Genomic DNA, 132,472 nt, shown 5'->3' with positions numbered 1-132,472 from the left:
TCTCTCCCTCTACTCCCTCGCTTCTCTCTCCCTCACTCTCTCTCTCTCTCCCATACCTTCCCCCCTCACTCTCTCTCTCTCTTTCTCTCTCCCTCCCCTCACTCTCTCTCACCCTCCCCTCCCTCCTCTCCCCTCTCTCTCCTTCTGCTCCCTCCTCTCCCCTCCCTCTCTCTCTCTCCCTCTCTCTCCCCTCCCTCCTCTCCCCTCTCTCTCCTTCCACTCCCCTCCCCCCCTTCCTCCCTTCCCTCCCCTCCCCCCCCTCCCTCGACCCCTCCATCCCCCCCACCCCCTCCCTCCCCTCCCCCCGTGGAGGGTCCTGACGGTTGCACCAGAACCCCCCTCCCTCCCTCCCTCCCTCCCTCGCCCCTGCCCCCGCCCACCCCCCCTCCCTACCCGGCTCCCCTCCCCCCCTCCGCTTCACCCCTTCCCTACCCGGCTCCCCTCCCCCCTTCCTTGGGGGTCTGGCAGCCGTGGCCACCAAAACCCCCCCACCCCGTCCCTCCCCTCCCCCCCTCCAGGGGGTCCTGGCGGCCGCGGCCGCCAGAACCCCCCCCTCCCTCCCTCGACCCCAACCCCCCCTGCCCCAACCCCTCCTGCCCTCGCCCTCGCCCCTGCCCCTCCCTCCCCTCCCCCTAGAGCCCCCTCCCTCCCCTCCCCCCTCCAGGGGTCCTGGCGGCCGTAGCTGCCAGAACCCCCCCACCTCCCTCCCTCCCTCGACCCCGCCCCCGCCCCAGCCCCTCCCTCCCCCCCCTCCCTACCCGACTCCCCTCCCCCCCCCTTTCCCCCCCCCTCTCCCTCCCTCCACCCTGCCCTCCGCCCCTCCCTCTCCTCCCCCCTCTCCATCCTCTCCTTCTCCTCCCCTCCTGGTGAACCTCTCTCTCTCTAGTTTCTTTCTCTTCAAATTTTTTTAAAAAATCTAGATAAAGAATTAATCAAAAAAATTTGCAAGTACGTGGAAAAAGTTTGTAAGTTTGCTCTTTCTTGCTTTCTTGCTCTTCCTTCCTTGATTTCTTGATCATCCTTGCTTTCTTGCTTCAATGAATGAAATGAGGGGAGAATGAATGAAGAAGGAAGACTATATATAAGAAAAATTAGGTTTTCCTTCTCGTCTCCTATTGGCTTTCCATTCCTCCCCTCTCTCCTATTGGCTTTTCATTTATCCCCTCTCCCATTGGCTCCCATTACTCCCCCTCTCCCATTGGACCCCCATCCCTCATCCCAATCTTCCATTAGCTCTCCCCCCATCCATTTCTTCTTCCTCCCCCATTGCCACCACTCCCATCCCACATTTCCACCATGTCCCATACTCCTCCCATTTCCCAAAATCCCATATTTCCCCATCTCACCCTCCTCTTTTTCATCCCCTATTAACTCCCCTCACTCATTTCACTCCCTTATTATCCTACTCTCCTATTACCTTCCCCTCTCCCATTCCATTCTTCCCTCCCCACTCTCACTTCCACTTCCCATTATTCACTTGCCATTTGAAAACTATTAATATATTATTATACTATTTTTTATACTTATTATCATACACCCCTATTACTTCCCTCTCCCATTCCACTCCTCCCTCCTCACTCCCACTTCCACTTCCCATTACTCACTTGCTATACACATTTGCAAACTATTAATATATTATTATATGATTTTTTATACTATTTGCAAACTTATATGTGGGCAAAATCACAGGTGTCAAAGCGATCCTATTGTGGTCATACAACAACTGTGCTTTTATTCAAGGGCGTATTTATCCTCATCAACAAGCTTATTACTCAAGGTATGAAGTGCATAATTTGTGCACTAGGTGTTTACTTTGTTGTATCAAAATTGTTTGCCACACACATATACACATACTGAGAATTTTCTAATATTATCGCATCTACATTTCTCCGATGGGCACAAAACTTTGTACACGCCTCAACCTAGGTCGTATGGACTTGCATACAAAGTGGTGCACCCATCCCATAAGTACTTGTTCGGATAACACACCTCCAAACGTATTTTATGACGATTGTGCATAACACTAGGAACAAAATGGTGTATAATGTGCGATCGACTATGCAAAGCATATCCAATGGACACAAGACTTTGCACGTTCCTCAACCTAGGTTGTATTGACTTGTGTGCAAAGTGGCATCCCCATCCGATAAGTACTTGTTTGAAAAATACACCTAGGATCGTGTTTGAAAAATACACCAAGGCCAAAAACGGTATTTAATACTCAATCTACCATGTAAAGCATATCCGATGGGCACAATACTTTGCACGTGCCTCAAAAGTGGTGGTATGGTATTCCATGCAAAGTGGAACGCCCATTCAATAAGTACTTGGTATGATAATATACCTATTAAGAGCGTGTTCTTTGACGGACGTGCATAACACTAGGAGAAAAATGGTGTATAATGTGTGATCCCCCATGCAAAGCATAACCGATAGACACAATACTGTGCACGCACATCAACCTAGTTGAAATTGACTTTCTTGCAAAGTGGCTCCCCCATCTGACAAGTACTTTTTAGAATATCACACCTAGGACCATGTTTTTTATTTGTTGTTGTCCATGACACTAAGGCAAAAACGCTGATTTATGCTTAATCGACAATGCAACGCATATCCGATCATCACAATACTTTGCACACATCTCAACCTAGGTATTATTGACTTACATGCAAAGTGGCATGCCCATCCCATAAGTACTTAGTCGAATAACACATCTAGGACCGCGTTTTTTGACGGTTGTGCATGACACTAAGGCCAAAACAGTGTTTAATGCTTGTTCGACAATGCAAAGCATATCCGATGGGCACAATACTTTGCATGAGTCTCAACAATTGTGCTATTGCATTGCATGCAAAGTGGTACACCCATCTGATAAGCAGTTGGTCGGATAACATACCTAAAAGTGTGTTTTTTTATGGTTGTGCATGACATTGAGGCACAAACGGAGTTTAATACGTGATATATCATGAAAAGTACATCCGATGGGCACAATACTTTGCACCCACATCAACCTAGGTGTTATTGAGATGCATAAAAAGTGGCGTGTCGGTTAGATAAGTACTTAATCCGATACCACACCTAGGACCGTGTTTTTTTACAAATGTGCTTGACACTAAGGTAAAAACGGTGTTTTATGCTTGATCAACAATGCAAAGCATATCCGATGGGCACAATACTTTGCACATACCTTTAACTAGGTGGAATTGACCTACATGCAAAGTGGCACGCCCATCCCATAAGTGCTTGATCGGATAATATACCTAGCAGCGTGTTTTTTTACGGATGTGCACGATACTAGAGCAAAAATAGTATTTAATGCTCAATCGACCATGCAAAGGATATCCGATGGGCACAAAACTTTTTCTACACTGCAACCCAGGTGGTATTGAAATGTTCTCAAAGAAGCACACCCATCCGATAAGTACTTGGTTAGATAACACACCTAAGGGCGTGTTTTTTTGCGGATGTGCATATCACTAGGGAAAAAACGGTGTATAATGTGTGATCGACCATGCAAAGCATATCCGATGGTGACAATACTTTGCGCGCACCTCAACATAGTTGAAACAGACTTGCGTGCAAAGTGGAGCCCCCATCCAATAAGTACTTGTTTGATTAACACACCTAGGACCGTGTTTTTTCATGGTTGTGCATGACACTAAGGCAAAAACGTTGTTTTATGCTTGATGGGCAATGCAAAGCATATCCGATGGGCACAATACTTTGCACACACCTTCAACTAGGTGGAATTGACATCCCATAAGTGCTTGATTGGATAACATACCTAGCAGCTTGTTTTTTTACGGATGTGCATGACACTAGAGCAAAAATAGTATTTATTGCTCAATCGATCATGCAAAGGATATCCAATGGGACAACACTTTTCGTACACCTCAACCTAGGTGGTATTCGAATATTCTTAAAGAGGCACACCCATCCAATAAGTACTTGGTCAGATAACACACCTAAGGGCATGTTTTTTTGTGGATGTGCATATCACTAGAGAAAAAATGGTGTATAATGCGTGATCGACCATGCAAAGCATATCCGATGGTAACAATACTTTGCACCCACCTCAACATAGTTGAAACGGACTTGCGTGCAAAGTGAAGCCCCCATCCGGTAAGTACTTGTTTGAATAACACACCTGCGGCCGTGTTTTTATATGGTTGTGCATGACATTAAGGCAAAAACGATGTTTTATGCTTGATCGACAATGCAAAGCATATCCGATGGGCACCATACCTTGCACACACCTTCAACTAGGTGGAATCTACTTACATGCAAAGTGGCATTCCCATCGCATAAGTACTTGATTGGATAACACACCTAGCAGCGTGTTTTTTTACGGATGTGCATGACACTAAGGCAAAAATGGTATTTAATGCTCGATCGACCATGCAAAGCATATCCAATGGGCACAATACTTTTCCTACACCTTAACCTAGGTGGTATTGAAATTTTCTCAAAGAGGCACACCCATCTGATAAGTACCTGGTCAGATAACATACCTAAGGGTGTGTTTTTTTGTGGATGTGCATATCACTACGGGAAAAACGTTGTATAATGCGTAATCAACCATGCAGAGCATATCCGATGGTGACAATACTTTGCACGCATATCAACCTAGTTGAAACGGACTTGCATGCAAACTGGAGCCCCCATCCGTACTTGTTTGATTAACACACTTAGGACCGTGTTTTTTCATGGTTGTGCATGACACTAAGCCAAAAATGGTGTTTTATGCTTGATCGACAATGCAAAGCATATTCGATGGGCACAATACTTTGCACACACCTTCAACTAGGTGCAATTGACTTACATGAAAAGTGGCACACCCATCCCATAAGTGCTTGATCGGATAACATACCTGGCAGCATGTTTTTTTTATGGATGTGCATGACACAAGAGCAAAAATAGTATTTAATGCTCGATCAACCATGCAAAGGATATCCAATGGGCACAATACTTTTCCTACACCGTAACCTAGGTGGTATTGAAATGTTCTCGAAGAGGCACACCCATTCGATAAGTACTTGGTCAGATAACACCCCTAAGGGCGTGTTTTTTTACGGATGCGCATATCACTAGGGAAAAAACGGTGTATAATGCGTGATCGACCATGCAAATCATATCTAATGGTGACAATACTTTGCGTGCACCTCAATGTAATTGAAACGGACTTGCATGCAAAGTGGAGCCCCCATCCGATAAGTACTTGTTTGATTAATACACCTAGGACCGTCTTTTTTCATGGTTGTGCATAACACTAAGGCAAAAACGTTGTTTTATGCTTGATCTACAATGCAAAGCATATCCGATGGGCACAATACTTTGCACACACCTTCAACTAGGTGGAATTGACTTACATGCATAGTGGTACTCCATCCCATAAGTGCTTGATCGGATAACATGCCTAGCAGCGTGTTTTTATACGGATGTGCATGACACTAGAGCAAAAATAGTAATTATTGCTCAATCGATCATGCAAAGGATATCCGATGGGCAAAACACTTTTTGTACACCTCAACCTAGGTGGTATTTGAATATTCTCAAAGAGACACACCCATCCGATAAGTACTTGGTCAGATAACACACCTAAGGGCGTGTTTTTTTGCGGATGTGCATATCACTCGGGAAAAAAATGGTGTATAATGCGTGATAGACCATGCAAAGCATATCCGATGGTGGAAATACTTTGCACGCACCTCAACGTAGTTGAAACGGACTTGGGTGCAAAGTGGAGCCCCCATCCGATAAGTACTTGTTTGAATAACACACCTGCGGCCGTGTTTTTATATGGTTGTGCATGACACTAAGGTAAAAACGGTGTTTTATGCTTGATCGACAATGCAAAGCATATCTGATGGGCACAATACCTTGCACACACCTTCAACTAGGTGTAATTGACTTACATGCAAAGTGGCATTCTTATCACATAAGTACTTGATCGGATAACACACCTAGCAGCGTGTTTTTTTATGGATGTGCATGAAACTAAGACAAAAATGGTATTTAATGCTCGATCGACCACGCAAAGCATATCTGATGGGCACAATACTTTTCCTATGCCTTAAACTAGGCAGTATTGCAATGTTCTCAAAGAGGCACACCCATCCGATAAGTACTTGGTCAGATAACATACCTAAGGGAGTGTTTTTTTGCGGATGTGCATATCACTATGGGAAAGACGTTGTATAATGCGTAATCGACCATGCAGAGCATATCTGATGGTGACAATACTTTGCACACATCTCAAACTAGTTGAAAAGGACTTGCGTACAAAGTGGAGCCCCCATCCGCTAAGTACTTGTTTGATTAACATACTTAGGACCGTGTTTTTTCATGGTTGTGCATGACACTAAGCCAAAAACGGTGTTTTATGCTTGATCGACAATGCAAAGCATATCCGATGGGCACAATACGTTGCACACACCTTCAACTAGGTGGAATTGACTTACATGCAAAGTGGCACATGCATCCCATAAGTGCTTGATCGGATAACATACCTAGCAGCGTGTTTTTTTAATAGATGTGCATGACACTAGAGCAAAAATAGTATTTAATGCTCGATCGACCATGCAAAGGATATCCGATGGGCACAATACTTTTCCTACACCACAACCTAGGTGGTATTGAAATGTTCTCAAAGAGGCACACCCATCCGATAAGTACTTGGTCAGATAACCCACCTAACGGCATGTTTTGTTGCGGATGTGCATATCACTAGGGAAAAAACGGTGTATGATGCATGATCGACCATGCAAATCATATTCGATGGTGACAATACTTTGCGCTCACCTCAACATAGTTGAAACAAACTTGCGTGCAAAGTGGAGCCCCCATCCGATAAGTACTCGTGTGATTAACACACCTAGGACCGTGTTTTTTCATGGTTGTGCATGACACTAAGGCAAAAACTTTGTTTTATGCTTGATCGACAATGCAAAGCATATCCGATGGGCACAATACCTTTCACACACCTTCAAATAGGTGGAATTGACTTACATGCAAAGTGGCACTCCCATCCCATAAGTGCTTGATCGGATAATATACCTAGTAGCGTGTTTTTTTACGAATGTGCATGACACTAGAGCAAAAATACTATTTATTGCTCGATCGATCATGCAAAGGATATCCTATGGGCACAACACTTTTCGTACACCTGAGCCTAGGTGGTATTGGAATATTCTTGAAGAGGCACACCCATCCGATAAGTACTTGGTCAGATAACACACCTAAGGACGTGTTTTTTTGCGGATGTGCATATCACTCGGGAAAAAATGGTGTATAATGTGTGATGGACCATGCAAAGCATATCTGATGGTGGCAATACTTTGCACACACCTCAATGTAGTTGAAATGCACTTTGTGCAAAGTGGAGCCCCCATCTGATAAGTACTTGTTTGAATAACACACTTGCGGCCGTGTTTTTATATGGTTGTGCATGACACTAAGGTAAAAACGTTGTTTTATGCTTGATCGACAATGCAAAGCATATCCGATGGGCACAATACCTTGCACACACCTTCAACTAGGTATATTTGTTTTACATGCAAAGTGGCATTCTTATCGCATAAGTACTTGATCGGATAACACACCTAGCAGCGTGTTTTTTTACGAATGTGCATGACACTAAGACAAAAATGGTATTTAATGCTCGATCGACCATGCAAAGCATATCTGATGGGCACAATACTTTTCCTACACCTTAACCTATGTGGTATTGAAATGTTCTCAAAGAAGCACACCCATCCGATAAGTACTTGGTCAGATAACATACCTAAGGGAGTGTTTTTTTCGGATGTGCATATCACTACGGGAAAAACGTTGTATAATGCGTAAGATTTCGACCATGCAGAGCATATCCGATGGTGACAATACTTTGCACACATCTCAACCTAGTTGAAAAGGACTTGCATGCAAACTGGAGCCCCCATCCGATAAGTACTTGTTTGATTAACACACCTAGGACCGTGTTTTTTCATGGTTGTGCATGACACTAAGGCAAAAACTTTGTTTTATGCTTGATCGACAATGCAAAGCATATCCGATGTGCAAAATACTTTGCACACACGTTCAACTAGGTGGAATCGACTTACATGCAAAGTGGCACTCCCATCCCGCAAGTGCTTGATCGGATAACATACCTAGCAGCGTGTTTTTTACGAATGTGCATGACACTAGAGCAAAAATAGTATTTATTGCTTGATCGACCATGCAAAGGATATCCGATGGGCACAACACTTTTCGTATGCCTCAACCTAGGTGGTATTGGAATATTCTTAAAGAGGCACACCCATCCGATAAGTACTTGGTCAGATAACACACCTAAAGGCGTTTTTTTTGCGGATGTGCATATCACTCAGGAAAAAATAGTGTATAATGTGTGATCGACCATGCAAAGCATATCCGATGGTGACAATACTTTGCACGCACCTCAACGTAGTTGAAAAGGACTTGCGTGCAAAGTGGAGCCCCCATCCGATAAGTACTTGTTTGAATAACACACCTGTGGCCGTGTTTTTATATGGTTGTGCATGACACTAAGGTGAAAACGGTGTTTTTTTCTTGATCGACAATGCAAAGCATAACCGATGGGCACAATACCTTGCATACACCTTCAACTAGGTGGAATTGACTTACATGCAAAGTGGCATTCTTATCGCATAAGTATTTGATCGGATAACACACCTAGCAACGTGTTTTTGTACGAATGTGCATGACACTAAGGCAAAAATGGTATTTAATGCTCGATCGACCATGCAAAGCATATCCGATGGGCACAATACTTTTCCTATGACTTAACCTAGGTGGTATTGAAATGTTCTCAAAGAGGCACACCCATCCAATAAGTACTTGGTCAGATAACATACCTAAGGGAGTGTTTTTTTGCAGATGTGCATATCACTCCAGGAAAAATGTTGTATAATGCATAATCGACCATGCATAGCATATCCGATGGTGACAATACTTTGCACACATCTCAACCTAGCTGAAAAGGACTTGCGTGCAAACTGGAGCCCCCATCCGATAAGTACTTGTTTGATTAACACACTTACGACCGTGTTTTTTCATGGTTGTGCATGACACTCAGCCAAAAACGGTGTTTTATGCTTGATCGACAATGCAAAGCATATCCGATGGGCACAACACTTTGCACACACATTCAACTAGGTGGAATAGACTTACATGCAAAGTGGCACACCCATCCCATAAGTGCTTGATCGCATAACATACCTAGCAGCGTGTTTTTTTTACAGATGTGCATGACACTACAGCAAAAATAGTATTTATTGCTCGATCGACCATGCAAAGGATATCCGCTGGGCACAATACTTTTCCTACTAGTTGAAACGGTATTGGGTGCAAAGTGGAGCCCCCATCCGATAAGTACGTGTGTGATTAACACACTTAGGACTGTGTTTTTTCATGGTTGTGCATGACACTAAGGCAAAAATAGTATTTTATGCTTGATCGACAATGCAAAGCATATCCGATGGGCACAATACTTTGCAAACACCTTGAACTAGGTGGAATTAACTTACATGCAAAGTGGCACACCCATCCCATAAGTGCTTGATCGGATAACATACCTAGCAGGCTCGTGTTTTTTTACAGATGTGCATGACACTAGAGCAAAAATAGTATTTAATGCTCGATCAACCATGCAAAGGATAACTTGGTGTGTCCATCTGATGAGTACCTGATCGGATAACTTCTCCCACCAATAAATTAAGTACTAATTTAAAATTATAATAAATGAGTAGATTATTAAAAAGAGACTAATATTTATGTAGCTACTGCAGCTTGCTTGCGAAGGACTCTCACAAAGGAGATGCCTATAGATTTTGTTCCAGGAATGGATGTGATTTTATGTAGCAAAAGAGAAGTAGTTGCATTTGCTACAATCCATGATAGTGATCCCAATTAGTTTGCCACTTTCGAAGACTTGGCGAAGATAAGGTGGCAGTTACTGTATCAAAGATTCTTAGCGCACATGTTGAGCTAAAGTATAAATGTGGAGATATGGAAACACTTGGAGATGTTATGCCCTACAATACATCCAACAAATCATTTATAGCATGGGAAAAAGATGAGACTTATGCAACAGACATTATCAAGAATATAAAGTGCACCACCTTGGATTTTACTATAGGGGACATTTTACAAATGATATCATTTACACATAAGACTGTAGCAGAAGGTGAAGTATTGGGATTTGAACAAGTGGAGAAATGGTCATTTGCACAGATGAGGATTTTAAAAGTCACTGATGATGGTATGGTTGATAACATAACATCCTTATGTGATCCCTACTATGAGGTAGGCAAGAATATGAGATGGAGCATGCAATTTTTAAACATGAGAAAGAGGCACGTGGTTTTCAATGATAAAGACAAGGTATACTACAATATCAAAGGACCTAAAAAGCGTGCCCATATGCCAGGCTCTATCACTTCAAATGTGGATGATTTCAATATACTCAATTATAGAAGTGACATCTTATTTGGAGTGGATGAGTTCATTGGTTTCGAGAAACAAAATGATTTTAGAAGTGAAGCCTTATCTGGGGTGGATGAATTCATGCATATTAACAAACCTGGTGTCAATCAAGCTTGTGGATTTGTGAAAGCCATGCAAGATGTCCCAATGAGTGATGTTTTCTCAGGAGTGGAAGAGTTTCAAGGTTCTCAATACTCTCGTAGAATATTGAATTCATTGAATGGTCCTAAGAGTATGTTAAAAACGAGGATGAGATCAACACAGGATTATTCAATATTTAACTTTCATTGTGATATGGCCAAGGATGCAACGACCAATCATGGATGCTTGGTTAGAAACAAATGTGAGGAGAAGAAGTGCATAAATACAGATAACAACGTGCAGAGGAACAAAAACAGTCATACATATGCATGAAGAGAAAGCGACGAATCCAGGCAAATCCACAAAAGCAACCAAAGAGGAAGAGAGTAATGAAGGAGGAGAACATGTTAAATGCATTGGTATATCTATGTTGCAAGCGAAGATGTATGCACTTCATTGATCTTGCAGACATCAGGAAATGTAGAGGACACGTGTGGCAAAGAAGAGGAAGCAAAAGAAATGAATACCTTCTCACAAGTCTCTCTTGCTTTCTTCAGAATGGCAATAAAAGGCTAAGTTCAAGACAAAAGGTAAAACCTCAAGGATTTGCAATAAGGCATATCGCAATATTACTGGATTATCCCATGGTACATATTGGGATTTAGTCACCAAGGCAAAGGGCGGCAACAAATTTAGCATTCACGGTAATAGAGGAGGTCCAAATCAAGAATCTCAACTGTCAAGGCAGCAGCAATTTTGCAAGACTTCATACATGAAAATGCTTTATCTCAACCCCATATATCTACCAAACTCCCTAACGGTGACGCGATCACTAAAATGCACCTTCCAATGGGCTTGACAAAGCTTGAAGTATTTGACTCTATTGCAGCAAAGCAAAGGCAAAGAGGGGATGTGGTAGCTTCTTCTCATACTTTGTATACTCTTTGGAAGAAGAACTTTGGATATGTTAAAATCCCAAGGAGGCAAAAAATGTCAAAGTGCAATGTCTGTGATGATTTAAAGCGAGCGATTGAGAGTGCAACATGTCCAAATCAAAGGGAATTATACAAAAAAAACTGAAAATCTCATCATGACCTTATTCGACATTCTAGAGGTCGATTGTTTTGTTGTGGTTCGGCCATCGGATGATGAATATGAGAATGTGAAGTTTTGGATTGCAAAAGTAGTTGATGTGCAAAGAGATGACCAAGGGAGAGCTACAACATTTACAGTGGTATGGTATGAGCCAAAGGGCAGGAAGGAGAATATGGATAACAACACATTGTATACTAATTGTATAATGAAGGAGTGGGTCCCAAATGATGAAGCGGTCTCTCAAGTTTCGACGGAGACAATCATAGTGTCTTGGCATTCAAGGGCAAAGAAATAAAAGAAGCGCATGGGATATGAGGTAGAAGGAAAAATAAAAATACCACAGCAAACTATTTTGCATATACACGAATTTTTAAGGATGCTCGCCATGGAGGAAGTAGAAGGAGACAACGCAAATGAAGAATGTCCATGATTAAAGCTTTGTATTGAAGTCCATTGAAGGATTTTATTTGGGTACTAGGCAAGAAGCCAATCCAAGACAATTATAATCAGAGTCATCACCTCCTATGTCAAATGAGAGTCAAAATATGCACTGGATGTCACCCAAGGGTCAAGGCTTGCCAAGACAATAGGGAGTTAATGCAGATGGCACCTGGCAAGGGACTATCACATTGAGCAATAAGACAATGGGAAGTCAATGCACCCAAGGGGCAAGGCTTGGCAAGACAACTTGTGGGAGTTAATGCAGATGGCACCTATATTTTGCACTGGATGTCACCCAAGGGTCAAGGCTTGGCAAGACAATAGGGGGTTAATGCAGATGGCACCTGGCAAGGGACTATCGCATTGAGCAATAAGACAATGGGGAGTCAATGCACCCAAGGGGCAAGGCTTGGCAAGAAGGGGCAAGTGGGAGTCAAATTATCTCCAAATTATGCAGATGGCACCTGGCAAGGGACTGTTGTGACATTGAGCAATAAGACAATGGGGAGTCAAATTATAAAGATGGCACGAATTGAGGCTCTTTAAGAGCAACAATTTAAATTGTAAACATATGTTCAATCTATATCATTTTGGATATAAAGACTCTAGTTGAGAGCAACGTCTCTCAATGTAATCATATAATAATAGCTATAATTGCTATTATACCTCTTTGGTTCAATACAAAACTTGGGTCTTATGGCATCATGTCTTTTTTCTATTTATTAAAGGTTTTAAAAATTTTGTGCATATTGCAAGCACGACAATGTTATTTTCATGAAATATTTAAGTCTCCTTTCATGGATTTATAAATTTATCACGTCAAGGAAAAATATTAAAAATAATTAAATTAACAAATAACTTAGATATAGCTAGAATTTCTAATATAGGATTATTTTAAATTCTTGCATGTTGGTGCAAAAGTATAGATTGAAAAAATAATATTTTTATGTGAATATGATAGTGCCACAAAGTGAACTTTTGATTTGGGAAGAATATTTTCAAAAAGTAAAATTTTGATTTGGGAAGGATATTTTCACAAAGTAAAGTTTTCGTTTGGGAAGGATTTTTGGACTTCGTCCAAAAACAACAGAAAAAGTCCAAAATTAATGAAATAGGTGTTAACAATACATCCCCATGCAAATGGCTCCCACCATGCAACGAGCTCGTGATATGAATAACATAAATTGCAAACCAATTACTCAATACCTATCAAGGTCCACATTAGGCTAGTGAGTGTCCCTATAAGGCGACAACCCACCAATCAGTACCATGCTATAAGTGCTAAGGACCTTACTTCTTGAAGGAGTATCCCTATTATGATGACCAACCCCTACCCACATCTTCTATTAACTCAAATGCTCCGTTATGTTTGGGTTGTGGGGTGGACCACATATACAAGGATTGTCCCATGAGAAGGACACCTAGGACAACCCCTGATCCTAAGACCAACATTAATTTGCTGAGCATTGAGAGAGGCCAAGTGTCCTCAATGTCATTGAATGTGATCATTAGGCCCCAAACTAGGGCTATGAGTAAGGAACTTCAAAAATAGGACAAGAGAGATAAAGCACCCACAACCCAATCTAAGGACAAAGGCCGCAAAGTAGGGAAGGGATCAGACAACATCATTATCCAGAGCAGGTCTAATGAGGACACGGCTATTGTATCGACTTCCAATTCTTCAGGACACACCTAATTGGTACTAGATCCTACCAACCCTTTCCTGATAAAAAGGATAATGCAACAGGGGAATAGTTGCACAAGTAGGACTCGAGTTTGATGCATCATAATGAATACCCTGACACAATTATTGAGAAGCATGTTCGCAGAGGCGCAACAACTGGTCCGCGACTATCAAGACAAATTTGAGTAAAGGATTAGGACCAGCAAGGGCATAGATACTATTAAACCAAACTACCAAGCCCAGAGCTCTCAATGACTCTTCCACCCTAGAAAAGATGGATGAGGAAGGATCGGGTGACACATCTGGGGGATGCCACACTCCTAAGATACAAAATGTTTGAAGAGAATCCCATGTGGCACCAAGATGAAGAAGAGGGCCCTATGTAAATTTTATGGTTTCGAAGAGCCATAGTCAGAAGGCTTAGAGCCCATCACCCAACCCCGAGATGTGGCAAGGCTAGCTACATTCTTGTCCATGGAAGTAAAAATTCCTATAGAAGCCCTAGTAAGAGGGAACCCCATCCTTTGGAGAGATCTCTCCGATTGGATGAATGGATAGATGGTCATCCTAGAAGAGGTAGCCACCAAGGTAGTGGAAGCCCCCACATAAGAGCCAACTCTGCTAGAGATACCAATCAATAAGCTAGGCTAATACTTCCAAAGCGACGACACTAATGTTGTACTCCTGATCCCCTACCAAAACAAGAATGCTATGGAAATATTTGATGGGGGAGAGTGTGCTAGCAGTGTAACAAAATAGTGTTGGGTTAAGTGGGATTGCCTGAAATAGAAAGTACCAATCTGGTTGTCAAGCTAGTAGATGGAGCAACAACCCAACCTGTAGGAGTCTTGACTCTTGAGGGATATTAAGATCAAAACCTTTGGCCTCACCTACCGCATCTGGTTCATTATCATGGGTTTCTATGGATAGCTGGATGGATATGATGTCCTTCTAGGGAGGCCATTTATGGGCGCAATAAGACTGGGCCTCGAATAGAACCTATTTGTGCAACAATGAATAGATCGTGAGAGTCGGACTTCAGACTTGGAAAGCCCACCCTATGACTGGTAATTTCTTTGCAGCCAAATTTAATACCACCCAATGTACCACCTCCATAATATGTTATATAAGGATACCACCAAAAGTGCACTATGTCCCCCCTTTCCTTAAATCTACGTTCTTTCTCAATTATTTAGATTAGACCATAAGAAACTTTATATGAAATTGATTATAATATCTTCAAATATTCACCAATGGGTAATATTCATTTGTTTCCTTACCATGGCCTAAAACTAGCCATGGGTTGGGGTTAGTTCATGCACACTTGTACATGACCAATTGTCACTAGTCAAATGTGTATGTGTGTGTAATTTTTATGTTTAGGGGGTAAAAACTTGTATTTCCCTACACCCCTCCTCTTCCCCCCCATAGATGTCAAGGCCCCCCTAACTTAAATTTAAGATTGGGAAAAACTAAAAAGGGCCCCCACCCCTAATGTATAAGCTTATGCCTCATCTCAAAAAACCCCCCTATTGTACACTCATGTGATATCATAAGTTTCCCCTAGTGAATCCCCTGGGCTTCCAATGCTTTCTTGTGTAGCATATGTTTAATGCTATCTACTATGTAAAAAATATATATATAGCACATGTGTTCAAGGACCAATATGAATACTGTTATTGTAAGTAGGTATTATAAGATACTTCATAACTTTCAAAGTTTCCATGATGAATCCATTCAAACAATATGTTAATATAGCACATGGATTCAATAGGAGGGAGTGTTTTAGTTGCACCTAGCAAATTTCAAAAATTTAAAGAATTTTACTTACATTTAATGGGTTTTTTAAATTGGAATTTGGGAAAAAAGTCATAATTTTTAAAAAAAGGGTGAAAATTTGATAAGGACATTTATTATTTGAAAAGAAATAAGAAGGAATTTTAAAATTTTATGGTTAATTAATGGTAATACCCATGCTCATTCCAAAGGTTATACTAGTATTATTATCACCCACTAGTTTTTCAAAGGATGTACTCATGCTTATTTTTTACACCAATCATTTTCTCAAAATTAGCAGTCGAGACACAAAACCGAATTTGCAATGGAATGGGGAGTGTACTCTGCCAAGGTGATGTTCTTCTAGCTCACCAATGCTCCCGTGGCATTCCATTGACTAATGATCATAGCACTAAAGAGTGTTTGAGAGACTTTCTAGAGGTATTTTTAGACCACTTGTGTGCACATTCCACAAGGGATGATCACTTTAAATATCTTAAACTTGTTTTTGAAAGGTGTCACCTCTACAGAGTCTCACTCAACCCTGTCAAATGCCAATTTTGGGGTCAAACATGGGGTCATACTAGGCCATGTTGTGTCCAAGAACAGAATCTCCATGGACTACAAAAAAATCAATCTCATTATGGAGCTACCACCCTCCACTAATTCAAAGGGTGTATAGAGATATATGGTCTATTATTGCAAGTTTATCTATAACTATGACAAAATTGTGCGTCCTTTGTATAATCTATTGATCATTTTCCATTGGGGATTGCCAAATCTCCTATGAAATTGCTAAACTTGTTCTAGCTTCTAACCCAAATCTTGTGAGCACCAAATTGGAAATTAATATTCCATGTTCATATAGACTCCTCCAAGTTCTTGATAGGGTGTGTTCATATAGATGCCTCCAAGTTCCTGATAGAATGTATTCCTATGGACACCAACTTAGTGATGTAGAGATGGATTATACAACAATGGAAAGAGAAGGCCTTTCTATGGTATATGATGTAAAGAAGTTTCAACACTACTTGTGATGGTACACGATAACATCATAGCACCAAGTGGGAAGGAAAGAGCCCCCCCACCATCTATATGTACCATATTGATGGCCCTACCCCCTCAAAAGAGAAAGGATCCTGTTGGGTTCCAAAAGGTATACTCCAGGCCAATACTCTTCAATCTCCGGATGATCAAATTCATTGTAGCTATGCTTCCACCTCTACATTGTACACCGATTTGGGTGCAAGCTGCCAAACCAAAGAAATCTCAAAGAAGGAGACATGCGACAATAAGTAAAAAGAAAAGAAGCCACCCCAAGTGGATTCCTAAGAGGTTGCTTCAAGCTCAAGGCTACTACAAAGGCATTGAGTATATTTGGGTGCCTAAGACCCACAACATAGAATGTTTGCCATCTTTGAGGTATCCCATTGATACCAAGCAGTCTTTGGTTCCATCTAATGGCAAGGCAATAATGGCACCACAAAAACTTGCCTCTAAAATGGAGGTAGTGCCACAAGAACCTATTGTTATCCCTTAAAAAAATTCATTAAACGAGGTCATAGGAAACTCCCTTCTACCCGTGAATTCTTAAGTTGCAAGGGAAAACATCATCACTATGCTCCTGAAACAGGGGCAACAAAACTTAGAATCTATTGCAACAAAGGAGAAGCCCAAAGCCCAATCACCTAGTGTGCCCTGATAGGTTCCCAAAAGGAGACCATTGAATGTAGCTTCTAATTCTACCTCGACATCAATAAATGGCATAGTAGGCCCACAAGAATCTACTCCTAAAGATCATTAGGGAAATTTTGGACTAAAAAAGGGCCTCATAAGGAGTGGATTAGCAGAATGGATTAAGAACTAATAAGGTCTATAAAGGGTCCCATCATCCCCATATGAGTCCGAAAAAGTACACCTCCATAGGCTTTGGTGGTCCCAAAAAGTGCACCTCCCTCTCCCACTTGAAGGATCCCCACCATGTGTAAGAAGTCCACCGTCTTTATACCCCAAGGTTGTCCCCGCTCCTAAAAAGTATCACGTAGGTACTACCCCCAAAAATTTGGAAATTTTCAAAAGTGCCAAAAATGACCTGAAACCATTCCAAACCTTCCCCCAAACCATGCATATGCACCCAAATCCCTTTCCAACCCTTGAATCCTTCTTCTACTCACCATAGTCACTTTCCAATGCCTCAATACTTCTTCTTCTCACCTAATCACTTTCTAACCCCTGAATCCTTTCTCTTCTCACCATAATTATTTTTCATCACTTTTCTAACCCTCTCATGGCTCCATTGCAAGATTCTCCTACAATGTGGTGCTTGGTAGTTGATAGTGTAACAACAAAGCTATTTTGTAATCTAATTTTTTAAATTATGTTCACTCAGTAACTCAAATCTATTTTCTCACATCTCTCATTGCTCCATTTCAATGTTACCAACAAGAAGTAGAAGTGTTCCCTGAGTTACAAGCGCATGTGACAAAATGTGTTCTTGGTATGTTGCGGTGGAGCAAGCAATCAATCAAAGGGTGCAATATACGTGGTGCATGAGGGCTATGTCTAGGGATTATGAACTACCTTCTCCCTATAGCTTCTTTAATAAACATTATTCAAATCTTTTCAAATGTGGAAGTAATCTTGATTGGATTTCAAGGAACTTGAGCATGGATGGATAGAACATTGAGGAAATCAAAGGTAGAGGGATGAATCTTCTTCAATGTGATGGAAGTGGTCATTCTTTAGCATTTTCCACTATACCCATCAACATTTATCTATCTTGTATGTGTTCTTTTCCTTTAAAGGACACCTATTATATTATAATGTGTCCTTTTGTAGACACTATATTTTGGCTCCCCAACAGAGGTTGCTTGTACTTCCCATTTCTATGGTAATTGATATTATTTCATTCTAATATAAATAAATGTTATCATTCTCATGAAATAAAGTAACATCATAATCTATGTTGTTTTATTATTATTGTCTTATTATTGCTGCTTGTTGAAGTTTACCCAAAACTCAATTTCAATAAGGCCTCTTGGCCTCAACGTGCATGTGGGTGTGCAATTGGATCAAACAATGTAAGTTTGGACCAAATTTGTGCTTGGCCAAGAGGACTTTGTTGTGTCTTATGGAATTACTTCTTGCCCCTAATCAGCCCCTTCCTTGTGATTAGCATGTTTCTCTATAATGAACACTAGTACAGCCCATTAGCCACACATCTATACAAAAAATCAGTTGAGCCAAGAAGAACAAGTATTGTGTAAACAAAGAAAGGCAACCACTTGAACTAGGCTTCAACAAGATTAAGCCCCAAATAGTGTTTCCCAACAAATAAAAGAGAAAAAATATGATTTGGAAAAATATTAAAGGCAATCTTGACCCCTCTCCCCCCTAAAAAAAAAAACCATTAGGCATCCTTGATTTGTTGGGACCAGTATTTGTGGCATGGAGAGACATTCCCCCAAAAAAATTTTGAAAAAAATGGCTAGATGGCCCCAGGTGTGAGCAGGTGCGACTTTGGGCCGGACGGGGCCCAAAGTCGCGCCTACTCACACCATCTGGCCATTTTTTTTCAATTTCTTTTTGGGGGAATGTCTCTCCACGCCCCAAATATTGGTCCCCAATAGTATTTGGGGCATGGAGAGACATTCCCCCAAAAACATTTTGAAAAAAAATGGCCAGATGGCCCCAGGTGTGAGCAGGTGTGACTTTTGGCTAGACGAAGTCCCCATCTAGGGGAATGTCTCTCCATGCCCCAAATACTTCTGGGGACTAGTATTTGGGGCATCGAGAGACATTCCCCCAAAAACATTTTGAAAAAAAATGGCTAGATGGCCCTAGGTGTGAGCAGGTGTGACTTTTGGCCAAATGGGGACCTTGTCTGGCCCAAAGTCGTGCCTGCTCACACGCCATCTAGCCATTCAAATTGGTTTTGGGGGAATGTCTCTCCATGCCCCAAATACTGGTCCCCAACACATATTTTACTCTATAAGGTTGATCTACAAATTCTATTCAGGGTTTATATATGTCCCATGCACATCCCTTTCACTTTTGCATGCATATGCATATTATGCTCCAAGATTGATCTATTCAATCGTATTTATTTCTTATGTATTATGTCCTTCTCTAGTTATTGTTTTCGTGTTTACATTAAAACCAATAAGAACAAATGTCACTCTTAAAGTTTTAGAAACAATTTGTCATTACAGATAATTGTTACCTTATACAAGAATCATCGATATTATACATATGTATGCCCCTAATAATCTCATTGTACCTCAATTCAATAGCATGGATATGCATGGACATGTTCTATGCTTATGGTACAATTGATCTACAGGTGTTGCTTCTTTTAGATGCTCAAATACTTTATTTTTGGATGCCAAACATTAGGATATGATATGGATATCAATCATCGGGTCTTGATCGATATGTTAACTTTGAAACTTCAAAAGCTTTCACTTCTTTTAATAAGGAAAATTGAACATTTTTTTCCCACCCTTGTCCTATCCTGTCTTCTTACTGAATCTTTACATGCTTGATTTCCACATAATTTAAATTTAAAAATGATGAATTGTGTTTATTACATCCAAATTTTTGGTACATTTGACAAAGATCTTTAAAAAATATTATATAATTGAAAAAACTATAAAAGCAAAGTTTTTAAATACATATTCAATTATAATATCCCCTCTAACTTATATTTTTCATGAGTCAAAGTTATTAATTGAATTAAAAAAATCAATCTAGCTCTAAATATAAGCAATACCTAAGAGTAGAACCTTCCCAAAATGTTACTTGGAGTATTCCATCAAAGCATGTATTACTTGGGGGTTCAAGTTGCCAACTCCCATTCTATGTAAATAATAAATACGAGTGATCACATGCAATTATGTCTGATTGTTTTCAAATGTGATGTAATGTCCAAGAAGTAAATATAACTTCCAAATAGCTACATACATATTTCATATGCACAACATAATACATATTAATTTGTTTCATCCATGCATGAGGTGGTGTATTTTAGCACCATTGGGATTTATAAAGTAAATAAAGACTCATATCTAACTGAACCTACATAATCTTTAAAAGTTGTACATTTTCAAAGACCATATACCCATTGATTTAAAACCCCAAACAAAACATGTACATCTATACCTCATCCACAAGATCCCAAAGACAACCTACTACCTAATAAAGGAATTCATTCTAAATGAATCCATGCCCCATCAGTTGTTTTCAAGACTTACATCTACACCTCATCGACAAGATCCCATAAACAACCTAACTACTCTCATCCATGGACAACCTATTGTTCTTCATCACGGATTCATGTAGTAATGCAAAGTTGTACTGGCTAACTAAATACAACAATTAACCTAAAGTAATACATTCTAAAAGAATTAATATGATAATTTACAGAACAAAATATAGATATCCAATGTGATATAAAAACTTTCTTGGTATATTTAATCAAATCATTTTTAGCCAATGTACATGAATGCTTCCATTCAATGAAAGATAGTATTACATCCATGTGCTTTTCCAATAACTTCTTGATCTTTAAAAGAAAATAATTATCATTGTAAGGCATGCCCCGTTGTGGTTGTGAATTCACTTCTCATAGATATTGTAGTAGCGGTGCTTAGCACATCCCTAAATGATCAATTTTGATGCATCCTGACAATTGCAATAAGTAAATCATTAGTATTTCTTTAAAATCATTAACTTAGTAATAGAAATCAAAATATCTTCAAATCAAACAAAGCCTAGGAATCAAATCAAATATTTATTGTGTCCACTACATCATGATCCATAGGAATCCATTTGTTTCTCTCTCTCTCTCTCTCTCTCACACACACACACACACACACACACACAATGCATGGGAATCCATATCTCTCTCTCTCTCTCTCTCTCTGTGACACACACACACACGCACTCTCTCTCTCTCATCTCTCTCTCTCTCTCTCTCTCTCTCTCTCTCTCTCTCTCTCTCTCTCTCTCTCTCTCCATAACATAGTCCTCTTACCCTTGCTCCCATACAAGCCCCTTTTGAGCAATCCCAAAATGAAGTACTCCTTCAAGATGTGTCTTACATCTAGTCTAGGGGAAGAGGAGCGCTTCATAAATATGGAAAGAATGGGAGAAAGAAAAGAGGTCCAAGAGATTGAGAAGACAAGGTTAAGAGCAAGAAGAGGTTGTGAGGATGTTGAGAGGAGGCTAAGGATATTGAGAGGGGGAGGATGAGTGGAAATTGAGAGGAGGATGAGAGGAGGAAGAGGTTGAGAGGAGGAGGTTGAGTGGAGGTTGTGAGGAGGAGGTGCAGCAGGCTGAGAGGAGGTTGAGAGGAGGAGGAGGAGGCTGAGAGGAGAAAGAGCCTAGGAGGAAGGTTGGGAGTCAATGGGGATATTTTGGGGGGCCTCTTGGGAGGTGTTTGGGGGGTTGGGGACACTTTTGGAAAATTCTAGTTTTTTGGAGGGAAAAAAACTCGTTGTTTTGGGGGCCCATGTAGTGAGCGAGGAGGGTAGGGGGACCATGAAAAAGTCAAGGGGGGGAGTAAATGCCCCAAGAGGTGGTGGGGGAAAGAGGAGGCAAGTGGGAGCCTAGTGGGGACCAAGGGATGTTTCTCCACCAATGAGAGGCCAATATGGAATAAGTATCCCACATGGTTCATTCCCAAAGCTAAGAATTTGTTGTCGGAGATGGGATTACATGGAGGACATGTCAAACTTAAGGAGGACAAGAAAATGTCTGGGGAAACATAGAATCTTCTTGCCAAAGTGGGTGGAGCTAAGGCAAGGAGATTCTTATCCAACCATAATCTTGACAAAGCTAAACATACACTATTTCAAAGTATTTTGGGTTGGGAATATTGGAAGGCATTGTATGAGTGCACAACCAATAAGGCTTCACATCCTCAAGTAGTGAAGAGCTAAAGAATGGACAAAGGTAGATGCATTAATAAAATTGTTTTTCCAAGTCCAAATCGATGAGATGTATAATCAATGGTTCAAGATGGCTATGAAAGAGTTTATGCAATTGAAAGCATGGGGGGAGTCACACATTATGCATTACATTGTAATCTCCTGGGGCACCAATTCAATATGTAATATGTTACTACCCTCATCCAAAATCCAAGGTATGGGGGGCAAGTTTGTTGAGAGTTCACGCTCAACATCATGTGATCATATGTGCATAGCACTAACCCAATAGAGTGCTATAAAGGAAAGGGTTAGATGTCCTAAACCTAAACCTAACTGTAACCCTAAATGGGTTTGTATATATTCTACATTTTCAGCTAAATCTAGTGTATAGTTAGTCATTTGTGGTGTGCTCTCTAGTTGTGCCCTCTCTCCTCATCTCCACTCTTCTCCTCTTGCCTCTTCATATTTTGTCATGGTATCAAAGCTCCCTTGCCTTCCGCTAATGAAAGAGGATTTCCGTTCACTTGTTAGAAAATTTCGTCCATTCATTTTGTGAGAGAGTTCTTTAAGAGATTGAGTGTGAGAGATAGGGAGTGACTCTTCACTAAATTTGTGAGAAAGCCTGATGCTTTCTTTGCCTTGTCAGATTTTATTGTGAGGAAGAGAAATTATGTTCTTTGAGAGAGTTTCAAATGTTCAAAGGCCCATACTTTAGCTCCTAGCTTCTATGGCCTAAATGACTACTCAAGCCTTATCACAACAGGCTCTAGCAAGTAGCTATTGCTTCATTAACTCATACTCTACGAGCTAGCCTACAACGAGCCTTTTGAAGTCTTTACAAGCGGTCTACTTCAACCTTCTCTACAACGGCCTCAGCTATACGAACTCTGCACCTAAGGAGAGACCTAAGGAGATCTCGACTCCTTCAAGTTCACAAGCCTCAGCACTCCAACCCCATAGCATTCCAACTTCTATGATGCTTCAGCCGCCGATGCCGCTATCCCTCGACTACATAGATGCTTGCCCAAGTAGCCAGGGACTACAGCAGCTCTCTAGTGATGGCTTCCTTACAACATCTCCAACAAAGCCTTCTACAAGGCAGAAGTTACATGACATTGGAATCTTAAATGACTAAAATTTTACATTTAATACTTAGTATCCATGAATGAAATTTATTTTCTAAGTGTGAAAGATTAATCAAAAGTCTTAAGTGCATCAGTACTCATATTACACAGTGTGAAGAAATCATCTAAAATTCTAAGGATAACTTTTACCTTTTATAACACACATTTTACTTGATAACAAATATTATTTGATAGTTGGTTGAGAAATAAATAATTCAATTTTTAAAAAATAAAATAAAATATAAAATTATAAAAACATTACGTGAAGAGTTTTCCAAGCAACATTCAAACCTACGGCTTAACCCAATGTCTGAATCTCATCATTTGCTTTGAATATACAAGCATCCTTAATGATTGCATCATCAACTTGTACTGCTACATAACCAACTCCTATTGGTATAGTATGAACTCTAAATGAAGGATCCAAACTAATTATTGTCCCTATTCCAACTATGTCTTTTGAGTCCTTATGTGATATATTTACTCGTTGTCTCCTTTGAAAAGCATCAACCTACGAAGATACATTCAAAAGATCATTAGTAGAATATTTGTTTAAAATATCTTTATGAAAAATATCCAAAAACGTTATCGTCATTGTCATACTAATTAAGAAAAATATATAAATTTAACTTACTTGAAAAACACGTATGTCATTTGTTTGTGCTACTGTCTTTTCTACTCCAATTGTTGATTGATGAACCTTTTTAAAATAAAGTAAATATGATGCTTAATAATGCTTCATGTGAATGCACGGTGCTCTCCCTAGAGAGCACTAACCTTTGGAGGCTCCGGAGAAGCTGAAGGCTCAGGAGAAGCTGTAAGCTCAAGAGGGACTAAGCTCAAAAGCGAGACTAGAGGCTCATGGGAATTAGAGGCTCAAGAGTGGCTAGAGGCTAAAAAGGAGGCTGGGAGGACTCATGAGGAGGCAAAGATTGAAAAGCTGGGGACACATGTGTGCCATGTCTAACTCGAGGGCGTCTACTTGGGCCAAGATGTCCTCTCTACAACAAAAGAGATACTGATCCAGAAGGCCCTCTTGAATCTGTACTCCATCTCCTGTGGAGTATGATATCATAGTGGGCAAGGGCTGTAGCAATGGAAACATTGAACTAAGCCTAGCCTTGGTGGCACCTGTACCTACAAGTGATTGGGCATAGGACAACCTCACACCTGCAGAAGGAAGACTGTGGCTGCCATGCTAGCCATATGCTCCACCACCCTGTGCAGGCATTGATCTCATCTGGTAGTCCAGAGAGAGTAGCCTGAGTAGAGATAAGGAAGCGTTTCTGCCAAGTCCATAGATGAATATCTCTAATCTGATAGTGTAAAGGTGAACTCACGAGTACTCTATGTGCTTCCTCAGTGGTCTGTAACACAACTAAAAAGTAACCTCTGCCCAGTAGCCTCAAGATTGTGACTGACACCCAATGTGGCCATGTTGGTGTATATCCAGTCACAGAGCTTCTGACCTCTGTGTGGTGAAAAACCAATAAGATAAAAATCCTCCTTTGTTGCATCTATCATAAAGGCTGGAAGTACATGACCATTGTGAGAGAGCTCTCAACAGAAGCAAGAACAGAAGAGGGAGAGAGAGAAACAGAGAGCCACACAAGTTTTGGTGGGTGCAGAACCACCCTAATCTTCTTTTTCATTAATTTATATATGTGTTTGAGTATTGTACATAACCGGGGTAAAGGCACAGTGACCTTTAACCCCCACAACCTTCCACTTAAAGGACAATGTGCCTTTAAGGGAGAACAACAAGTGAGCATACTATCCAATGCCCATCAATACATGACAATACTCAAACCGCTGACTAGGTAGACTCTTCGTCAGCATATCTGCAGGGTTATCATCTGTATGAACCTTGACAAGCTCTATGCGCTTGTCCTCAAGTACCTCCCTGATGAAATGGTACCTGACCTCAATGTGTTTTGTCTTTGCATGAAAGACCGGATTCCGTGCTAGCTGAATAGCATTCATGGAATCACTATGCAATGTCGGTACACTTGTATGAATCCCCAAATCTCCCACTATCCGATCAAGCCATATAGCCTCCTTGCAACCCTCTATGGCTACAACATACTCAGCCTCTGTGGTAGATAAAGCAATGCACTTCTATGCGCGAGACATTCACGACACTGCACCACTTGCAAAGCTGAACACATAACCAGGAGTGGATCTCCTACTATCCACAACCTAAGTACACGCATGTCTCCTCTACCAAAGCAAATGCACATCTCCTTGGTACCCTTCATGTACCTCATGATGCACTTAACTTCCTCCCAATGCCTCTTTCCTGGATTAGCCATATACCGGCTAACAACTCCCACTACAAATGCAATGTCTAGTCTAGTAGCTATCATAGCATACATAAGACTCCCAACTGCTGATGCATAAGGAACCTTGGCCATCATGGCCCTTTCCTCATCTGATTTGGGACTATTTGTATGACTCAGTTTCACATATGGAGGCAATGGAGTACTCACTGCCTTCCCCCCTTCCATATTGAAATGCTGTAATACTTTTGTAACATACTCTTTTTGTGAAAGCCAAAGGAGTTTCCTACTCCGATCACGTGTGATGTGCATACCAAGAATATGACCTGCAAGTCCCAAATCCTTCATATCAAAGGCCTGATGCAACTTGGCCTTTAATGCATCTAGCTCATAAGTATTCTTGCTAGCCAATAGCATATCATCCACATATAGTGCCAAGATTATCAGGCTATTATCCTTAGCCCTTTTAGTGTAGAGGCAGTGATCAATTTCACTCCTTCTAAAACCCTAGGACCGAATGAAAGCATAAAACTTCTGATACCATTCTCTAGGTGCTTGCTTAAGACCATAGAGACTCTTCTTCAGCTTGCAAACTAAATGCTCTTTGCCCTTTTCTACAAAGCCTTCTAGTTGCACCATGTAAATTTCCTCATGCAAATCCCCATGCAAGAAAGCTGTCTTGACATCCATCTGCATAAGCTCCATATCCTCTACTGCCACTAGTCCAAGCATGCATCTAAGTGTGGTCATCTTCACAACCGGAGAGAATATCTCATCAAAGTCCACATGCTTCTCTTGCTTGAACCCTTTAGCAACCAAACGGGCCTTGTACCTAGGCACATCATCACCTGTGACCTTCATTTTGTAGACCCATTTACATGGCAAGGCTTTCTTTCCATGTGGCAAAGAAACCAAGTCCCAAGTCTTATTCTTCATAAGTGAACTCATCTCTGATTGCATAGCATACTCCCACTTGCGTTGATCCTCATGCATCATAGCCTCTTTGTAGCAAGAAGGCTCCCCGCAATCAGTAAGCATCACATAGTCTACCCCTGAAACAAACTTATCAGGTGGTCTAGACACTCTAGAAGATCTTCTCAAGGGCATTTCAGCTTGCTGTCCCATTTGCATATCAGCCACATTTGGCTCATCATTTACACCAATAGATGATCCATCATCTACCCTTGATTGTATACCTGTGGGAGTACTTGGTGGCACCATTTCTTGCACATTTGGTGCATGGACAGCTTGCTGTCTATCAACATATGCAGGTGGATTCACATCCTAGAAAGTGATTCTCCTCATTTCCACATCCCTCATGGGTGCCTTATGCATCTTCTTCTCATTGAAGACTACATCATGGCTGCGTATCATCTTCTTTGCTTCTGGATCCCAGAGATGATAGCCCATCTCTCCACTTTCACCATAACCCAGAAAGATGCATTTCCTAGATTTAGGATCTAGCTTCTTTCGAAGCTCTTTTGGCACATGTGCATATGCCTCACACCCAAATATACGCAAATGAGAGTAAGAGGGCTTCTTGCCACTCCATGCCTCTTCAGGAATACCATCATCCAAACTCTTACTAGGTGATCTATTGATCACATGTACTATAGTCTTCATTGCCTCAGCCCAAAAACCACCAGAAAGACTTGCATTGGAAAGCATGCATTGCAACCTTTCTTGAATGGTGTGATTCATCTTTTCTGCAACTAGATTTTGCTCTAGAGTACGAGGGGATGTGAGCTCCCTCTTAATCCCACGTGTATCAAAGAAATGCTGAAAGTCATGAGAGAGATACTCTCCACCATTGTCAGTCCGTAGGCATTTAAGCGTTCTACCTGACTGATTCTCAACCAAGGCCAGCCATTTCTGAAATACTTGGAACACATCACTCTTCCGAGCTATAGCATAAGCCCAGACTTTCCTAGTTGCATCATCAATGAATGTCACATAGTATTCAACCCCACCTAATGACCGTGTAGGCATGGGACCACATACGTCTGAATGCACCAAATCAAGCTTTTCAAAATCTTTCTTTCCCCTTCTTTTATGGGTTGATTTAGTCTACTTCCCATAGAGACGGTGCTCACAAAATTCAAAATCAGAGAAACTCAAATGCGGTACATAACCCAAACGGCATAAGAGTTTCATTCCATTCTAGCTCATGTGCCCCAACCTGCAATGCCACAAAGAAGTGCTTGGCTGCTCGGTTATTGCAACAACATGATCAAATACCCCTGATACATGTAAGGGATACAAAGTCCCACACTTGGCACCCCTGGCCAAAAGCATAGAGCCCTTCTGAATTTTCCAACTCTGAAAGCCAAAAGTGGTGTGAAAACCAGCATCATCTAGCTAACCCACTAAAATAAGACTCTTGGTCAGCTTAGGCACATGTCTCACATGTTTCAAAACAAATGCAGACCCATTTGCAAAAGAAAACTTTATGTCACCTGCTCCCACTATGTCACATGCATAGTCATTTCCAAGATGCACACAACCTGTCTTTCCACTGTCATAAGTGGAGAACCATTCCCTATGGGGAGTAACATGGAATGAAGCACTAGAATCCAAAATCCAATCTTGGGAATCTGTAGATAAACTAGACATGAAGAGAACGTCATTGTCACTATCATGTGTGACTGCATTGATCTCCTTGATCTTCACTTTTCCTTTGTCCTCCCTTGGACTCTCTTTCTTTTGATTTGCACCCCAATTTGCATTCTTTTTCTTATCTTTTTGCTCTCTTTTCAGCTTGTAGCAACACTTTTTCATATGGCCCTTCTTGCCACAATGGTAACACTCAATGTTCCATGCCCTGGATTTGCTATGAGACTTCCCTCTTTCTTAGGACTTCCCCCTGAACTGTGATCTGCCCCTTTGCACATTTAAGGCTGCATCTTGCTTGTTGCCATCCATAGACTTCCGTCTAATCTCCTCTGCCAACAAGCTACCCACAACATCATCAAATTTCAGTACTCCACTAGGTCTTCTGAGCCTGAAGCTGGCTAAAAATAATATTGAATTCATTCAAGTGAGAAGCAATGGAGACCCCTTCCTTCATCTGCAGCTCAAACAACCTCTTCATGAGATAAACTTTATTAGAGGCAGTTTCCTTCTCATAAGTGGCACACAGTTTCTTCCACAAATCTTCCGTAGTCTTCTCATTTACTACTGTGAAATAAACTGACTCTGCAAGATGAAGTCTAATAGTAGACTTTGCTAATGCATCCAACTCATTCCAATCATCCTCATACATATTTGTAGGCTTAGCTTCAATCCTTGCCAAGGGTTTAATCTGCTTCTTTTGAATAAGCACATCCCTTATTTGTTCTTTCCACAAAGAAAAGTTTGTCCCATCAAAATTTTTAATGCTGAAAAACTCCTTTTCAGACATGGAAGAGGATGCCATGATGCAAATGAAACAAAATCCCAAATGCTAGTGCCTGCAAGAGAGAATCACACCAAATACGAGGTGCACCCAAATGTGTATGCCATAATAGAGTGAAATATCACCAAAACTCAAAGCTCAAAGCATCAAAGACGCATCTGACTCATGTGCATATACTATGCATCCATATGAGCAAATCTGGCCCAAAAGAAAATGCCAATAAGTGCCAAATGACTCAAGCATAAACACCGTCCACTAGTATATGCATCAATAATACCTCATCCAAGAGAGCATAGCACTATCAGTGCATCACCTGCAATGTGTCAAAGCTATCCCTCAGCATAAAATAGCATCCATGTGCAAAGCGTCCATAAAAAATAGCATCCCACAAGGCAATTTGGGCCTATCAGTGCATCCAATAAGGACCGTAATGCATCCAAATGGCCTATAAATCATCCACTGCAACCCAATGCATACCACAAATGAGTGCACATTACTCAAACTACAACCAGAGTGATCTGCATAAGGTATGCTCAAGAAATCATAGTCCGACGGTAATGACCGCTACTGAAAATAGAACCTAAGATGCCACAAAACATGGGTGCCATTGCATGATCGAACTCAGCAAGAAAATTTTCAAATATCTCTCTTCTACCGAAACTCCAAAATCCCAACCGATGAGTGAGAAATAGGAGTCGACACTTATCCACTGCCATGTGGCATAAATCTAAGGTTTCAAAACCTTAGAATGAAAAATGCATAACAGAGAGACGAAATCGAATACACAGAGATCTATAACTCTGAAAATCCTCCACCGAATCACGCAAGAACTGATAGGTAGGGGTTTTTGGGTGTGCGGAACGCAATGGGACAGACGGTTTTGGAAACCGTGGTCTCAATCACTGGGTCCAACACACAGACTAAAAAACGTTTTTGGAAACAGAGCTGTTTGTAAACTCCACTGGAGTGCGAATGATGAGTAACATAGAAGTTTTAGGACCTCCTGAGTCCACCGGAACTAACAGATCTGCAAATGGTTGCTCCAAACTTGAGTTCTAACACTCGGGCAAAAAACGCAGAAACTGACACATTGAGTCAGAAATCCACTGAAATGATCCCAGATTCAAGAATGAAGGTGTTTCCAAGCTCCTGAAGTGAAGTGGACACCAAAAGCAAGCAATAGTTGCCTCTACAAGTCAATACGGAGTCTCTGTCATCAAACGGAACAGGGAAAAGCTCAAAAGACGAATTTTTCTTTGAAAACACTTAACAGGCTCTCAAAACCACTTCGCAAAGCCAAAGTGACTTTTCCAAAGGTTCATCCAAGGTCTCTGCACACTCGGATGTAGGTAAAGTCACCCACAAAGCTTCCCACAGAGCTTCTCCTTCCTCCCACAGAGCTGCTGAGCTTCAAGCACTCACGCACGCTCAGCTAGATCACCCGGGCTCTAGCTTCTCCTTCCTCCCACAGAGCTGCTGAGCTTCAAGCACTCACGCACGCTCAGCTAGATCACCCGGGCTCTGATACCAGTTGAGAGAGCTCTCAACGGAAGCAAGAACGGAAGAGGGAGAGAGAGAAACAGAGAGCCACACAAGTTTTGGTGGGTGCAGAACTACCCTAATCTTCTTTTTCATTCATTTATATATGTGTTTGAGTATTGTACATAACCGAGGTAAAGGCACAGTGACCTTTAAGCCCCACACATTGAGGACTTGGACTGTGTACACTATAGAATATGTGTTGACTCACTCCCTCGTGTTATCATCTTCATGCAACTTTCATTTCATGTTCATGAAACGTTATGTCCATGCAACCTATCTATATATTAATGCTAAGCAGTGAGCAAATTATCAACTAGAATGATGAATACTATACAAAGGTATTATTGAAATGTGTGTACAATGTATGCTAAGCTAATAATATATGATATGTGCATTCTCTAATTATGCACATGAGTACTCACTAGATGTAGCTCATTATAACTAGAAATATTAAGTTGTTTAACCTTCTCAATGGGCACTTCCTATCATTTACACTAGGCAATTGTGATACGAGGATCCAAGTAGTTGATTTTGGATGTTCCCAAGGCCACTGTCTTCAAATCATCTTTAATCCGCATGTCCAATTTCATTTTCTCTACCTTCTGTGTTGTTAGAGCAATCTTATTCTCCCACCTGCTCATGTGTCGCCCATGATTAATGATAGAAGATGAAATGAATGACACAAATATGAGGGACTTACACTTCAGGAGTTTGATATTTGGAGGCAAGGAGCTGCTGCATGCACAAGCAAGAATTGTCGTGCAAAACATTTGAATTTGAATTGGGCGTTCCATATGCTATGTGTGTGTGTGTGTGTGTGTGTGTGTGTGAGAGAGAGAGAGAGAGAGAGACAGACAGACAGAAGCACACACAAAGAGACAGAGAGAGAGGTCACCTCCAGCTCTGCCACTTTCCCTTCCAACTTTTCCATCTGAGCTCCATGTGACTTGGAGACAGACCTTTGATGAATACACAAGATTGCAACCTATAACAAAGCTCCAATGAGTGCAAAATATTTAACACCATGCTTCCTAGCTTTAAAGACTCAAGAAATACAAATTTTGTTGCCCCATGGTGTGGGGGTTAAAGGACCCTGTGCTTAACCCCAGTTATGTACCATACACAATACCTATAAATATGAATACCCTAAAGATTAGGGTGGTCTTGCACCCACAATTCTGGTGTCCCTCTTTGGCTCTCTCTCTCTCTTAGACTTCCAATGTGCTCCAACAACTGGTATTAGAGCGATCCCATTGAGAGATTGGAGAGAGACCGTTCCCACCAGTGTGCCCCTTCCTGGTGGTGATGCTTGAAGGTTAGGGTAGAAGACACACTATGAAGATGCGGGTATCAATCGTGGACATCAATGTCAAACGTAGAGAGCTTAGGGAGCTCTATAATCTCTTAGTAGATCTTGCTTTCAAACCTTCAGAGGGGCGGTGAAGCAACAGGTTACTCACTGGATGGAATCGCCCCTATAGGAAGAAAACTTCCTCAGTTGTTCTAGCAGGGTCGAGGCCAAAGGGACATCTCTCCACGCTACTGCTTCGGCACAAGCCAAAAGAAGGGAACTAGAGCACATTGATAACACGTGTGTTGCTTCAAATCCACGTGATTGGATCATTACCTTGGCTCACGTGGGTCCACCATGTCGGTACATGCATGGATGAAGTTCTCTTCGACCATGTCATCGTCCTGGTAGAAATCTTATATAACGAAAAGTGGTTCACCATCTTCTTGACAATAATCTAAGATGCAGCTCAATGCACTTAGGAGACTATTTGGCTTGATATCCCCATCACTTGAGCTAAATCTAGACTCGAAAAATGTGACGTTGTTGCATCTGACTGAAGTTGATCCAATAGAACTGTGAATTCGGTGGCCCAACAGAATTGTGAATGCGGTGGCTATTCTCCCATTGACCCAGTGAGTTTGCGGATGGGCGTTAGAAGCAAGATGAGCAGAAAAATTATCGTGACTGCCATATTGGATACAGGGGTTGAGATCATTCTCTACAGAGGAGATAAGAAACAGTTGTGATGGATGTATTTTCATTACAATTGGCATATGTCAAGGCTATTTTTGGGGCTATTTTGCCGTAAAGGACAGTAAGCATACAAGGAAGCTATTGTTAACACCATATTAGAGAATTTGGGAAAATCCTGATAATTTGGGAACTTTTGAGGGGTTGTAATTATGTAACATTCAATGTTTTTCATTGATTTTTCCCATAGATTTGGTAGTCGATCCAAATCTTGCAAATGTGCATGGTTTGCATCAACATAAATAAAATGTCAAATGTTGAGGTTTCGACCAATGCATGGTATTTTTTGAGGGGTTACAATTACAATGCATTGAGTGCACTCCATTGACTTTCTCCCTGGATTTGGCCGTGTATATGAAACTCACAATTGTTTGAGTTTAACGAAGCATTTTTTGCCTCTTCTCGAAAAAAGGTGGTGTTCAAAAACACCATTTTAGTTTAGTTGGAGAAAAAGTAAGAATGCAACACTAGTCCTTGATATTTTGTCGAGTGTGCAGAACTTGCAACCACAAAGCAATGGTCTGCAAAAAAAAAGATAAAGAAAAAAGAATAATGTCATACCTTCCAAATATTTGTCAGTATTCAATTAAATTATTGTTGTGCAAGGAAAAAAAAGTCATGCTTTTCAAGTACCTTCACTCCATTGTGGAGTCAGCATCAGAGTCGGAATCTGTTCTATGAGAAAAATTGGATAAAGCTCGCTTGCGTGCAATGGTTGGTATCTTCACCTTGATGCCAGGGAGGTTGCTGCTCTTTGAGGAAACCTTCTTTGAGAGGTTACATTTTGGAACCCATGACCATACAATAGCATCAACAGATTCCCAACGTGGAGGATCACCTTTATTGCACATCCAAACCTTGTTCCAACAATCTGCATATACCTCCTCAATTTGTGCATTGTGTCTTTTGCATATAGGTGCCCAATATTGTATGAAAACCTTCTTGAAGTTTTTAGATTTATTATCCTTCTGTACATCAGTTTGAGCAATGCCTAGCCAAATCGGGTAAATTTTTTCTGCTGGTCGGACCAAAAGAAAGTGTCCTTTTTGTACATCAACCATTGGATCAAATGATTGTTTTGGCTTTTTCCTTTGAGGTCCACAGTAATGATCATTCAACTCTTCAATTCCTTGAAACTCATCGTTTTCATTATCAACTACTTGCACACAATCAATATGTTGCGTCTTTGGCCAAAATCTCTCGTACATGCCCTCTACACTATTGTTTGGTTTATCAAGCTCATCAATCATGCTCTTCCAGTACTTCACTACTGGCTTGTAAAACTTTGTGAAAGATGCTTCTGGACCTTGCAAGTGTGCCCATTTTTCCCAAAAGCGTACATACTCCTTGATACCAACTATCACATCTAAGTGATCCTTCACATACTTGAACATGGTTACTTAAGGTGGCTCTCCACTTGGTAGCATTGGATGACCATCCGGATGTCTCTTCCACAACTCAATGCCACCTTCACTTGGTTGCCAATCTAATGATCGTGGATGCACTTTATATTGCATGATAGGAACTTCATTTCGCATAAAGAACCGAAATTGGAGAGGCTTTGAGTGTCCCACTAAAGAATCTTTCCCATCGCACAGGCATCCATCAACATAGCTCTTGAAATCATGGACTTCCGTTACCAAAAATGGCGTTGGAGAAGACTCCTCACATTGTCTAAAAGTATCCATGAGATGTGCAAATGTCAATGTTTGGCTAGTTCTTAACCTCTCTGAAAACCTGCTAAACATTGCATCAATATCCTCATGTGTATGCCCAACCATCAAGAATCCCAATTGAATTGACTTGAAAATCCCTCGAGCAACAAGTAATGATAGGTATGCAAACTCGGGGGGGTCACTATGTATAAACCCTCTATATCACGTGCGTGCAAGGCCTATATTTAAAATCCCTTATCTGTAAATTTTTTCATAAATAAAATGCTCATAAAATGTACCCCTTTTCTATAGAAATCTGTAAAAATTTTCCAAAACTATTTTAAATAGTCCCTTATGTATATTTAATTCTGTAAATTTTAGAAATAGAAAATATCCTTCTGTTGAACTCACGTGATAGGGTTACATATGATGAGTAACCCCCCCGAGTATGCAAACAAGTACCTATTCTTGTTTTCAGAACCACAATTATCCAACTGCAATAATAGGTGTTCGGGTAGTTTCTTATAAGGATTTTCTTGATGGGAACTTCCAAGTCCAAGGTCTTTGAATGTTCCACCCACTGCTCCAAGATGAAGTTGTTGCTTGCCATTAGAAACATAGTGAGAATCCAATGCTTCTCTTGAGGTTAGTGCGTTTAGCAGAGCATTGTCAGACCTTGGCATCCCATCATGTACCAAATCTCCAAGTGCATGGTTATCAAATCTTTCAAGATTTCTCAAACACAAAGCCAATGAACCAATTGTGAAGTTAGGATCCGACGGCCACAAGGATAAAGAAAAGTGACAATAACGTCCTTAACCATGTCCATGTGTTATCATGCCAGTCAAAGCCACTGGGAGCTGAAACGATTTGTCTATGTCCTTTGAACGATTGCGTAATCTAGGGATGGCTGTCTTCTTTTGGTCCATCTTATCATGGATAATGCACAAGTATGTCTGAGGATACATTTCAGAAAATCTGCGCCAAGTGTAGTACACATTTCTACAACTTTTTTGCTGTAACATGTGCTTTCTTCTATCTTCCATCAACTTATTACGTTCATTTTGGCATTTTGTCACTGCAAGCTGAGCCTTGATTGCACTACATAAACCACACTTAGAGAATTCACTTGTTTTTGACAAAGTTACATGCTTGAATTCAGAGTTCCATATGCGGTTGAATGTGGAAGTTGACATCTCCTTACAACCCAAACTATGCTTTAATTGCATGTTAACTTCATAGAGAATATCAACCTGCTTGTATACATCCGGTATCACCAACTGTGTTTCCCTTGATCCATCCTGAAGTGTTCTACTTTTGTGTGGCATACGCTCAGAATTGTTATCCACAAAATCTTGGATTATGGCTCTACCCAGTTCTGTGTGGTCCCAACCTCTCCGCACGATTCCTTTATTACCATGTATGCACCTTCGTATACCAATTTCAAATTGCTCCCTGTATCGATAAAATGTTGTTTTTGGAATACCATGCATTTCATACCATGCTCTACAACAAACTTGAATACCATTTAATGAAAAGACATATTTGAACTGCCCATTGTCATCTTTTCGACAAGCAACCCCAAGAGTGTCATATACATAATTGGTGCGAGCCTCCAAACTTTGGCCCCAATACTCTATGCGTAATTTTTTGACGATCGGCAAATTGACAACAATTTTGTTTACAACAATCAATCATAGATACTTTTATGATTGCATCCCTTGTGAGTCTAGATGATGCTAATGGCATGCCATGTTTTTTAGCTTTTCTCTTTATCATGCAGTAACGCCTCTTTTTTGTGGATTTTTCCATTGGGTCCTCATCTTCCATGTGCTTTTTCCCAGAACCACTTGAAGAATTCATAGTGTCATCAATTCTTAATGAAGTTCCATCTAAAAAGGTTATTTGTGCAATGGGCCATTTTATTAAGTGGATGGTATCAATGCTTGATACATCACTGTGATACTTTTCAATTCCCACACCTAGATTATCTTCACCAAGCATCTCAAAATTTATAGGTTCAAATGGGTAGACATACAAAACAACACCCTCTGCAATGCTCTTGGTTTTCTGCTCATCCCATATTAAGACTTTCTTGTCCTTCCATGATTCTCGAATGGAAAACTCATCATATTCACATAGAGGTTCAACGTCAATGGTATCTAATGTTATATCATTCATTGGTACAATAGCTCCATTGACATTGTCCACACAACTCATTGATCGTGCTTTCCAACGAACAACACTACCCAAAGCCTCATAGACTAAGAATGCATCCATTGTAGGAAATGGAAGAAGTGCACTTTCATCCATACAAATATCGATCGCCACCGATACATTGTTTTCTCCCAAGGGCACACCTTGGCACATGTCATCATGTGATGTAGAGAATATTGTCCCAATGGCAACAATCTTTCCACTGACAAGCAAGTTGTTTAACCCCCACTTTCAATGTGGCACCTGCATAGTACATAGCATTTGTTATAGTTCAATATTGATATCTGATGGTGTGACTTAGGATGAAAATGCTTTACAAGATTTCATTGCAAGACCAAATCTTCCTAAAGCTTGGTGCTTTGAATTTTAGGCAGCAAAATTTGGCTACATGGCCAAATCTTCACAGACCATGGTGCTTTGAAAGGGAGATAGCAAGATTTGTCCACACAACCAAATCTCCCGAGATGCTGGTGCTTTCAAGAAGCCATCAAGATTTATGCACACATCCAAATCTACTTAGACCTTGGTGCTTTGAAAGAAGCCCACAAGATTTGGCCACATGGTCAAATTTCCCTAGACCCTGGTGCTTTGAAAGGAGCCAACAAGATTTGGCCACATGGCCAAATCTCCTAAGACACTAGTGCTTTGAAAGAAGCAATAAGATTTGGCCACACGGCCAAATCTGCTCAAACCTTGGTGCTTTCAAAGAAGCTAGCAAGATTTGAATGCACGGCCAAATCCTTCGAGACCTCGGTGACTTCTTTCAAAGCACTGAGAAGATTTGGTTGTGGCGTTCTTTCAAACTTGGGGAGATTTGGTCGTGTGGCCAAATCTTGTAGGCTTCTTTCAAAGCACTAGGGTATGGAGAGTTTTGGCTGTGCAACCTCCTCTTGCATGCTTCTTTCAAATCACCAGGTTCTAGGAGATTTGGCCGTGTGGCCAAATCTTTCAAAGCATTAGGGTTTGGGAAGATTTTGCCGTGCTGCCAAATGTTGCTAGCTTCTTTCAAATCACTAGGAAGATTTGGCCACATGGACAAATCTTCAAACGTTAAATTTAAAAATTGAAGATCCAGATTTTAAAATTTAAAATTTAAATTTTAAAATTCAAAATTCAAAATTTAAAATAAAAAATTCAAATTTCAAGTTTCAAGTTTCAAATTTTGAAATTCAAATGTAGAGATCCTACTTTCAAAAAAATCATACATGCTTTTCATGATTCACGCTATTACACTTTAAAATCATACTATTACTTTAAAAGCAAACTAGAAAATCTAAAACTATAAAAAAACCAAAACTTTAAAAGGCAAAGCTAAACAAACCTTTTAAACCAAGCATAAAAAGTAAACGTATGAGAAGGAATTGAATTCGTCTTCATGGGGGATCAAGTGCTAGGCTCACCTTGTTCTCTCCCTTCCTAGATCTCCAATGTGTGCCTAGGGTGGTTTGAGAGCTTCAGGACAACATCTTAGATGGGGTAGTTCTTGGAAAACACTCCTCCACCCTTGCTTAGCTAATTGCAAGCAAAAAACTTCAAAACTATATTAAAATAAGAGGTCCCGGGAGGCTCCCCATCCCACTTTTGTCCTAGCAATGTGTACTTAACCATGTAGGTTTTAAAATTCCATTACCAATTCAACTCTCCATAGATTCCACACACAATAGTTGGATTAGAAAGAGGTCTTTTTTTTTTTTTTTTTGCTCTTCATGCTTTTGGAGGGATTGCTCCCTCCCCCAAAAGCATGCTTTTTGGGGGGGGTTGCTTCTTTCCCCCCGACAGCCTATTTCGGGATCGCTTCTTTTCTTCTTCCTCCATCGTCCTTCTTTTCCTTCTTCCTCCATCGTCCTCGTCATCCTCCTTCGCTTCTCACCCTCCTCGCCATCGCTGTGCTCTAAGGCCTCCTCCACCGTCCGTTTCGGCACCCTCCTCACCATCGCTGTGCTCTAAGGCAACCTCCTCGCCATCGCTGTGCTCTAAGGCCTCCTCCGCCGTCCGTTTCGGTGCCCTCCTCGCCATCGATGTGCCCTTCTCGCCATTGCTGTGCTCTAAGGCCAAATCCTCCGCCGTCCGTTTCGGTGCCCTCCTCGCCATCGCTGCTGTTTCGGCGCCCATCTTTTCCTCCGCCGTCCTCGTCCTCCTGCTTCGCTTTCGTCCGTCCTCTCACCCGCGCCCATCTTTTCCTCCCCCGTCCTCATCCTCCTCCTTCGCTTCCGTCCTCATCCTCCTCCTCCTTCCGTCCGTCCGTTTCGGTGCCCTCCTTGCCATCTCTTCCTCCGCTGTGCTCTTTCCCTCTGCCGTCCTCGTCCTCAGTTTCGGTTGCGCTCTTTCCCTCTACCGTCCTCGTCCTCAGTTTTGGCTGCCTGCACTACCACAGTTTCCTCTACCTTCCTCGTCCTCAGTTTCGGCTGCCTGCACTACCACAGTCTGAAGCTTCTCCTTTTTCGAGTTAATCTCACGAAACCTCCTCTTCACGAAATCCCCTTTGGACAAAATCCCCTCAGCTCCTACGATTGCTTGAAATCCAAAGAGCAGAAGCTCACAAACAACAATGGCTACTCAATCATCCAAGTAAGAAAACGAAAGAAATCGAAAGTGTACCTAATTCATGCATGTTCTCCACTTTCTCCATTTCGGAACACCACGATTTGAAAGAAAGAGTCTTGTAAAAGTAGGAATCTCGAAGTGTGATTTGAAAGTAGGGTCTTTAGTATATGATTTGACTTTCATATCTTCAAATTTGAAATTTGAATTCTGTATCTAAGATTTTGAATTTTGAATTTTGAATTTTGAATTTTAAATTTTGAATTTTAAATTTTGAATCTAAGATTTTGAAATTTTTAGATTTGAAATTTGAATCTTAGGATTTGAATTTTAAATTTTAAATGGGGAGATTTGGCCATGCGGCCAAATCTTCTGGCTTCTTTCAAAACATACAACATTTGGCCGTACAGCCAAATCTCCCTAGATCATGGTGATTTCAAAGAAGCTATAAAGATTTGGCATCACAACTAAATCTTCCTAAACCTTGCTGCTTTGAAAAGATTTGGCCACACAACCAAATCTTCCTCGACACTCGTGATTAGAAAGAAGATAGCAAGATTTGGCCGCATGGCCAAATCTCCCTCGACCCTCGTGATTAGAAGAAGCTAGCAAGATTTGGCTGCATGGCCAAATCTCCTTAGACCCAGGTGATTTAAAAGAAGCTAGAAAGATTTGGCATCACAATCAAATCTCCCCAAATCCTGTTGCTTTGAAAAGATTTGGCCGCACGGCCAAATCTCCCTAGACCCTTGTGATTAGAAAGAAGCTAGCAAGATTTGGCCGCACAGTCAAATTTTCCTAAACCCTCGTGATTTATAAAAAGCTAGAAAGATTTCGCATCGTAGCCAAATCTCCCCAAACCTAGTGCTTTGAAAAGATTTGGCTGCACGGCCAAATCTCCATAGACCCTTATGATTACAAAGAAGCTAGCATGATTTGACACAAATCTCCCCAAACCCTGGTGCTTTGAAAAGCTTTGGTAGTATGGCCAAATCTCCATAGACCCTCGTGATTAGAAAGAAGCTAGCAAGATTTGGCCACACAGCCAAATCTCCCTAAACCTGGTGCTTTGAAAAGATTTGGCCGCACGGCCAAATCTCCATAGAGCCTTGTGATTAGAAAGAAGCTACCAAGATTTGACTGCACACAAATCTCCCCAAACCCTCGTGCTTTGAAAAGATTTAGCCGCACGGCCAAATCTCCATAGACCCTCGTGATCAGAAAGAAGCTAGCAAGATTTGGCCGCACGGCCAAATCTCCCTAAACCTGGTGCATTGAAAAGATTTGGCTGCACGGCCAAATCTCCATAGACCCTTGTGATTAGAAAGAAGCTACCAAGATTTGACTGCACACAAATCTCCCCAAACCCTCGTGCTTTGAAAAGATTTAGCCGCACGGCCAAATCTCCATAGACCCTCGTGATTAGAAAGAAGTTAGCAAGATTTGGCCGCACGGCCAAATCTCCCTAAACCCAAGTGATTTAAAAGAAGCTAGAAAGATTTGACTGATTTGAAAGAAGCTAGCAAGATTTGGTTGCACAGCCAAATCTCTCCAGACCCTAGTGCTTTGAAAGAAGCCCACAAGATCTGGCCACAAGGCCAAATCTCCCCAAACTTTGGTGCTTTGAAAGAAGCCCATATGATTTGGCCACACATCCAAACCTCCCCTTCCAGTGCTTTAAAAGAAGCCCATAAGATTTGGCCGCACGGCCAAATCTCCCTAGTGCGGCCAAATCTCCCTAGAATCTAGTACTTTCTCAAATCTACTACTATGTCTAGTGTCAATTCTAGATTCTATTTCAGATATGTTTATCGATAATGTGTTTTGTCTAACATTAAAGATTATAAAGATGATAGTTTGTATATTGCTTGGGTCTTTTACAGGAAAGACACAAATGTGAAGAAGGTTGAGAAAGTTGTAAGTGGATTTGCAGAAAAAAGCATACCTTGGTACTTTGACATATATAGTATTGAGGGAGCACAGTTGACACGAGTTCACTTATTTGTTTTGTTACCTAATAAAAGTGCATACACTTGTGTTGGATCGGTACATCAAATCACTCAAGATGTGGTTGGAAAAGAGGGAGATATTGGATTGTTGATCATTATAAATCAAAATAAGAAGTTTCTCTTGGATCCCAGTGATTATGAAGAATCTCGTATGAAGTCTGATGTAGATGACAACATGCACTCAAGAGGCTGGATAAGTGTTGAATCAATTGATGGAAATGAAATTCACACAGTGACAACAATCATTGAATCATATCGGAAAGTTTCAGCAACATTAAAGAAGCGTAAGAGTGGGGAAGATAGTGGGGAAGGAACAAAGAAAGGTAAATCGACTATGGTTCAAGCACCAGGTGGTAGCAGAGAAGGGGCAAAGAAAGGAAAGCTAACTATAGTTGATGTACCACAAGAAGGAACACCTCCAGAGGGTATGCTAGCAGTTGTGGAAAGAAGCAGTGGTAGTGAATTGGAGCCAAGTGGAAAGGTCATAGGAAAAAAAGGGCAAAAGAAACCATCAGGCTTGGTGGAATATGAAAAATACTACCCATTCGGGTTGCATGCGATATTTTCAATTCCAGTTGCAAGATGTCAAAAAGCTCCTCCAAGCTATGTATATAGAGGGTTGAACAAAGAGCATGTGGAGAAGCTTGCTGCAGACTTCGGTTATAACTCTAGGCCTCCTGTTGCTATAGCGGATTTAATGCCTTTCAATCCTGAAACAAAGCAGCCCCTGGAAAGGGTAGATAAAAAGGATTTAACCAAGTGCCACTACTGGATACTATCTGGACAACATTCAATATATGCTGCTAAAATATTCACATCTAATGATGATAACAGCACGGCCCAAAGAAAGAACTACTACCGCACCCGCCAGGCGAGGATTGTAGTGAATTGTCCCGCACGCTTTTGTGTGGAGATATCAAAGATGGCAAACCTGGAGTCTCAAAATATCTTGAGACAATCTCCATACATTGATATACTTAAGCAGGTGAGGGGACAATGGATTCTCTTTAACAGACCCAAGAAAGCACAACAAGGGCTTGCAAAAGGACATCCAGATCGTGAGAATTGGGATGTAAGTACAGATTTTAATTATGAATCATTTTTTACAAGTCGGTTTTCTTAATTATTGCATTCTAATGGATGCATATATTTTGCAGGCTTTCATTGACACTAACAAGGTAACATTGGGCAATAGCTTTGCCACGAAGGATGTACATATGATAATCACAAGCGATGCCATTTATGATGGTTGGATCTCCATCCTTGAGGATTACATTGCAGGCAAATATTCACAAGATGGAAAATGCCGTAGGCAACCCACAGTCTCAATGTTTAGATGCTTGCGTGGATTGAGTGATGATCAAATTGGTCAAATTCAAAATGACATTAAGGAAGGTAGAGTAGTCATAGCTAAAACAAAGACTAATGCCATGATTCTTGATATTGAAGGACGAGCTATGCAAATCAAGAGAGATGCTGCACTACACGAAGAACTTTATATGTTTATATCGGCAGAACGGCCTTCTTTAATGTTAAAAAATTGGGATGAGTGCAGATTACATTTTAAAATTACTCCAGAATTGTATCATCGGATTCGTGGTTGCTCTGACTCATGGTTAAAAGTGAAGCTTCAACAGGGCAAGGAAACTCCACCATTGCCTGATGCTGCAAAGGGGTATCTAAGGTGGATTATGGGACAAAGTGAAGGTGCAAGTCATGGACCGAATTCCACCCGGCCTTGGAGGTTCTACACAGTCGGTTCAAACATGGAGGGAATGGAATTTATACATAATGTGTACCAAGAGCCAATGGCAATAGGGGTTGCCTTTTTGGATGTAATGTATGGACCTAGAAATTGGAATGAGGATCGCTTTGAGTGTTTGTTGAAAAGCTTGATGACAATTGCTTCTCCCCCAGTGCAATTCCTTCTTGTGGTGTTCTTGGCCATGGATCATGTATCATGTTTGAAGAATGCATTAAATAAGACATGCGGGCAATATAAAATACACTTCGGTTGCCTTAATTTTGAAACTACAGATATATGTGTCACTGGATCTATGGATGGCTTAATTGCCTGTGTACTGGTAAGCAAGGAAAAGCATTTCAACGATATTGAGCGCTATACCAATGCACAATGTAAGCCATCAATATATGTTGCAGATGAAAAATATGAAAAATCAAGTGGTGCAGAAGAATCAGGTGATGAGGATGATGATGACGAGGAGGATGATGATGAATTTGACATTGAATTATCCTTGAAAAGAAAACGTTCAAGTATCATGAAAGACATGATCATGGGTTTCTGTCGAGAAGATGAGTATGTATTGGACTTGTTCTCTGAGGGGCTTGCTGCAATAGAGTCTCTTTCTTGTAAGAGGCGTGTTGTTTCAGTTGTTGAGACTTATGAGGAGTTGGCAAAGGTTGAAAGTATATGTTGCACGTATGCTTACAGTAATCATGAAATTCGACAATGGGCTGGCTTGCAAGAACCAATATTGGCAATAGAGGGGGTACCAAAAGAAGATGATACAATTGAAGGTGGAGGTGATAAAGAAATTGATACCATACCAGGACAAAAAGAGCTTCAACCCTTCAATGAAGAGCAGCGTGAGCATTTACAAAAACATGCTTCAAAGTTTTAGGAAACAGAAGAGGAAGAAACAGGTCCTTGAAATTGTCCTTTTATATGGTGTTCGTGTTTTCCATATGTTATCTTGCTATATTATCCATATGATGTATTAATTTTGTTCCAAAGATCTTTTAATATTACTTGGAAATTCATTCTATCTCATTGCCATAATTCAAACATTCATATGTATTCTTGAATATGTTTAATTTTCTATATTTCATGAAAAGATGTGTTTGCATGTTGTAATACCTTTGGAGTGTGATACACATCCAAATTTATTTATGAGTTCATAAATGTTAAAGAGTGTGTTGAGTCTTGATCATGATGAATGAATTAGTGTAAATTGTTGTTTCTATCCTTATTCACTTCATATGAATGCTCAAATATGTTTTGGCCGCTTGGCCAAATCTTTTCTTAGTGGGAACACTCGGGCAATGCTAGATAATGTTGGACTCCACTCTATCTATTATGCAAAGGTTTTTGGCATTGTAAGGATATGTAGTTTTGGGGATTAAAATAACTTGAAAGGGTATAGATTCAACAACTTTAGGGGGTATACTAAGCATATGAACATGAATGATTTCTTTTTTTTAGTATTCCAATTTTGTTTTGAAAAAGAAAAACATGAATGCTTTCACACAAACAAATTGCATTGAGAGCACACAACCTAAAGTTTGACAATTTGGTTTTCCATCTCAATATTCAGTTTGTTTCTACTTATGAATTTCATTTCCTTGTTTATGAACAGATATTGGCCCTCTCAATTTCACATCGCTAGAAGCATTGCCTGTACATGTGACACCTGATCCAATGATTCATTATGTGCCTAATTTGAACATTAGCATGCAAGTTCCAAGCTCAACATGGTTGATTGAAAATGTTGAGGATGCAATGTCTACAGTTAATGTTCCATTGACAAATGTGAATGCAAGCTTAGAAGGTAAAGGAGAAGATGCAATGTCATTGTATGAAGCCAAGGTGCAGGAAGAAATCTTAAAAGGTAAAGGAGAAGACATAATGTCACCCTCAGAAATAATGTCAAAAGAGGTGATAACAAAAATAAGACTAGCGGTGATAATAGATTTGAAAGGGTTATTGCTCGAGCGTTGTTTTTCAAAGTCAAATAAACATATGAGCTTGCACAATGGGAAGCATTGGCTTGTTCTCCGTCCTGGGTGTTTAGAGTTTCTACAATGGTTGCTCGATCACTATCATGTTGGCATTTGGTCCACTGCAGGAGAAAAGGGCATGGTGCAACACATGCTAGACACTTTGGAGCATCATGTTAACAGAAAGTTACATTTCTTCATGCTTTGGGGTGCGATGGCATGCCACAAGCATACAAAGAGTAGAATCATTCGACCAGACAGGATGAATGTGGAAGCGGAGTTTAAACCATTAATGAGAGTGTGGTGTTGTTTTAAAGAGGAATGCAAACCAGCAAGAACAGTGTTCATTGATGTTTCGCCTTACACGGGTTGTGTTAATCCAGCAGAAAATTGCATTTTCCCTACAAAATTTGATATAGATTGTGGTGATTCTATTTTGCTTCATGAGTTATTACCGTACCTACAGATGCTAGATGATGCAGTAGATGTGCGCAGTGCCATCTCTTCTAACAGATTTGGTCAAGCTCCGATTATCGAAGGGCATGATATGTTCTATTATTTTCAACCAGTGATCCTTGAATTCAAAGAAAAAAACAAAGAAGTTCTCGAAAGGATGAATGTCGAATCTCATATGTCTACTCGTAGTTCAAAAAAAGACATAGAGAAAGGTATTACTTCACCTATAACCAAAACTAGAGTGAGAGGGACTTGTCCTACTACAAGAAGTATGGTGCATGCTCAACATGTTACATTGAATGAAGAGGAAGAATGCATGCTAGGAAAAATTGCCAAAATGGGGCCGTTGAAAGATAGTGAGGCAAAACGCTTTGCTATGGTTCTTGGATGCAAGGAAAGGGGAATCACTGCTGATGCTGCAAGGGCATTCTTAGCCAACTTGATTCAATTTTATTGCATAGACAACCCTTAGGGAATGTGAGTGATCTTGTTAATTAGAGTTGTAGACACAAATGCTCAACTAAAACATTTGTACCTACATTCTAATTTATATTTGGACACTATTTGGTTAGATTTGATTAGCAAAACATTATGTTTCAATTTGTTTTATGAAAGAATTAATAGACATTGAGTCAGTACCTTGTCCAAAAAATGCTATGTGCTTTGTGATGTGAGTTTGTATTCCTCCACTAAAAGAATGATTCTTTGATTTTAAACATATGATAGGTGTTGCAGATTGTCTTGAAAAGTTGAAGAGCTATCTTATTACAAATTTTGATCCTGCATCCAATGGCTTATGGAAACATAAATTGCCCATACCCATTGAGCGCGTGTTCGAAATGGATGGCATCCATTATGAAGTAAAGAAATCAACAATACCTGGGGCAGGATATGGTCTTTTTGTACATACGAGCATCAAGAAAAAATAAGATTTGATGCTATATAATGGTCCAAAGTATGATTATGATACTTGGAGATCTCTCCTCAAGTTTTTCCCAAGGATGAAGACTTATGGAATGTTTGAAGATCCATTCATTGAGCCATTGACAGATGTGAAATGTATTGTGGGAGATGTATTGTATGGAAACATTGCTGGATATATAAATAGCTCAATGTATTATAAAGAAAGAACAAATGTTATATTTGTATACATCCATAAACTACCACCTTGGGCTCAAAAGTCACAAGGAAATTTGAGTGCCCATGGCTACATTACTGTGCAAACCATAAAGGATATCTCCTTTGGAGATGAGCTACTTTGTGAGTATGAATACTAGTATGGAATTGTTAATGATTATGTTAAACGATGTGGTGCAAAATTGGCTAATGTGTCAATGGTTTTGATTATAGCTCTATTGTGATGGAGAGTTTCATGAGCTCTATTGTGATGGAACGGTGTTTTTGAACACCACATTTATATGATGGATGTCAAAGCTCTACCATAATCCTATTGCATATGTCAATACTGCAATTTATCAACATAGAAACATATGCATTTGACATTAATTTGATACATCTTATATACCAAATAAAAATTAACAGTTGTTGCAAGTTTAATTTTGTTTTTGAAGACCACAGTTATATGATGGATGTTAAAGATCTATAACAATCCTATTGCATATATCAATACTGCAATTTAATTTACTCCAATGAATCTTCCTAACGCAACATCTATAAATTGGCTTTTGTTTGTGGTTTTGATGCATACAAACAACAAAAATCTTTCTTTCACTAGCAAATCAACAAATTTTTTGGCCATGGAGCCATGTTCACATCTATTAAGGCCTTTTGCCATAGCAACATATGGAAGATTTTTGCTTGGGTTTAATTGGGAAAGTATTGTGCATGGTCCTCAATGGAGCTAATGTTTCAATAAAAAACATCAAATTTTACTTTTGAAGTGACTATATTTTATTTCGTGGGAATTGGGATTTTCCCAAATTCTCTAATATAGTGTTTGTTGCTATTTTTATGACAAAACAGTCATTTTTAGGACTGAATATCTCTTTCTTGATGCGAAATTGCACTTTGTGCTGAACTGGATCCATCTTATGGTGAGATTGGACCTCTGGATGCAGGTTCATGTGATGTTAGTAGGCTTGGACAGCAAGCTGAAATTCAGACACAGCATGTACATCCATCCGGTGATGATGAGGCTATGCTGCAGGATGTTAGGCTTCAGCGGGAGTATGCCATGGATACTGTTCAGACAGGGATAGCTTCTGCAATGGGAGTAGTAAACCGACATATGGCTGACCATGATAGGAAGCTGTGACCATGATAGGAACCTGTGAGAGAGAATGCAAGTCACAAAGGCTGCTGATTCTGTAAATAGTCATACAATCCAACTCCAAGATAGCATATGACACAACCGTATAGGTCTTAATCTCATAGCTCTCAATCTTATATTTCCAAATCAAACAGTGTAGCACTTATTATCTTGTCTAAAACAGAGTCTTCTTGAGAATGTTTCTTCCAACGATAGAATTCTTCACTTAAGGAAAAAATTGGTTGCCCAACGGAACCCCTCCTTCCAAGTAGGGGCTCATGAAAAAACTAGGTGGCGAAGTGTCTGGTTGCCCACACTTGCCAAAGAGCTTGTATGGCCTTCTGTGCGCAAGTGTTCTAATACAAATGCACAAATAATACTCTTGGGAACAATGGAATTGACAGCCAACTAAAGCTATAGCAGTGTTGAACAACATACCGTGCAACTGTGTAGTAGTCTTGTCCTCTCCAGCCTACATTTCTACATTCCTATATTTCATTGTATGAACATCAATGCTTGGTCAAGAACATACTAACCATCTAGAGCAGTGAGTCAAGGTGTAACATATTTAGTTAAAGAGAACCATTACATTTGATTTATAAAATAGCCATACATATAGAGTTTTCAACAAACTATTTATAAAGTTTATAGGCCGAAGCATTATGCAAAAGTAAAACGAGAATGAAATATAACAAGAACACAAAGCAACCAACCTCGCAGAGTAGCAAATATGTTAATGATGGATGCCATCACAGTACTCCTTGTGCATGATGCCCTGAGATACAAGCATCACAACCTGAATGATGCCAGTGGCACACAAGTGACTGAATGAAAGAAAAATCAATTCATGCGTTTGCAACCTCATAGTGGTTTTTAGCAGTACTTTAGCTAGAGTAAAAGGTTGAGATGTGTAAACCTTTCTAATTTGTAGTTGTTGCAGTTCATCATCGGTTTGATCGGGGTCTGGTTCGAGGGCATCATTGGAGATTGAGCAGTTGCACAGGAGATCTTCACTTGGTCTCAATTTGTCTCCCACCTATGTTGAAGAACTTCATCACAATCACCTTTGTAGATCGAGAAATTGTCCTGCAAGATTTCCACACGCTCATCCTCTATCTACCCACTCCAATTTCCTCTCAAAGCCTTCCCCTGGTTTGGCCAGCCAATGCCATAGAAATCATTCATCTCGGCTCTCCTCCCTCCTCTCGTTCGTCGACCGTCACCAAGGTTGCCTCAACTTGTACCATTAGCAGAGATAGTAGCGAGAAATATTTCCCAATGAGGGGCTATTAAAGGCCACACATGCAGGCAAGTAGAAAGAGAAAGTGTATACTCAACTTTTTACTAATCAAGCTATCATATGAGACCCAGCCACATTGTGCAAAAGATGTTGCATGAGCTCATGTCAACACTGTAGTCAAACAAAGTAACCAATATAGCAATCTACTATTTGTGCATTCATAAGAACAAACTCACATTTCCAAGGAGTTGCAAACGTTGCCGCTATTTGATCCAGCTCCTGTAAGCTTTTCCTGAGCCAACACTACGGTAGTAAAGGATCAAGAAAGATCCATGTGAAGAAGCAAGGCATGCGTGGGCATTCATTATAGGGAGGGCAGCATGAGTGGCACAGGGCACCAATCTCGATAGCAACTCTAAGGGAATAGGGCAAGAGATGATGTAGGTGATAGGAAGAATAGTCAGTAGGGCAAAAATTGATTTTTCCCTCCCAAAGGCCATAAACCCACAATAGGAATAATTAAAATATGTCAAGAGATCAATTTAATCAATCACAAGAGATTTCAAAATCTAATGCCTAGAGCTAAGGAATAGTGCATGAGTGACACGCATAAGGAAGCCTATGGCGCCTCGAGGTGTCGATGCTTGAAGAGATGTCGCATTGAGCGGGAAGATACCATGAGTGCTGAAGGTGAGCATGCTACACCTAGCTAAATCGAGGAGGAGGAGGACTGACACACCAAGACCTCGCCAATGATGAGTCGAGATGTCCCTCCTATGTGGAACCCTAGCCTCAAAGATTAAGAGTGGTTTCTCTCTGAGGATAGACAAATTAAAGATTTATAAATATTTATTCTCTGGGTCCATCATAGCTACAATTTATTTTTCTAATCAAGGATCAAGCTTTTTGTCTATACCTACAATTTATGCTAGGTCAACATCAAGTGAAGTAGCATTCAAAGCAAGCAACATTTTCATCAATTGAAGATCATCCTAGTGAATCTTTCTATCAATATTTTTCATCAAGTACCACTCTAGCAATGTTATCAGCACTCAATGTTCCAAAGCACAAGTTAAATACCTTCTTTTAACCAAGCATATTAAGTATAGGTCAAGAGTTATTGGATCAACAGGGGGATATGTCACACACACAAACACATATGGGGATGTGTGTGTGTGTGTGTGTGAGAGAGAGAGAGAGAGAGATCCAACTCCAAAAGCCATGCTACGTAAATTAGAATACAAGAGTAACTTTAGCTCTCAACGTGTTTTTATAGAACAAGACATTTATAAAAAAGAAATAGTCTGACATGCAAAAGTTAAAAGTAAGAAATAAACGGTCTCATATAGAAGTAAGAGAGGATCACTCGAGCAAGTAACCCAGATGCAGAGACACTAAGATCTTGCTGCAATCGCAAAGTAACTAGAAATAGAAATGCGACTAAGACCAAGAATAGGCACGAAGAAGAAGATGTAGATTTGTGCAAAGCTGCAATAGCTTGTTGGACCTTCCTTGGTCTTCCTCGACCAAGGTTCATTAGTTTTCTTGGTTTCCCACACTGATTTTTTATTACAGACACACATTCATTCGAAATTGAATCAATGGGATGCTGCATACAGTCATTTTCCAATGCACTTATGGGCAATGCATTTACCTAGCCTGAACTAGTATTTCTAGAGTGGAACTTTCCTCCAAATAAGCTCCAACAGTCGTCATACATTGGACAACGCAAGGTGTATTTCATTTTACCTATTTTTGTGAAATTTTCCTAGCATTGCAGCCATCGTAAGATCCTCATCTTGTGCTATTGATTGGAGTAGCTCGTGGAGACCTTCCACTGCAATGACTTCAGCTGGAACAAGAGCAAGACTCGCGTTTGCTGCTGCGCCATGCTTTCCATCAAACTATTGTCCACAAATTGTTCTAAATCTTCTTAGCGGGGCCTTGTATAGCTTTGCATCTCCATCAAATAGAACTGAAAATGTCAATCTATTGGGATGAAATGCTTTGATAATCCCTTTGTACTGAAAATTAGTGCTCTAGCTTCCGTGCTGCTATGCTACCCATTCTTGCCCATTCTATCTATGTAGTGTCCTTCCATGTCCTTGTTGAAGACAGAAGCATGAAGACATATATCCCTACTATATGACTTGATGAGGGGCAGACATAGTGCTAGTGATGGGCCTACCATAGGCCTAACTTAGCCAAATATATGTTGGATATAAGGCCATGCATTGGTCCAGTTAAGGTATTGATTCAGTACTGAATTCAATTTGTATGAGATTTGTACTATGTTGGATATATTGGCTAGTACATTGCATTTACATTTTATGCAGTATAAAACGGCTTCGTGTTCAAATAGATAAAACCTCCACATTATTATCATTCTAGCAAACATTAAATGTTAACACTAGATTGTACTTGATTGTACAAGTCTTCTTTTGGGGCTTAACTCTATATATCTAGCCAAAATTTTAAATTTTATATTTAATATGCTGGTGAAATTTTCCAAATATATTTATTTATTATATAAAACTTTGGCGAATTTTCATGGACTTTATTTATAATTTTATAATCGTAAAGGGTAAAACCTAGCTCTTTTTTTAATTTTAGTTTCAAATTGTGGCGAATATACTGAGCTTTTATTTTTATAAAAGCATATAAACTTTCATAAGCCATATAAAACTTTTTCTTATTCAAGAAACTAACGCAAAAAAATCATCCTTGATGTCCTTGCAAAGTGTAAGGTGCATTGGATGTCGAATGTGACACCGGGGAATTAGAATTCCCATATTTGCATGTGGATGCTATGTATGTGAAGGAAAAATGCACAATGGACATCCGCATTCGTATGTCCCACCATCGGATCAGCTCCAAACTTTGCAAGGGTCTTTTTTTTTAATTTTTCATGGCTAGAAGCACACCAATGCATGTATTTCAATGCTCATGCATGATGCATGGTGAACAACTAGGAAATATCCATTCCAAGCCATGCAATTGACATTAGATGGGCATGATACTTTGCATAGGCATTGAAATTGCCTTGTTTAAGGCTTGTGCAAAGTTTCACTCCCTAAAAATACCGTTTTTATGGTTAGAAGCACACCAATGCATATTTTTCAATGCTCATGCATGATGCATAGTGAAAAACTAGGCAATATCCATTCCAAGCCATGAAAATGACATGAGATGGTCATGATACTTTGCACAAGCCATGAAATCACCTATTTTATGGCTTTTACAAAGTTTCATGTCCATAAAATGCCATTTTATCAATGCATGTTTTTCAACACTCATGCATGATGCATGGTGAAAAACTAGAAAATATCCATTCCAAGCCGGGCTACAAGCACACTGATGTATGTTTTTGAATAATGATGCATGATGCATGGTGAAAAACTAGGAAATATCCATTCTATGCCATGAAAATGACACCAAATGGCCATGATACTTTGCACAAGCCTTGAACTCACCCATTTTACTGCTTGCACAAAGTATGATGCTTATCAAATGTCATTTTCATGGCTAGAAGTTGACAGATGTATGTTTTTCAATGACCATGCATGATGCATGGTGCGAAACTAGGAAATATCCAAAGAAAATGACATCGAATGGCCATGATTCTTTGCATAGAACTTGAAATCACCTGGTTTGAGGCTTTTGAAAAATATCATGCACATCTAATACCATATGCATGGCTAAAAGTACAATGATGTATGTTTTAAAGGGTGCAAAGTGTGGTAAAAAAGGAGATATGATAAAAAAAGTCAACATGCACCCTAAAACAGGGCCTCCCAAGCTACAAGATTTTATAATCCAATACAAGTCATAATTTATTAAACCTAGTAAGAAACTAGAAGTGAGAGAAGTACTATTAGTTTTAGGAAATGCAAAAACAAAGGAAAACTTTATATTTGTCAGTATAGGTGCTGGTATATACCGATGCCTATACCGACTCAAATAAACTTTCAAAAAGCAAACCCAAATGCCTCTTTCTTTTGCCACACCTCTCTTATTTGAGATCTTGCTAACTTTTTGCCTCTTCCTCATGACCTTTCCACCATCTCCCTACCCTCCCCTGCCATTCCTACACCACCCACACCATTGTTGGCCCACTCCCCTCCACTCCAAGCTTGAAGAAGAAGATTTCTCTTTTGGGAACTCTCTGGGAACTAAAGAAGTGGATGATATTTTGAGTGGTTTGTCTTCAAATTTCTTCTTCTAGGTAAGCTTACCAACCCTTTCATCTACATAAGAATAATCTTTGGAATCTGCATTGTGTGTTTATATGTTTCTTATGTCTTTGTGGTTGCTAAAAGGCAAATATGAGATTTTTCTACGGCCCAGGGGAGATGCTGCCAAAATTTTCCAATTACTTGCTTGCTTAATATGATTGCATCTTGTTGCTTGCTTGCTTGACTTCGTTTCTTTCTTGGTATCTTGCTATCTTGTTTTTGTTCTTTCATTTCTGTTGTTTGTTTTGATTACTTTGTTGCTTGACATTGTTGCTTTTTACTCATTGCTTGATTTTGTAGCATAATTTTTAGCACTCATGCACAATGCATGGTAAGAAATTTGAAAACACACATGCCCAACCATGAAATTGATGCCTCATCTCCATCAAACTTTGAAAGCACAGGGTTTTTATCTTGTTGAAGCTATGTAAAGTATCATGGTTGTCAGACACCCATAGATATGCTAGAAGCACTCATGCATGATGCATATTTAAGAATTGTGAAAATACGCCTGCCCAACCATGCAAATGATATCCTATCAACTAGAAAATTTGCAAGGATAAGTGTATTATTGGTATTAATACTTGTATAAAGTATCATATCCATCAAACCCACACACATATGCTAGAAGCACACTGATGCATATTTTTAACACTCATCCACGTTGCATGGTAAGAATTGTGGAAATACACATTCCCGGCCATGAAAAAGATACCTGATCCACATAAAACTTTTGCAAGAACAATTCTATTACTTTCATTAAGGCCTATACAAAGTATCATACCCATCGGAAGTGTTGATGATGCAATCATTAAGGATGCTTGTATATTTAAAGAAAATTATGAGATTCAAATATTGGGTCAAACCATAGGCTTGAATGTTTCTTGGAAAACTCTTCATGTAATGTCTTTATAATTTTATATTCTATTTTGCTATGTAAAAATTGTATTATTTATTTCTCAATCAACTATTGAATAATATTTGTTTTCAAGTAATATGCGTGTGTTATAAAAGGTAAAAGTTATTCCTTAGAATTTTAGATGACTTCTTCACACTGTGTACTATCAGTATTGATGCACTTAAGACTTTTGATTAATCTTTCACATTTAGACAATACAGAAATAGTGACAATAATATCAATGTTGTGAATGGTAGTACAGAATCTTTAGCAACAATAAGATACTTTGCAGCAACTGAATGATCAATCATTGTGTAATTTTACTCCACATATGCGTTTTGTGCTGCCATTTCTTGGTAAGAATGGCAGTTAAAAAATGGTTGCCATTTCTTCGTAAGAAATGGCAGTCAAGATATAGTTGCCATTTTGTGCTGCCATTTCTTCTTAGATGGCAGTCAAGAAGTGCTTGCCATTTCTTTGAACAAAGTGGCAGTCAAGAAATGGCTGCCATTTTCTACCAAGAAATGGCAATCAAGAATTTGCTGCCATTTCTTATGAAGAAATGGCAGTCCCAAATTTGTTGCCATTTCCTCATAAGAAATGGCAATCAAAAATTTGCTTCCATTTCCTCATAAGAAAGGGTAGCCAAGAATTGGCTGCCATTTGGTGCTACCAATTATTGCTAAGAAATGGCAGACAATAAAAGGTTGCCATTTTTTGTTGCCAGTTCTTCCAAACAAATGGCAGTTCAAGAACTAGATGCCATTTCTAACTACCATTTTTGCAAAAAATATGGCAATTTGAGAAGTTGTTGCCATTTTGTACATAAGAAATAGAAAAATTGGAAATTGTGTGCCATTTGCTATGCCATTTCTACCTAGTTTTGTAGTAGTGTTTCACACAACATGCCATCATAGTAAAGCCTATTCGGCTATTTCACCACATTGTGCACATCATTTCAACCTTGTAAAGCCTCTTGGCTATTCCCAGCATCATTTGCCACAAGCCTTGTAATTCAGATCGGATTATATATATTGTAGTTCTATCTTCACCACTGACAATTCAGATTTCACTTGCTATAGTCAGTGTTTTGCAGTTGCTTCAGACAGTGATTTTCACGACACTTTGAGTACATATCTTGCACCATGTCTATGACCAGCAATCTCAATCTCGAGGCATCTACTAAGCTAGACAACTCCAATTATGACACATGGAAATACCGAATGGAGACCATCCTTGTACTTCAGGACAAATGGGAGTATGTCGATGGATCTACATCTAGACCATTGGACGATCTAGCCAGTAGTAGCTCTACTCCACCTGTTGTCACAACACCAGCAACGGGATCCACAGTGGGATCTCCTACACAAACAATTTTTGCACCTATAGTAGATCCTACCATTGCCCAAACACAAGCAGAATGGGATAATAAAGATAAGTATGCATAGATCATCTGATCAAGGAGAATGTGCAAGGTGTCATGCTAGGACAACTCAACACCATCAAGACATCGAAAGAAGCATGGGATATGTTCACACTCGAGGGGGTCACTTGTCATATGTAACCCTATCACATGAGTTCAACAGATGGGTTTTTATTCATTCAATTACTTACAGATTTATATATACATAAGGAAGTAATTTAATACCCAAAGGTTAATATACAGAAGGGCATTTTATATTAAAAATTATCTAGAAGCTTGCAACATGTGACATGGATATTTGCACAGAGTGGCTTATGTCATGGGACATTTTGAAATGCTAGTACTGGCATTTTCCTTTTGAAATGAGTAAGCACTCCTCTTGCATTTTCTTGAATTCTAGAGAATTCTAAAAATCTTTTCTCTCTTTATTTCTCTTTTTGGCCTTTGCATTAGGATGAGATTAGGATACTATGCTTTCTTGAATTCTAGAGAATTCTAAAAACCTTTTCTCTCTTTATTGCTCTTTTTGGCCTTTGCATTAGGATGAGATTATGATGCTATAATTTTCTCTCTTTATTGATCTTTCGTTAGGATGAGATTAGAATGCTTGAATTTATTTTTTGGAGTTTTTAAATCTTGTCACTCTCTTTTTTTTTCTTTCTATCCACAGAGGGATTGCATTGAATCAATGGTGGAGGATTATTTTTGAAGTTGATGCCTCTTATACTTGATTTTCTTAAGTTCTACTCAGTCTATTTAGCACTGCCTTCGTAAAGATCCTTCTGGCGCTCCAACAATTGATCTATTATTTAAAAAAGGATAGATAGTGGAGAGCCACTCCTATAATTAAATCCATTGGATAAAACCTGTGAGAGTAAAGACGTAAGGTATTGATTTTTAGATAGCCCTATTCGGAAAATATAGTATCCATATAGCAACAAGGGATCAAAAGCAAAATGAGAATTTGTCATTGAGTGAGAATCCCATTATGCTTGAGGGTTTTTCATGCACTTGTGCCTAGAGTTGTAGATTAGCAAGTACCATGAGCATCACTACCAGTGACAGTTTGAACTAGAATATGGTAAACATGATGAATTCAAAGTAAATGAAAGAATAAAACTATTTCTAGGTTAGGAGAACGTAAGCCCTTGTGTCTGCTAGATTGAGAGCTAAAGAAGGCTCTTATGTATGGTATCTTCAAAGATTAAAGAAAACCCTTTTTAGCTTCTTTAGACCATATCTTTTCTCAAGGTATTATATATGCTATACAATGCCTAGAAATGTCATCTTGTTGTTTGCAGCATATGCTACACAATGCCTAAAAATGCCTAGAAATGGCATCTTGTTGTTTGCGGCATTTAGTGGTGGATTAGTTATTAGAAGGACAATGCTAAAATCTCCCCAAGTTGTCATGGATGTGGTTGTACATAGGTGTTAGCATGGCATTGGAGCATAGGTCCTAAATGCAGTTATATTATAGTCATACATCCGATTAACACAATGTACAGTAATAATGAAACCTAGCATAATTTAACAAGAAGTAGCTAACCTAATGTACACAGGGTTGAGGGGGGCACAAGGAAACCCATTGAGCCACCTCCCTTTCACCATAGCTAGGAGTCTTGGTGGATAGCGGGGCAACCACATGGCTAGGCGAGTTGAAGCAATGGATGAGCAGAGGTCAGTGTAGGGCAAAGAGAAAATGTTCGCTAAGAGGGCTACTATTTCCATGAGGCAAGGGGAGGCACAAGGTGTTGCTAGGAGGACTAGGAGAGAGTGGGGCAAAGGAGGCCAAGTGGCATCCACCATGGTTATATGCCTATGAAAGGGAAAAATAATTAGACTCACAAATATTTAGTGTGCGTGAAAACTATGGATTCCACCCATTACAAGCTATGGATCTTATGGGGTGGAATCTATATTTGCTAAATGCCTACATCTCCATCCTCTTCCCTCTATTGTCTCTACACCAATGACAATGCGACTCTTGTGTTCAGAATCTATTTGGCATCATCGGTCATGAAGTTTCATTTCTTTGGCTAGGCCCTAGCATCCATTGCTCTACAAGAGACCTTTGTCTCACCTTGCCCTTACTCCTCCCTTTCCTCCTCTTTTATAGTGTGCCTCGTCCCCGCTGGCATAGAGCAATGAGAGGGAACTTGATCTGCTCTTGGCTAGAGAGGTAGCCACTATTGTAAGGCTCATTGTTGCCTCAGTTGGAGCCTTGGTGCCTCCCTGATGGGCATCACAACTCTGTCTACTAACTCAAATCATTAGTCATGCCTTCTAATAGAACACCATTGTAACACATAAAATTAAGCATACTAACCAAAACGTTCTAATTGACATGCCAAAATCCCTTATAAAATTCAACCATGAGGCCATCTTGTTTTAGAACGTTCTCACAAGTCCTCTCCCATTCACTATCAACCATAGGGGAAGAATTGTCGAGGATGCAATTGCAAAATCAATCCAACCATGATGTCTAGGTTGTGCAATATTGTGAGAATATTCTTGAAATATGGAATCAAATGATATATGAATAACACGGTTACAAGCTCTCTACAAGCTATGAAGGTGATAGCTCATGCAATCTTATCTAAATCTTGCTAAATCTTGCTGCCAAAATTTAATGGCCCTTCAATGGGCCGCCGCTTTTGAAATCCCCTCCTAATCCTCTTCCATCTTCCTCACCATCCCCTTTTTCCCCATCCTCCATGATCCCCTCTTGCTAAATCAACACCCTCTCCACTTCTTCCTCTTCGAACGCTGATGTCTCCTGCAGTGCTCTTCATGCCCTGTACTTGCCCAACCCTCCACGCTCCTCCCTCCAGAGAGTATGCTTCATCGTCTCGTGTAGGCTCGCTCCTCAAAAAAGCTGTACACCTCCATCTGCAACTATCTCCATCGCCTCGTTCTCCAAGATTTTGTTCTGCACCTTAATTTAATGGATGAAAGCTAGGTATTTCCAATACCGAGGTCGCTCAATATCCATCTTGTCTGTTCATTTGAAGTTTGACTGCTCCCCAATCTAATTATCAGCATTGTTTGGCTTTGCATTATTCTCAATCCTCCATTTCAGCAGTTGCAGGCCTACACGTTCATTAACACAGAGACTACTTCACAGCAACAGGAAGTCAACATGCCCTGTTAGCTACAGTGCTGCTCGACCTATGGGTTCTCTTATTGGTTTCAACCGCTAGCTGCAACGCTGTTCGATCACCTGTGGGTTCTCCAATCGACCTGTGCAAGATATCAGGTTCCAACCTAGCTAGCCAGCTAGCCCTTGCGCTTAGTGCATAAACTGTTCACTTCAGCATTCTCTTTTACTTCGGTACTATTGTGGTTCCTCATGGCTAATTGCAGGCCTTTGAATTGAATTTATTCCGTCATTTGCACCCTTTTTATTCCAGCCGCCCTTAATTGCTATTCTGCCCTTGAATTCCGTCATCTGTGCCGTTGAATTCCATCATTTGAGCCCTCTTTGCAATATATATTATATTCCCAGAGGGATAGTAATGTCATTTGCAAATGGCCGAGGTAAGCTTGCAACAAAGAACAATGCTGCTGCATTGGGCTCTTGGACGGCAACTGTACCAAGGCATTGGAACCCACCATAGAAGTCCCATTGAAATTGACTCCCGAGCCCACCCATCCTGTCGTTGATAGTGCGGTTTCAGTGTAGGCAATGGACACAATACTCTTTGTTAGTGACATATGTCCAAGGTAGAGTAGAGGGTTGCAAGTCCACACAGCTTGCAAACCCCGCTGAGATGTTGTTACTGATGCACAACATGGAGCTCCTCTGTCTCTTAAGTATGGACCTGATCTTCTTAAGTATGAGCCTGATCTTCTCATCAAATGTGCTCCCTCTCTGCCTCCTTAATACTCTCTCCCTCTTTGATAGTACTGATCCATCTCTATGATACTCTATCTTGAGAGCTTTTCTTTTTTTAGAAAACTTTTGCGAGAGCCAAACCTTTGAATCAAACCTTTGAATTAATTAATATCTATTAATGTTTAATGCTTTTACATTTATTAAGGTATCATATTTTAAGGTTTCACAACCTTTATTCAATCTTATGGTGACTATCGTGAGATTGAAACTACACTATGTTGTGTTTCACAACCTTTGTTCAATCTTATGGAGTTTATGGTTTTCAATCTTATGAGTGACTATCGTGAGATTGAAACTGCACTATGTTGTGTTTTTAGGGGATGAGTTTGGGAATCTTCCTAGATTACATTACCCTTGAAGTTTGGGAACGACTCAACTGGAGTTTTCAACTGGAGTTTATAGCTTGCCTTCTACTAAGAGGATTTCTATTAATTGTCCACTCTCTGTTCCCTTTGTGCCTAGTTAGCAATTCAAAATCAAAACTATAATTGAAATAAAGGTATGATAGCTTTTCTTTCTCTGCTCAATAATCCATCTGTTGGCAAATTTTTGATAAGTTGATAAGCTTTTTTTGGGGGGGGGTTTCTTCTTCACGTATGTTCGATGTAGTGTCGTCTTTTCATATAGTATGTCAATGTCATAACTTTTTTATTCTTGATATTACATGACTATTAGATATCGACATAGTGTCATATTTAGCCTTTCAACATAATACGTCGATCATCTGATTTGTAATGTAATATTTGAGTCAATTACTTGGGCCATGCATTTGCATGGTGCTTATCTTTCCGCATTGGATCGTATTACTCGATTATATGTGCGGTTAAGTAAGTCTGTCTGCATTTCGACATTTGGTTGTAATATTCAACCTTTGATGTCATTACAAGGACTCCTTCTCATTGTTTTGAAACTAGCTCAACACTTGGTCGTATCATTCGACTGTATGTGTCATCTCTCAACCTTAGAAGAGTAATAGAATTCAACACTTTGTCGTTTATTCAACTTTTGGTGTTGTTTCTTAGATATATAATTTATAAAATAAGTAGGCTTTGACACTAGGTCGTTTATTCAGCTTTCAGTGTTGTCGTACCTTATTTCATAAAACAAATGTTTAAACTTCGACACATGGTCATTTATTTGGCTTTCAGTGTCCTTGTAGGTTATTAGTGTTGTATGATAGTTTTGACTTCAACACTTGGTCGTTTATTCGACTTTTGATGTTGTTGTACTTAACATTATTAAATGTAATTGTCCAAGCTTTGACACTTAGTCATTTGATTGGATGTTCGTGTCATTGTAGCTTGCATATGAAATGGTTGTTTGTGTTATTTAGTTTAGAATACTTGTGATCTAGTATAATTAATAGGCTAATGGGAAACCCATGCGTTGTTGCAATTGGTAAAATAATAGCTTAGTTAGACTCCTTCAGCTATGACCGCCTTGGTTATAAGTAGCATTGAGATTCGGATTTGCATGTTGGTATTCTTCTACCAAGTTTCCATCCTCAATAAAAACCTGACATTAATTGTGAAGGCCCAAATTGTGAGCAAATTGTAAGGATTCTTATTGCTAGCAAGCAATCATAACTCAAAGGTATACAGTTTCTTCCACATGAAAAAGAACACCTTGCTTTGCACTCTTTAGGGGCATTGTCAACTTCAACTTTATACCCCTATCATGCTGGTGCCACCATGCATTACTTCTTTCTAGAGGAATTCATCTCCCTTGATTCATTACTTGCCTTACTTCCATTTCACTCTTCGCTATTTGTCTTTTACCTGTACTTGCATCATTGTCCTCTTTGGAAATATTTTGTGTAGAATGTAGGGGACTACACTTCTAGTGTAGAATCTAGTGTCTAACACACACTTCTCCACACACTCAAATGGTAGGCCCATGTAAGCATGATGCAAATTTCATAAGAATGGAGTTCGTTGTGTTCTTTATTGTAATTAACTTTGTGTTCATTGATTATTTAAAATATGAATATATTTTAGATTCTCTCTCAATACTTGGTTTTTTCATGCATGTTTTGCCAGAAATCCTTTTGTCAAAAGATGCAAGCAGAGCAAAGGAATAATTGGCTCAAAGTCATTAGGCAGCATCTTTGTATAGGGATAAGTAAGATGAGCAAGGAGCAAATAATAGACATAACTAGCAATGCAATACGGACAGAGTGTTTCTACAATGAGGTCATAGCCAACACAATGGGAGAGATACTACCCAAGAGTGAAATGAATGAAGGTGGAGTACGTCAGATGATCAATAGCATCATAGGAAATATGAAGAAATGTGCATAAGACTTGCGAGATGACTTGCCTCCTAATATTGACATGGAGAAATTAGGTTTTTGGGATTTGAAGTGGAAAGAGGAGAAGGGTAGAAGCAAGAGGGCAAAAGACATAGATTCACATTTCACTATTTTGAAGAGAGTGTGATATGAGCAATCAAAACATTCATGTGATCCATCTTCTGAGGCATGGTTAGCTATTGAGGGTAGTCGCGGGGACGCTTCTCACAAAGCACATTCATTTAGGAATGGTGATTGTTCAATTGTGTTAGGTATCCCCCATGAGGCTATAGAGGAGGGTGAGAATCTTGGTGCTGGCTCATTTGGAGTATGCTTTAAAGTCACTTTTAATGGCATCTCTTTCTTTCCTCGAGGTATTACTTATGCAGCAAAGCGCTACAAAGGAAACATATCTCACACCTTAAATTCATTTGACAAAGAGTATGGAATGCAAATATTACATCCAAGGATTGTCAGATGCATAGGATTTACTAGAAGCTTACCCTAGATCAACATTTTTCCATACTTCAATGGAGGGAGTATTGGAGACATGATGACGCAGCTACCCTTTGAGAAAGGGACTTTCAGAAAGCAAGTGTTATGCTTGAAAGGCAATGGAGTCACTAGGAGGGAACCAGATCCAATACTAAGTGATGTACAGCTTATGAGATTAAAGGCATTTGTGGAAGCTACCCCAGACATCATACACACATTGGTTGATGCATTAGCAGCTGTACACCAAGAAGGCATTATACATTGTGATCTACACCCTTTCAATGTCATGCTAGATTTTACCAAGAATCATAGTCCATGGGTTGGCATCATTGATTGGGGATTGCTACTTCGATACAGTGAATCAAGAGAAGCTGTTAATTTTGTGAAGCGTACTTCAGATATGGATGATGTGACTTATAAGGTCAAGAAGAGTACAGCAATAAGACAAAATCGGCTCCGACCTTGGCAAGCTCCAGAAATAATCGACCCTGAGAACACCAATGCTTACAGTAAAGAATCAGATGTGTTTGCCATGGGATACATGATTAAGGAGGTTATTAAGTTTTATAAGAAGTGTAAGGAATACTACTTCAAAGAGGATTTCACAAAACAGTCAACATGGAGTGGCAAGTTGCGGCAGATTTATTTCAATGCAACTAACTATATGTTTGTGGAAAAACAAAATAGAATGACATTGGCCGAGATGAATAATTGACTAGCAAGATTTAACACTCAACCCCATGCCGGTTTGCGGCTTGCAGTTGAGATGATCATCCCACATTCTCTCATGTTCGTGAACAAATTGAAGGTGATGAGCTTCTATTGGAACCCTTTGAGTTTGTTGAGGATGAATATACAATAACCAAATGGGAAGAGGAACGATGGACAATCAGTGATCAACTCTTAGTGCACATCAAGAGAAGTCTATGCCGCATAGAGGAAACTCCTTATCCATGTAAAAGACATTGCACTCAACTAGCTGATGACATAAATCTTGATGCCCAAGTGTACATGTCTTCAAAGCTTTCTAGTAGATTACTGAGCCCAAGTATTCTTGAACTTTGGCAATGTGAATTTGATAGAGTTAGATCAAAGCTAAAGGAAATGGTAGTGTTAAGGGATGATAAGTTTGAGTTACATTTTGAGGACTTCAATGGGGTGCCCCATGTGCGAATTTGGTGTCATGAGTGTAATGAACTTTATGGTAAAGGATTGATAGAAGGCAAGCATGCAGCATACAATTGCTTCTCTAACTTCATGAGATTTCACATATTAGAAAGTAAAAAGCATGAGCTCAAGTATATGGTTGCTCGAGGACTACGAAAAGAAGATATGCCCAAAGTAGTGCATCAACCGACAAAGGATGATGAAAGAGAGATAGAAGATACGATACAGAAGATGAAATCTTTTATGTCGACAAATGAAGGTATTATTTGTTCCTTTATTCCTCAATTAGTATTTTCCATCTTCTTACATTAAGTCTCTTACTCATCTCCTATCATTTGAATAGGTTGGGATTTTGAGGTTGTTGAAGCTACAATACATGATTTTAAGGACAAAAGCTTGGTGAAGGTGCGATGCAAATATGATGATGCATGGTTGCGTTTATGTCCTCCAAGACCAGATTTGTACACAGTTCTCAATGAACACACAAAGTCAAACTCTCATATCAAGTCGCTCATGAGAAAAGATGAAAATCCAAAGGTAGCACTCACTGGCTTGCAAGGGCATCCTCGAAAGGATAAGGAGCATGATCCAAAGCAAAGAGTCTCTTAGCAACTTTTTGGTTTCAACAAAAACTAGAAGCCCAAGTATGAGTGCTTTCTCTGTTGATTCAAGTTTTAATAGAGAAAATGAATCTCTTTTGTAAATTTTGACTTGCTATGTTGAGGCCTTTGGAGCCATGAGGTCAAAGTAGGTAACAAGTATGTCAAGATAAAGTTTTTCTTAGATGATCAATGTGGTGCGAAGTATTGGTTTATAGAGCGTCATGTTAAGGCGACGTTAAATAATGGATGTATTGATATTCATGTGGATGGATGCTTTCGTCACATAAGTTGCATACACATTTCACAAGATGGGCAACCATTTAAAGGATTTACATGCCACCATTGCAAGGGGATAGTTAAACTTGCTGACTTTAGAATAAGATTGTACAAAGAAGAGAAGGTTGAGAATAAGAGAGGAGATAGGGGTACCGGTTGTGGAAGAAGGCTAGATGATCTTACAAAGAGTGAGCTTAGAAATGCAACTCTTTTTACTAAAAGTCGAGTAAGAGACCTTTCTAAGCAACTATGGTGGACAAAGTCTCAGGTTGCCATTCTTTCAGTAAGAGTCCGCACTTTAAGAGAAGCTAGCGTAGAGTCTCTCAATCGAAAGGATGTAAAACGATTTTGCAACAATATAATCGAAGCCCAGGTAAAGTTGCCTTATGGGGCTTTCTACAAGATGTTGCCACAAACATAATCAAGTCAAGTGCTGGACAAAGATATAGTGAGAACACAAAGGCAATATTTGAGGTTGCAAGGATGTGGGGAGGTCCAAGGTTACATGACTTCTTGAGTTCCAACGTCAATGGACCTTCTTTATCAACGATAAAGCGAGGGCAAAGACTTGCTACTCAGTTTGTACCTGGTATACATGGATATCTTTTTGATACAATCACTAAAATTTATGAAAATGAAAAAGAAAAGCATGGAATCATGTCAAGGATTCCCTTCATCATATTGGAAGATGAAACTGCAATAAAGAAGCGGATAAGGTAACCTCCTTTTTCTCTAAATTATTTTCATAATCTAAATCTTGTTTTTGAATGCAAGAGGATTGCATATTATCTTACAGACTTGTGCTTATTATTGCTTGTAGGTGGAATCTAAAGGATGACATGCTTGTGGGTTTTGATGGATATAAAGTAGATGATCATGAGTGCATGACTACATGCATGATCAAAGTGGGAGAAGGACCTCCATTGCTTTAAGTTTTCTTAATCTCAGTATTTGTTTTCTAGGCAATGGCATCACAATCCTCGCTTCTTCATTCCAAGAAAAATTCCAAAACGTCCCAAAATACATCACCTTCTGAGGTGGGAGGTGATGGAAGACGAAGGTTGGGGTGTTTAGGCTCCTTGATGCCTTCTCGTTTGCAAGAACCACCCATGAGTCCAGCATTTGTAGAGACAAGATCGCTCAACTCACCAAATGCCTCATCAAGGAGAGAGCTTCTTGCACCTGAACAACCTCTACAACAAAGTGAGGTCATGCCAACAAGGGAGAGAGTGTCTAACAAAAAGCCTCTTCTTGCAGAGAAGAACAATTTCCATAGTAAAGCCAATCGACACCTGCATCAAGAGTGAAAGGTCATACGGGTAAGCGCTCTAAGACTTACCTCTTCCTCTTTTTTGTATTTCTCTTCCTTCTCTTTCTCTTTGTCTCCTCAATCCAATCTTTTTGAGAAGTTGCTTTTGTAATCTCCTCCTTCCTCTAACATCTTATTTGAAAAATGGTATGTTTCCTCTCTTTTGTAGGGCCAGTCCACAAAACATCAAGCGGGATGTACTATTCCATGTAAGTGCTTTCTCTTTTTTCCATTTATTATTTTTGTTATTTGCATTGGCGTGCAGCTAGCGCCTTAAGCGCTAGCTGCAGTGATGGGCGTAGGAACCCTCTCTTCCCCTCTCTTCCCTCTTCTTTTCCTCTTCTCTTCTCTCTTTCCTCTTCTTTCCCTCTTCTCTCCTCTCTTTTCCACCCTCTTTCATGCTCATGTTCTTATGCTCATGCATAAGCATAAGCATGAGCATATGTCTCCTTCTCTTATGCTTATGCTTATGCTTATGGATAAGAGGAATCTTATGCTTATGCATGAGCATAAGAGAAGTAGACATATGCTCATGCATAAGTCTCTTTTTCCCTCTCTACTTTCCCTCTTCTTCTCTCTTTCCCCCTTTCCAATCTCTCTTTCCTTTCCCTCTTCTTCGCTCTTCTCCTCTTTTCCACCCTCTTTCATGCTCATGTTCGTATGCTCATGCATAAGCATAAGCATGAGCATATGTCTGCTTCTCTTATGCTTATGCTTATGCTTATGCTTATGCATAAGCATAAGCATAAGCATAAGAGAAGCAGACATATGCTCATGCTTATGCTTATGCATGAGCATCAGAGAAGTAGACATATGCTCATGCATAAGCATGAGCATATGTCTCTTTTTCCCTCTTTACTCTCCCTCTTCTTCTCTCTTTCTTTCCCTCTTTCCCCCTTTCCAATCTCTCTTTCCTTTCCCTCTTCTTCTCTCTTCTCCTCTTTTCCACCCTCTTTTTCCTCTTTCATGCTCATGTTCTTATGCTCATGCATAAACATAAGCATGAGCATAAGCATAAGAGAAGGAGACATATGCTCATGCTCTCGAGGGGGTCACTCATCACATGTAACCCTATCACGTGAGTTCAACAGAAGGATATTTTTTATTCCTAAAATTTACATAAATAAATATACATAAGAGACTATTTAAAATAATTTTGGAAAAAATTTACAGATTTGTATAGAAAAGGGGTACATTTTATCAATGAAAAAATTTACAGATAAGGGATTTTAAATATAGGCCTTGAACGCACGTGATATAGAGGGTTTATACATAGTGACCCCCCTGAGCTCATGCTTATGCTTATGCATGAGCATAAGAGAAGTAGACATATGCTCATGCATAAGCATGAGCATATGTCTCTTTTTCCCTCTTTACTTTCCCTCTTCTTCTCTCTTTCTTTCCCTCTTTCCCCCTTTCCAATCTCTCTTTCCTTTCCCTCTTCTTCTCTCTTCTCCTCTTTTCCACCCTCTTTTCCCTCTTTCATGCTCATGTTCTCATGCTCACAGACATATGCTCATGCTTATGCTTATGCATGAGCATAAGAGAAGTAGACATATGCTCATGCATAAGCATGAGCATATGTCTGTTTTTCCCTCTTTACTTTCCCTCTTCTTCTCTCTTCTTTCCCTCTTTCCCCCTTTCCAATCTCTTTCCTCTCCCTCTTCTTCTCTCTTCTCCTCTTTTCCACCCTCTTTTCCCTCTTTCATGCTCATGTTCTTATGCTCATGCATAAGCATAAGCATATGTCTCCTCTTATGCTCATGCTTATGCTTATTGATAAGACTCCTCTTATGTAAGCATGAGCATAAGAGAAGACATATGCTCATGCTTATGCTTATGCATGAGCATAAGAGAAGGAGACATATGCTCATAGCATGAGCATTTGTCTCTTTTTCCCTCTTTACTTTCCCTCTTATTCTCTCTTTCTTTCCCTCTTTTCCCTTTTTCAATCTCTCTTTCCGTTCCCTCTTCTTCTCTCTTTCCCCCTTCTCTCTTTCCGTTCCCTCTTCTTCTCTCTTTCTTTCCCTCTTTCCCCCTTTCCAATCTCTCTTTTCTTTCCCTCTTCTTCTCTCTTCTCCTCTTTTCCACCCTCTTTCCCCTCTTTCATGCTCATGTTCTTATGCTCATGCATAAGGATAAGCATAAGCATGAGCATATGTCTCCTCTTATGCTCATGCTTATGCGTAAGCATAAGCATGAGCATAAGAGAAGGAGACATATGCTCGTGCTTATGCTTATGCATGAGCATAAGAGAAGGAGACATATGCTCATGCATAAGCATGAGCATTTGTCTCTTTTTCCCTCTTTACTTTCCCTCTTATTCTCTCTTTCTTTCCCTCTTTTCCCTTTTTCAATCTCTCTTTCCATTCGCTCTTCTTCTCTCTTTCCCCCTTCTCTTATGCTCATGCATAAGCATAAGCATACCCTTTTCCAATCTCTCTTTCCTTTCCCTCTTCTTCTCTCTTCTTTCCTTTCCCTCTTCTTCTCTCTTTCCCCTCTTCCAATCTCTTTTCCTTTCCTCTTCTTCCTCTTTTCCTTTGCCTATGCCTATGCTTATGTTTGTTTTTTGTTTTTTGTTTTCGTGTTTGTATCTATGTTAGACATGGGATTACGTCGCAAGTCCGACGAGTACGGACAGCCTCGTAAGAGGAGACATCACGATCTATATGCTCCAAAGGATTTTGATTCCTCTTAGGAGACACCTGAGGGGACTACCCCTGGTTTGACTCCTGTCAGACCTAGCACTGCGACTACCCCTGGTCTGACTCCTCTCGGACGTAGCACTATGACTACCCCTTGGGGAACTCCTTTGCTAGCTGCGCATGGCTTTGTCGGGAGTCGCGACGAGTTTATAGCGTAGATGAGCGATTAGGAGGCAACGAGATTCTTCTCTCTGCTATCTCAGAGGACCTCAGCAATTCCCTCCCCTATACCGATGGCTGGACCTACTGCCTAGCTGTCCCCTCGTGCCCCTTCGACTGAGGGGTCATCACGTGCGCGTGCCTCTCATAAGGGAAGAAAGAGTAGGAGGGGTCGTTTATGTTGTGCTGACTCGGGAGAGGTAGACAAGTCAGCACACTCACATCCCTATAGGTCTCCACTTGGTCTGGAGACACAGTATCAGTCAGGTCCCTTGCCCTCTCCTACTCCCACTACTACTCCTCGCTCTGGAAGTGCTCGCACAGCTTCCACTCCTTCTGACTCTGCTACCATCAGTCCTTCTTACTCATCAGAGAATCTCTCCTATCAAATCACGGTTGCCGGAGAGATAATAGAAGATAGAAAGGGCAAAGCAGTGATGGCCACCATGAGGCGATTGATGAGCCATCACTTCAAGAGCAGCATTGCTACTGATTGGTGGTATCAAGATGACCAAAAGAAGCAAGCAGTCCTCCTTACTCATCAGAGGATCTCTCCTATCGAATCACGGCTGTCGGAGAGATAATAGAAGATAGAAAGGGCAAAGCAGTGATGGCCACCATGAGGCGGTTGATGAGCCATCACTTCAAGAGCGGCATTGCTACTGATTGGCAGTATCAAGATGACCAAAAGAAGTAAGCGGTCATCGATGAATTAAAATAAAAATACCCTAACCCGCCAAATTAGGAGTTTAATGAGAATTATATGCGAGAGCGCATGGGTTTGGTCTTGAAGCATCGTAGATCAACCTTGCGTACTTCCATCACAAAGGGGTTGGCTAAACCCAACTAGGAAGACAAAGCTGATTGGAAGTTCTTCAAGAGGCAGAATAGGGACCATCTTGAAATGTTCGAGGGACAGAGGAGGGCTGCGAAGAGACGGCTAGACATCGTAGGTACTTCGCACTTTAGTGCAGGCGGACGGTTGGCGTTCAAGGCAACTGTGGTAAGTCTACTTCTTCTCATTTAATGTATTGTTCTATTTGTTTTACTACATATTACATGCACTTTATCTAACTCTAACTCTCGTAAATTAGATCCACAGTAAGCTACGATGGGTTGTCTTCCTACAGATGTACAGATGCGATGCGCCTTTCGCATAGGAACAAAGCCGTGGTTTATTGAGCAAGAGGCAATGGGAGCGACGGTCGATTGGGCTGAGGTGGCTGCTCGCATGGTATAAGTCTATTTCTACTTGTAATCTCACTTTTTAAATTGTTTTATTCTTTAAGTTCCAATCTAATTTTCAATTTATATGGTTCACTCTTAGGATCAAAGCTCGAGCGTCCCATCACCAGAGGCGAACGATCACCAGGGTTAGGGATCAGAGGCACGTGACGAGGATCACGAAGAAGGCGCAGCTCAAGAGGACCAAGGATTAGGCCAACAAGACAAGGGCGAGGATGAGGATGACGAGGACGATTCGAATGAGTAGTAGTAGTAGTAGTAGTAGTAGTAGCAGTTTGCATATACTTCATCATGTATGTCATTTTGTATATCTGCTCATTTGAGCAATTTTGTATCACCCTTTTCGAAAGGGTAATTTTATAACAAACAATGTTGTATATGTTCGACATGTATATGCTTTTATTGCTCGATCATTTCATTTGAGCGATTTTGTATCACCTTTTCGCAAGGAAAATTTTATAATAAAAAACTTTTTTGTGTAATTTTTAAAAAAAAAGCATTAGTGGGGCAAAAAAGGGCTTGCTATGGCCCTGTTTAGCCCCACTAATGCTTTTTTTTAAGTTCTGTTAATCGTCGCTATATAGTGACATTTACCAGTGTCGCTATATAGCGATATTTAATAGCATCGCTATATAGCGATGTTTAACAGCGTCGCTATATAGCGACGGTTCTTTTCCGATGCTTTCAATGACTTTAATAACGACGTTTGCGCCTGTGAAAAAAAAAATTTAATGTAAAAAGCATCGGTATTTTCATCGAAAAAGGGCATGTGCCTTGTAGTGATTCTCTGTGCATCGTGCTAGTACCAACCTCTCCTCGGGGAGAGACAATAATGGCTCCTTGAAGCGACAATGGTGCCAGGACAAGATCTATGTGACTCTTGAGGATGTTTTGTTCTTGCTCTCTTCTTTTCCTCTCCATTCAACAACGAGACAAAAACTATTCAGAGCGTTGAGGAATTTCCCTCAACTTAACACGAGGGTCTCGATTCTGCATTTCATAGATATTAAGTAGGACCCAAGATACTTGAAACTTAAAATGGTATCAAAGAGTTCACATTTTAAAATGTAAATCATAACATTTGACAAGAATTGAGATTGTAACTTAGAAGTGCTATGGAACTTAGAAGTACTATGGAACTTAGAAGTGCTATGGAAGTTAGAAGGGCTATAAAGCTCGTGTGGCATTATCATAAGAAATAGATTAGGAAACATACAAGACTTGATGGAACATCGAACCTACCATGTATTCATTCATACAAATAAATAGTGATCCTTGGAAGTTTGGACTATATTCAATGAGCCTTCATCATGAATCGAAATTGTTGATTGAAAAGACAGAATTTTATTGAAGATGGGAAAATGTATGCACTCAAGACAGACAAAATAGACACTATCAAAGCTACAAATTGTCTCCATTTGTCAATTTTGGTGGGCTTTTCCCATTTTGACGGTAATGCTGCTCAACAGACTTAGAGTCCTGTTACCTTGTGTCAGCAAGAGCGGCACAGGCAAAGTCATGCCTCTCCCAACGCTGTATCGATCATGTTGTGAATTCAATCATATTCGATTTCCCCTCCCAGCTTTGACGTGAATGTGGCGTGATATCGCCAGACTGCCTTTGATCCAAGCATTGATTCTTCGCGAGGGAGAAAACGAGAAATATTGATTCTCAGCGAGGACGACGAAGATGAAGATGCAGGAGTAACAGTGTCACGCTCTCTGTCTTTGTCTCCATCCTGCCTTCCCTAATCAAGTGAGCTCCAATGCATCAGCCGCTGAAGTGCATTTCTGCTTCGAAATCGTTCCTCAGATCGGCAAGAAGCATCATTGAGCTCCATAGCTCAAGCATCTGTGCAGATAGCTAGATTCTTTGACCCTGTTTGTTGGAGGAAATCCGTTGCTCCGCGGGTGGGACTGTCTTTGAGTAGAAGAGGCTCCATTGCTGTAGAGAAAGAGTCGTGTATTGCTCCTCTCAGAAGGAGGTAAGCCTCATGGTGAGAGATTGCTTGAGAAGTCTCACAGTGTCTTCGTCTCCCAATTCTTCTCTGATCGAGCTTGCTGGCTTTGCAGAGTATGACTCACTGCATTTCGGATTGGGATGAGCACGGGGCGAAATTGATTGCCCTCCATCACTTGGGCTTCTTCTCCCCCGCCAAAGGGCGTTCTGTTCAAGCTCAGCGTAGGAAGCCAGCCACCTACGTGTAAGAGTCATAGGGTTTTGTGTAACTGTATCTTTCGATAGAAGCTAGCAAGTCAAGTCACTCCGTCGAGATCCGATGTGTAGGCCTGAGAATGGTTGAGACGCGTTGAACCGGATGGAGAGGCAGTCGACGGTGCAAGGAGAGGAAGAGAGAGAGAGAGGGGGAGAGGGGGAGAGAGAGAGAGCGCGCGCAAGTCGTTCGTAACCGTCCATCTCAACGTCTATGATCGCAACGTCGTTTATTGCACAACTCGTGATCCAATTTTAGGTATGGAATGTCCATAATCGTTGGCCAAGAATCTTCCAATCGTCCTCCCCCAAAGCTCTGCCTAAGAAAGAAAAAGATAATAAATAAGAAAGGCCTTCACAATAGGATTCTACGACTAGCGAGCTAATTTTAGTTTCCGTAATTAATTCTTTTGGGCTGTCGTGATAAAGAGAATTTCGTGAGGATCTCTGTAAAACTGCCCCATCCTTCTTCTATTTCAGCTAAGGAACTCCTTCTAGGAGAAATCTATGGATTGCCAACAACTCTTTGCAATAGTATAAGAGCAGCCTACTTGTGGAATGTTTGGATTAGCTGTAACGAAATGCTCTTTCAAGGTACTCATAAAGATATAGTGCATCCTCTAATCCATGACATTTGTAAGCAGATTGAAGACTCTTTCAAAGACATGAGGAAGAAGATGCAGGCCCTAGAGCAAAAGATGAACTGCCACACGTACAAAGAACAAGATCCCAAGTTGGCTCATATGGAGGAGAACCGGGTCAAACAAGAAGAAATCCTCGTAGCCCTGTCACTACTCAAAAATCAGATCTTAAGCTTGCTGTAGACTGTCCTAGCAAAATCCTCTTTAGATGAGAGATAGTTGTACCTCCCTTTTGAATAGGACTTCCCCTTGGTAATCCCCCCAGCATGTTGGGGTTGTTGACTCTGCTTCCGGGCAGCTATGTAATCTTTTTCTTTTCTTCCATTTTAATATAATCGCAGCTTTTCGAGAAAAAAACTGCCCCATAGTTCTTACGCTAAGTTGCTGATTGGCGACCGTCAAGTAGTCTAGGCGCTTGAAAATTATGCTAAGCTGCTGGACCTATGAGAATTTGAAAATTACTTTGAGACTGACTCTATGCTAAGCTGCTCTACCTATAAATAGATTGTCACGGAAAAGTGAGACGATAATGCAAGGAAACGGTAATTTTAACGTCCATTTGAGCTTGTATCTTGAGATTTCCAGTTGGGATATGCTACATTAAGCACAGAGTGCTTGACTGCTTTGAGATTGGTGGCGATCAGCAAATAGGTTACTTTGAAAAATATACGATAACTCTATGAATAATTTCTCAAGTTATATATTGTCACGAAAAGGTAACATGGTAACTCTATTACATGCTCTAATTTGCAAGGTTGCCTGCGAGTCGCGAGTTGATATTAGAAAGGAAGGTGGAAACGATTGAGAGCTAAAGATCACAGATCACAGAGAGTAAGATGGGGATGAAGAAGAGGAGCTATGCTTGGGTGAGGCCTCTATATTTATGGTTGAGGGATGAATGATCAGAAAGTTTCTTGCAGGATTGATTGAATAATTTGGGCTGGAGATGAACGAGAAGCTCTGCTGATCAGCTCAATCTGCTCACGACGATCACTAGCATTTGCCATTCTCATCTCAAGTTCGCTGCTCGCTAAAAGCTTTCCGCTTAGTTCAACCGATCATCAACGCAATCAATCTTCATCCGGCGAAGCTCGCCAACCTTACCATGAAATTTGAATCGTATTTCGAAGTTTTCCAACCTTACCAATCACGCACCATGCACCAGGCGCCAGCAATATGTATCCTGATCGAACGATTTGTTTCAGCTTATGACCCATCGTGATCAGCCAAGTGTATTGGCGACGACCAAGCAGACGCTGTGTAGAGACCCAGGTCCTTCCATCCTAGCTCCAGAATCCCTGCCTGCTCCATGAGCGAGTAGCCCTCACTCACGGGGAACATGTTGAGCAGCAGTGCAGCCTGCGTTGCAGCATTCCCAGCGAGCGATACTTGCCTGAACCCGGCGCTGCTCATCGTCTCCCTCCAGTTCTCGAACTTCACCTCCCCTGTCCTAGCCGGACCTCCCACCGCAAGTATGTTCTTGATCTCGGTCGACAGCAGCTGTTGCTCCACCGTGTGCCTCTCAGTGCTGCTCTCGACAAAGCCTGCTCCCAGCGAATCAAACATAGCTGAATAGTAGAGAAGCGACTCCACGAACCTGTTGAGGAAAGAACCCGCGTGGCTCAGATCCTGCTCCACTATCGTCACCACGTTGGGGTTTAGCTCTTGCAACAGCCGCAGCGTCCGGTTGTCCGAGCCTGTGACGTCGTAGAGAGAATGCTGCAGCCAATGCACCGCGAGGGCACCGCCTCGCCGAACTTTGAGCGCCACTGGATCCAAGTTTCCCACTCGATCGGCCACTCCGTGGAACTCGAAAGGGAGGCAGAGAGTGCGTGCAAAATCGGACAGCCTCGTACCGGTTGCTTCCAAAGCCTCAATGGACCTCCCAATCCCCGTGATCCTCACGTGAGGAGGGCCTTCCGGGCGTGCTGCAAGTATATGGAACAGCGCAGGCCATTGCAGTCCTTGCATGATATCGCAATCGATGATATGAACCGTCTCTTGCCCCTCGAATGCTTCCAGAATTGCCTGGTTGGCTGTGAAATGGGAGAATTTTACGAAAGGGCAGATCCCATTGAAGATTTGAAAAGCTGAGGAGATGCTTGGGTTGCAGAAGAGCTGGGTGGCGGGCAAAGGGGAGCAGATGCCGAGGAAAGAGTTGACGATGCGGGCAGCCATGCCTTCTGCGAAGTAAGCTGCGACTCGCTGGACAGGACTGCCGAAGGGAGAGGAGATCTCATGGAGCTCAGCAACGATAGTGTTAGCCTCTTCAAGATTATCTGCAGAAACGGCCTCTGCGCATTTGAGGAGGAGCGAGAGGAGCTGAAGACCTTCGTCGTCGGATGAATTCATTCTCATGAGCGAGGGGAAGCTATTCATGGTCTCTCCTGCCGCGATCAGTCCGTCCGTTTTTCTTTGGATGTTCGGTTGAGGAAACATCATGTCCTGTTGCTGCGGTCGCTGCAAAGAAGCCGAGCTATCGGTCGTTCCGGAGCTGTATTGAGCATGATTTGTTTCTTGATTCTGATCACACAGAGGTAGCTTGCACATCTGCGGATTAATGTCGGTTCTCCTCCCATCGCCTTGCTTCCCTTCCAAATCCAGTGACAACGTCAGTCCTCCCACTTCCCTCTCAGTCTCCCTTCCTCGATTCATATCCTTGATTTCCCTGCTCGCTCCAGCTTTCCTTTGCCTTGCGCTCCCGACCGAAGTTCTCGTCATGCTTCTCGACTTCTTGGCTTCCTGATAACAGCGAGTTATAAGTTCCTCGCCCCCATCGCTCGCCTTCATCCTCATGTCCGCGACCTTCACCGCACCATAATGTTGGTTATCGATCGTGTCGGCGGACTCTTGTAGGTTTGCATCGAAATGCAGGGTGCTGCGACCCATGTGGCATCTTTTCAGCCCTCTCATAGGGATCGAGTTGGTACTGCATTGATTCTGAAGGGCATGAAGGAGCTCCGATGACTGCAGTGAACGCATACGGGAGTCGATAATACGTTCTATCTGAAGGTTCCAAGGCGAGAGCAACTCAGTGAGGATGCCAAGCACGTCCTGGACGGGCATATTGGGCATTGCTTCAACAAGATCATTGACAATCGAGTCGACCCACGCTTCTGCTGAACAATCGAGCTCCATTCTACGCATGCAAACGATATATATTTGGCGGGACTCGTTCTGCAAAAACAGGAAGATGGTGCCTGATTTGAGGGGGATTGGAAGGTTGGGAAAGCAATGGAATGTGACAAGCAGGTGGAGCAAGATGGAGTTAATCTGGCTGGCGAGGAGATGAATGAGATATAAGATATGCAAATTATGTGGAGAATTAAGATGAATGAGATATGCGATATCCAAAGCTCGAGGGCACCCTTGCAGTTGGGCAGTTGGCATGAGCATCAACTCCTTGCTATTTGTCTCGAGTAGACGGCCTCCCGAGTCCCAAGCTTTATCCTCTAAATAGAGCACTTCCCCACGGCTCCTAGTGGGCCTAGCATCTCTATTCACGGTGTTGCAGCCACGCCCAACTCCTCATGGTCCAACCTAGCATTTTCCTATGCCACCCCACTCCTCTCCTCGAGCCTTGCATTCAACTCCTTAATGGTTAAATCGGATCATCATGCCAGACTAAGGCTGCATCCTCCATTGTTCATGAGTTTCATATTGTCAGCCCATTGCCTTCCTCTCTTCGTTTTTCTAGCCAATGAACCAGATGTATAAGTCCTCGCTCGTCTTGCAAATCTGGTGCAATGTGCACGAGTTCAACTATAAAGCATTGGGATGTGTTACCCTCACAATTGAATTGTCAGAATCAACAGCTCTGCCAATTGCAAGAGCAGCATGGGGAGTTCCTCTCAAAGGGCTTCCTGCTTTAAAGCCCAATAGCCTTGTTACAGTGCTACTGGCACACACTACCCCATGCTTCTCGAATTCTCTGCAAGTGTATTAATACTAACATTTCCAATGTTAACCCAGAAACTCTGATTGAGAATGTACTAGCATAGCACTATAATGCTCAATCATTGTGACTTGTTATAGACTTTGGTCTTCTATGCAATTGGATGAAACATCCTCCAACATCCCTATAGGCCCCATCAATGCTAGTCTAAAATTCAACCAAGCCTCCATGTCTTCAAATATTCAAATATATTTCTATTCTATTTCCCATCATGTGATAATAGTCAAACTGAATTGGAATGGGTCAGGTAGGAGAGGACACATGTCATAATTTCCATCCCATCATGTGAGAATAGTCAAAAAGAACTACGATGACTAAATTAGGAGAGGACACATGTCATTATTTGACATGTATAGATAGTGAGGAGAAAGACATGCATCATCCTTTTGTATCCTCCTTTCGAATTCCCAAGGTTTTGAGGCCACTCTCTAGGATGTAAGAAAATAGTTAATCTATTGTAGTTTGTGATGTTCATTGGGACACATCATCAGTCCTCAATTTTATCATGGGACCCCAGTTAACGTTTTGCCAATTAATTAATTAATTTGTCTATCTTTTGGGGCCAAGAGGGTCAATTAACGTAAGCTCGCAAAGTGCATTTTTTATCACACTCACCTCAGTTAAGAGTGTTCGAGGATGCTGAGCACACAACGACTAGTTGTAGTGGAGTTAGAGAGATGCCAATGCTCATGCTCCTCTCCAAGCTGAGTAGGATTCAATTCAATCATAGAGAGATGAATCAGGCTAAAGGGGCTAGTAAAGAGTTAGAGGCGGGTGCCTTTAAAATGTTAAAATGTAAATAGCGTCCTCATAGGAAAAGATGATGTGTCAAGCTCTCCTTTCACCATTTTTTGGATGCCTTAGTACTAGCCCTCTTCCCAAATGAAAACTTTACTTTGTGAAAATATCCTTCCCAAATCAAAATTTTACTTTCTGAAAATATTCTTCCCAAATCAAAAGTTCCCTTTGTGGCACTATCATATTCAAAAGTTCACTTTTGCACCAACATGCAAGAATTTGAAATAATCCTATATTAGAAACCCTAGCTATATTTAAGTTATTTGTTAATTTAATTATTTTTAATATTTTTCCTTGACGTTTTTCCTTGATGTGATAAATTTATAAATCCACGAAAGGAGAATTAAATATTTCATGAAAATAACATTGTCACTCGCAATATGCACAAAATTTTTAAAACTTTTAATAAATAGATAAATGACATGATGCCATAAGACCCAAGTTTTGTATTGAACCAAAGAGGTATAATAGCAATTATAGCTACTATTATATGATTACATTGAGAGACGTTGCTCTTAGCTAGAGTCTTTATATCCAAAATGATATAGATTGAACATATGTTTACAATTTAAATTGTTGCTCTTAAAGAGCCTCAATTCGTGCCATCTGCATAATTTGACTCCCCATTGTCTTATTGCTCAATGTCATGAGAGTCCCTTGCCAGGTGCCATCTGCATAATTTGACTCCCACTTGTCTTGCCAAGCCTTGCCCCTTGGGTGCATTGACTCCCCATTGTCTTATTGCTCAATGCGATAGTCCCTTGCCAAGTGCCATCTGCATTAACTCCCTATTGTCTTGCCAAGCCTTGACCCTTGGGTGACATCCAGTGCAAAATACAGGTGCCATCTGCATTAACTCCCACAAGTTGTCTTGCCAAGCCTTGCCCCTTGGGTGCATTGACTCCCCATTGTCTTATTGCTCAATGTGACAGTCCCTTGCCAGGTGCCATCTGCATTAACTCCCTATTGTCTTGGCAAGCCTTGACCCTTGGGTGACATCCAGTGCATATTTTGACTCTCATTTGACATAGCAAATGATGACTCTGATTATAATTGTCTTGGATTGGCTTCTTGCCTAGTACCCAAATAAAATCCTTCAATGGACTTCAATACAAAGCTTTAATCATGGACATTCTTCATTTGCGCTGTCTCCTTCTACTTCCTCCATGGCGAGCATCCTTAAAAATTCGTGTATATGCAAAATAGTTTGCTGTAGTATTTTTATTTTTCCTTCTACCTCATATCCCATGCGCTTCTTTGATTTCTTTGCCCTTGAATGCCAAGACACTATGATTGTCTCCGTCGAAACTTGAGAGACCGCTTCATCATTTGGGACCCACTCCTTCATTATACAATTAGTATACAATGTGTTGTTATCCATATTCTCCTTCCTGCCCTTTGGCTCATACCATACCGTTGTAAATGTTATAGCTCTCCCTTGGTCATGTCTTTGCACATCAACTACTTTTGCAACCCAAAACTTCACATTTTCATATTCATCATCCGATGGCCGAATCACAACAAAACAATCGACCTCTATATCTACTTGTCCTGTAGTGATATGCACATCCGCAAAAAAACATGCCCTTAGGTATGTTATCTGACCAAATACTTATCGGATGGGTATGCCTCTTTAAGAACATTTCAATACCACCTAGGTTAAGGCATAGAAAAAGTATTGTGCCCATTAGATATGCTTTGCATGGTCGATCGAGCATTAAATACCTTTTTTGCCTTAGTGTCATGCACATCCGTAAAAAAACACACTACTAGTTGTGTTATCCGATCAAATACTTATGCGATAAGAATGCCACTTTGCATGTAAGTCAATTCCACCTAGTTGAAGGTGTGTGCAAGGTATTGTGCCCATTGGATATGCTTTGCATTGTCGATCAAGCATAAAACACCGTTTTTGCCTTAGTGTCACGCACAACCATTTAAAAACACAGCCGCAGGTGTCTTATTCAAACAAGTACTTATCGGATGGGGGATAGACTTTGCACGCAAGTCCGTTTCAACTACATTGAGGTGCGTGCAAAGTATTTTCAACATCAAATATGCTTTGCATGGTCGATCACGCATTATACAGCATTTTTTCTCGAGTGATATGCACATCCGTAAAAAAACACGCCCTTAGGTGTGTTATCTGACCAAGTACTTATCGGATGGGTGTGCCTCTTTGAGAACATTGCAATACCACCTAGGTTGAGGCATACGAAAAGTGTTGTGCCCATCGGATATCCTTTGCATGATCGATCGAGCAATAAATACTATTTTTGCTCTAGTGTCACACACATCCGTGCGATAAATTCTTTCTATCTTAAGTGGTGTGTTGTCCACCTAGTTGAAGGTGTGTGCAAAGTATTGTGCCCATCGGATATGCTTTGCATTGTCGATCAAGCATAAAACAACGTTTTTGCATTAGTATCATGCACAACCATGAAAAAACACGGTCCTAGGTGTGTTAATCAAACAAGTACTTATCGGATGGGGGCTCCACTTTGCACGCAAGTCTGTTTCAACTACGTTGAGGTGCGCGCAAAGTATTTTCACCATCGAATATGATTTGCATGGTCGATCATGCATTATACACCGTTTTTTCCTAGTGATATGCACATCCGCAAAAAAACACGCCCTTAGGTGTGTTATCTTACCACTTGGTACTTATCAGATGGGTGTGCCTCTTTGAGAACATTTCAATACCACCTAGGTTGCGGTGTAGGAAAGGTATTGTGCCCATCGTATCCTTTGCATGGTCGATCAAGCATTAAATACTATTTTTGCTCTAGTGTCATGCACATCCATTAAAAAAAGATGCTGCTAGGTATGTTATCTGATCAAGCACTTATGGGATGGGTGTGCCACTTTGCATGTAAGTCAATTCCACCTAGTTGAAGGTATGTGCAAAGTATTGTGGCCATTGGATATGCTTTGCATTGTCGATCAAGCATAAAACACCGTTTTTGGCTTAGTGTCATGCACAACCATGAAAAAACACGGTCCTAAGTATGTTAATCAAACAAGTACTTATCGGATGGGGACTCTAGTTTGCACGCAAGTCTGTTTCAACTAGATTGAGATGCGTGCAAAGTATTGTCACCATCGGATATGCTCTGCATGGTCAATTACGTATTATACAACATTTTTCCCGTAGTGATATGCACATCCGCAAAAAAACACACCCTTAGGTATGTTATCTGACCAAGTACTTATCGGATGGGTGTTCCTCTTTGAGAACATTTCAATACCACCTAGGTTAAGGTGTAGGAAAAGTATTCTACCCATCTGATAAGCTTTGCATGGTCGATCGAGCATTAATTACCATTTTTGCCTTAGTGTCATGCACATTCGTAAAAAAACACGCTGCTAGGTGTGTTATCCGATCAAGTACTTATGCGATGGGAATGCCACTTTGCATGTAAGTCAATTCCACCTAGTTGAAGGTGTGTGCAATGTATTGTGCCCATCGGATATGCTTTGCATTGTCGATCAATTATAAAACACCGTTTTTGCCTTAATGTCATGCACAACCATATAAAAACACGGCCGCAGGTGTGTTATTCAAACAAGTACTTATCGAATGGGGGCTCCACTTTGCACACAAGTCTGTTTCAACTACCTTGAGGTGCATGCAATGTATTGTTACCATCGGATATGCTTTGCATGGTCGATCACGTATTATACACCATTTTTTCTCTAGTGATATGCACATCCACAAAAAAACACGCCCTTAGGTGTGTTATCTGACCAAGTACCTATCGGATGGGTGTGCCTCTTTGAGAACATTCCAATACCACCTAGGTTGAGGCATAGAAAAAGTGTTGTGCCCATCGGATATCCTTTGCATGGTCGATTGAGCATTAAATACTATTTTTACTCGTGTCATCCACATCCGTAAAAAAACACGCTGCTAGGTATGTTATCCGATCAAGCACTTATGGGATGGGAGTGCCACTTTGCATGTAAGTCAATTCCACCTAGTTGAAGGTGTGTGCAAAGTATTGTGCCTATCGGATATGCTTTACATTGTCGATCAAGCATAAAACAACGTTTTTGCCTTAGTGTCATGCACAACCATGAAAAAACATGGTCCTAGGTGTGTTAATCAAACTATCGGATGGGGGCTACACTTTGCACGCAAGTCGGTTTCAACTACATTGAGGTGCGTGCAAAGTATTATCACCATCGGATATGCTTTGCATGGTCGATCATGCATTCTACAATGTTTTTTCCCTAGTGATATGCACATCCGCAAAAAAACACGCCCTTAGGTGTGTTATCTGACCAAGTGCTTATCGGATGGGTGTGCATCTTTGAGAACATTTCAATACCACCTAGATTGCGGTGTAGGAAAAGTGTTGTCCCTATTGGATATCCTTTGCATGGTCGATCGAGCATTAAAAACTATTTTTGCTCGTGTCATGCACATCCGTAAAAAAACACGCTGCTAGGTATATTATCTGATCAAGCACTTATGGGATGGGCGTGCCTCTTTGCATGTAAGTCAAATCCACCTAGTTGAAGGTGTGTGCAAAGTATTGTGCCCATCGGATATGCTTTGCATTGTTGATCAAGTATAAAACACCGTTTTTGCCTTAGTTTCAAGCACATTTGTAAAAAAACACGGTCCTAGGTATGGTATTGGATCAAGTACTTATCTAACCGACACGCTACTTTAAACACGGTCCTAGGTATGGTATTGGATCAAGTACTTATCTAACCGACACGCTACTTTTCATGCAACTCAATAACATCTAGGTTGAGGTGGGTGCAAAGTATTGTGCCCATCGGATGTACTTTGCATGATATATCACGTATTGAACTCCGTTTGTGCCTCAATGTCATGCACAACCATAAAAAAACACGCTTTTAGGTGTGTTATCCGACCATCTACTTATCAGATGGGTGTACCACTTTGCATGCAATGCAATACCACAATTTTTGAGACTCATGCAAAGTATTGTGCCCATCGGATATGCTTTGCATTGTCGAACAAGCATTAAACACTGTTTTGGCCTTAGTGTCATGCACAACCGTCAAAAAACGCGGTCCTAGATGTGTTATTCGACTAAGTACTTATGGGATGGGCATGCCACTTTGCATGTAAGTCAATAATACCTAGGTTGATATGTGTGCAAAGTATTGTGATGATCAGATATGCATTGCATTGTCAATTAAGCATAAATCAGCATTGCATTGTCAATTAGGTGTGATATTCTAAAAAGTAATTGTCAGATGGGGGAGCCACTTTGCAAGAAAATCAATTTCAACTAGGTTGATGTGCGTGCACAATATTGTGTCTATCGGTTATGCTTTGCATGGGGGATCACACATTATACACCATTTCCCCCCTAGTGTTATGCACATCCGTCAAAGAACATGCTCTTAATAGGTATATTATCATACCAAGTACTTATTGAATGGGCGTTCCACTTTGCATGGAATACCATACCACCGCTTTTGAGGCACGTGCAAAGTATTGTGCCCATCGGATATGCTTTACATGGTAGATTGAGTATTAAATACCGTTTTTGGCCTTGGTGTATTTTTCAAACACGATCCTAGGTGTATTTTTCAATGCTTTTGAGGCACGTGCAAAGTATTGTGCCCATCGGATATGCTTTACATGGTAGATTGAGTATTAAATACCGTTTTTGGCCTTGGTGTATTTTTCAAACACGATCCTAGGTGTATTTTTCAAACAAGTACTTATCGGATTGGGATGCCACTTTGCACACAAGTCAATACTGCCTAGGTTGAGGAACATGCAAAGTCTTGTATCCATTGGATATGCTTTGCATAGTCGATTGCACATTATACACCATTTTGTTCCTAGTGTTTTGCACAATCGTCATAAAATACGTTTGGAGGTGTGTTATCCGAACAAGTACTTATGGGATGGGTACACCACTTTGTATGCAAGTCAATACGACCTAGGTTGAGGCGTGTACAAAGTTTTGTGCCCATCGGAGAAATGTAGATGCGATAATATTAGAAAATTCTCGGTATGTGTATATGTGTGTGTGTGTGGCAAACAATTTTGATACAACAAAGTAAACACCTAGTGCACAAATTATGCACTTCATACCTTGAGTAAATAAGCTTGTTGATGAGGATAAATATGCCCTTGAATAAAAGCACAGTTGTTGTATGACCACAATAGGATTGCTTTGACACCTGTGATTTTGCCCACATGTAAGTTTGCAAATAGTATAAAAAATCATATAATAATATATTAATAGTTTGCAAATGTGTATAGCAAGTGAGTAATGGGAAGTGGAAGTGGAAGTGAGGAGGGAGGAGTGAAATGGGAGAGGGAAGTAATAGGGGTGTATGATAATAAGTATAAAAAATAGTATAATAATATATTAATAGTTTTCAAGTGGCAAGTGAATAATGGGAAGTGGAAGTGAGAGTGGGGAGGGAAGAATGGAATGGGAGAGGGGAAGGTAATAGGGGAGTAGGATAATAAGGGAGTGAAATGAGTGAGGGGAGTTAATAGGGGATGAAAAAGAGGAGGGTGAGATGGGGAAATATGGGATTTTGGGAAATGGGAGGAGTATGGGACGTGGTGGAAATGTGGGATGGGAGTGGTGGCAATGGGGGAGGAAGAAGAAATGGATGGGGGGAGGGCTAATGGAAGATTGGGATGAGGGATGGGGGTGCAATGGGAGAGGGGGAGTAATGGGAGCCAATGGGAGAGAGGATAAATGAAAAGCCAATAGGAGAGAGGGGAGGAATGGAAAGCCAATAGGAGAGGAGGAGGAAAACCTAATTTTTCTTATATATAGTCATCCTTCTTCATTCATTCTCCCCTCATTTCATTCATTGAAGCAAGAAAGCAAGGACGATCAAGACAGCAAGGAAGGAAGAGCAAGAAAGCAAGAAAGAGCAAACTTACAAACTTTTTCCAGGTACTTGCAAATTTTTTGGATTAATTCTTTATCTAGATTTTTTTTTTTAAATTTGAAGAGAGAGGAACTAGAGAGAGAGAGGTTCGCCAGGAGGCGAGGAGAAGGAGAGGATGGAGAGGGGGGAGGGCAGGGAGGGGCAGGGGGCGGGGTGGAGGGGGGGAGGGGAGCCGGGTAGGGAGGGAGGGGGGAGGGAGGGGCGGGGGCAGGGGCGGGGTCGAGGGAGGGAGGGAGGGAGGGGGGGGTTCTGGCGGGGTCGAGGGAGGTAGGGAGGGGGAGGGGCGGGGGTGGGGTCGAGGGAGGGAGGGAGGGGGGGTGGTTCTGGCGGCCGCAGCCGCTAGGACCCCCTGGAGGGGGGCTCGGGGGGGTCACTCATCATATGTAACCCTATCACGTGAGTTCAACAGAAGGATTTGTTTTATTTCTAAAATTTACAGAAATAAATATACATAAGGGACTATTTAAAATAGTATTGGAAAAAATTTACAGATTTGTATAGAAAAGGGGTACATTTTATTCATGAAATTTTTTCCAGATAAGGGACTTTTAATATAGGCCTTGAACGCACGTGATATAGAGGGTTTATACATAGTGACCCCCCTGAGGAGGGGGGAGGGGAGGGAGGGGGCTCCAGGGGGAGAGAAGGGAGGGGGTGGCGGGCGGGGGCGAGGGCGGGGTGGGGAGGGGCGGCGATGCCAGGTAGGGAGGGGGGGAGGGAGGGGCGGGGGCAGGGGCGGGGGTGGGGTCGAGGGAGGGAGGGGGGGTCTGGCGGCCGCGGCCGCCAGGACCCCCTGGAGGGGGGAGGGGAGGGGGTGGGGGGAGGGGTGGGGGTCGAGGGAGGGAGGGAGGGAGGGGGGGTTCTGGCGGCCGCGGCCGCCAGGACCCCTTGGAGGGGGGAGGGGAGGGAGGGGGTGGGGGGGGTTGGGGTCGAGGGAGGGGGGGTTGGGGGGGGGGTCTGGCAGCCGCGGCCGCCAGGACCCCTTGGAGGGGGAGGGGAGGGAGGGGGTGGGGGGGGTTGGAGTCGAGGGAGGGAGGGGTGGGGGGTCTGGCAGCCACGGCCGCCAGGACCCCTGGAGGGGGGAGGGGAGGGAGGGGGGTGGGGGGGGTTGGGGTCGAGGGAGGGAGGGGGGGTCTGGCGGCCACGGCCGCCAGGACCCCTAGAGGGGGGAGGGGAGGGAGGGGGTGGGGGGGTTGGGGTCAAGGGAGGGAGGGGGGGGTCTGGCGACCGCGGCCGCCAGGACCCCTTGGAGAGGGGAGGGGAGGGACGGGGTGGGGGGGTTCTGGCGACCGCGGCTGCCAGACCCCCAAGGAGGGGGGGAGGGGAGGGGGGGAGGGGAGGGGGGGGGAGGGGAGCCGGGTAGGGAAGGGGGGGGCGGAGGGGGGGAGGGGAGCAGGGGCGGGGTCGAGGGAGGGAGGGGGGAGGGGAGGGAGGGGCTGGGGGGGACTGGGGTCGAGGGAGGGAGGGGGGGGTCTAGCGGCCGCGGTCGCCAGGACCCCTAGAGGGGGGAGGGGAGGGAGGGGGTGGGGGGGGGAGGGAGGGGGGGGTGGGGGGTCGAGGGAGGGAGGGGGGGTGGGGGGGTTGGGGCCGAGGGAGGGAGGGGGGGCGTCTGGCACCCACAGCCGCCAGGACCCCCTGGTGGAGGGGGGAGGGGAGGGACGGGGTGGGGGGTTTTGGCAGCCGCGGCCACCAGACCCGCAAGGAGGGGGGAGGGGGGGGAGGAAGGGGGGGGCAGAGGGGGGGGAGGGGAGCGGGGGCGGGGTCGAGGGAGGGAGGGGAGGGGAGGGGGGGAGGGGAGTTAAGTAAGGAGGGGGGGTGGGCGGGGGCGGGGGCAAGGGAGGGAGGGAGGGGGGGTTCTGGCGCAGCCACCAGGACCCTCCACGGGTGAAGGGGAGGGAGGGGGGGAGGGGGTCGAGAGGGGGGGGAGGGGGGAGGGGGAGGGGAGGGGAGGAGAGGGAGGAGGGAGGGAGGGGAGAGGGAGAGAGAGGAGGGGAGGGGAGAGAGAGGGAGCAGAGAGGGAGGGAGAGAGGAGGAGAGGAGGAGAGGGGAGGAAGGAGGGGAGGGTGAGAGAGAGTGAGGGGAGGGAGGAGAGAGAGAGAGAGAGAGAGGGGGAAGGTGGAGAGGGAGAGAGAGAGTGAGGGAGAGAGAAGCGAGGAGGAGTAGAGGGAGTAGAGGGAGAGAGAGAGAGGAGTGAGAGAGAGAGCGAGGGAGTATGGGAGTAGGGGGAGAGAGGTCGAATTCTTACAAGGCGACAAATAAGATTTGACTAGAAAGAAGAATGTTGAACACAAATTTGAATTCTTACAACTAAGAGTAGAACTATCACGAGCAAGAGCGACAAATAAGATTCTTGCTCAAATAAGATTTGACTTACTATCACGAGCAAGAGTGACAAATAAGACTTGACTTACTAGAATAATGAAAGGGACTTACGAGAAAAAAGTATCAAGAAGAATGTTGAACACAAATTTGAATTCAAAAGGAGCATACGAGAAGAAAAGTATAAGAAGAATGTTGAACACAAACTTGAATTCAAATTTATAATGAATTCAAATTTCCCTCTCTTTTTTGAAAATTCAAATTTATGCATGAGAGGAGTGGGCTAGTTTTTCTTATATATACTCTTCTTTCCATTCATTCATTCTCACTCTCTCATCATTTCATTGAAGCAACCAAGAGCTGAAGAGAAAGGATAAGCGAAGCCTTACTTTTTTCACTTTTTCTAGATACTTGCTTTCTTTTTCATTCATCTTGTAATTCTTTTTCTTTACTCACAATTCTTTTTCAATTAGTTTCTTGTTAAAGTTTTTGAGTTCTATTTCTTAAAATTCGTCTTGTAATTCTTTTTCTTTACTTACAATTCTTTTTTAATTAGTTTATTGTTAAAGTTTTGAGAGAATAGGGAGGGAGAGAAAGAGAGAGGACAGAGGGAAAGAGAGAAATTAAGAGAGAGAAGAGGGGCTCTTGGCAGCCGTGGCCACCAAAGAGAGAGAGAGAATAGAAATGAGAGAGAGAATGAGAAATGAGAGGAGTAGGGAGGGAGAGAAAGAGAGAGAGGAGAGAGGGAGAGAGAGAGAGATTCACAGAGAGAAGAGGGGCCCCTTAGATGAGAGAGAAGAGTAGGGAGGGAAAGAAAGAGAGAGGAGAGAGGGGGAGAGAGATTAAGAGAGAGAAGAGGATCTCTTGGCAGCCAAAGGGAGAGAGAGGGAGAGAGAGAGAAAGAGAGAGAGGGATAGAGAAAGAGAGGGAGAGAGAGAGAGAAAGAGAGAGAGGGAGAGAGAGGGAGAGAGAGAAGTTTAAGAGAATGAAACATGGCGAGAGGAGAGAGGGAAAGAGAGAAATTAAGAGAGAGAAGAGGGGCTCTTCGGTTCCGTGGCCACCAAAGGGAGAGAGAGAATGAGAAATGAGAGAGAAGAGTAGGGAGGGAGAGAAAGAGAGAGAGGGAGAGAGACAAGAGATTAAGAGAGAGAAGAGGGGCTCCTTAAATGAGAGAGAAGAGTAGGGAGGGAAAGAAAGAGAGAGTTGAGACATGGCCGCCAAAGGGAGAGAGAGAATGAGAAATGAGAGAGAAGAGTAGGGAGGGAGAGAAAGAGGGAGAGGGAGAGAGACAAGAGATTAAGAGAGAGAAGAGGGGCTCCTTAAATGAGAGAGAAGAGTAGGGAGAGAAAGAAAGAGAGAGCTGAGAGAGGGAGAGAGAGTCGCGGCCGTGGCCGCCAAGGGAGGGAGGGAGGGAGGGAGTGAGGAAGGCTGAGAGAGATTAAGAGAGAGAGAGAGAGAGAGAGACATAGAGAGGGAAAGAATGACAAATCCTGGCGGCCAAGAGGATAGAGGTAGGGAGGTAGAGAGGGTAAGAGAGAGAGAGAGAGAGAGAGAGGGAGAGAGAGAGAAGAGGAGAGAGAGAGAGAGGAGAGAGATGAGAGAGAGAGAGAAATAATTATAAATCCTAGGGGGAGAGAGAGAGATAAAGAGAGAGAATGAAAAATCTTAGCCGCCATGGGAGGGAGAGAAAGAGAGACTAGAGATAAACTAAGAGAGAGAATGAGTGGGATGAGGACATAGAGGGAAACACATAAGAGTTGTCAGAGAGAGAGAGAGAGAGATTAAGAGAGAGAATGAGGTGTCTTGACTATGGCTGGGAGAGATTAAGAGAGAGAATGAGTGGGATGAGGATAGAGAGGGAAACACATAAGAGTTGTCAGAGAGAGAGAGAGAGAGATTAAGAGAGAGAATGAGGTGTCTTGACTATGGCTACAGAGAGATTTAGGAGTCAAGAGAGAGAGAGAGAAAGTAAAGAGAGTTTTATATATTTACATGTTTTATATCATACTTTTAAAAAATTATAAAAGAGTGAATTTATGGTTTGTTTTGAAGGTGAGATAATATTTTTATATATATTCATCTTTTAAATTGAAAAATGTTAACTTTTCTTTAGATACTTGTTCTTCATTTCTCTCACATGCAGGTTTAGCCTCTACATCAAAACCCCTTCTTTTGCATATTTAAGCCTCTTAAACCCCAGCCCATTGAAATGAACACAGAAAAAGAAATTATTTATTGCTTTTCTTCACTTCGACGGTTGGTTTAGCATAGTTTAGCATAGATTAGATTGCCTTAGAGGAGAGAAAATTCTCCAAGTTGCCAATCGAAGCCATGCTCAAATTTTTCTAACTAGTTCCTAATCGTTGTGAGTCCCTTCGCTCACATGCGGTTTAACACTCATAACATGCTATTAAATAAGACCTTTTACCATTTACCAAGAAGTTTATCAGTGGGCAGATCGCATGAGCAGATATTAGTGGACAGATTACATATATCAGTGGACATATTACATGTCATGGGACATATTGGAGCTTAATGATTATTGGTTATTTTTATTGCATTTGTATAAATATTTAAGCTCATTTATTGTCATAAAAAACCTTGTAAAGCCTTCTATGCTATTTTTTACATTTATTGTCATATGAAGCGCCTCGTAATAAACCCGACCATCTCGACCATTCACTATTTAATGAGTATCAGTGGGCTGCATAAGTGGATATCATGCGGGCTACATAAGTGGATATCAGTGGAACAGTTTTTAGTGGGTAGATTGCATCAGTTGGGTATCAGTGCACAGATATCACAATGGATGGACAAATTACATGTCATCACGAAGATTGAAGCTTTATGACTAGAGGGCAAATCAATGGATGGATAGATTACATGTCTTCACGAAGATTGAAGCTTTATCACTAGATGACATTTTATATTACTGTAAAGCTTTATTGGCTAATTTTTTTACATTTGTACAAATATTTAAGCCTTGTAAAGCCTTCTAGGCTATTTCCCACATTTATTGCCATATGAAGCCTTGTAAAGCCTTTTGGGCTACTTCCCACATTTATTGTATCAAGCATTGTATATTGTACTTTACTTGTATGTATCTAAATTCATCATTATCTTTTCTTGTAGGATTATGGAGCAATCGACTAATGTGGTGGCTATCCTAAATGACTCTGAGATCAGAGAATGGGTTTCTGATGTCACTTTGAATTTCAAAGGAAAGGAATATAGCCCCAATGGCTTTAATAGGTGGACTCGATATCACATGGGCAGAAGAGCTTGGTTTTTTCATCAAAAGAAAAAGAGACTCTTTCTACTTATGTCAAAAAGGGAGTTCAATGGTGTTGAAGATCCATGGGATGCTACTTTCTTCAAAAAAGATATGACTTCAAGCCTTGTAGTAGGCATAATGATAGAGCTAAAAGAGACTTTTATGGATATTTTTACAAAGAGTTCAGATCCTGATGTTGGCGGTCTTCATATTCTTGTGTCAATGAGACACTCAAAGATCTTTGTGATGCCTCCTCCTCAACCATCAAAGTTTCCAGAGCTGCAAAGTGCATTGGAGGCTCTTTCATATACTTGGGAGCAATTTCCTAGTGTGGTGGCAAAAAGGATGCATGCAAAGATAATGTTTGAGTACTTTCAGGATGCACAATATGCTCCTCATATTCAAGGATCTTCACATGAAGGAGATCAAAAAGCTCAGACTTCGATGCACGGACAAGAAGAACATGCACACTGTCACAAACATGTAGAACATGAGCGCAAACTTCTAGAGCAAGAAATGGTAGATGTAACTAAGGATGATGAAACACAAGCCTTGAGTGCACAGGAATTTAAAAAAATTGAAGAAGATCAAGGTCGATCCACTGCAGTTATGCTAGAAGCTCTTGCTAGCAAACCACGACGTGAAATGCAAAAGGCTAGTACTACAAGAGCCATGGTTCCAAGCAGTAAAAAAAGGCATCGTCCCACTATAGAGAGAGATAATGTGGATGAAAAACGGTTAAAATAAGAGAAAGATGAAGAAGACTCAGAACCCGAGGCTGAAGATGATCAGGATGAACTCACATCAATCAAAAATCTTAATCTACGTCTTAATGAAGCAGTTACAGATAATGATGTGGGATATATCTGGGGTCAAAGGACATGGTTTGTGAATGCCAAAGATGTGGAAGCTGCAGCTATCTTTACTAATAGCCGAAGCCTTGATATATCCTATGCACTGCAAATATACGAGGCTTTGAGAGATGGTAAGAAACCTGTGGCAAGCAATGTGGTCTTGCGCCCAATAATGTTTTGTCCAATCAAAAATAGTTTTCAGGATCAAATAACATTTACAAGGCCTACACATTTCGAGGAAACCTTCAGTCGATTCTTTAAAGACACTCTTAAAAATATTCCACATGAACAAGGCGAAGAGGCACAAGGTGAGAATATGCTAAAGGAAGCAAAGAAGGAATTCCTCCTTCATTGCAGATTCCATCCCATTGATGGTCAACATTGGGCTTATGCTTGTAATCAGATCACAAAGGAAGCAAAGGAGGTCAAAAGGCTCACTTCAGAACAATTTGCAAAGATAAGTTCATTCCATTATTATCCTGCAACAATCTGTATATTCAAGGATGAGATCAAGTATTTGATTGAGTCCGAAAGACTTAATCATTATGTCCATGGAAAGCGTAAGATATCCTCAACATCAGAGGTCTTACAGAAGGCAAGGGTTATATGGACAACATTTGGTTCTCCAAATCCTGATTTGAAGCGAAAGGTCACAAAAGCAGACGTCGACACACTCACGAACTTCTATACTTCTTTGAGTGCAGTTGTGCCTAGGGGAACTCAAGAGCGAGAAGAAAGTATGACAAACCTCAAGGTGGTGAGGGACAGATATGCCGACTACAATTCTATCATATTTCGTCCTGTTGAAGTGTTCAATGAGATGCTTGAAACGTGCATTGCTTGTGAGTGTGGACAGTTGACCTATGAAGCTCCCTTGTTTATCTCCGGAAAGTCAAAGGTAATGGATAAGAAGGAGTTGACAGCAAGGATGTGGAGGCCTATAAAGTACTTACCTGACAAGTATGCATCCATGGCAGCACAAAAAATTTTAAAGAAAGAATGGTTTTTTGGAAAAAAAGACAAAGACCACTGCATGGAAGAATGCATCAATGTACAGGTGAGGCGTGATGCAGTGCATAGTGCCATTAAGTATTTGCTGTCAGAGAAACAAATTCCACTTACTCATTGTAACATTGACTATAACGTGGTGAAGCATATAGCTTCTTTGTCAACACCCACCAAGGTAAAGCTATGGGCAAACAGGTGGATTAAAAAGGATTAAATAGTAACCTCTTATATGAGAAAAGAAATCCCACAATAGGTGGTTGCATATGTGGAAAGATTAATCAGCGAGATAAGGATGCTGACAAATATGCACCAAAGCTTTCAATTCAATGTAGAGGTTACGGCAGAGCCTGGAAAGCTTGTGAACTTCAGGGTAGTCTCAGAAGATGACTTCTTCAAGAATGAGTCAGCATGGGATAAGCCACAACTATTCTTTATCAATGAAGTTTCTAGCGATGATATCCATAACTTCATTGATAGAATAGTATATACCACCATTAGCAAAGTGGCAATTTGCAACATTGTCATTTTTGTTGATAAAAAAGACAAAGAAGCCATGTAGGTTACTCTAGAGCGAGCATATTCATCAGATTTGAAGATCTATAGCGGTGTTTATGCAGCAAAGAGAGGCAAGAGAGAATGTGGCATAGCGATTCAATCTCTTGAATCATTCTTTTTGTGTATGCGGAGTCCCAACCCTGATCACTCCTTACAAAAGAACATAAGAGGGAATTCAAATAATTTGAGATTGATGCTAGAAGAGCAAGATATTCCCAGGTCCATACATATCAAAAAAACAACTATGGAAGTCCTGCAAAAAGTGGGAGTCTCTTGCTTACCATGATGGAGAATTTGCTACCGGCAGGTTGGGAGGTCACCTTGTACAGAATGGGATATTTATTTGAGGATCTCCTCAGAAAAGGCAACTCCACAAATATTATTGAAAATAAGCATTTCATGGCTTATTTTCAGCTTCAAGCAGATCTAACCACAGGCTATGAAAAAGAGATAGACCACAAGGACACTGATGACATGGATGATTACCTTGAAGATCATAATGTCCTAGTTGATGATGATGAAAAGATGGACTTACATGACCCGTTCAGAGAGAGGTTGGTGGATGAAGACAAACATGATGATGCCTTCTTTGATAATTATGGCTCGCAGGGTTATGAAAAAAGGCCACTACGACAATACTTAGCGGTATGAACTCTCTATTTCTCAACTAAATACAATTTTTTAAATAAGATTTAAATTTAAAGATAATGAATCTAATCTCTCATATTTGTTTATAGGAAATAGAGGGAGAAGAAATGGATGAAGTCAATATGGAGGCACTCCCTTCTACTTCAACAATGCAACCACCTCTAAATTTGATTGAAGAATCCCATGAGCACAAGAGCTTTAAAGACACCATGGAAAAGCACAATGACCCCAAACATAGAATACAAGCTATGACAGAGACCCACTCTACAAATTTAGCTGCATTGGATAAAATGGAGAGCTCATTTGAAGTTAGGATCGTTTTGAAACGAGAACCTCAGTATTTGAGCTTTGGTAGAGAGGAGGTTTCAATCCTCTCCAATCCTTTAAAAGAGGTTAATGCAATGTTATCTTGGCCATTCTCAGTTAACAGTTGTTTATTTGTTGCTAGTTCAATGAGCTAACATTTGTTTATTTATTTACAATGTAGTTATATATCAGTTTTCTAGTGCAGAATGCAAATCAATTCTATGAGCTAACATTTGTTTATTTCTTGGTGCAGTGTAGTTATTTCTCAGCTTCCTAGTGCAGTGCAACATCGTGTCTATATGCTCGATGCTCTCCTTTCTTCTATTCTTAGCTCTCCTCAAAAGACTATAGAAGATGTTTGTACCTGGTTAAGCTCTTTGAATTTAGATGGGGTGCGAGTCATCTTTATGCCTTATCATGAGGCGTAAGTATCAACTCTAACCTTATTTTTACTATTTCTTTGGCAAGTTTGTGTAAAACAATAATCATTTTTATTTCGGTCGTGTAGCTCACATTGGAGTCTGATCGTCTGGGACCTTGAACTCAACCGTTTGTGGTTTGTGAATTCAATGGAAGGCTATCATGCCAACACCCCAAGGTAATTATTCTCTTAATATTTTTGATACTTTCTTATTTTGTATCTTATGATCATGACATATTAATATATTTAATATGTCATGATGGACAGTGCTGCATATCAGCTAGTATCTGCTGTCAGAACAACCACGGAGCAACAAGACCAAGTAGAATTCAAAAGACGTCTGCCAGTGGAGCAAAAAGATGGGCACAGCTGTGGGTGGAGAGTTGCCTACAAGTGCATGTTCTTTCTTAGAAAGATTTTTGATTTGGAGTTACCAGTCAAAATGGAATCATATACAGAAGCCGATCTGCTAGCATTTCGGGCTGAGAGTATTCAGCGTCTAATTACTACCATTGGGAAACAACCTGAAAATATGACTACATTGCAGCATGTATAAAACCTTATCTTTATACTTGTATGCTTGTTCAAGCCTTTGATTGGGATGTGTAAATCTCATAACTTTTTTATATTTTCCTCCAAGAGGAGAAGAGACTGAGTCTAATGAAAGCATGCTATCTTTATACTTCTATGATTATTTAAACCTTTATTTTTAGTTGGGATGTGTAAATCTCATAACTTTTTAAATTTTTCCTCCAAGAGGAGGAGAGACTCACTCTAATGAAAGCATATATGAGACCTTACTTTTTAAATTTTTGCTCCAAGCGGAGGAGAGACTCACTCTAATGAAAGCATGTATGAAACCTTATCTGCTTGTTTAAGCCTTTATTTGGGATGTGTACATCGCATAACTTTTTTATATTTTTATAGCAGAAGGAGGATGTAGAAGACATAGCAAGTGAAGAAGAATACGATGTAGACTACTCTCTCAATAAGATGAGTCATGATAATATGAATCTATTGCAACAGATTGGAAGTTCATTCACCGCTATGTTGTTAATTCGACAACAACCTCATTTTTTTGAATTTGGTGAAGAAGAGATTTCAATCCTCTTGAATCCTAAGAAAGAGGTTAATGTCAAAGTCATTAAAACCATCCTCAGGTTTGATGCATCCTTTTCCTTGGCTTTATACTTTGCTTATTTTGATTAAACCCAAGAAGCTAATACTTTTTTTTTTAATATAGTAATGTTATAGCAAATTTTCCGCAAAATATACAAAGCGTTTCATATATGCTCGATCCTCATATTTCGGAAGTGCTTAGCAACAAAGAAGAAACCATAGAGGATGTTTGCAAGTGGTTGAATCACGTTCCTATGAATGACGCACGAGTTATTTTTACAGCATATTATGAGAAGTAAGCATCAAACCCTACTTGTTTTTTCTATTGCATTGCTAGAATTTTCTCAAACACAGTAATTATTCTTTATTGATAATGCAGCTCACATTGGAGTCTGGTAGTCGTGGACATCTTTGCGAAGAAGTGCTTCTTTGCCAACTCAATGACATCCGTCCATGGCACTGTGTTAGAGTAAGTATAGACTACACTTGTTGTCACTTCTTGACATGTAGATTGATATGCAATGCACATATTCACTGTTGTTATATGTTTTGATGTGCAGATCAGCTCGAAAGTTAGTAGGTGCTATCAACACAGTAATGCGGCAATGTGACTTGGCACAACAAATAGAGTATATAACATGTCAGGTATCACATCAAGAGAATAGCCACATCTTAAATTGTGGATGGAGGGTGGGCTACAATTACTTTTTGGTACTTGGTCAATTTTTTGAGATACAAAATGACACAACACTGTCAACATATATGGATTTGCATCTCTATGCATTTATAACATGTACCATTTGAGCAATCATTAAGGGAGACATTATGGACCCTCCCACAAGGCAAATAGATGATAATGGCTCAGAGGAGTGCGAAATGAATGCCGTCAAAGAGTCAAAGGGGATAGAAAACCTCAACTCTACAAACATGGCTTCATTGGAAGAATTGGGAAGCTCTTTTAATGTTAGGGTTATGATTCAACATAGACCTCAGTATCTTGAATTTGGGGGAGAGGAGATTTCAATCCTCTCTAGAGCTTCAAATGAGGTCAATAACAACGTTATGATGGCCATTCTCAAGTTTGATACAAACTTTTTCTCTGCTTGATAATTCAATATTTTGATTAAATCTAATAAGCTAATATTCATTTATTTGTTGGTGCAGTAGTATAGTTATCTCACGATTTGGTAGAGCCGTACAAAACCGTGTGTATATGTTGGACTCCCTCCTTTCTCCTATACTTAGCGATAGCAGAAAGACGATAGCCGATGTTTGTAAATGGTTATAGCCTTTACATTTACATGGCGTGCGAGTCCTATTTATGGCATATAAGGAGATGTAAGTATCATGGCAACCTTTATTTTCATCTTATACTGGCAACATTGTGTTAAATAATAATGGTTCTTAATTATTCGTGTAGGGAACATTGGAGTCTAGTGGTTTGGGACCTTGAAGACAACTACTGTTGGTTTGTTAACTCGATTGCAGGCTTCCATGGCTCAGTGCAAACGTAAGTATTCTATTAATCTGTTGTTACTTCTATATTATGTACCTTATGTAATAGACACACTAAGTTTTTTTAATATGTCATGATGAGCAGGTCGATTGAGAAGTTGGTATCTGCTATCAGAGAAACAGGACAGTACAAAGACTCGATAGACTTCCAAAAGCGTTTAGTAGTAGAGCAGGAAGATGGGCATAGTTGTGGGTGGAGAGTTGCCTACAATTGCATGTTGATTTTCAAAGAAATTTTCTCACTTAAGCCATAGATCTCATCGGAAGACTCTTTGGAGCTCAAATATTCAAAGGAAGATATACAATTGTTTAGGGCTGAAATCATTCGAGACCTACTTGCTGCCATTAGAATACAATGTGCAAGTGAAGCAATATCAGAGCTTGCATTTAAACAAGAGGAGACTGAGTCTACTGTGAAAGCACTGCACACTATAGAAGAAGTAGAGACTCAGTGTATACCTACATCACCACAGCCTCCACTAGAAGCATCAGAAGAGTTGCCACAGCCTCCGCTTGCATTTAAGGAAGAGGATACTGAGTCTACTCCGAAAGCACTACATACTAGAGACTGAGTGTACATCTAGAGCACCACAGCCTCCATTGGAAGCATCAGAAGAGTTGCCACAGTCTCCACTAGAAGCATCAGAAGAGTTGTGATGCATGTATGATGTTGTGTTTGTAGTTTTTGTTGATTATACACCAATTTGTGACTTATTACTTAAGTGGCATTTACTGATGATATTTATATAATTATTTCATGCACACAATTTTATGATATGAATGTGTGATGATGTGATTATTTGGAAATAAATCCTTCTGTGATGAGAATTTTGATATGAATATGTGATGATGTAATATTTGTAATATATTTCACTCACCTCGATCGAGGTATCGTGGCATGTCTATACCTCGATCCGATATGTATTTGCATGCGGAATACCTCGATCGAGGTAGTGAAACCCTAAATTTTCTTATAAAAGGACAGCGACCCCCCTCATTCCGCATACCTCGATCGAGCTCCTCCTCATCGACCGATTTCGGATTTGCGAGACGTCGATGGAATTGCGCGAGCGACGGAGAGCGACCGACGGACATCGACGGAGATGGATGGAGCGGGAGAGTCCAGGTAGGGTTTTTTTTATGTAGCATTTTCTTTTTGCTAAAATTTAATTAAATTTTAGTTTATAAGAAAAAATATAAAAAATTTCTAAATTTCAAATGCATTTTAATGTTTTTTTGAAATTTATGAATTACGACATTTTTTATTTAAAATGTCAAAATGAAAAAAAAAATTTAATAGAGCTATTTTTATTAAATAAAAAAACGTTCATAGGAATAATTATAAAATATTTATAAATTTCAAATGCATTTGTAAATTTTTTTAAAATTTTTGAATTACGACATTTATAATTTAAAATGTGAAAATTTTAAATTTAAAAAACGTTTAAATTTCAGTTTACAGGAATAATTATAAAATTTTTTTAAATTTGAAATGCATTTTAAAGTTTTTTTTAAATTTTTGAATTACGACATTTTTTATTCAAAATGTGAAAATGTAAAAATTCTGTTTTTTAAAATCATCTTTGAAAAAAAAGAGATTAAAGCTATTTTTTAAATTAGAGCTATTTTTAATTAAATAAAAAAACGTTTAAATTTTAGTTCATAGGAATAATTATAAAATATTTTTAAATTTGAAATGCATTTTAAAGTTTTTTTAAAATTTTTGAATTACAACATTTTTAATTCAAAATATGAAAATGTAAAATTTTTGTTTTTTAAAATCATCTTTGAAAAAAAAGAGATTAAAGTTATTTTTTTCAAAAACGTTTAAATTTTAGTTCATAGGAATAATTATAAAATATTTCAAATTTCAAATGCATTTTAAATTTTTATTTAAAATGTGAAAATGTAAAAATTAGGTTTTTAAAAATCATCTTTGGAAAAAAAAAGATTAAAGTTATTTTTTTAAATTAGAGCTATTTTTATTGAAATAAAAAACGTTTAAATCTTAGTTTATAGGAATAATTATAAAATATTTTTAAAATTGAAATGCATTTTAAAGTTTTTTTAAATTATTTTTGGAATTACGTAATTATTTATTTAAAATGTGAAAATGTAAATATTTTGTTTTTAAAATCATCTTTAAAAAAAAAGAGATTAAAGTTATTTTTTAAATTAGTGCTATTTTTATTTAAATAAAGAAACATTTAAATTTTAGTTTATAGGAATAATTATAAAATATTTCTAAATTTGAAATGCATTTTAAAGTTTTTTAAATTATTTTTAAAATTACGTAATTTTTTATTTAAAGCCTGAAAATGTATATATTTTGTTTTTTGAAATCATCTTTTAAAAAAAAGAGATTAAAGATATTTTTTTTATTAGTGTTATTTATATTTAAATAAAAAAGCATTTAAATTTTATTTTTAAAAATGATCTTTTAAAAAAAAGAAAATAAGAGTTTAAGTTAGTGAAGTTTGTATTTAAATGTCAAAAAGTATACAATTTGTTTTTGAAAATAATCTACTAAAAAAAATTTATAAGTGAAGTTTTGAATTTAATATAACGTTTAAATTTTGTTTTTAGAAATCATGTATCAAGAACAAGAAAATAAGAATTTTGTTAAAATAAGAAAATCATGTATTAAAAACAAGAAAACAAGAAAACAAGAACAAGAAAAAGAGAGATTAAAGTAGGTTTTATGCTATTTTTGAAATTGGTGCTATTGTTATTTAAATAAAAAAACGTTTAAATTTTAGTCTTCAAAACCATCTTTTAAAAAATCATCTTTTATGTGGAATATTATAGATTATATAGTTGGTTAAGAGTTGTTTCATAATTTAGGTAGAGTAAGTAGGCTATATAAAACACCACATGGGCATTATCCCTAAAACACCACACCACATGGGCAAAGACCCCAACACTAGAGTGGTTAGATGCATAAGCATATGGCTAATTGGATCTTGTAAATGCACGAGCGCATCGAAAACACATACGTAATTTATGATTGTCCAAAGGTCTCCTCTCTCCCCAAGCATGGGAACCATGTGATGATCTATAGGAATGGCCACTAGTTGAGGTGGATTGCCCAACCAAAATAGATAATATTAAAAAGGCTTAATTATTTTCTCAAAGTTCTCACTTTAAAAGGTCTCTAGTGTCAACCCGCTCTCTTTTTTAATGTGTAGTCCGAGAAATACTAGATGCGCCTTGCTTGTGTATCGTTCAAAGTAATGTATTAGGTATCCTTCTATCTCCTCCATATCTATTGCAAACCCAAGGCAGTAAAGCATTCAAAGAAGGTCTTATTAACCAAACCTCTCCACTATCTGTCCTTAGTATAGGGGCCATAAGTGGACAATGTGGTCCTTACACCACATGTGGAAAAGTTTCATATTGGATAAAAAGTGAAAAAAGGGAAACATATAAGGAAAAAATATTTGAGACATCTAAGTTTAAAAATGCAACAACTAGAGTTTGAAAAAATTTTAATCAAAATTAAGAATTTTTAATAATATTGACTTTGAAAAACATAATATTGAGCCACACATTTGGCCCATCTACTGGTAGGTGCATAGGATGATCCCAACGACATCCTACCTCATCAAGGAGTACATACAAATAGTTTTCATTATGTAAATAGATTATAAGTCATATTGAATAGAATATTATTTTCATTACCCAAATAGAATATTAATTTCCATGTGTTTTTTTTGTGCATGCGCCAGCCAGCGCATAGGTTCTAGCACCACTATTCGTATGCAGATAGAGATGCTGAGAGTTGAGATGAGGGTACTGCAGGATGCTAGGGCACCCCCTCACTTGGTTGCGAGTCTAGATTCAGTTATTGAGGCTCTGGGTCGATTGGACATAGTTGAGGATGTTGTGGATAGCTTTCAGGCACAGGTTGAGGTGGAGATCACTAGTGGTGGCTTGGATTGGAGAGCCATTTGACAGTTGTTTGAGCGTGAGTCACATCACAGGCAGGCCTTAGAGGATATGTTTTGGGATGGTCACACCGAGGTGATGCGACCACGATCAGGGCTCCCCTTGCATATTTTACGTTGTAGGCACCCCATCATAGCAACACACATTTATCCGAGATATCTCACTACGAATGGTGGTCGATTGCCTCACAACCGTCAGATAGCCAGGTCATTTGCCATGCAGCTATACGCTGAGTTTGTGCTTGGTCATCGGGTAGACTACCTTAGTACCCATCCAGGATCAGGAGCGGGACATGGTAGGATGGGGCATCAGGAGCGTCAAATTGCAGGTGTTCGGCGTCGACGCGAGGCACTAGAGTTGCACACCATCCCTACACCGGCATTGCGAGCGGTGGGAGGACAGATTAGGGGGGATGTTCATTCAGTGGCATCATCCTTGTAGCACATGGTCTCTGCCCTATCGAGATCTATTGCGATTCCACCTCCCTCACCTCGATCATCGATGGAGCCTCCCACATCTACACCACCTCCCACATCTACACTGCCTCAGCACGAGTTGGAGGCTCGAGATGCATGGATTGCAGAGTTGGAGGCATTGTTGGCCGAGTCTAGGGATGAGGTTAGTTATTTTGATTATGTTAGTTTATTTTTTTGTAGCGTGTTTTAAACTGAAGTTTTTTGGTTAATTCTCACCATGTACGCGACATGTTTGCATTGCAGGCACATCTATTGCGTCAGGAGATGAAGTCTCGCGTACGACTGTTGCAAATAGATTTGGAGGAGCAGAGGATTCGGACACGCATAGCATACCATCGTGCGGAGCACTATATTTTGCAGTCGAGGCATATTAGTCGTGATCCATCTCGCCGTAGGATTGACCCCAGCGTGGCCCTATACCCCGCTCCTCCTGTAGATGTGCCGACTAGGACACCCATAGACGCAGTAGTCATAGCCAGGCTTCCTACTGCCACGAGGAGTTTGACACCGTAGGGTGGTTTGGACTAGGGTGCGCGGCCACATCGCACATCTCCATTGCATGACCCACCACATTGTGGCACGATCAGTGTGCCTTGTATGCTTTGCTGACATTGATGTGGCCACATACAGAGGACTAGGCATGGATGATCTATATCCTGGTCATCATCAGGCCATTGATCCATTCGCCCGCGTAGTCTTGACAGAGCACTATAGGGAGGAGGCACAGAGAGCATTGCTGATGCAGGAGGGTGCTGATACATCGGTGGTTGCAGCATGCGTTCCACGATGCTTTTCGTATGGTGATTTCATGCCAAGTGACGAGGCACGAGCAGAGGAGGCACGCCGGATTGAGCTAAAGGCAGAGTTGTAGACATCATTGTAGCAGTGGGTGGAGCAGCAGCTAGGGCGGGGCCGAGACCAGCGTCTTCTACATGTAGAGACGATTACTCGCGCTGGATTTGAGGCACGAGTATTCGCAGATGCACGACTATGGGAGCTGAGATGCACATACATAGAGGAGGCGAGGGAGGCAGAGATGGCAGCGGTGGCGCATGTAGCATGCCCTCCTCTTCATCAAGATGAGGCTGGCCCATCTCATGCAGGTGATGAGGCTGGCCCATCTGAGCCGGCTTTGCCTGAGGGCACACAGCAGACGGTTGGGTAGCAAGTCATACAGGAGCCACGTCAACGTTCCACTAGAGGATCATATGTAGAGCTATCAGATTCGGATTCAGGATGATTGTTTAGGCTTCACACGTTTCTTGTATAGGGATGCACTTCTGCAGCATGATGATGATGATGTACAGATTCATTTTGGTACTTTCATGATATTGTTCCCACTTTTATGATGTATGAGCATTTTCGTACTTTCATGATGTTCTTCACACTTTGTTTATCTCAGTTATCTCAGTTTATAGTTTGTTTAAATCTAACATAAACATTTAAAATTAGGAGTATGATTTTGAATTTCGAATATCTCAATTCACACATCTAATACATAAGGTATTTAAAAAAGAATGCCAGGTGAAGTAATTGTAAACATTAAGCATTGAAAAAGTGTTCAAGCTCCAACTTTATCATTTTGAATATCATATTGAATTTCGTATATATCAATGCTTGCAATTATTACACTAAACCTAAGAGCCATGCGAAGTTTCATCCCCACGTGCGTATTTAAAATTAAGAGTATGATTTTGAATTTCAAATATCTCAATTCACACATCTAATACATAATGTATTTTAAAAATAATGCCGTGTGTCGTAATTGTAAACATTAAGCATTGAAAAGATGCTTGCAAAAATGTATGCATTATACCTTCCACGTCGCACAAACCAGATCAGTTGGAGACCAAATCTTGCGTGGATGTACGTCTAGGGTAGCCTAAGAGCCATGTGAAGTTTCATCCCCAACAGGGTTTAGGATTTAGGGTTCAGGGTTTAGGGTTTAGGGTTTAGTCGTGCTAGTAGGGATTATAAAAATGTACACATTATCCTTCCACGTAGCGCATACCAAATCAGTTGGAGACCAAATCTTGCGTGGATGTACGTCTAGGGTAGCCTAAGAGGCATGTGAAGTTTCATCCCCAACAGGGTTTAGGATTTAGGGTTCAGGGTTTAGGGTTTAGGGTTTAGTCATGCTAGTAGGGATTGTAAAAATGTACGCATTATACCTTCCACATGGCGCATACCAAATCAGTTGGAGACCAAATCTTGCGTGGATGTACGTCTAGGGTAGCCTAAGAGGCGTGTGAAGTTTCGTCCCCAACAGGGTTTAGGATTTAGGGTTCAGGGTTTAGGGTTTAGGGTTTAGTCATGCTAGTAGGGATTGTAAAAATGTATGCATTATACCTTCCACGTGGCGCATACCAAATCAGTTGGAGACCAAATCTTGCATGGATGTACGTCTAGGGTAGCCTAAGAGGCGTGTGAAGTTTTGTCCCCAACAGGGTCTAGGATTTAGGGTTCAGGGTTTAGAGTTTAGGGTTTAGTCGTGCTAGTAGGGATTGTAAAAATGTACACATTATACCTTCCATGTGGCGCATACCAAATCAGTTGGAGACCAAATCTTACATGGATGTACGTCTAGGGTAGCCTAAAAGGCGTGTGAAGTTTCATCCCCAACAGGGTTTAGGATTTAGGGTTCAGGGTTTAGGAATTAGTCGTGTTAGTAGGGATTGTAAAAATGTACGCATTATACCTTCCACGTGGCGCATACCAAATCAGTTGGAGACCAAATCTTGCCTGGATATACGTCTAGGGTAGCCTAAGAGGCGTGTGAAGTTTCGTCCCCAACAGGGTTTAGGATTTAGGGTTCAGGGTTTAGGGTTTAGGGTTTAGTCATGCTAGTAGGGATTGTAAAAATGTATGCATTATACCTTCCATGTGGCGCATACCAAATCAATTGGAGACCAAATATTGCGTGGATGTACGTCTAGGGTAGCATAAGAGGCGTGTGAAGTTTCGTCCCCAACAGGGTTTAGGATTTAGGGTTCAGAGTTTAGGGTTTAGGGTTTAGTCGTGCTAATAGGGATTGTAAAAATGTACGCATTATACCTTCTACATGGTGCAAACCAAATCAGTTGGAGACCAAATCTTGCGTGGATGTACGTCTAGGGTAGCCTAAGAGGCATGTGAAGTTTCGTCCCCAACAGGGTTTAGGATTTAGGGTTCAAGGTTTAGGGTTTAGGGTTCAATCGTGCTAGTAGGGATTGTAAAAATGTACGCATTTGTCCTTCCACGTGGCGCATACCAAATCAGTTGGAGACCAAATCTTGCGTGGATGTACGTCTAGGGTAGCCTAAAAGGTGTGTAAAGTTTCGTCCCCAACAGGGTTTAGGATTTAGGGTTCTGGGTTTAGGGTTTAGGGTTTAGTCGTGCTAGTAGGGATTGTAAAAATGTACGCATTATACCTTCCACGTGGCACATACCAAATCAGTTGGAGACCAAATCTTGCGTGGATGTACGTCTAGGGTAGCCTAAAGGCGTGTGAAGTTTTGTCCCCAATAGGATTTAGGATTTAGGGTTCAAGGTTTAGGGTTTAGGGTTTAGTCGTGCTAGTAGGGATTGTAAAAATGTACACATTATACCTTCTACGTGGTGCAAACCAAATCAATTGGAGACCAAATCTTGCGTGGATGTACGTCTAAGGTAGCCTAAGAGGCGCGTGAAGTCTCGTCCCCAACAAGGTTTAGGATTTATGGTTCAGGGTTTAGGGTTTAGGGTTTAGTCATGCTAGTAGGGATTGTAAAAATGTACGCATTTGTCCTTCCACGTGGCGCATACCAAATCAGTTGGAGACCAAATCTTGCGTGGATGTACGTCCAAGGTAGCCTAAGAGCTGTGTGAAGTTTCATCCCCAACAGATAAGTCCACGTGCGTATTTCATTAGTACATGCGCCATTTTTCATATGTAGTTGTGCTAGTAGGGATTGTAAAAATGTACGCATTTGTCCTTCCACGTGGCACATACCAAATCAGTTGGAGACCAAATCTTGCGTGGATGTACATCGACGGCAGCATAAGAGCCGTGCAAAGTTTAATCTCCAATAGATAAGTCCACATGCATATTTCGTTAGTACGTGCGCCATTTTTCACACATAGTTGTGCTAGTAGGGATTGTAAAAATGTACGCATTTGTCCTTCCACGTGGCACATACCAAATCAGTTGGAGACCAAATCTTGCATGGATGTACATCTAGGGAGCCTAAGAGCTGTGTGAAGTTTCATCCCCAACAGATAAGTCCACATGCATATTTCATTAGTATGTGTGCCATTTTTCATACGTAGTCGTGCTAGTAGGGATTGTAAAAATGTACACAGCTATCCTTCCACGTGGCGCATACCAAATCAGTTGGAGACCAAATCTTGCGTGGATATACGTCTAGGGTAGCCTAAGAGCCGTGTGAAGTTTCATCCCCAACAGATAAGTCCACGTGCATATTTCATTAGTATGTGTGCCATTTTTCATACGTAGTCGTGCTAGTAGGGATTGTAAAAATGTACGCAGCTGTCCTTTCACGTGGCGCATACCAAATCAGTTGGGCACCAAATCTTGTGTGGATGTATGTCTACGGTAGCCTAAGAGCCGTGCAAAGTTTAATCTCCAGCAGATAAGTCCACATGCATATTTGATTAGTACGTGCGCCATTTTTCACACGTAGTCGTGCTAGTAGAGATTGTAAAAATGTACGCATTATACCTTCCACATGGCGCATACCAAATAAGTTGGAGACCAAATCTTACATGGATGTATGTCTAGGGTGACCTAAGAGTCGTGCGAAGTTTCATTCCCAACAGATAAGTCCACATGCGTATTTCGTTAGTACATGCGCCATAGCTTTGCCGCAGTCGTGCTAGTAGGGATTGTAAAAATGTACGCATTGTACCTTCCTCGTGGCACATACCAAATCAGTTCAGACCAAATCTCACGTGGATGTATGTCTAGGGTGGCCTAAGAGTCGTGCGAAGTTTCATCCCCAACAAGTAAGTCCACACGCGTATTTCGTTAGTACGTGCGCAAATTTTCTTAGTCACGTTTTTAAAATGTCCTAAAGCACAAAACAAATTACAACATTACTGCTAATAAACAATTTTTTGTTTTACAAACACAACAAATCCCATTGAGAAGACATCGGACATCATGTAAAAAATAGAATCTAATACAATGATGTGTATGAACGTGTATACAGCCATCATAGTGAAATACAAAATATGAGTCCATGAAAATTACAATGGTACGGTCACACAATGAGCCTATACATATCGAATACAAAAAAGTGTAATCAACTAGTGATACCCAATAAAAATCAATCTGATCAACTGATGATCCCAAAAAATATGATATGTAATGTGCTACTCCTCAGGATCAGCTCTCATGCCAATAGTTGCAAGTATGCTCTCGTGATCCACCACTACAAGGCACCATCGTGGAGTGGACGTCGCCTTGCAAGTGCGAACACGACTCAAAGTAATCTTGATCCCAACAACAAGATGAGAATACATGTATGCCTCCTGATCCGCCATGTACTCCTGGAACTCAATATAGCGACCACGCCTTTGTATCTGCTGAAAATAGTGGCCACCTATGATCATGCTATGAGCATTGAAGTGCATCCCATGCCCATCCACTGTATCCATGGCAGCCACAATAGCACGATGTGCTACCAAGGCATCACTGGAGTTCCTATGCTTAATAGAAGCATAGGAACGTCGAACACTGCTAAGGACCTCGCTAGATACAACCCTATCTCTACGTGCACCAAGACCAGCAAGCCTCCTACACTCTACCAAGTCAAGGTGATCAATCAGGGATGTGAGAAGACAAGACTGCGAAGCTGGCGTGAGGTCACAAAAAAAAGACTGCACAATCTTGCTAGTACGACGACGGATAGTGGACTTCGACAAGTCACGTCGTGAAGCAACACTGCTGCTGCAAGGTGGGGCAAGGGGATCAATGGGAGATGGTAGGGTGGACGGGGGAAGGGAGGCGCCAAGCGGAGCGGGGGCAGGGGGAGGGGGAGGGGGAGGGGGAGGGGGAGGGGGGAGGGTGGAGGGGGAAGAGGTAGAGGTGGAGGCCAAAATGTAGGTGGGTAGGGGAAGGGCGGAGGCTAGAGGTAGGGGAGCGGATGAGGATGGGGGGACAATGGAGGTGGGGGTGGAGGTGGAGGTCGGGGTGGAGGTGGGATGTAGAGGTAGAGCTGGAGGTGGATCAGTGGTGGCAACGCGAGTTCAAGCTCTAGAGGCTCTCTTGTGCTCACGAGCCTTCCACTTGCACTCCTCATCAATGAGATTTGGGGGGGGGTTCCTACATCTTTCACGTCTACTAGCTCTACGGCTTTGAGAACCCATTCTCAATGACAGTAGGATGGAAGGTGTGACAAAGTGATGAGGAGGCAAGAATGGCTAAGAATGGGTGAAATGAACCAAAACGTGGTGTCTTATAGAGAGCCTCAACTCATCCACTAGATTGCTCTTAGATTGCTCTTCATTATTATTGGTCGAGAGGTGCTAAGATTGAAACTAATTGGCTAAGTTTTGGTGCTAAGATTGATACTAATTGGCTAAGTTTTGTACCTTCAAATACCTCGATCGAGGTCTGCTATGCCCAGAGCCCAGATCATATACCTCGATCAGACCATATACCTCGATCGAGGTATTCAGTGCATTACGCATGTATAAACCTCGATCGAGGTATCCCTAGGTGTCCTCGGTCATATACCTCGATCGAGGTATTGTATGTCTCACGCAGGTCATATACCTCGATTGAGGTATTGTATGCCTCGCACATCGTCATGTGTATACATTTGGCTGATGTGGCACCATGCATGGTCATGAAGTGGTAATATAGTCTCTTCCATGACATTGAAAGGTGATGTGGCATGATGAGTTGGCATTCATGAGGTGGTAGATTGACATGGCAAATTGAGGTGGAGGGATTGGTGACGTGGCAAGGTTGAGGAGGTATGCCAAGGTGGCATTGTGTGATCACATGGCTCATGATGTGGAATGATGAGGTGACACATGTGGCAGCACGTGTGGCAATGTAAGGTGACATGGCAAGGAGTGATGTCACATCTCCTTGATGAGATGGCACCATGTGGTCTAACAACGTGGCATGGTTTTGATGACTCAGCCTTCCACATGGGTAGCATGTAGACTCCAAAGGCTTGCCACTAGGGTCGGTGATGCTCCTAGCCTACCTCACCAAGCCTAATACCAAGCCTACCTTGTCTTGGTATTAGGCTTGGGTGGCCCTTTTGCCCCCCACAAAAGGGAGATTTAACTATTGAAGGCCATATCGTATGTTTCCCTTACTCAAATTTATCCAAAATTTTTTCCTCTTATTCATCATGCAGAGGACTAAAAATATTGACATTTTTGAAATGTTTGGTCATGTTTGAGAATTACTAGATTTATTTTTAATATTCTTTATTGATCCTCTAAGGAGTAAAAGTAAAAATTAAACTTCAATCTTCGTAAATCTAACCGTTGGATTTGGGATTTGATGATTCAATCACACACCCTTATGTGCCTACTAACCTTCCACCAAATTGGATTTGCTTAATTATTCAAAATACTAAAAAAAGTGGTGTGCTACTAAAATGCATGTATTTTATGACTTTATTTATTATAAATACTTATTTATAATTAGATAAATCATTCAAAAAATTACCAATAAATCAATTTAAGCTCTACATAATGCAAAGAGACCACTTACAAAGTTTCAATAACATTTAATCTAAAATGAGTGAGAAATTTAGAATTTAATATGACACTCTCTGTTCGTGACAAACATGTGACCACCCTGGAACCATGCCGTGTGACACAAAGAAATTTTTTGTGTGTGCATCGAATTTTTGATCAGACTATACGATTGTGTGCACAATAGCAAGTGTGATGTTGTGTCAGAAGACTTCAAAGACTAGATCCATAGGGAAGTAGGTGAGATTTGCATTTTTGTGTGCTAAAAAGCTTGTTTTTCCACCTCCTAAGGATTGGGGAGTGAACAAAAAGTGGACACCCTTAGCTTGCTACTTCCCCTTGGCATTGTCGAAGACATGGAGTTCGGAATTAACAGTCTCAAAGAATGGATTGCTGACCAAGGAGCACAGAGAGAGGCCAAAATTCGACAAGGTTCTCCTTTGACACACATGGAGAGAGAGGAATTTGATGCACAAAGGCACGCAGAGAGGGAGGAGACTCTCAAGATAGCAGAGAGTGAAAGACTTTTAAGACGTATGATAAAAGCACGACAAGATCTCTTAGACTTCTTAAGTAACCTTTGTTATCGCAGCTCTCGTCATGGGCGATTTGATGCGGATGCTCAGAGAACAATAAGAGCCTCACAGAGATATTATAAAGAAACAATTTGTGATTGCTTAAATTTCTTCTTTGCATGTAATTATGTTGAGGATACAGCTGCGGAGGCAGTGAAAGATTGGGTTATTGAGAAGATAAGAGAGACCAATGATGAGATCTTCTAGACTTTGGGTGATTAAGAAGATAAGAGAGACTGTATTAAGGTGTTTTTTGACACCATATGGCTTTGAGTTATATGATCTACTTCTTGTACAAATGTGATGTGCTCTTTTTGAAATGTACTCTAGTTTTAATAACATGTCACGCCATTTTTTCTAATTTGATTTTTTAAAATCTTACTTTTTGTCTCTTTTAACAATGTGATGTCCTCTATTTTTAATGTACTCTAGTTTTAATAACATCTCACATCATTTTTTCTAATTTGATTTTTTAAAATCTTCCTTTTTGACTCAATGTTTTGTTTTATAAGAGCCTCTTTTTTTTAAATGTTTTATCCAAAATTATCTCACAAAATGAATTTGGACAGTGCACGAGTCCAAAATTAATGAAATAGGTGTTGTAGGCCTCCCTCGTCACGAGACTTCAACTACAAAGCAGTCTTGATGTGGACGATGCATGACTTCCCAGGCTATGGCAAGTGTTCAGGTAAGAATTGCACTTCTAATTATGAATAGGCAAAGGATGTGGCACCCTAAACCCACCTTCAACTCTTAATTGCATCTATTGTTCAGGTCTCACTACATTGGGTTACCATGCATGTCCTGTTTGTGGTACTTTGCTAGTTGCCTCATGGGCAGACGCATTGAATAAGGTCATCTATGAGAATGACCATCGATTTCTCCCACCTGATCATCCTAGATATGTTGCCCCTTGGAATGAAGTCCTCCCACAATCACTCACCGTGGGAGATTGGATGAGAATTTGGGACAGTTCCACGACTCCTCCACCACTTGGCATGAGCCGGTAAGGGTTTGTAACTATTGTGTGCTATATTGGTTGGAAATAAAGATTGCTTGCTAACACTTTATTTTGTTTAGATACTCCATCTTTTATCGTTTACCATATTGGTCCCACCTCAAGATCAATCACCTGCTTGATCCCATGCATATCTTCAAGAATGTGGCATCTACCATTTGGGAGCATTTGAATGGGACAGAGATTCCATAGACATAAGGGAGGATATACGTACCACAAGGAGGATGCTTGAAGCTTGGCCGCAAGAGAGACCAAATGGGCATGTTTTTTTACCTCATGCACCATGGAGGTTATCAAAGCTAGAGATGGCAGCGGTGAAGTGCACTATTACTACAATTCATACTCCCACTGGATGCATGAGGTGTTTGAAGGGAGCCTTTACAAAGAGCAAGAAAAGAGGTGTAGAGCAATTATATGACTTGAAATCTCATGATTGGCACAAGATGCTCCAAGTAAGTATTATATGTGCATAATATCTTTTTCCTTTCAAATTTGTGAGTGAATAATTATAAGCAACTAATCAACCACCTCCTCATGGATTCAGTTCATACTACCTACTAGCATTTCACGTAGTGCATCGAAGGACGTGAAAGATTATATTTACAAGATGGGCGAGCTTGTGAGATACTTTACATGATACAAAATATGATGCGTATCAATGCTCCATGCAAGGTGTTCGTATTGCTAATATGGTGTACTTTTTCATTTCTAGGTATGTGAGCTCGATCCCACCTGCACGCTTGAGAATGCTCGAGTTATGTAAGTGGAGGTGGTTTGTTTAGTGGAGGAGACATTTCCACGTTCTATTCTCACAAGCCAACTACATCTCATAGTGCATTTGGTGGATGAGATTGCTATATGCGGTACTATACATGCATGATGGTTGTTCTTCCTCGAGCGCTTCATGAAGACCTTGAAGGGTTTCGTGAGACAAAATGCAAGACCCGAAGGTAGCATGGCTGAGGATTGGTTCGTACAAGAGTCACTTGTATATATTTTTGAGTTTCTTGTTGACGTGGATAGCTCTCTCCCACGACTATGGAGAGATGATGAAGACCTAAGGACGACCTCTATTGTGCCTCAAGGGAAAGGACGCAACAAAGTAATAGACACGGAGTTGCATAATAGTATCAACCTCTATTGCGTGCTTAATAGTGATGTGATGAAAAGATGGGTGACAAGATACAAGGATGCAAAGGCAAGAAGACAAGAAGAAAGGTCCCTCTGTCGTACACCATGGATCTCGTGTGCCATACCCTCAGTATCTAAGAGCACTTCCAAAGGATATTCATGTGGATTGGCCACTTGATGAAATGGAGAAAGCAGAGAAAGACGAGGGGATGCATATCACAATGGAAGAATGGGAGTATGCTAGGGGATGCATGAGCAAGGTCGGTATATAGAATGTTATGCATAAGTTAGGAGCTTTCAATAATTTAGATTTCTTATTTAATTGATTTTTTCTTGGTGTAGTGCACTATGTTCAATGCTATATGGTGTGAGGGCAAGCATTTTCAAACACAACGGATTGATGATAAGAGAAACACACAAGATTGTGGCATCATTGCTAGCTTTGAGGGAGCCAATGGAGCCATGGATGATTATTGTGGCATAATCCAAGATACTATTAAGCTTGACTTTCGACACTTCTTTGTGTATGTTTTGGATGTAAAGTGGTTTAAGGATGTGGTGGAAAGAGGCCCTAATGCAACAATCAAATGCCATGCAAGTGGCTTTGTAACTATTGACTCCACAAAGTTTTGGCAAAGTAGGAAGGACCTCGGGGGGGTCACTAAGTATAAACCCTTTATATCACGTACGTTCAAGGCCTATTTCTAAAATTCCTTATCTGTAATTTTTTCATTAATAAAATGTACCCCTTTTCTATACAAATCTTTAAATTCTTTCCAAAACTATTTTAAATAGTCCCTTATGTATATTTATTTCTGTAAATTTTGGAAATAGAAAATATCCTTCTGTTGAACTCACGTGATAGGGTTACATATGATGAGTGACCCCCCCGAGGGAAGGACACACTAGTAGTACCGCAACAATGTGAACAGGTACTGTGCACACATATAAAAATACTCGCTTTTAAATATTTGATGCAAGGAAAATAACATGATTGTATTTGTGTTTGAATTAGGTTGTCTATCAACCAATGGTGGATAATAATAGATGGTGGCATGTCATACCTATTATGCCACGTTCCAAAGTGATGTATAGTACATTTACTAATATGGAGCATATGGAGGATGATCATGGCCATGGACATGATGATGACCGTGATACGAGAGAGGAGGATGATCATGAGATAGGAGATACAGATATTGAGTCCATTATCCGTGAGGACAAGCCTACCATTGGTGATGCAATTTCGATGAGCACATGAGTAGCACAAGTAGTAGTGGGTTGAATGTATTTGTAGATCTAAACACTTGTTTGGATTTTGAAGTAGATAGTTTGGCAAGGGTTGATCTCATTGAGGATGAGATTGAATCGTAGCCCATCATTGATATTGGCAAAACTATTTTATATTGTCTCATTCTCCTCACCTCACTTAATTCTTGTATATGTGGGCTTGCAAAAAAGCATTGATGTTTTTGTTAAAATTATGTGCTTTGGTAATCATGGGCAATGTTTGAAAAGCAATGATGTACACCAAAATCTCACTTTCTGTATTCTCTATTTTGCGTCTAAATATGCATCTAAATACGTATCTAAGTCTCAGTGTAAACGTGCTAATAGACGCGCTAATACACGTGCAAATAGATGTGCTCATAAATGCAATGTTAGATGGGCCCGTATTTTCTCAATGTAGATGCACAAATAGATATGTTAATACACACGCAAATAGACGAGCTGTTAGACGCACGATTAGATGCACCCGTAATTTCTCTATTCAAGCAACGCCTATAGACGCGCCTGCTATTTTGCACATCTACCAAGCGCATCTATAGTTGCTTTGTGTTGTTGTGTTGGAATATATTGTGGTATTAAAAGAACAATGAGCATGTGAGCATGGGTTACATATCGAAGCTTGGATACCATAGTATCCATTGGACCACCACTTGGACCCAAGATATAAAGTTTGGTTGCTTTCCAGTGGAGATAATGAAAAGTAATTATGCATATTTTGAACTATTACCCCAGTGAGGTGTGGAAATTACAATCCGCCAACAAAAGAGACTTTGGAAACAAGGCATGCGCATAATATTATATAAATTTTTAATGTCATTGTATGGCCATGGATTATTTTAGAGAGCTATAACACTAGTTGAATTTAGACTCATGAATATAAGGATATGTAGATTTGAATAAGTTGATGCTTTAAATTTTAACTCGCTGCATGTTTTGATGAATGACTTGTATTGCAATTTTGGCTTTTTAATCATAACTTTGTTCTTTTTTGTAGTAATTTTGTAATTTTTTGTTCAAATTTTTTTGTTATCTATAAGTTTTGGAAAAATATATTAAATTGTTTAGAATAGGAACTTGAAATCATGTTTCGATGATGAACAACATGACATAATTTTTCATGTAGAAGTTGATCTCTTTGGTATTTATAGTAAATTTCAAAATTTATCTTCCTTTCTTCATGAGATATTTTTAATAACATATTCGAAATATTTTAAATTTTTTTGTGTGTTTTAATTTGTAGCTGTGTCGAACAAACAAATGTGTTCAAGATTTAGAATGGTCCATCAAAGTTGATCTTGAGATAGATGAGATGACTTTGATGCTTCCTAAAATGCTTCCAAGATTAAAAATGGTCCATCAAAGTTGATCCTGATATAGATGAGATGACTTTGATTCTTCCAAATATGCTTCCTAGTGGAAGAGTAGTAATTTCAAGCCAATTATAAATATCAAAGACATAGCCAAAAGCGAGTCTAACATTGGGGAAGTTGAGATGTTTGGGATTGATTATAATAAGACGCCTCTTGTCATATTGGAGGACAAATCTTCTTACAAAGCTGTGACTCCTCCTACTTTAGTAAAACAATTAAAAAAAGTCAAGGTTGAAGGAAAGATAAGCTATTATCCATATATAATTTTATATTTCTTGTTTTTATGTAGTTTTTTTAAAGAACAATGAGTCATTCAATTTACTTTGTTTGTTCAGGATCTTATATTTACAAGGGGCCAAGTGCTCGTGGCCTATGCTGAGAGGCAGGGCATAGATCTCATCACTCAGTTGGAAATGCTTTGGGAACCAACATTCTGTCCAAAACCCAGATGCCCCAGCAACACCCACAAGAGGGTGAGTAGCTCTCCTCCTCTCGCCATCTGCTCTGTGTGTGGAGTAGCATTCTCAGCAATGGCGATGTAGATCAGTATGTCCACCCACACCCTTGCCAACGTCTGCCACATATCGGCCGTCTCTTCCCGTATCAGATATCGGCCATAGTCGATGGCAGGATCCACTGATTCTGCACTGATTTCGCCCGTGGTTTCGTAGCCTCGCAACAGCGCTTTATCGATGCGTTGTTCACGATCCCCAGTGCATATCTTCTTCAGCTTCTCTTCGAAGCGTTTGTAGAGCCCTGAGGCGAGGTCCGGATCCTCGGGCATGAGCTTCGGGCGCTTGAGCATGAGGTGCAGACAATACCTCGACAGCCAAATGCTCACTTTAGCAGCTTCTGGGATCCCATCGGGTTGATCTGCAGGCTGGAGTTTGTTGAGTTCGATCTTTGGCTCTGGAGGAACTAGACTCATCTCACAGACGCTGGTTACCAGGTGCCAGTGCACAATGGTCTCCTCCAAGCCCGACCCGGAGCTGGGGAAGGATGATCTTGCATGCGATGCCGAAGCAGTGCCTGGTCTCTTCAAAGGGAATGTGGGTAAGCTATGTGCAATTCGATCCCTTTCGCGTACAAGATCCAGACGTCGGTCGCCCCCGAACCTCTCCTTCATCTTCGAGATCAAGTAATCGTGCAGCGTTTGCACGTTGATGTCGACCAGGTGAGAGATGGCTTCCCTCCTTTCTCTTATCTTACGCAAGGTCTCGATTTCAAACAGGATCAGATAGTGCACGGACACCGCATCCAAGCAAGCGACCACAATGGAGAGCTGCTCGACCCTGTAGCGCCAGTGAGTTTGCTTGGGCCTGCCGATGTAGCGAAGGCTTGCAAGTATGGCCTTCACGTTGAATTTGTGCATGCTCTTCCGGAAACCTCGAACGTCTCGGCTGCTCGCACGGATCAGGCGCTGCTCTGTGATGTATGTGCACGCCAGCCACACCCGCATCCAGTTCGACTTGAAGAGTCTGTGGATCTGCAACCACTCTAGCAACAGCGCCACCGCCACCAGGACGTAGGTGAAGGCTCGCACTTGGCCTGAGGCTCCTGCGACCGCAACGCTGCTCCTGTGACACCCCACATGCATCGCGTCCCCTACTACGAGACCGAAGAATACCATTACAAGCAACGACACGCCCACAAGCCGAGTCGCCACCCCAAGTCCTTGATACCATCTTTCTGCTGCGGCTTTGCTAAACACGCCATCGAATATGAAACTGAGCTCCAGGTCGATCAGCTCCAAGGTCGACTTCGGAGTCCGGCCGTGCTGCTGCGACGTATTATCAGATTGCTGCGACCGAAGAAGTATTTTTCTCACCTTCTCGTAGTCGGAGTCTTTCTGGTGTATACGCAAATTGGTGAGTCGCCTCCTGTAGATCTTGAAGAGGGCATAGGCGAGGCACACGTCTTTGACGTCTTTCAGATCTTTGGACTCGCAGATGTGGGCGTAAGTCACCATTTCGAGTAGGGATTCCGTCGACTCAGCTCTTTTCCCCTTGTTGTAAAATTTGTCATACCATCCCAAGTCGCCAGCGACCACCAGGTCATTTTGCTGCAGATCTGAGGCCATGTACTTGTATATAGGACGCGCAGATTTCAGTACTTGTGCTGCGCTTCCGCACCTCAAAGCGTACACCTTCTCTGCGTATTTGAGCGTCCCCAGAACGAAGAGCAGGCCGCCGATGGGCAAATACCTATGACAACGAGTAGACCTGCTCAATATGCACGCAGCTGCCACGGCCTCGAACACCATCTTGAAGGCAGAACGACGCCAAAGCTCGTTATCGGCTGGGGAGTAAGCGTTGATGGCGTCGGCTGCGCCAAGATGATAGAGCACCAAGGGAGCCCACAACGAGAAGACGTTGTCGCATCCAGAACCCAACATGAGGCCCAACCCGTATGCGGCTGTAGCGTCCACGCCCAAGTAGGCAATCCATACTGCGGCATGGAAATACAGGTTGAGCGTCCGCTTTCTGAAGAATCCTGCCAGCACCAATAGAGCCTGTAAAGACATGGTGGCGACGACGAGGATGGTGATTTTCCAGTCCGTCCAGACGTCGAGCAAGGCGGAAAAGAACGATCCATTCGAATCGGAAGTATCGCAGATAGCCATGGCAAGATTGGAGATCAGATGGAGGTAAAGAACCAGAGCAGGCCGAGAGCCAGCTAGAGGGGTGATGGAGGATGCAGCAGGATAGCATGAATGACAAAATAATATTTCCTCCTGCTTCTATCCTCCGTCTGTAGATGCCAAAGAAATCGGCACAAACAAAGCGATCAATGCCCCAGAGTCCTCTTGCTTCATCTGGCAGTCATCCGTAGATCCGCACTATAATGTTTCGCAGACTGCTGCATGAGCAAGCAAACAACTTCCACGCTTGAGTGATTCTCGGTCCTTCCTGTGCTTCCATGATCCATCCCGCACATCCACGAACAATTTAAGCTGTAGTTCTCGCTCTTGCTTCGCTCCAAATAACCGCTTGTCGATTCCAATTTATCTCGTGCAGCTTGCTAGGGATGCCGATTTCTTTTAGCTTGCTTCGTTGCGCCTCCAGCGATTTGGGGTGATAGATGCCAATTTCTTTTGGCTTGCGTGCTTCCTTTCCTTGCGACTCCAGCAACCCGGGGAGCCACCTTTCCAAGTGTAAGGTTTTCATGCCATTTGCCAACAGGAAAGCTCTCACGTGTCAGTTTGGAATTGGGGGTGGTGTTGTTATATTTGGCATGCATACATACATACATACATATATATGTGCATGTACACACTAGTTAGTATGTATGTACACTAGTTAGTATGTATGTATACTGTGAGAGTGTGCGAGCACGTGCCCATGTGTATGTGCTTTTACCACACAAAAATAGTGTTTGTGTGTATGTATATCTACATACACACACATAGATGTACATATCTATGTATGTATATGCATAAAACCCGTGGCTTGCAAGGGAATATTAAAATATGTGCTCAATCACAAGAACACAAGGCGAAATATTGCATTAACTACGACCAAATATTACGATGAGCCCCTATAAATCAAGTGATTATTGAAGGGCAAATAGATGTCATTCTTTCTCCCTTGCGGGCTTGAAGTAATACTGGAGTATAGAATTGGTCAATCTTCCTTGTGCTCTGCATGCAAACATTCAAATTCGAGTTCAATTTCTAAGTTGGCCATCAAAAATACCGCCCTCCTTTATGTATCAACTGAAAGCTTCTCTCATAAATTGATAAGAGGGCACAAAAAAAAAGTACTCTAAAGTACGTGTTGCCCATCAGTTATTATAAGCCTCTTGAAGAAATGCCTCACCTCAAACTTGTCTTCTAGTCTCTCATGGACACCCCATGAAAAATAGCCTCAACAAATTCATTCCTCAGGTCATTGCAAATGACTTCAAGGCTCCAGCTTTTCCTTCACTCAGCCATCCTGTAAGGACCATAGAGAGGCTTCGCTTGTGGTGTTTTGGATCACATAATGTCTATGGGTATGACTATGGCACAGCCATGGTCATATCCATAGTCATATCCATCGCTTATGGTTCTGGATCACAAAAGGTTTATGGATATGACTATGACTGTGACTGCATGGCATTGGTAGTCTTTCGACTTTAATTGTGCTAGGTTGTGGGAGATCAAAGATCAAATCAAGCTACAACGTCCAAACATATGGACTTCTGTCAGCTCTACTCACTCTGTTCGACGGCATCACCTAAGTTACATTAATTTGTTTGATTTTTTAAATTAAAAAAAGCATAAAAAATCTTGAATTTCTTGATTTGAACGAATCCAATGAATTGTCCTAATATATTCATATGAATAATTTTTTACTTGTATGAATAACATAAGTTATTACTTTCAAATCACTCTTCTATTGGGACTTATTTGACTATTGCTCCTTGACATTCTCCAAGGCATCCCTTTCTGAGCCTTTTTCTAGCGATCTATCCTTGCTAGATTGAACCATATTAAAATCACCTGGGAGAATCCCTCTTCCACCAATTGCATCTAGTGGACCCCAAGTGCTCTTCTTGTCCCTATAATTGTCTGGGACATAAATAGATGTAACTGTGAAGCACTGCCCTTTGATAAGACAAGTTAAAGAGACCCATCTATCCCATTTGTTAACCAAGTCATGAAGCATACAATACCAAAAATGAGAGAATCCCTAGAGCTATCCCACCTTTACTACCTTCATGGTAGTGACACACCAAATTCTTGTTATGTCAAATTTTTGAAGTCTATCTTAAAGAATGTCACCAGTTACTTTGACCTAAGTACAAAAAAAGGGGAGAGGGAATTGGCTACTAGCCAAAAGGCTAGCTCCTCACTTCTTCCAGGGTCAGTTAGTTCCCTGAAATTGTAAGTAAGGAAAGATACAATTTTACTTACCATTCTTTGTGGAACCCTTTTTAGCCTTGAGATTTGGGCTATCACTCTGTAGATTGGCTATTTTTGAGTGTCTTCTTTTATTTTGGACCACAGTAAAATCCTTGTTTTGAGGGGGGGTTTCCTTGTCCTCTTGGGAAGTCTTGGGTGATTTCTCTTCGGAGTCACATCCTACCATGTTGTTAGTGACCATATCATTGTTTCTATTGACGTCCTCTTCAAAATCCTTGGACCATCCAATATCAAAATCCTCATCTTGCATTTTGTCTTGAATTTTTCTAGTCCATTCGTCAATATCATCCTCAAGGCTTCAAACAGCGTGACTTGCAAGTCCACATAGGAAACAATTCTTATAAACAAGTTCTTCTCTAAGACACTTCCATTTCTGTTAAGAATCACCAGAGAGTTAGGCAAGTCCTTAGCTATATCCATATGGATACAAATACGAAGATTCCCTCTTGGGTTTATAACATGTCCAGTTTCATCACCTAAAACCTTACCCAATCACCTATAGAGGGTAGGGAGCTGGTTATAGGGGGCAAAGGTAGATCAAGCAGTTCCACCCATATGGGAATTTTAGTGGACCCCGATTTGTTGTCTAGGGAGAAGTCATGAGACCACCATGAAAGATACGCTAGAGGTTGGTTTCGAATGGTCTATAGCTCATGTTGCAAACTCTTGCCCCCATATTGGCACGTTCAAAAATGAAAATGAAATAACCTTTTTTTAAGGAATCTAAGGTGGTGTTGACTAGTCCCTTCCTCAACCAGTTGGTTCAAATCCAAGTTTCAATCACTGTTCGAGAGGGGTCTAACTCTTGGTAAAGTCCTGACCAATGCATGTGTGCTTAGCCACTCCATAGACTCGAGAAGGAGCTCGTCATTGAGTATAGTAGTGACATTCATACCCATATCAGTAGGCAGTGCTACTCGACTAGGTTTAGAGTTCTCTTCCAAAAATGTGTGTATGCTTTTTTGATGGCCTCCTCTTGGTCCAGTTCCTACAAGAAGAGTCTAGGGGGCCTGTGAGTATTGTGCTTCCTCTTGGACTTCAATTGCTTTTATATCCTATCATTCATCCTCTCTCTAAAAGACTTCTCTGGTTCGTGAGGTGCGCTCGCTACCGACTTCTTGTTTAGTATCATTTTTTATAGCATTGTTGTTGGACTCGCCTTGGCTTCCTACTTTGACATGGGGGAGGGATGTTCCCTTAAATTCAACTTCTTTTCTTGGGTGAGAAAGGACTGAGTTCTCCTCTAGATAGGAAGTGCAAGGAGCAAATCTCAATCAGGCAGGAAGGGAGAAGAGCCTTGTCCTAGCAGTCTATGTTGTTGTCGAGTACAAGGCGTTAGCACCTCTGCTTGTTTGCCCACCTATGTCTCAATGGTGGAGTCTTGTTCATCTCTATAATATTGCACATCCCTTTCAACTCAAGCACCATTACCACCTCTACATCCTCTTGCATGGGTACTGTTTCCACCTTTGTTGATGGTGGGAGAGCACCTTGAGTTGTTGAAGAGAGGTTCTTTGCCATGTTCAATAAAGAAGATTGCATGTGAAATCTGCACCCCAATGCTAAAAAGATCTTGGTGTCTTTCTTGGGCATCAGTGGAGAGAACTCTGAGTCATCAGCGAGTAGATTTCACCAACGTGGTAGCTGTCCTTTTAGTCCCAAACCTTGCACTCGTTATGTCTGTAGTTCAAGCTTAAGATGTAAGAGGGTACAATGTAGATAGGAACTCCAAATCCATCCCCATTGCTGTCCTCCATCTCCTTCCTCCAGATTAGTCTTCACGTCTTGGTTGCAAACTTTGGATACAAGCTCTCCTCCTCCTCTTTGGAGTTTTGTCCCTTGTTCCCTCATCTCCATCTCAGTTTTTGGTATATCTGATCGCATATCATTAGGGGAGAAATGGGATCTCAAAAGGGCCTCATAAGGAATGGATTAGTCCTAATGAAAGGGCCATGGTAGGTCCTAGAAAGTCCTAACCACCCCTCAGCTAGGTGGGTTAAGGCCACAAATAACCCTACTCTTACACCTCTTACACAACTCTTACTTCTAGGTGGGAACCAATAAATTCAAAATTCAAAATTTGAATTTTCAATTCCCTCCCTCCTCTCTCCTCCCTCCCTTGCTCTCCCTCCCCCTCCTCACTCCCACCTCCCCCTCCCTCCTCCTCCCCCTCCCCCCCCTTCCCTCCTCCACGCCTGCTCCTACTCCCCTCCACTTCCCTCCTTCCTCCACCCTTGCTCCTCCTACCCTCCACCTCCCTCCTCCTCCACACTTGCTCTGCCTGACCCCTCCCTCTTTCTCCTCCCTCCTCCCTCCCTCCTCCTCCATGCCTACTCCTCCTCACCCTCCACTCCTACTGGTCTTCCCCCCTTCCCTCCTCCTCCATGCCTGCTGGTGCTCCCCCTCCGTCCCTCCTCTTCAATTGCTGGTCCTCCCTCCCCCATCCCTCCTCCTCCTCGTCCTCCCCCTTCTTGTGTGCTACTCCTTCAAGCCTGCTTCTCCACACCTTCTCCTTCTCTACACTCCTTTACTCATGGCACCATTCGAGGACGTCTCCAACAAGGACCAGGTTCACTTAGAGTTGGAGGCTGAATATGCAAGCACATGTAGTCTGCAATTGAGGGGAGCTTCCAAAATCCAGAGTCTTTATTTCCAAGGAAAGAAGCATCTCGACCTTTGGGTAGAAGGATCCTTGTATCCTTTACATATTGCCAACCAAAAGCACCCTCCTTTTCATACAATGAATGAGCTAGTTTGGTTTGTTGGAAAAGGACATGCGGGGTTGCTTGGCTATTGCAATCAGTTAAACAATGCTCAGAGAATGGCTATGCAAGCAAGTGAGATGCATAGAGCCCCCAACTAGAGTAGCTAGCACATTTAGGAAAGAGCACCATTGTTGCAATACATAACTCTATGTAGGAGCTTCAAAGGTAGAACAAGGATCGTCATGATAAAGTCAAAGCATTGGACTTGGAGCGAAATGCATTGGAATCACAGCAAAAGAAATTACAAGAGTCACTTTGTATGCTAGGTGAAACCAAAAAAGGCTTGGAAAGATCTATACAATCAAGTTCAACAAGGCAAAGAGATGGAATGAGAGAAGGCAAAAGAACGAGTGCAAAAGATGAAAGAAACACCTTTGGGATTGAAGGATAGGAAAAGAAGGTACTTACATAACATGGATCCATTGGCACCCATTGGTGGAGCTAGAAAGAGGAGAATCTGGGCTACAAGTTTGGTTATCAAATGTTCCACAATGAAACTACACTCTTTTGTGCTACACTGTTTGTGACTAATTTTTTCTTGTGTTCGTCTTTAGGAACTTCATGGAAGATGTGATGGGAATGACGAATGGGGACAATATTGAATGTTCATATGCTCTAGCTAGTTTATTGAAGTCAAGTGATGTAATTGGAATGCTAAGGGACCTAAGACACAAGCGCCTACATGTGCAAGTTGCTAAAGAGGTGATGAAGGACTTCAAGGACATTGTGGATGCAAAGGAGATGCTTGCAACTTGTGATACTGTCGGTGTAAGGTGTGAAGCTTACACATCTCTTTTCAAAAATTTTAGGTCTGCTATTTTGGGAAAGTATAAGAAGTCTATAGTGCCCCTACCCACACCTTGGTCCATGAGACATGCACAGCGAGAAACAAACCAACGTGCAAGAGAAAGGCTTGGAGGGTACCATTGCGTAAGGGGCACAATGACTTGGAAGAGTAAAAAGAAATCCGGTTTGCAAACGTTTGAGATGAATGCTTTCAACAATGTCTACTTAGATGTTGAGAAACTGCAACAAGCAATGGTCAAATTCTATGGCATTACAAACTATGGTAAGAGGAAATCCATTACAGCATTGCACTTTACTTAGTTCATTTCCTATATCATGTTTATCCTATAACGATTTCTCCATTTTTTTGTACAGAATACAATGGAAAGCTCATATTTATCATCAAAATGGATGAAGCTCAATTGGTGAAAGAACACAAGTTATAGAGTGTGAGGATCTACATTATGAATAAAGCCTTAGCCTTTGTTCAAGGGAACAAGGAAGTAGACCAAGAATTCTCAGTGCAATCAGAGAAAGATATATGGTGGCTTGTAGCATTTGAGACTGCAAAAGAGTGCCATGAGACATTGAAGTGGATTCTAGATAGAACAGGAATCCCATCGATGATCCAAAGACAAGAGGAAGGGAAAACACTAACATTAGATGGCCATGGAACATTTTGAGTTGAATGGCATCTTGCTAGTGATTTGAAAACCTTGAAGTGCTTGCATGGTTGTGATACAAGGGCAAATGCAACGTTCACATGCCTTTATTGTATGTGTTCGCAATGTAAGCAAAAGGCTGTATTACAATGGCAAAATGACATTCTATCTTGCAGCCAAACACAAGCTCCCAATCACAACAAGAAGGATCCAAAGTGGGACCCCATCTTTCCCATCCCACTAGATAGAGTACACATATGTACTTTACATGCAGAATTGCGTGTACTTGATAAATTGTTGTATTTGCATCTTGTTGATGCTTGGAATTTAATTCTGCAAGAATTATCCGCATGGTGCATTGCAAAAGCTGAGAAGTTTCTATCAGATATGGGATTCCATGGAGGACATGTCAAACTTAAGGAGAATAAGAAAATGTATGGGGCAACACATAATCTTCCTGCTAAAGTGTCCATGGGTGGAGCAAAGGCAAGGAGATTCCTATCTAACCATTATCTCGACAATGACAAACATACATTATCTCAAAGTAGGTTGGGTTGGGAATATTGGAAAGCATTGTTTGAATGCACGACCAATAAGGCTTCTCATCCTCAAGTAACAACTTTGAGAGATAAAGTATGTACAAAGGTAGATGCATTAATTAAATTGCTTCGCTAGGTTCAAATCGATGAGATGCATTATGAAAGGTTCAGGATGGCTGTGAAAGAGTTTATAAAATTAATGGTGAAAGCATGGGGGGAGTCGCACATTACACATTACATTGTAATTTTGTCACCATCGTAGTATTTAGCACTTGCTTTATTAAAAGTTTTTGCTGCTGAAATGATGCTAGTCATGTTTGCAGCATATACTCTATGCATGCGGACCATGGTTTGTAAAGAATTGGGGCCCTTTGTCCATTTGGAATAAACAAGTAATGGAGAATTCGCACTATAGAGCCAAGGCATCCTACTTCAAGAACTCAAGGCATGGTGGTGGTGTAACTTGTAGCAATGCATTTCATGAGATGTTCGACTGGTTTTCTAGATGTTTACTAGGTAGGACTTTGAAGTCTGAAAAGGCAAAGGCATAAGAACTTGCAAAAGCAATTCAAATTGTATTAAAGAATAGAAGGCATAGTGCTCGGAAAACATCCATAGGGAGTCGAGGAATCACACACTGGTTGCAAACACTGGTTGCAAGCTAGAGCTAGATAAGGGAGTAGATGGGTCCAACCATCAACATAAGCTATGGTGTAATTGTATACAATTATGAAATGAATATCTTTCTTATTTTGACCACAATTTGTGCACTCACTCTTAGAGTCTAGGGTTTTATGAGGTAATGAGGTTGGGGAAGGTGGGGATAGGGTGAGGGAGGGGGAAGAGAAGGGAGGGGCGCAGGGCCAGGGCAGGGGGGCAAAGTGCTAGCAAGGGTGGAGGGGATGGGGGCAACGGTGGTAGGAGGGGGGGGAGGGCGACAAGGGCATGTAGGGGAAGTATGGGGAAGGGCGACAGGGGTGGGGGGGTCAGGATGGGGGAAGGGGGCGATGAAACCCTAAATGCCATTAAAAGGGGTGTAAAATGATGATGGGGCTATATAAATTTTTTTTCAAAACCGTAACTCTCATTATTTGATGGCAGGAGTGAAGAACACTACTAGAGCCATGAGATGCTGCCTCCACCCTTCCTCCTCTAGCTCCACCACCTCCATGGCATCTACGCATACGAATCTCTATGGGTCTCGGTGGCACCTCATCAAACTCTCATTAGCCCTCCCCCAACGCTTGTGAGCCCTCCCTCGACTCTCATGAGCCCCCCTGTAGCTACCAAGAGCATGATCCTTCCCCTAGGTCTCGTGAGCCCTCCTCCAAGGCCTGTGAGCCCTCCTCCAAGGCCCATGAGCCCTCTCGCAAGTCCCATGAGCCCACTCCCAAGTCTCATGAGCCTTCTCCTCTACATGATCCTTCCCCTCCCCAATGATCCCTCCCCCAAGTCCCAAGAGCATGTGGGCCTCCTCTAACTCCTGTGAGACTTCCCCAAAATCCCATCAGCAAACCCCCAATACCCAGGAGGGTGACCGTGAGAGGACTCTCCCAAATGAGCAAAACGTGTTTGAGAACCTCCTCGATATCAAGAGGCTTGCAGATAGGATTCAACAAACCATAAGAAAGAGTACGATCATCCCTCTCTCGGTAATAGAGCCTGTCATGGACATAATTCCTATGCCCGTGCATAGGGTAAAGTAGACGCTGAGGAAGCCCCATCATAAGGACTCCAAAAAAGGTGAAATCTCAAGTCATCCATGAGAGGAGGATTTAGAGTAGTATTAGCGCAAAGAAGAGCAACACAAGAAGTTCAAAGCAGACAAGAGGCCATAAATCCATATTCAGGTACTTGTACGGCCTCCACCAAGAGTCAAGAATCCATACAGAGCACAGCCAGGACCGAGGGCCCTAAGGGAGATCAGACAACTATAGAAGATCACCAACAACCTGATTTTATGTGCTCCCTTCCAACGTGTGGTATGAGAGATAGTAGAGGGGTACAAGGATGATGTGAACTTTAACCCCGGGGGATTCACAAGGGGAAACTTATGATATCACGTGAGTGTACAATAGGGGTTTTTTTTAAAATGAGGCATAAGCTTATACATTAGGGGTGGGGGCCCTTTTTTTTCCCCAATATTGAATTTAAGCTAGGGGGACCATGTCATATTTAAGAGGGGGGGACATAATTTAGGTTACCTTGGGTAACTAGTCCAAACAAGTTTGATTTTGTGTATGGTTTTAAATAGTCATAGGGAAAGTAACCTAAATTTGCTTATTGTGTAATCTAAATGCTTGAGAAAGAATGTAGATTTAAGGAAAGGGGGGGACATAATGGAAATTTGGTGGTATCTTATAAGCTTAAATAGGGGTGTTTTATCATCCTACGTGGATCTTAAATAGGGGGTTTTCTTGAAGTTCATGCACGCAGGTGACGTCCCCCTTTAATGAAGAGTGAATCCCCCGGGACTTTAACACATGAGCTAGATGGGGGTGCTCCAGGAGGCTATGAAGCAAGTCACCACTTCTTTGTTTGAGGACACCAACTTGTGTGCCATCCACGCAAAGTGCATCACTATCATGGACAAGGACATGGCTACTATAGATGGACCCAAGCTTGAAAGCCCTGGAATATCCTGGAGCCCACTCGTGGGACTTAGACTACCCCCTGCCCTTGAAGGCACATTCTTGTATCTGAGTCCCAAGGGGCGATCTTTTTTAATAAAATATATCTACATTTTGTATACTATCGCATTGTTGTGTGAATTCTCCATGTGTATGATTGAACTTACTATTCATTTCAATGTTACTTTTGAATTCTATCAAATGTTGGACGAATTTCACCATGCTGCAGAAGGCAAAAGTGTCTGGGACGTCGCAAGGAGCCCAAAATGCCCTAAACCCGCCACGGTGCAAATTTGGGCATTGTGGACTTGCCAAACTACCCAAATTTGCATAGTGCAAGGTTTAGGGCAATCTAGGCTCCTCACGATATCCTAGACACTTTTTCCTTCTACTACGCCACGGTGCAATTCCTCCAGGATTTGACAAAAATGAACTTTGGAAACCCAGAATTGGTGAAAATCATACTAAATTGGCTAGAAATGCATTAAATTAACACAATTAAAAGGATGAAACAAATATAGCATCAACTACTTTAAAAAAAATTCAATGGAATAAATATTATGAGTAATGATGACTTAAAACAAATAAGAAAGACATGTACTCATTAAAGTCATGTATCCACTGAAATATATGTTTATATTTCGAAGAGGCCTCACAGGCTATCTTTCTTCTTAGCTAGTTTGAGTACATTGAGAATAGGGGTCTTTAAATCCCCTAGTGGACTCCTCTAGATATAAACCTAGCTGCAATAGCACTAAGATCCTCCTCTCCTGTTGCCAAAGACATACCTATTGCCGTTAATGCCCTGCCGTGAATGTTTGATCCAAAAGCATTGATAGCAGCCAAGGGGTGTACCAAAATCACCTTGTAGGCATTCCGAGTAATTTTGGAGTATCTGATAGTGCATGATAATGCCTTGCATTTCAACAGCTCCACAGGCCCTCGAGGAGAAAACTTGCTATGGAAGACCACGAGGTGCTCTACAACTTTGCCAAGGTAATGGTCCAAAGAATGATCTCACCCAAATGCGCTACAAAAATTACCTCATCAAAATGAGAATTCATCAACCTCAAATGCCTCCTGCAACAATTTAGCAAACATTAGAAGACCGACAAAACAAATTATATCAAAAGAACATCAAAATACAAAATATTGTTTGAACTTACCACCACTATAGCATCATCAGCTTCTATCCCTTTCTCATTTGCAATGTTGATGGAACCAGGTGTTGTGTGCTGTTCCATTTGGGAGGTGGAAGCTTTCTCCTGACCTATCTTGGAGGTGGAAGCTTCTGCATGAGAGGATTGTGCATCATATATGGACATGTCTGCATCCCTCAATGAAAGCAACATCATTAAGAGAAACTCTTCCATTGTCTAGTCTTCGGAACCAAAAACCCTTGGATATTTGAAACTTGTGTCAACATCGAACCCAGATAGGACTCCAAGTGCATCGTCCTCTTGTAGTCCAAAAAGAACCTGTATGTCATGGACGAATACATACTCTTCTCCATCAATGATGAGGGGGGGCAAGGATCATAATTCTGATTCTGGGTCAGTGGTCTCCGATGTAAATTCTTGCTCTACTCTTGCTGGGGGCTCTTGAAGTAGGCTCAATGCTTGAGCTACTTCCATCTTCTCTCTTGCAAGGTCAAGAATCTCTTCCGCATACAGGCTAGAGTCTAGTCTAGGGATGAGGATATCAATAGTTCTACTAGAGGGGGTGCTGGATGATGAGGCTTCTTCCTCTAAATTTCCTTCTTGGAGAAGAAAGATGAATGTCATCTTCCATGAAATGAATTTAGTGCCTGTATTACCTATGATCCCTACTTGTAGGATGTCTCCCACTTCTACCATCCTAAACCCTTCCTCTATAAGATTATCACAAAAGCAAGCCAAGCGCTTCACAAACTTGGGTAAATACTTGATGTAATCTACCAGAACCCATCTCTTTGAAGGGTTGTCAAGTGTATATGTGAAATTAGTGAAATTCTCTTGCATGTAGTGGATGAGATCTATGAAGTCATCCTTGGCTCGCATATATCCGCCAAGGACATCTAAAGTACTATTAAACACAAAAAATAGCTCTTCCTCATGACCCTGTAAATGCAGTTCTTGAGATGAAATCATGGAACCCATGGCAAATAGTGACTGATGGAGTAACTTTTGAGGGTGGGACTTTCTATGGCTCTCTAAAAGTGAAAGTGATAATGTAACATAAAAATGGCTCTTACCCCTTTATATATATCAAAACCCTCAAAAGTAGAAGTAATAATAAACACACTATTCAAAATTTTTGGACTTTCTCTCCTGGTTTGGACTTTTTTTTGTAGCATATCCTCTCCACTCAACTTCACTTAGTGAGCTCAAAAATTGGGTTTTTTAGAGCACTAAATGGGCCACTTATATACAAATGTGGAGTTATTAAGCAAAAAAATCAAGTGGTGACCTCTAATTTTAAAAAAAAAGGCTCAATAAAGCTATAGCTCCCAAACTTGTCCATGGTGCCCCCATTCAATAACTATAATAATAATAGTAGTAGTCTCCTAACTCTAGTTCAATTTTAACACTATGAAGTGAAAATATCACACCATATGAAAAGAGTTTGTTGAATTCAACATATAAGTGGTGTATAGATACACCATTTTTTTGAAAAAAAAGAGTTTGTTGAATTCAATATATAAGTGGTGTATAGATACACCCTTTTTTTGAAAAACAAGCCATACAATACATTATCTTATTAGTAATGTATAGATACACCATTTGTATGGAAAAAAGCATACAAAACATTATCTTATGCATCTGAATCTTGTTCAAAGTCATCAGATTCATGTAATGTATTTGTGCTTGATGGGTCAAGTCTTGCCAAATGATGTTTAATATGGACATGACTTGGATTAGAAATTGTGATACATTTTTCAACATTATATCCATGCTTCTTTTTAAAACTTCGTGTCCTCGATTTCCAGCCTCGGGGGCGTCACTCATCATATGTAACCCTATCATGTGAGTTCAATAGAAGGATATTTTTTATTTCTAAAATTTACATAAATAAATATACATAAGGGACTATTTAAAATAGTTTTGAATTTTTTTTACAGATTTGTATAGAAAAGGGGTACATTTTATTAAATGAAAGATTTGTAGATAAGGGATTTTAAAAATAGGCCTTGAACGCACGTGATATAGAGGGTTTATACATAGTGATCCCCTTGAGTTTCCAGCAATGAATAATGCTACTGACTTCCACCTATGTTAATCCCTCATTATTTGGAACCCATTCACGTTTCTTTTGCAAGCATCCCTCATAGAGTTGTTTTATTGTATATCTTCTCGGGAAATTTTTCAATGGCTTTGGTTCATACCATAAAGCTGTGAATGTTATATGAGTTCCCTTGTCATCCCTTTCTATCTTAACAACCTTTGCAACCCAAATTGGGCCACCTTGGTCATTCAACTCTGAAGCTGGATCAAATGCCCAAACTGCAACAAATAGACCCTCTTCAATCTCATTAGATGGTATAAACTCTAGTAAGGGTTTGTCTCCCTTCCTACCATAATATTTTTGAGGTAAAAGGCATTCCTCTACTTCCTCCATATCTACTAACATATTTATATCCAAAGGAAAACTTGGTGACCTAGCTTGTTCCAGCCAAAAGGATTCACAGTATTCAATGCTCATTAAGTTTTCTTATCTTTCTAAAGATTGGATAAGTGATTTAGTTGATTTAATTGTATCCAAATTCTTAGTTGATTGCTTAGGATATTTCTGCATCATACTTTGAAGATGTTTAATGAAGGCTTTCAAGCCTTTCATTTCATCTATGTCAACTGATTTGTTTTTTGCAAGAACAAATCTAGTTTCCTCTAATGGAATTATTCGTTGTAATAAAGCATATGACTCACTCCATAAATGATCTCCATCTACTGATAGTGCTTCCATTGCATCACTGGAATATTGTTATGCATGTGAAACTGAAAGTAGTGTGGATTTGTGTGTCCTATTAGGGAATCATCTCCTATTTGTAAATGTGGCTCTATGAATGCCCTCCAATCTACCATCCTCTCTAAGATAGCCACTTCTGATTCTTCCTTGTGAGACCCTCCAATTTTTTTCCCAATTTGAAATAGCATATCCTCCATTGTCAAAACATCCATTGACTTCAACTCACTAGAGATAACACTGAAGATTTGATCTATGTCTTCATGTGTATGGCCGACAAGAAGAAAGCCAACTTCCACTTCTTCAAATATTTTCAAACCAACCAGCATAGAGCATAGAGCATAAAGCAAATATATAATTATTCTTGTTCTCTCTCAAACAATTATCAGCTTGTATTCATGCAATGTGTTAGGTAAACATCCGCGAGCATCTCTGACCTTTCTTATTGCTTTCATGATTGATGTAACAACTTGGTTACTATCATGGTCATGCAAACTATCAATCCATACATTCGACTTGCATAATAGTGGTCGCACAGCAAAAACATGGCACTATCCTGAGTGCCTACAAAAAACTTTCACCACCAAAATAGGCGCCGAAATGGCCACCAAAATGGGCCTCAAAATGATCCCGTAGCATATACTGCCCTTTTGCCACATCACTAAGGGCGTCCAATCTGAGACAATGCACTCTTGCACTTTTCGGCTGTGCTACATGCAGAGATTTGCTCCCAAACTCGAAAAAAAAGGAAAGCAACACTGATCGTCTTACTAAGACACCATGAACTTGGTTTGCTTTCTTGAGCTCCTTACCATGAACCGAGCTTTGATACCATGTAAAGAGAGTGGGAGAGAATGAAGGAGTCTCACTTACAGCTTTCTCACATACATAATGGGGGAATATACACAAAGGTGGAGGTTGAAAATAGTTTTCCTCTTCTTGGTTGTAAAAGCCAAAAGAACTCTAAGTATAAAAGAATAGGTAAACCCTATATGTGGGTCTCAAACCAAACCCAGCTAACTAAGGTGGCATACTAACTGAGCCACTAACTAGAGTATATAAAGATAGCTGTCATCCAGCTATTATTCATGGATGCTGTACCAACCGCATCTGCAGCTAATTACAAGTCCGTGACATAAATGCACAATGGTCATCCTAGCATATCACAAGTGGAGCTCGATATCTCAACATCTCTCGCTCTCGCCCTCTGTCTCCAAAGCTCTTGTTGAAGGTCTCTCTCTCCCTCTCTCCCTCTTTCCCTCCTTCCGCCCCTCTCCGCTCACAGTAACAAATTCAAAATGAAATTAAAATTGAAATTGAAATTCAAATTCACATTCCAAACTGAAATGAAACACTTTTGAAATTTAAATCTCAAAAAATTCATGTCTAAATTAATATTTAATATTTAAAATTCCCAGTACATTTAATTTCCTACCCAAATTTTATGAGGGCTTTTCTTTGCTTTAAAATTTTCGCCACAAGGTCAAAATTTTTGTCCATATGCTCATGAGGAAATTCCTTAAGGAAACCCTCACAAAGATTTGACCTTGTGGCCAAATTTTTTTGAGTCATCTGTCCAAAGAAGCAAGATGGCCAAATTCATCTTCACGGTGACCATCTGCCAACTGGCAAAGATTTAACCATATGGCTAAATATTTTGAGGCAAATCCTTTTAGTATATCACTGAAATTTTAGACCATACGGGCAAAGTTACTCAGGGGGGTCACTTTATATAAACCCTCTATATCACGTGCGTTCAAGGCCTATATTTAAAATCCCTTATCTGTAAATTTTTTCATTAATAAAATGTACCCCTTTTCTATACAAATCTGTAAATTTTTTCCAAAACTATTTTAAATATTCCCTTATGTATATTTATTTCTATAAATTTTAGAAATAAAAAATATCCTTCTGTTGAACTCACGTGATAGGGTTACATATGATGAGTGACCCCCCTGAGCAAAGTTATGACCAAATTTTTTACCGAATTGCATAATCTATATCTTATGCAAATGATTTGACCATATGGTCAAAACTTTGCCCCTATTGCATAATCTTTAAGATGAAGATTACACACCTTAAAACTTTTGGCCATAAGACAAGATCTTTTGAGCATATGGCTCAAAAGTTTAGCCATATCGCATAATGATTTGACCATATTCAAAATATTTTGCCACAAGGCACAATGTTTATGATGGTTATAAATTATAACAAAATAGCCAAATTTGTAACCATATAGCATACTCTTCAAAATGAGTGGTGACTAACTTTATTAGATGGAGAATGTTGCGGTTAAAGGTCACTGTACCTTAACCCCGGTTATGTACAATACTCACATATGTATATGGATGACATAGAAGATTAGGGTGTTTTATACCCACCAAAACTTGTGTGACTCTCTCTTCTAGCTCTCCCTCTCTCTCTCATCTTTTTCCATTCCGCTTTCGTTGTTGAGATCTCTCAACTGGTATCAAAGCG

The 132,472-nt window shown here is 40.9% G+C and overlaps 1 protein-coding gene, 1 long non-coding RNA gene and 1 pseudogene across 2 annotated transcripts; all 3 read right to left on the bottom strand.

The window, feature by feature from the left end:
* Positions 1 to 31,745: 31,745 nt before the first annotated feature.
* Positions 31,746 to 49,465, bottom strand: LOC147887280 (uncharacterized). The gene is made up of 5 exons (XR_015543262.1): positions 49,257 to 49,465; positions 48,697 to 48,816; positions 48,494 to 48,555; positions 48,219 to 48,268; positions 31,746 to 31,836 (listed from the first exon to the last, which is right to left on the bottom strand). It is a non-coding gene; the product is annotated as an uncharacterized LOC147887280 (long non-coding RNA).
* A 24,315-nt stretch (positions 49,466 to 73,780) lies between these two features.
* Positions 73,781 to 75,712, bottom strand: LOC147887279 (scarecrow-like protein 23 pseudogene; annotated as a pseudogene).
* A 38,455-nt stretch (positions 75,713 to 114,167) lies between these two features.
* On the bottom strand, positions 114,168 to 116,387 carry LOC147887278 (uncharacterized). The gene has a single exon (XM_087394264.1). It carries the CDS (start codon positions 116,385 to 116,387, stop codon positions 114,168 to 114,170), a length of 2,220 nt encoding a protein of 739 aa, XP_087250390.1.
* Positions 116,388 to 132,472: the final 16,085 nt, after the last annotated feature.

The sequence above is a fragment of the Dipteris shenzhenensis genome, chromosome 23, assembly GCF_047967505.1.
Source record: "Dipteris shenzhenensis isolate YYH24624 ecotype China chromosome 23, Dip_SZ_1.0, whole genome shotgun sequence".
Taxonomy (NCBI): domain Eukaryota; kingdom Viridiplantae; phylum Streptophyta; class Polypodiopsida; order Gleicheniales; family Dipteridaceae; genus Dipteris; species Dipteris shenzhenensis.
Note: the sequence above shows the minus strand (reverse complement) of the source record. Positions and strands in the feature narration are given on the sequence as shown.

Coding starts and splice junctions, on each gene's coding strand:
- LOC147887278 (XM_087394264.1), bottom strand. CDS start 116,387: ATGGCTATCTGCGATACTTCCGATTCGAATGGATCGTTCTTTTCCGCC.